We start from the raw sequence: 119,402 nt of genomic DNA, 5'->3' as shown, positions 1-119,402 counted from the left end.
ATTATGTTCTCATTTATTACGTCAGGATTTTAGTAATCAACATGGCAGAGAACTCTACACAACGCTTTGGATAAAGGATATTTCCCCTTGTTTGTCCGTGATTAGGCAAGGTGAAAACTTTTCACGTTCAGAACTTGCAATTTACCTTTATTTAAATGGCATTCAAAAGTATTTAAGGACTGATAAGATATATTGTATTAAACGATATGTAAGCCTTGTTGCACCTCAATATGGTAGCAACGAATTTAAGTAGTCATTACCAAAATTCGGCCGAGTTTTGGTAGTCACTACAAAAATGCGTTACACTCAACGCAATATTTTTTTTTCTTTTTTTTTTTTTTTTTGGTAGTTTACAAAAATGTCATGATGGAACTTAGTCGCTTATCCGTCATTGACCTTTTGACCTTGAAAATATAACGGCCCTAGATTCAATCAAGCAGGACCTTTGGAACGGTCAATGCAACTCTAATTTTGACCTGCATTGAGAGAAATTGAAGGAATTTGGCACAACTGTTCACCACAATTATTTGATGCGTCGTTCGCATGACCCCGGGACAGGTTTCACAAACGCCCATAAGTAAGCATAGACTGTTTGGGATCAAGCCAAGCTTTAGGAAATTCACAAGGTCGCATAAGACGGGTTGTATAATCCCTTAAAAGTATATAAGACCTTTAAAACATGCACAGAATTCACCATTTATGTTAATGTGGGATGTTTTAAAAAATATCTAGGTGGAGGACCCACGTGCCTTCCTCACATTTATACTCCGTTTTACAGAATTCAACATATTCGTGCTTTAAAAAATCTCGTTGTCCTATCCCTCACATTAAAACAGCAAATCAATAAAATGATATTGCATAGGAAACGTCGTTTGAGGCTCCTTTCACACGCATAGGAATCTATAGTTTTGATGTTTTTATACGAAACCTATATCTCGGGAGGGGAACTCCGAAACCCCTCCCCCACCATTTTTATAGGAGACATTCCCTCCTTTTATCTTTCAATATTGTGCGTGATTTAAAAATGAGCAAAACAGGACCATTGGAACACATGCGAGAGAGGTCTATGCAACTCAGACAACTCTAACTTTGACATACGTCAAGAGATATTGAAGGAATTTGGCACAACTGTTCACCACAATTATTTGATGCGTCGTTCGCTTGATGCGTCGTTCGCATGACCCCGGGAAAGGTTTCACAAACGCCCATAAGTAAGTATAAACTGTTTGAGATTAAAATTCAGGAAATGCACAAGGTCACATAAGACGGGTTGTATAATACCTTTAAAAGTATATGCAAGGTAGATATGCAACCTCTTTATCCACCAAAAATCTTAATATTTCAATATTGTTTAATATAGTGAAATACAATTAAATAATCCAACCCGGTAGTAAATTTAATTCCGAATTTATTCACCGAGAGTTACCGAGGTTGGTCGAGTAAATATCAGACACTCATATTTTTGTATACCGGACATTACGTTCTAGTATTTTCACCTGGTGCTGGAAACACTGTTCTTACACCCGAGGTGTAGGACTGCCGTCGGGCTGAATGCAAAAATGTATGCGCCTAAATTGTTACATCTGTTTTAAAGTTGAGGTTCAGTGGCATATTTTGTAATAAGACTTCCATTACTCGACTAAGTTTACATTTTGGTTGTTTTTATACGAAAACTATATCTCGGGAGGGGAGCTCTGAACCCCATCCCCCACTGTTTATATAGGAGACATTCCCTCCTTTTATCTCTCTCTTTTGTGCGTAATGTTAAAATGAGCACAGTCCCTGATGTAGAAAAAAATAACAAAATACGTTCCATTCCATGATCTTCAACATATCATACTTACCCATGCAACGCACTTTGTCGCTACCAAAACACGGCCGAATTTTGGTAGTGGCTACCAAAATGCGCTGCTACCATTTTGAGGTGTAACAAAGCCTTAATGATAGTGGGTTGTATTGTAAGTTATCAGTACTATTATATACTGATGTCACTATCCTACTAAATGAAAAGTCAGAATATATGTAATTAACACTGTCAAAAATTGAAATTGGAAATTTTTGGGTCGTGGTCCAAAAGTTATTACAATCTTTTTAAATATAATGGTGAAACTATAGAAACAATTAATAAATACAAATATCTTAGTTTATTTTCTATCAAAACAAAATTGTTTAAACTAAACATCACATTGCAGAGCAGAACAGGCAAATAATAGGGCAACGTTCTCTTTACGCAAATAATAAAGCACTATATTCGTCCTGTGGTTTACATTTCAAACTAAGTCTTAAATACACGTAAGTAACTTTTCCTTTTAAAAGAAATAATTTTTATGCAAAGAATTGACATTGTTTGGCATTGCTTGAATGGAGTACTGAACAACACACTGAGCTTTGTCAAAGGTCTTTCAAACAGGTGTACATCCACATAATAAACACCAACTTCCGCCAGTTATAGCCTACAAATACTAGATTAAGCCACATATATTTCGGAACTGCTCTATGTAAATTACAATGAAACCTCCATAACTTGGAAATTTGCTTGGAAGTTTAAAACTTGATTTTAGCTCGGGGTGATTTATTTAGACATTATTAATGCGACAGAAAATATCGGCCCTTTTCCTGATGTGTTTTCTCCTTGGGTATTTCGTGAACAGGGCTTATACTAGTATTGTACTCGTAACTGGAAAGACATTTTTTGTAAATACATTAAACTCATCAAAAAAGGTAGCACTCATTTTGGAAATGATGGTTTGTGTCTGATATAACGTATCTGTATCACAGCAAAAATGTGGGGAAGTTTACAGTTATATTCCTACAGTTTGTGCCCACTTCGACAATCTTTATTGTTTTTGCCGGTCGCATAAGGTCCTATACATGCTGCATAAGCCATCACATAGGCAAAATATGTTTGTTCCTGGACTCCCTGCACTAGATGGGACATTGGTCCCCTTGCGTAGACGGAAACATCCTCTGCACCATGGGTTTCAGTTGATAAAGGTATACCCGATGGAAATTGTTTAGCCCCGTTAGCTGGAAGAATTGTTCAAAAGAAAAAGTGAGCTCAATGAAATTGAAAAAATCAGTTGAACTTTTGTATACTTATAAAAGTCATCGGCACTTAAACTAACGACTTCATGTTGATTTACATTATCCACCTGAATTGTTTCTCTAAAAAGCATTAGATAGACACAAACATTTCATATACATTAGTTAAAAAGGTTCACAAGCTATATACTAAAGAAGGTGTCCATACCCGTTGGAATGTACGTTAATTGATCAACCAATGTAGACTGATTTATCGGCTTTCAGTTTATGTGCAAAAACAAAAACGTAACTTTAACTACAGACTGTAAAACACAATAACAAAAAGATAGTTCGATAAGTGTTCAGTTAAACTATACTCACACATATCTATATTGAAAAGGTTTCGTCTAGGTAAAGAATAACCTGGTCCGTTACTGTACTGCAGAATTGTGTATGGCATCTCATCTTCGGCCACAACTGGTCCTGCAGGGGTCTTCACTAAACCTAACAATGAAGGTATTGTCCTAAGTAGTTTGAATATATCATACCTTTTTTCTGTGCATACTAGGACTCTTTAGATTACAGTGATCAGGCTTAACATTTCTAGATAATAATGCCTTCTTTAATCTTGAAGTTTTGCTTGCAACATTGTTATCGAATAACAAAACTGACATAAAATTTCGATTTCATCAAAATATTTTTTAAAATGCATTTTACAATTAAGTGACCAGCTGTCATTGAGCTACATTGCAACATAGTCATGAGTAATTTGAGTCACACTGAATTAAGGTTTAAAATGCCATTTTGCAGTATATATATTAATGTCTCAAATTGTGTACGGTTTTGGCAAAAACATCAAAGCACTTTAAAGTGGTTACATTATCTATGCTATTTTGCTAGATCTCCTCAATTGAACAAGACAATTTTCTTTTATTGATATTCTGGTCTAGATAGCTATACCTACAGTTTGATTTGATGCTGTTTCTTAACTTACAACATTTCAAACCATTATAAAAATGACAATGCAAATTTCTTTTATCAGCATTTCGCTCACGTGCGTATAATTTGGTTACCTAGAATATTTGAGCCTCTGCTTGGATAACCCGCAATATCAAATGCATGAGAGTGATCTGCTGTAACCATTATGAGTGTGTCTTGAAAATCTGTCTTGCTGATTGCAACATCTACTGCTTTGTCCATCGCTAAAACATCATATAGCGCTTTCTCTGGTCTGTTCGCATGATGCCCATGGTCAATCTTTGCTCCTAAAATAAATGGTAAGAAAAAGCCTCATGGCGTTAAAATTTCATAATTTAAAAGTATCAAAACGCAAACTTTGATCCTGTATGAACTGTTTGTTAAAAATGTCTCCTTATTTTCCAATGTAATAAAAACGTATATTTATTATTTCAAATGCCTCATTATGCTGAACTTTTTGTTTTGAAGACTCCTTTTATCTAACAGACAAAATATATTTTATGTCACCGACCACTTTCTGTTTCTACTTATAGCAGTGAGTACAGCGTCCAAGTTTAAAGTGCTGCCTCACTGGAATATCACGCTGTAGACACGTGACATGATATACTTTCCGACAGCTTCACAATAATTAAACATCAATGCCGTCTGTTGCTAATTAATTTCATATGTTGCTAATTAATTAGGTTTGTTACTAATTCATTGTATTAGTAAAACAAATTAAAGTTTCAACGACATACATATAAGCTGCAACAGAATTAATATACATAAAGTTACAAAGTCTATCGAATATTACAACATTGACTTTGATGACGCTATCTGTATGTTGGACTTCATAACTCTTTCAGTGTATTATAACTATTAACTTTAAGAAATGTTCACTTAAGTTGAAGTAGTCCGTGTTTAAATACTCGTATATATCATGATACCTTCAACAAGGAGAAAAAATCCATCTTTGCCCTTTCGAAGAACGTCTATGGCTTTTCCTACCATTTCTGATAATGATGGTTCACTGTATGGTCCATGTTCTAATCTGTCCATATCATAATCCATATGGCTTGGATCAAACAAACCTGTTAAAGTAAGCTAAGAACATTTAATTAAAATTTCAAACAAGGTTACTTCATTGCATATCTTTCTTTGTAATTCATATTTTTTCAATACAAGTTACAGTATCTTTCTCCTGTATACGTCTCCCTCCCCCACCGCCCAAGTACAAACAAGTTATCTACGTTTGATGTATGTTGCAACAGAGGACTTCTGGTATCTGGTAAGACAATATATAATTTAATTCTTTTTTGTTTCAAAAGGAGATAGGTATCCATGTCAGGGTGTTGCTCAAAATATCAGCTATGCCTGTTTAAAAAGCCGCCCTACCAAGGTCCCGGCGCTCTTGCCTTAAAAGGTTCATAGGGGCACAATGTGTTTTCATCTGCCATTAAAATGTTAACAATCGTAATAAAACTAAGAAAGGTCGTTACTGAAGAAACAAAAGGTCTTAGGAATCACAGTCATAATATACATGTGGCAGGGAAATACTATCACGCGATTTGAAATAGCGTTTTCCTACCTAGCAGGAAGTCTGTGTTATTTCCATCTACCGCCAGGAATTGATCTCTATTCCAAACATAATTATGATTAACACCACGTTGTGCTTTATCACCTATCCATTCCTAAAACATTTTGTAAACAAGAGATTAATACATGAAAATTTGCAAATAAACACAAAATACATTTTTTTTTGGTTTTAAGCTTCAAAAAATGTTTATGAGTACATGAAATATGTGTTTTCTTTAAGATTAGCAATGGTGGCGAATTAGGACCATTACTAGCCAATGTACGGCATTTTCAATGGTTCGTTTCTCTCTGTCTCTCTACAAAAATAAACTATTTATTTGGATTCCTCATTCCTCTGTACTAAATGTACACTAGGAACTAAAGTCCGTCTCACCTAATTTTGGTCCTCTGATAATTTAGACTGTTTGTAAAATTGTCAAAATGGCATCGTTAATACCAGACGGTTAATATCTCTAGTGATGCTTTTTCCCATTTTATAAATGTAAAATCAAGATTTTGTGATTTTCTCTATAGATTTACATTGTAAAATGACGTGACGTCCATTCCAAGATGAAATAAACAACAGCACATTTCCGTAGAAATGATAAAATTCAGACGCACGGGAAAACCCGACGATTGTTGCAAAAATCCTTTCATTTATGGAAGGTGACTTTTTTTAATTCACAGGAACACCTCTTATGTTCTTTGATCCCATTCTATTACTTCACATCCGCATAAAGTTGAGGTCCAAAATGGGATGAGGCAGACCTAAGTTATTAATTATAAGGTATAAGCCTTATTTTGACTGCATAAAAGTCTCAAGAATTTCAAAACTGTACAAGACTGAAATAAAAACGTTTTAAGAAAATATGGATTTTTGTTTTAATGAAGGTAGTTTTGCATGTTCAGATCAGTTCTTTTACAACATAGAATTTGATAAACCATAATGCAAACATAGATATATCATGACATTCTGAACCTTTATAAAACGGGCTCACGTCGTGCTTGATTTTTTTCCAGACTTATTTGAAAAAATATGGGCACCAGTCAATTTTTATAATAGACGTGTTTGGGAAAATCAATTTTATTTTGCATACAGAAAAATGTCTACAATGGAGGTTATTATCATTCATCAAATAAGGTTCGTTCGCTCATATTCTGAGATAAGCAGATTTCAATTTTGATTAAATTGATTTTGAGAAATATTTTAGATTCCTTCACTAGTCAACAAATCATCAACCATTACAAAGTTAGTAATGGATAATAGATAGCCGCTTTTAACTTAACATAAAGGACTGCATTTATTTGAAATTTTATCAACGCTTCCGTATGACCGATCCGGGCTTTATTACATGTTGTACGGATAAATAACGTTATTCCATCACTTCCGGTTTTTAACTTAAAACTGAGTATTGACGACTAATATTTAGCATTTATCTAGTCAAATGTTTCCTGAGTTGGCTTACAGTTATTAAATTTCTGCCGTCCTGCCTTTGATCTCCGTCAACTCTCTTTATCTCTGGGTCTATGACATAATTTGGTATGAAAAACTGTCGTCCTCCTCCAAGCAGCACCTTAAATTAAAAGTAAATCTGGTAGAAATGCGAACGACCATCAATGTTTCATTTTACAATATTATGATTTTATAGTTTGCCATAAGGTGGCTGTTAAAAGTACGACACACAATAAGAGGTAAACGTGAAATAGTGTATTCAAATGAAGAAGCAGTCTTAAGTTTCATTGTATACAGACATTTGTCTTAAAATACACACACAAAAAAAGCAAAACAAAAAAAAAAAAAATGAAACTTCAAATTGTATTTAAGAGCGAAATGAAATGATGATTTTGGCGAAAAACGTGTACACAAGTTTATGCCAATAGAATAATTAATAGTTTTACTTGACATTTTAAAAAAAACTTGTGCGTTTTATATACTGTACTTTATTCTAGACAAAAATGCCTGTCGCATGATAACGTTATATATGTATATCCTCATTGTTGACGCGAGCATGTTTTATCTTTTTGTTTTAACGTTCATGCATATCTTTATTTTAACGTATATTTCAGTATTGGTTTCCATCCTTTGCCAATATGAGTCAGTTTTAATATTGAATATTTTCTCCCATAGCTTAGATTTTCTTGATTTCCATATTTCAAATAATTAGTTATCCCTTCTCTTGATGGACACGATTGATTCTGCTTTTGTGAACAGTGTAGATCATGATCAGCCTGCATATTCATGCAGTCTGATCATGATCTGCACTGTTCGCCATTCAGTCAGTATCGTTTTGGTAAGCACCCCTTTTAACAGTTAATGGTACTGTCCAAACTGAAAGATGGACAAGTTCATTATAGAAATTTAGCAGGGTAAGGGTTATACATACATTTATGTCCTTATTGTCTTCGACCAGTTGCCTAGCAATATCTTTGCACGGGGCGTCACTTTTTGACATTGCTGAATCTCCCTCCCAGTTCCGACTTGGTGTCTTCGCATAAGCCGCAGCAGGGGTGGCGTGCGTAATTCGTGCAGTTGTTACTATCCCTGTCCTCTTTCCTGAAATAAACATATTTTAACTTACCAAAATGTTCTGCAAAAGATCATTTTAAGGAACAGTGCGTCTAATAAAAATTAATTCTAGTGGCAATTTGCCTGCAGTTGTAACAGATGAGTAGTGTCCTAAATGTTACAGCACATATTTAGCAATTACGCCACTTGCTCACATATAACACATATCAGATATTTAACTTTTGCATCGACCTGGTCAATAACTTTTTGTCTAGTCTGGTCAGTTTTTACATGATAGAGTTTATTCTATTTATGTCTATTCACTCTTCGTTATCAATGCTGTCATTAAATTATTATGATAATATTGAAACATGGTAACGTGTTTGATGTAATAGTTGAAGTAATATATAAGTGTAACCTGCAGCTTGTGCCCATTCTAGAACAGAATCTAACTTCTGACTCTTCCTTTCTGTTTCAGTACAGTTCTTGTATACAGCTTCGCCATCCATACCAATCACCAAATAATTTGTTTTCACACCACATAGAAGAGCTGTCGCTGAAGCGGCCGAGTCAGCTGTCATGCGATCAAGAATGTAGGTCTGAATATAGAGGCAAATATAGGTAATAAGATAGCCATATCAAGAATGAAGGTCTGAATATAGAGTCAAATACAGGTAATTAGATAGCCATATCCAGAATGTAGGTCTGAATATAGAGGCAAATGTAGGTAGATAGACAGCATATCCAGAATGTAGGTCTGAATATAGAGGCAAATAGAGGTAATTAGATAGACATATACAGAATGTAGGTCTGAATATAGAGGCAAATAGAGGTAATTAGATAACCATATCCAGAATGTAGGTCTGAATATAGAGACAAATGTAGGTAATTAGATAGGCATATCAAGAATGTAGGTCTGTATATAGAGGCAAATGTAGGTAGATAGACAGCCATATCCAAAATGTAGGTCTGAATATAGAGGCAAAGAGAGGAAATTAGATAGCCATATCCAGAATATAGGTCTGAATATAGAGGCAAATATAGGTAATTAGATAGCCATATCAAGGATGTAGGTCTGAATATAGAGGCAAATGTACATAGCTGGATAACCATATCTAGAATGTAGGTCTGTATATAGAGGCAAATGTAGGTAATTACGCAGCCATATCCAGAATGTAGGTCTGAATATAGAGGCAAATAGAGGTAACTAGATAGCCATATCCAGAATGTAGGTCTGAATATAGAGGCAAATTTTGGTAATTAGATAGCCATATCAAGAATGAAGGTCTGAATATAGAGACAAATATAGGTAATTAGATAGCCATATCCAGAATGTAGGTCTGAATATAGAGACAAATTACTAGTAATATAGGTAGATAGACAGCTATATCCAGAATATAGGTCTGAATATAAAGGCAAATATAGGTTATTAGATAGCCATATCCAGAATGTAGGTCTGAATGTAGGTCTGAATATAGAGGCAAATATAGGTAATTAGTAATAGTAATAGATAGGTACTAGTAATATAGGTAGATAGACAGCCATATCCAGAATGTAGGTCTGAATATAGAGGCAAATATAGGTAATTAGATAGCCATATCCAGAATGTAGGTCTGAATATAGAGGCAAATATAGGTAATTAGTAATAGTAATAGATAGGTACTAGTAATAGAGGTAGATAGATAGCCATATCCAGAATGTAGGTCTGAATATAGAGGCAAGTATAGGTAATTAGATAGCCATATCCAGAATGTAGGTCTGAATATAGAGGCAAATGTACGTAGATAGACAGCCATATCCAGAATGCAGGTCTGAATATAGAGGCAAATACTTTAGTATAGTTAATTAGATAGCCATATCAAGAAAGTAGGTCTGAATATAGAGACAAATAGAGGTAATAAGATAACCATAACAAGAATAAAGGTCTGAATATAGAGGACAATGTAGGTAGATAGACAGCCATACTCAGATTGTAGATCTGAATATAGAGGCAAATATAGGTAATTAGATAGCCATATCCAGAATGTAGGTCTGAATATAGAGGCAAATATAGGTAATTAGTAAAAGTAATAGATAGGTACTAGTAATAGAGGTAGATAGATAGCCATATCCAGAATGTAGGTCGGAATATAGAGGCAAATAGAAGTAATTAGATGGCCATATCAAGAATGTAGGTCTGAATATAGAGGCAAATGTAGGTAATTAGACAGCCATATCCAGAATGAAGGTCTGAATATAGAGGCCAATTTAGGTAATTAGATAGCAATATCTTGAATGTAGGCCTGAATATAGAGGCAAATAGAGGTAATTAGATAGCCATATTCAGAATGTAGGTCTGAATATAGAGGCAACTAGAAGTAATTAGATATCCATATCCAGAATGTAGGTCGGAATATAGAAGCAAATAGAGGTAATTAGATATCCATATCCAGAATGTAGGTCTGAATATAGAGGCAAATATAATTAATTAGATAGCCATATCCAGAATGTAGGTCTGAAATATAGAGGCAAATTTAGGTAATTAGATAGCCATATCAAGAATGAAGGTCTGAATATAGAGACAAATATATGTAATTAGATAGCCATATCCAGAATGTAGGTCTGAATATAGAGACAAATTACTAGTAATATAGGTAGATAGACAGCCATATCCAGAATATAGGTCTGAATATAGAGGCAAATATAGGTAATTAGATAGTCATATCCAGAATGTAGGTCTGAATGTAGGTCTGAATATAGAGGCAAATATAGGTAATTAGTAATAGTAATAGATAGGTACTAGTAATATAGGTAGATAGACAGCCATATCCATAATGTAGGTCTTAATATAGAGGCAAATATAGGTAATTAGATAGTCATATCCAGAATTTAGGTCTGAATATAGAGGCAAATATAGGTAATTAGTAATAGTAATAGATAGGTTCTAGTAATAGAGGTAGATAGATAGCCATATCCAGAATGTAGGTCTGAATATAGAGGCAAGTATAGGTAATTAGATAGCCATATCCAGAATGTAGGTCTGAATATAGAGGTAAATGTAGGTAGATAGACAGCCATATCCAGAATGTAAGGCTGAATATAGAGGCAAATAGAGGTAATTAGATAGCCATATCCAGAATGTAGGTCGGAATATAGAGGCAAATAGAAGTAATTAGATATCCATATCCAGAATGTAGGTCTGAATATAGAGGCAAATATATTTAATTAGATAGCCATATCCAGAATGTAGGTCTGAATGTAGAGGCAAATGTAGGTTATTGGATAGCCATATCCAGAATGTAGGTCTGAATATAGAGGCAAGTATAGGTAATTAGATAGCCATATCCAGAATGTAGGTCGGAATATAGAGGCAAATAGAAGTAATTAGATAGCCATATCAAGAATGTAGGTCTGAATATAGAGGCAAATGTAGGTAATTAGACAGCCATATCCAGAATGAAGGTCTGAATATAGAGGCCAATTTAGGTAATTAGATAGCCATATCTTGAATGTAGGTCTGAATATAGAGGCAAATAGAGGTAATTAGATAGCCATATTCAGAATGTAGGTCTGAATATAGAGGCAACTAGAAGTAATTAGATATCCATATCCAGAATGTAGGTCGGAATATAGAGGCAAATAGAGGTAATTAGATATCCATATCCAGAATGTAGGTCTGAATATAGAGGCAAATATAATTAATTAGATAGCCATATCCAGAATGTAGGTCTGAAATATAGAGGCAAATTTAGGTAATTAGATAGCCATATCAAGAATGAAGGTCTGAATATAGAGACAAATATATGTAATTAGATAGCCATATCCAGAATGTAGGTCTGAATATAGAGACAAATTACTAGTAATATAGGTAGATAGACAACCATATCCAGAATATAGGTCTGAATATAGAGGCAAATATAGGTAATTAGATAGCCATATCCAGAATGTAGGTCTGAATGTAGGTCTGAATATAGAGGCAAATATAGGTAATTAGTAATAGTAATAGATAGGTACTAGTAATATAGGTAGATAGACAGCCATATCCATAATGTAGGTCTGAATATAGAGGCAAATATAGGTAATTAGATAGTCATATCCAGAATGTAGGTCTGAATATAGAGGCAAATAGAGGTAATTAGTAATAGTAATAGATAGGTACTAGTAATAGAGGTAGATAGATAGCCATATCCAGAATGTAGGTCTGAATATAGAGGCAAGTATAGGTAATTAGATAGCCATATCCAGAATGTAGGTCTGAATATAGAGGTAAATGTAGGTAGATAGACAGCCATATCCAGAATGTAAGGCTGAATATAGAGGCAAATAGAGGTTATTAGATAGCCATATCCAGAATGTAGGTCGGAATATAGAGGCAAATAGAAGTAATTAGATAGCCATATCCAGAATGTAGGTCTGAATATAGAGGCAAATATATTTAATTAGATAGCCATATCCAGAATGTAGGTCTGAATGTAGGTCTGAATGTAGAGGCAAATGTAGGTTATTAGATAGCCATATCCAGAATGTAGGTCTGAATATAGAGGCAAATAGAGGTAATTAGATAGCCATATCCAGAATGAAGGTCTGAATATAGAGGCAAAAGTAGGTAGGTAGATAGCCATATCGAGAATATATGTCTCAATATAGAGGCAAATATAGGTAGATAGCTATATCAAGAGTGTACGTCTATATATGGGGACATATATTTATAGATAATCATTGAAATACTGAAACTTAAAGCTTTAAGAAATAGCACATCTTCTGGCAAGTCGTATCACTGCGTGCTATGACATACATATGCTATACCATTTATGAAAACACCTCAAGGAAGACTTAACTGTTTTTGAGTTGCTTAAGTCCTAGTTGATTTGAAACTGTTATGGTATTCATTAACTTAAAATGATCCTAATTACTATTCAGCGTTTACTGTATGTAAAACTATGAATAAGTCTAATGGTATTTAACATGTAGACCTACTCTAAAAAGAACCATTTTATGACATGCAGTGTTTAGTGAAGAATAGAGAAGCAAAAATCACTGTCTAAAGGGTTTAAATAGTTTGATCAAGTTCCATATTTTCAATCGTGAACAGTTTTTCAATGGGAATTAAAACAAGACATACCTTTGACAAAGCAACATCGTCAAACTGCTCGAATTTCAGCATATTTTCTTCTCCAGGCATGTTCAATTTCTGCCCTCCAAGAATTCTCGCTGCTGTCACTGTAGAAATACCCATTCCATCTCCAATAAATAAGATGATATTCTTTGCTAGCCTTTGGTTTGGTACCCGTGATGCAGCCCTTTGAATTTGATTTAATCCGCGTGTCTCCCATGATGTTTTGCCTAAAAAGCAGGAAATTCACTTTTCAGAAGCCAAAGTAATGGGTGTTTAATTATTCTTCATTCCAAAATCTTAGTATTCTGTTTGAAATTCTTGTCCAGTCTCCATTTTCAGAGTTTTTGTCGTACAAGGTTTCTTTATATAAATAAGCAAAAAATCCGCTAGTACATCGAGTGCAAACAAATAAAATTTACGTAGTTGATGTATTTGTTACAGGCACAACGCGTCAAAATGCAGGATGGCAGGTTTAAGTATGCAGAAAATAATTAATTAGTGCAATTGTAATATACGGATTAAATTGCGAGTATAAATGAACTAAACATGCATTTTAGATAAGATGTGAGAATATATATATATTATTACATGTTTTTCAGTGAAAAATCGAAATATTAGTGAAATATATCTACATGTAAGATCAAAATATCTCTCACTCGTGAAAATAAATTTGCATCCGGAGTTGACTCGTGAAAGATATTTCCATCTTATATTGAAACAAATAAAATCTCTACCTTCTAGATAAATTTGTAAATGAACGTTATTTATTCAATGCCAAAAACAGAAATTAACAAACGTTATTGTAAACACGTTAAAATGCTTTATTCGGACTTCGTCTGTGGCAAGAGAAATCAGGGCTCGTATGTACCTACCTTAGTTGTACAAATTAAAAATTTAGTATTTGAAGTAAAGCCCGGAAGAGTGTCCACAATCATTTTAGACTGAAAAATCGCCTAAGAGCCCCCAGTTTTACCGATCTGAATTAAATACACGACGCGACATGCATTTACAGTTCCTGTACTCGTGTAAGACAGTTTAAGACAATCAAAAACTATCGTAATAAAACATAGGTCAGGTCTTACCTTTCTCATAATTTAGAAGCATACTGTTGGATTGCTGTCTTCTACGTCTTTTTCCATTTGCAACAGACAGTAAAGCGCTGCATACAAACAATAATGATAAAAATGTCAAACATTTCATGGTTTCCATATAATCAACAGTCACAACGCGTAAAGGGTCTTTAATTCAAATGAAACAATATGAAATGCACTTGTAAATACGTTTTCTTGTATTGTTTCGTGAAATGAGACGTTTTACAAAGAAATTAGATATTCAGTAGTTTATATCAGTAAATCTTACACATTAACGTGACGACAATGAAACAAGCACCCCACGTAATTTATGGGAACGACTATTAAAAAGATGTCGTTTTGATAATTATTTTAACATAAACATCGTATGAATGACAACGTTACGTAATGTAAGTTTACGTTGTTGTTTTGAGTCATCCTAACCTTAGGAAATTAAATCATTTAAGAGAAAGGGAAGCGTCACAAAGAAAATTTAATACAGCTGTTTTTTACGAGGATGGTTGCGGCAGATGCGTACAAATCATGATTTTTTTTTCATCAGTGGAGCTTTGAAAATATTAACATTTTTTATGTTACGTCAGAAACCAGTTAAAATATCATGTTTGCGCTGGACTGGAAAAAATCACAACGGATGTGCTCATCACATTGCATTAATGGTTTTTAAATCTAACTATTATAATTAGTAGTAGCGCATTAGCTGAGACTAAGCAGTATCAATAACAGCAGTAGCAGCAGTAACAGCAGTAGCAGTATAGTAGTAGCAGTATCAATAACAGCAGCAGCAGCAGTAACAGCAGTGGCAGTATAGTAGTAGCAGTATCAATAACAGCAGCAGCAGCAGTAACAGCAGTGGCAGTATAGTAGTAGCAGTATCAATAACAGCAGCAGCAGCAGTAACAGCAGTGGCAGTATAGTAGTAGCAGTATCAATAACAGCAGCAGCAGCAGTAACAGCAGTGGCAGTATAATAGTATCAGTATCAATAACAGCAACAGCAGCAGTAACAGCAGTGGCAGTATAGTAGTAGCAGTATCAATAACAGCAGCAGCAGCAGTAACAGCAGTAGCAGTATAATAGTAGCAGTATCAGTAACAGCAGTAGCAGTATAGTAGTAGCAGTATCAATAACAGCAGATTAGCAGTAACAGCAGCAGCAGTAACAGTAGCAGTATCTGACAATGTAGACTCACAATGATGTAAATGAAGAAAAGGCGTTTGTGTTACTCATTTTGGAAAAAAAAACACGCAGGCAGGGTGTTCCCAGTTCTCTTGCAAATATTAATCAAATTGCAAGCTTCGTCCAATTACGACAATGATGCCAACAAGAAAGGAATAAAGATATAAAAAAATATGTAAAAAGTTACAACGTGTTGAACACATATTTTCCAAAACAAATAACTATAATAATAGGACAATGCTCCGACCGGACAAAACACCGACATCTTGTGTTCATAAGTTAATCTTTTTTGTGATAATAGACACTACAGTTATATAACAATATGCTAATATATGTCTATTATATTATTATTACATTATTATTATACCATATTTATATGGCACTCTTTTCATGCACATGTACACATTCAGAAGTGCTTTACAGGATAAATTGCAAGAAATACAAACAAATACGCATTCAACACAAACAAAAATGCATTCCGCATTAACAAAAATCATGAATGTACAAAAAGACATACATATTTAAAAGTATTTATATGACGCTATGATAAAATACTCTTCTCCGTTGTTTTATGAAAAAATATGTATCAGTTAGTTAACGAAATTTTGTACAAAGAAGTGGGTTTTAGCAGGTTTTTGAAAGCAGCTAGCGTGTAAGCTTCCCTGATCTTGACGGGAAGGGAGTTCAAAAGCTTTGGAGCAGTGATCGAGAAGCTGCGATTGCCATACATCATGGTTTTAGTTTTTGGCATAACCAGTGACAGCGTGTCTTGTGATTTTATGTTTCTGGCTGGTTTATACATCTCTGTCATATCCCTTGTCTAGGCAGGGGACGGATTGTGTAAAGCCTTAAAGGTGTGGGTCAAAACCTTGTACTTCATCCTGTATTTCACTGGCAACCAATGGAGCTCCCTTTGAACCGGTGGCATCTTAGTGATGACGCGAGCTGCCTTGTTCTGGACATGTTGCAACTTGGTAAGTGTGCTGTTTGGTCGATTGATAGTTTAGATTTTTGCAATTTCCGCTCATGCTTGCGTTTGAAGTGTTTAGCTTCATGAAGTTCTTCTGTAAACCACGGACAGCTAGGTCGAAGAACGATAGTTTTTGTGCGTAAGGGAGCATGTTTATCTATCAGTAAGGATAATCCATTTGAATATGCTTTCACCAGCTGATCCACGTCTGTGCCTTTTGGAACGTATTTAGTGCAAGGGACGCTGAGATGTGTTTGAAAGAATTTACATAAATAGAGCGTAATTTCCGAAAAGAAATTGGCTTCCTCATCGGAGCTGGTTTTGCGGCAAAGGCGTCGAAGTGAATTGCATAGTGGTCTTGTGACATACTACCAGTATTGTCATAAAGACCTGGATCGATGACCTCGACACTTGATCTTATTTTGCTGCCGTTCCTGGTAATTACAACAGCTAATGTATGACCGCAGGCATGGTTGGTCTATTCACATGTTGAGGTATACCACATGACTGAAGTACACTTTTAAATCTGACAGCATCTCGGTCTGACGGAATATCGAGATGGAAATTCATGTCTCCAACAATGATGATGTCTACTAACTGTAGCATACCTGCCCAGGAAAGTAGGCCATTCTTCCTTTAGAAACACACTAGTCTTTTTTTTGTTGGTGGTCTGTATATCCAGAAAATCCATTGATACTCAAATTACAATCCATGTATTCAAATTGTTTAAAATCTTTGTCACGACTAGATGCAACAACACGAAGAGTAAATGCAGATTTATGTATGAGACTCACATCCCCATCCACGACTGCTGCATTTTTAATTGAATTCGGTACATGTTCGCCAATACACGTTTTATCAAGGGTAGTTGCGAGCCAAGTCTCTGAGTGCTACCAAATTAAAATCATTTGAATAGAGAAATTGTCTTATTTTTGACAGATCTTGGGTTAAAACTGCATGCATACACGGATTTTATTCTCACTTTTTCCTGTTGTAATGGATTCATATCTAATTTTGGTAATATTTTTGGTAATATGCTGCTGAATTTCAAGATTTTGGCTATCCATACAATTTAAAATGTTTATACAGACTTCATTTCGTGGTCGAACTATAATTGTGATTGCTTCAGTTAAAACTTAAATCAAATGTGGTGAGCAGTGGTGTCAGCAGCGAAAACTTTTAGTAATTTTATTACAGCAAAAGTAACCACATATTAATCAATCAATCAATCAATCAATCAATCAATCAATCATTTGCGCCACGGTATTTAGAACTTGAAGTTCGCGCAATCACAGATTTTTTCATCGTAATCTCCCTTTTAATATATCTATTATAATTACCAACAGACTCTGTTTTCATGTGGTAATAATTTCATGCTTAAGTTCTAGTATTACAGGGTTCTAAATGGTCGCTTTCAACTTTCAAATGCCTATTTCAGATCATACATTTTATCATTTCTGATTTACATTGCATATGTATCACGTTCAAGATAAAAAAAAAGATAAAACACTGTTGTAAGATAGTCGACAACATTACATGTCTGGAGTACAATAGTGCAGGTCTGCTTTTATTCACCGCGTGTATCAGTGCTATGCACCGGGCACGTTAAAGAACCAGACTGTCTGTTCACAAAGAGCAAGTTAGCCTTTTCTCTATCTATGGGGGCTTTATCTCACACTGTGCCTCTGGTCAGATCGCTCTGTGTCTGTACTAGTAGAGGGTGAATTTTGCGCCCTGTGTGGCTGCGTTTGCTTATACGTATAGCGCCTTTGAACGTGTTTATCATGAAAAGGGCGCTATATAAATCTGGTACAATAATAATAATAATAATAATAATAATAATAATAGTATCCACATAGAGAGGAAAATGCCCAAAAAGTGTGAACGAGTCTTAACTATATATTATAAGGGAGGATATTCTTGGTAAACCGGTAATTGCTTTTTGTATGATTGCCTCCCTTAGTTGAAGTGTGTTAACATTTTTTTTAAGGTGAATAAATGATAAAACATAATTATGTTACATTTACCAGAGTATAGAATATCTAATTTTATGTCATAGAAATAGATGAGTAAGCGGAAAGATATGTTCATGTGCGTGGGATGACTGACCGGTCTGTCCGCGACAGCTACGCCCTTGCAGTGCAATTTACTTCCTCTTTCTCTATAAAATAAAAGATATATATCATGTGACTAAAATTCAGATCTACCTGAAATCAACTAAAGCAAATTATCGGTCACCTGTGCTCATGTGATTTTATAAACATACATGTACGTTCTATCTATCTACAAGATATTTAATGATATTCACCATATCTTTAATGTAAACACGGTTAAAACAGGATACATGATCTTAGTTAGTAATTAAAAAGATGGGAAATTGCTGCGGAAATGAGGTGAGTGAGTTTACGTTTTGGTGATTTTTTTGTTTTGTTTTGTTTTTGTTTTGTTGGGTTTAACGTCGCACAAACACAGTTATAGGTCATATGGCGACTTTCCAGCTTTGGTGGTGGAGGAAGACTCTAGGTGCCCCCTCCGTGCATTTTATCACGAGCGGGCACCTGGGTAGAACCACCGACCTTCGGTAAGCAAGCTGGATGGCTTCTTCACATGAAGAATTCCGCAACACCCCGAGTGAGGCTCGAACCCACATCGGTGAAGGGCAAGTGATTCAAAGTTAGCGACCTTAACCACTCGGCCACGGAGGCTCCTCGGTGAAAATTAAGCCTCCTAATTTCATTTGTACATTAGTTTTACAGTAGGCCTAAACATGTATATCAAGGTCATAATTGAGATCATCAGGAAGTGGCCTTTGTTTGCAGGTGGTGTCTATTCAAAGGTCCATAAAATTCTTTTAATGAAACCAATGGTTAGTTTGTCAGTTGGGCCTAAAATAAAAATAGTGTTTGTTTCTGCGCTCAAAAATTGCCCAGGCTTGCAAAAATATGAACGGTTTTAATTCTCAGAAAAGAAAGGAAAGGAAGGAATCTATCCTTTTAGTGTTGTTACTTTCATCAATTTAGATTACAGAGCAGTTTAAGACTGAAAATGTGGTGTTAGCATTAATATGCAGGGCGCAGACACTGTTTTAGAGACAAAATGTTTGTTGATTTGAATGTATAGAACAAAAAGAATTGTATGAAAATTATTTTCTCAACCTACCTACCGAGCGTCGCAGCAGGGGAAACAAAGATATTTTAAGAGTGTCATTGGTCATCTGTAGCACAGACTGTCTTGATATGGTCCTCTTTGAACTTTATCTCATGTTGAGACAAAGGCTTTAGCTTTTTAGTGAATAAATAACGAGTCGTCATATGACATGGAAAGTGTCGAACACATACGATTTCAACCATATGCCCAGAACCTCCACTGGCCTCAGTTATCTGACTGATATGTTCGTGATACATATTATGTTAATAGAATAAAGATTAAGATACTCTAGGAAATAATAACGATCATTAGCAATTACACAATGTGTTAAGTGCTACATTTTAATCCATTGTTTTTCGTCTTACATTGCCGAACACTTCTCACAAGGTTATTCTTTATTTTTCCTAAACCGCAAATCAACCGCAGTTTCAACTACAAAAGTTAGACTTGCGCAGAGGCCTGCGTATATTTTTCAGAAACGTGTTTTAGTCCAACATTCTATTCTAATTACGTCTCTTCTATGTTAAATACTGTGTTGGAGTCTGTACTACATGGTGGCTGATGTTTGTAAGTTCCGGGTAGGGCGCCGGGACAATTACTAGCAGATGAGATCTCGTCTTTTCATCTTGTCATCTGCACCAGCACACAAGAACGTGGGCATCTCTAGCCCTGGTTCCCTCGCAAGAATGCTAACGCGAGTTTACAAAATGACAATGCATGCCTGATAAACTGGTACAAACTGGCGTCTGGTGACAAGGAATCACTATCAAAACTTTCTAGGCCTTAAAAAGGCCATCCTAAAACCATTTATATAACAGGAGGAAAAACATTTAAAAGACATTGGATAATTGCAAATTAGTCGTCCTTCAGCTTCATACTGCTCAACAGTTTTGGAAAATGCTTGGGACTTCCCTTTATATATCCGGAATACCGATGAAAAACTGAACTGAACCTCTGAAAAAAGCATGAGGGTCTGAAGGCTCAGACGCAGCATACATAACGACGTTTAAAAATGTTAAAATAATATTTTACAGGAAGAACAAAAGCCGTTGCTAAATTCCGGAAATGTGGGAGTCCGATCCGGAACTTTGTCTCACACAGTTCCTGTTGTGACTGAATCCCCTCAGTCAGCCAGGCAGCACAACCCTGTGGCACAAAGGGACTTTGGTACGTACAATTGCTTCGTCTTACTAAACTCAAAAATTGCTCTACTTAGAAGAATTGCATTTTTCTTAACAGATGAGATGAAACTAATGTATTACAATGCATATATTATGTCAACTGTGGAATATTGTTGCAATGTCTGGGGACTTTGTCACAAATCGGACACTGATAAAATCACAGAGACGCGCTTGAAAATAATTACAAAATCAAAGTGTAGCAACTTTGATGAAGTATTAAGAAATTCAAAACTTCTGTCTTTTGAGAACAGGTGCAAATACCATATTTCATTATTAGTGTACAAAAGTAAAACAGAAGATTGTCCTATATACATTTCAGATTTACTACATTTTGTTCATAATGATCATTACAGTCTGCGCTCAACCGAAATTTCTATTGTTAAACCTAAAACGAACTACCTGAAACAAACATTTAGCTATAAAGCTGCACACATATGGAATTCACTTCCTTCTTACATTAAACTAATATAACTGCTTTCAAGCATGATTTATAGAATTTTCTCTTGTTACAATAGTTTTTAGCAATTAATTACTTGTAATTACAAAAATTTTGTTGAACTGATGTTACTGAATTCGTTCCCAGTAATAATAATATTCATATTATCTTATTATTCAAATCTGGAACTATTTATTATTTTATGGGACATACTTTCTTTTTTGTACATCTTAATTGTCATGTATAATCTTTGTGACGCATGGTAATTCTTTTAAAACATAGTTTAATATTGTTACATTACGTTTATTTAAGACTTTTTTTAAGGACTTCGGACACTTTCTATATGAATTTGCCTACTCCAAGAGTGAAAAATAAACTACTAAGAAATAAGTATTTAATTACATATGCCATCAAAATACATATTTGAGATTATTTCTTAAAGTCAAATTTTCAATATTTGTTTCATAGAACAGTGATTTTTGTTCTAAATAGAATTACGTACCCTGTTATATAGATATAAAAAGTGTTTTGCTTTATACAACATTGTTCCCACCCGCGCATCAAAACCATATTTGGCCAGCATATGTAGATATTAATTATACACATTTTCTGTGACTATTGTGTTGATGCAATGGGTGGAACAGTACTTTTAAACAAAAAATATAACTACAGGGTGTTCCCAAATGTAAAGTAACCAATACTTTTTAAATTCATTTTTAATAAATTGATAGTCACATATTTTTACATCTGTTTGTAACTCAAATACTATACAAATGTTTGAACGGGTACACATAGGCATGTTATACATGTAAAGTAGTGAAAAAAGCAAATACTGTGAATTCATTATTATTCGTTGGGTTAAATTTTAATTGGCTTATCCTGGTTGTTTGTTGCAGTAGATTGACAAATATGTGTTTTAACATACTTGCAACACACCAGGTAATCTTCTGCATGTCCCCCCTCCCTCCACCTCGCGACGCGTACGCCACTGAGGATGTAATTTGTTTTCCATTTTGTTTTTATTATTCTTTTGTATTTCTTATATATTTTTCATTTCTTTATTTTTTCATCTTCTTCTGTGCGTTGATATTTATTTTTATTTTATCTTCCTTCTGTGAAAACTGAATTGAAGAATGTTCTTTGCGGCGGACTAGGCCTAAACACCACAAAAAAGAGGGAATATGTGCAAAGCAGTTAATCTGATCCTGACTATAGTCTATCCAACAGAAATAACGCTTGGCATTGATATGCCTGTGATGCATAGGTCAAGAACAGTAGTTTCATGGCAGGTCATATCAGTGACGGTTTCACATTCAGTGTGATGCCACGAAAGTGATGTGTCAAGTCGCTTTCCATGCAGATGGCATATATAAATACGGCTAGACGCGAAAATGAACTAAAAGGTCCAGCCGAGTTTCAGGTGGATTTTTTATGCGGCGACCTGGATACATTTTTATTACATGTTTAAGCCAAATGAGCCGTGCCATGAGAAAACCAACATCGTGGCTTTGCGACCAGCATGGTTCCAGACTAGCCTGCGCATCTGCGCATTCTGGTCAGGATCCATGCTGTTCGCTTTCAAAGCCTATCGGAATTAGACCAACCGTTAGCGAACAGCATGGATCCCGACTAGTCTTCGCAGGCTGGTTTTCTCATGACACGGCTCATTTGGCTTAAACATGTAATAAAAATGTATCCAGGTGGGCATTTTAGTTCGTTTTCGCGTCTAGCCGTATTTATATATGCCATCTGTTGGTTTTCTCATGGCGCGGCTCAAATGTTATCTGTGTCACTGGTACTTATTTATCCCAAACAAGAACCAACCCTACGGCCTCGATAAGATGACTGCCTTTTCTTAGTATTAATGTTATGCAGCACACAACTATCTGCCATCACTTATAACAGAACTATACAGGCATGTACATGTACTTAAATAACTACCTGAACCACTGTAATAAAACTGACCGGTCACTTATACATGTATACCTATTCACAAATGTAATGCTTCAATACCTTTACATTACGAACAGTGTATAGATAAATCAAGTACAGGTTGTTTGCAAAAATATCGTTCTATTTTTTATTTATTTATAGGATTTCAATCTTAAAATCTTATTATTTTCACTTTATTCGACTGGAATTTATATATTTAAAACTTCCGTAAAGTGATGACATTATATTTTCACGGAAATTTAAACATTTTATTTTTTCAAGAAAATATACCCTGGCCCAGATAAAATAAGAAAAACATCTTGATAGGAACAGATACAAATCAGTTTCTGCTGTAATAAATTAACTAACACATTGGTTTATCATTGACTCGAAACGATCTGGGTATTGTTTAAATACTTAATGGGAATTTTGCCTTCAAAATGTAGGCTAGAAGCATATGCTAGTGTCCGAAGTCCTTTGAGATGTGTTTATCGAGAAAATTTAAGTAATTCTGATATGTGTATTTTTGTATAAATGTTTAATTATAAATTGACTGTATGATTGTGTGAATGTATATCAGTTGAAGGCCATACTGGAAATAAGTTGTATAATATCTGTATTTTTACACTTAGTATGTAACCTTCAGAAAATAAAGTTATTATTATTATTATCATTATCATTATTATTATTATTATGTCTGCAAGACATGGTTTGTTAACGGCGGCAATTGGTTCTGCTTTTGCAGGCTGATGATGGTCTGCACTGTTCACCATTCAGGCAGTATCTTTTTTTGGTTTTGTCCAAATTGAGAGTATAGAAATTTAGCAGGGTTAGGGTTAAAGAACTGTCCTAGAAAATAGTAGATAACAACGGTTTAGATCATCAATAATAACGTGTTTACAAACTGTGCAAATGTATCGGTAAACAAAAAGTTGCTTGTTTTCTTTCTTACCAATTCTGTTAAAGCTTTGTATAAATTACGTCGGTTTTTAATAACCCTTAGAATTCCTTTCACAGAATCGTACAGAAACTATGACATTCTAAGGAATAATTGAATGCCCCCGGTCGCTGTAGCGTCTATAAATCAAACAGTGATGGTGTTTGTTTTAAAGTTCTGTGGAAGTAATATCTATTGGGCTCATGTATCATGTGTTTCAGAAACGTCTATAGAGATGATATCTACAGTACAGTTACAGACTATTCCCATAGCAACCATTGACAAAACGTTTAAGGTAAGAATAAGCAAAAACAACTAACTTGCTAAACATCTTGTAAATTTGAAATACATGTAGTTTTCAGTTTATGCATGTATTTTATCAAATGAAAGCCTTTGCATCGGCATAAAGGTTATAGGTTTCCCGTTTTTTTTTTTTTTTTTTTTTTTTTGGGGGGGGGGGGGGGGCTGTTGTGGGTTGAAACAATGTTACGATATCCCTCCTCTTCCTCTGATTCATGCTGTAAAGAAGGAACACAAGTACTGAATGTCAGAGCGTGATGTTAACTTGTTAGAACAGTGTCCTCTGTTAGAAAGCTATGTTATAATGTTAAGGTATGGTGTTTACTTGTCGAAACAGTGTCTTCTTATGTAAAAAAAGCTATGTTACCATGTAAAACTGTGATGTTAACTTGCACTAAGTGTATCATTATGTAAACTAGCCATGGAATCATGTCAAAGTGTGTTCTTGACTGTTTGTCAAAAAGGTATGTTAATGTGTTAAAGTATCGTGGTCTTGTCTACAATGTATCTTGTTAAAGTATCATGTGATTTTGTCTACCAAGCGTACTATTGTTATAAAGCTTTCTTATCTTGTTAAATTGTGGTGTTAACTTGTCAAAATTCGGTTATATTATGTTATCTGGTCATGTTATCATGTCCAAGTGTGGTGTTAACTTGTCAAAATAGTGTCTTATTATGTAGAAAAGCGTTTTCATTATGTCATAATACTACTTGGATCTTGCCTTCCGATTATGTTTTTATGTCAGAGTGCGGTGTTAACTTGTACAGACAGTGTCTAATCATATTTAAAAAAAACTGTTTTCATGCCAAAGTGCCATGTGATCTAGTCTACCGAGCGTGCCATTATGGTAAAAAGTTATGTGATCTTGTCAAAGTGTGATGTTAACTTGTCCAAATAGCGCGTTTTTATGTTAACTAGGCATGTCACGATGTCAAAGTATGGTGTTAAAATTAGGTCTTATCATGTCAAAAAGCTATGTTATATTGTTAAAGTATCATTTGATATTGACAAGCTTTTCAACATAATAACACGCTCTGTAGACACGATAACATGGCTTTTTGACATAATAAGATACAACTTTGACAAGTTACCATCACACTGACATAATAACATAGCTTTTTAACAAAATGTGACACTGTTTTGAAAAGTTAACGCCACACCTTGACATGATAACATAATTTTTTGATATAATAAAACACTCTTTTGGAAAGTTTACACCACACTCTGACAAAACAGCAATACATGTACCGGCATAAGACAGCTGCGGCGTTCCATAAAGCTGAGACTGCAATAATACTGAGCGTATAGAAATGAAACGTTTAAATTTCTCACAACAGGGAAATAGGATCACTTAAGTATTTCATATTACGGAACAATATTCGATACTGCGGTATCCGATATTGCGGAATATATGTAAGATTTTTTTTCTTTGGACTTTCGAGTTTCAACTGTTTAAGGCAGTTCTCGTTCCAATACACAATTTATGTAAATGTTTTAAATAACCGTCTACATTATTAATAACATTACTGAATCGCTTCTGCTACAAAGTAATATTTCCAAACAAGCTCATTTCTCGGGGAATAGACGCACTGTATTTAGACCTTACAATGTTTCAAAACTGACTGAAATTTTTAAATTACACATTTCACTAATTGTTCATTCTCAATTCAGGACTTAGGGAAGTTGTACAACGAAGTAATTGACAACTTTAGATCCCTGGAAACAGAGACACACAACTTCAAGGAATATTTTGTAGCCGACACTGCTGGTATACCTGTGCTTGCAACGTGTGTAACGATACTCAGAAAAAGAGCAGGTATTGTATACTAGTAATATATACTTTTTACTGGGGGCGGGGTTACTGGGAAAACAAAATAAACAACTTATAAGCATCTTAAATGAAATGTTTCTGAAGGACGAATGGAGGACGTTCCATGTTTTTCAAATTTTTGCACATGTATTTGTTTTCCACTTTGCCTTTTCGTTGGAAAAAGGTCACGGGCTTATAGCCTCTAATTTCTCTCTTACATTCTTAGATACTAGTGCAAATTGTTGACGTGAACATTCTAGTTAGATTATTTTTGACTTGTTTTTTCTTTGTTATAAGCCGCGAAGTGAACCCAGGATGCTTTTAGCACGTATATGATCCATTAATTTATATTAGCGTTTCCATAAGGCATTTTAATGTCATGATATACACTTTTCAGGTGACGCAGTTATCAAATTAGAGAGAAAGTCAATGAACTTTATTGAGCTTACTTACGATACAAAAGAAATCACCAACACATGCGCTGGGGACCCAGAAACTGTTATAAAACCGTTGGAGCATTTTTCCAACGCATGTCGTCATATCCGGAATGTGCTAGCACACGCCCCTCAAGTCGAACATAATGTGAAAATAATTCTTCAAGATGAGGATACTTTAAAGAAAGAAATAATGAAAGCCGATTTGTCCACGACAGAAATTCAGCAAGGCATTAAGACATTCTGTGATAATGTGTCCAAGCTACGCACTGTAGCGGCCGGTACTGACACGATTAAACGGGATGTGGAGAAAAAATTTAAGGAGTTTTCAAAAGCAAGTGAAGGGTTCTTCATTGAAAACGAGTCGTGATTTGGATATAACTTACACTTGATAAAACTCCCAAAAAACATTTACATTTTACAAATATCTTAATCTTTAAGCACATGCAATCATAAAATTAGGTATACGTTTATACTGTGAACGACATAAATTTCAATAAAAATATTTAAGACATCTACTGCTTTGACTCGTTTTATGACCACATCCCATTTTTAGTCACAAAAACATACAAATGTTTTGCAATTTCTAAACAATGATTGCTTATGGAATTTCAGCAAGTCTACCCTGGTTGAAACAAGAGCTCGTAGAACACGAAATGCCCCCTTGATGCATTCAGTAATTGCACAAGGAACAGAAATTATTTGGTCACTGTACAAAAAAGTTCTACTGTTCTGGGTCAATGTGACCTTGACCTTTGACCTATTGACCTCAAAATCGATAGGGGTCATTTGCTGGTCATGATCAACCTCCCTATAAGTTTCGTGATTCTAGGCCTAAGTGTTCTCAAGTTACCGTCCTAAATTATGGTTCAACTGTTCCGGGTCAATGTGACCTTGACCTTTTGCTTACTGACCTCAAAATCAATAGGGGTCATCTGTTGGTCATGACCAACCTCCCTATCAACTTTTCTGATCCTAGGTCTCAGCGATCTTGAGTTAACATCCAGAAACAGTTTAACTGTTCCTCGTCACTGTGACCTTGACCTTAACTGATCTCAAGATCAATAGGGGTCATCTGCTGATCATATCAACCTCCCTATCAGGTTTCGTGATCCTAGGCCTAAGTCTTCTTAAGTAATCGTCCGAAAATGGTTTAACTGTTTCGGGTCACTGTGACCTTGACCTTTGACCTACTGACCTCAAAATCAATAAGGGTTATCTGCTGGTTATGACAAACCTTCCTATCAACTTTCATGATCCTAGGCCCAAGCATTCTTGAGTTATCCTCCGGAAACCGTTTCACTGTTCTGGGTCACTGTGACCTTGACCTTTGATCTAATGACCTCAAAATCAATAGGGGTCATTTGCTGGTCAAGACCACCCTCCCTATCAAGTTTCGTGATCCTAGGCCTAAGTCTTCTTAAGTAATCGTCCAAAAATGGTTTAACTGTTTCGGGTCACTGTGACCTTGACCTTTGACCTACTGACCTCAAAATTATTAGGGGTTATCTGCTGGTCATGATCAACCTCCCTATCAACTTTCATTATCCTAGACCCAAGTGCTCTTGAGTTATCATCCAGAAACGGACTGGTCTACATACCGACAGACCAACCTACCGACTGACAGACATCTGCAAAACAATATACCCCTCCTTCTTTGAAGGGGGGCATAATAAACATTTTCCACCATTGAAAGCTGGAAGTTTTCATTTGCCCTGTGTGTTATGTGCTGCTAATCCAAACATAATGAATAAATTCATGTGAAGTGGAAACTTAAAGCAACATGTCCATCAAAGTTTTCAACATGGAATTTATCCAGGGGATATGTCTACCTTCTTCTAAACCAGTATGCTACTTGATTTTGCTCTGTAATCTTGACAAAGTGCAATTTCCACTAGATTTAGAAAAGTAAATTATAAAGTAAAGGCTTCCCAATCTCCAATTTCATCAGCTGCTGTTTTTTCAGGATTTAAAAGATTTGTCTGTTGTCACAAAAAATACCTAGCGAAATTAATTTTGCCTTTGCGACCAATGCAGACTTGCAGGCTGATCATGGTCTGCACTGTTCGGTGTTCAGTCAGTAAGTTTTCAGTGAACACCCCTATGAATAATAAATGGTACTGCCCAAATTGAATGATAGTCCAGTCCATATTAAAAATTTAGCTGGGTAAAAGTTAAAATTCAGAATATAATTGAGCCGTGCCATGAGAAAACCAACATAGTGGCTTTGCAACCAGCATGGAGCCAGACCAGCCTGCACATACGCGCAGTCTGGTCAGGATCCATGCTGTTCACTTTCAAAGCCTATAGAATTTAGAGAAACTAATAGCGAACACCATGGATCCTGACCAGACTGCACGTCTATGCAGGCTGGTCTGGATCCATGCTGGTCTCAACGCCACTGTTGGTTTTCTCATGGCATGGCTCAATTATGTTTCACAAGCTATAAAGACAATATATAAATTGTAAGAAAAGATTAATCTACATAGCTTTATATATTATACAGTTATTGTACTCCTACATTGGGTAAAGATCTTTTTCTATCATGAACAAAACAAAAAAAACCTCACAATATTATTGTATCATCTTTATTTGCATTATACAGTTCAAAGTTTGAACACTGTACACATTAAAAAATAAGAAAATCATGCTTTTAAAACAAGAGGGTCATAATGGCCCTATATCATTCACCTTACTCAAATGGTTATATATTGCTGATAGTTAAGGGGCATGATGTGAACAAAGTTAGTAAAAGATCACTACACGCTAAAATCTAAGCTCGGGGCGTTACAGTTTTAAGATTAAGATTAAGACAAGATTTTAAAAGTTTTATTCTATACAAGTCTTTGTAAAACAGGAGAACAAAATGGACCAATTTTCACCCCAGGAGCATAATTTGAACAAATGTGGTCAAGTACCACTACACAATGCAACATACTCTACTTCAGACAAGATTTTTTTTTCTTATATAACAAGTAGCCCCCATTCTAGCCCAAGGAGCATAATTTGATTAAACTTGGTAAAGGACCATTACACAATGTTACATGCCAAACATCTAAGCTCCATCGCTGAAGATTCTTGATGACTTGTGTAACAAGTTACCCCTGGAACAGGCTACTTTAGACCCCAAGGCACAATGTGGTCAAATCTTGTTGAAGACCCCTCTACAATGCTAAATGCCAAAAATATTACCAAGTGACTTGTGTTTTAGACAAGAAGACTTAATATTCTTTTCCTACAGATGCATATGTAAAACAAGCCATCCCAAGGGCAGGGCGAATTTTGAACCCCATGGGTATGATTTGAACCAACCTGATAGAGGCCCACTATGCAATGCTTCACGCCAAATATCTAAGCTCACAGAAGAGAACATTTTAGAAGTTTTTCCTACATAAGTTTGTCTAAAACAAGTGCACCCCAGGGTGTCGGTTTTCTACACCTGGGTAGAACCACCGACCTTCTGTAAACCAGCTGGATGGCTTCCTCACATGAAGAATTCAACTCCCCGAGTGAGGCTCGAACCCACATCGATGAGGGGCCAGTGATTTGAAGTCAGCGACCGTAACCACTCGGCCACGAAGGCCCCTAACTTATACTACTACATGTAATGTAGGTATTACAGTTAACTATTTTATTAGTATTTCTATTCAGATTCAAAGATACTAGTTTGATCCACGCATTCCGCAACAACTTTTTTCTTGTTTTCTCATTTAGTATAAATTTAAAGCTATTGAGTTATACTTCATTCTACATAAATCCAAGAGTGATATCACAAACTTTATAACATTTTCAAAATATCTTACTTTTGAATTTATCATAAAAAAGAAACTGGTGGAGTATTTCCTATTATAAATTTCAGCCATTTTGACACTAACTTTTTCAAAATTCAGTTTCGACTACATGTAAATGGACATTTTAAAACATTTTTTTTTTTCAAAATTGTGAATTTACCCAATGTTTACCTTGGCAAAATACATTTTTAGCCAGAAAACTGACATACCAGGTAGATATTTTGAAAGTTCAAAAAAATTCCATTTCCCTCTGAGAACTTTAGAATGGAGTATGTTTATGTCTGGATTTCGCAGAAATTAGTCAAAATTTACACTAAGAAACCTGTGAGAGGGTGTTATATATTAGGTGGATCAAACAAGATATGATATATATATGAAGTCTTTTTTATTATTATATGTATATACTGTACAGACAGCACTAAACAGCAATACCTTATTCTCACTCCTAACAAATCTGACAGATAGATGAGATAAAGATTATGAATCTTTATTGGTTAACCCTCAGCCTGCTAAATTTCTAAAATGGACTGGGCCATCATTCAATATGGGCAATACCATTTATTATTCGAAGGGGTTTTCATAAAAATTTACTGACCGAATAGCGAATAGTGCAGACCATGATCAGACTGCACGGATGTGCAGGCTGATCTTGGTCTGCACTGGTCGCAAAGGCAGAATCACTTGCCGCCAGCTGGCTAAAGGTTAATGGCCCTATTAAGACTTGGACCATCACAGTATCTGTCTTGAAATTCTAGTTTTTGCACATTTGAAATATATTGTTTTCATACAATATTTGAATTTCACCCGACTGTACATAGAAATACAGGACATAAATCAACTTCTTAAGGCAACTGTATTTTACTCAAGCATTGTAAATGATTCTCAATTACAAACTATACCTACATACATACATGTACATAGATCATATACACAAACAATAGTAAGGGTGCAAAACTGTCAAACTATGCACACACTACTGTAAATTAGGGCCCTACTTCGACTTAAAAAATACTCTACTTACAGAGCAGATACATTGCACAATCAATTTTCTTAGTTTTGACTAATGCAAGGATTTCAGCTGACTGGTGAGAAAACTGGACCTTGATTTTATAGAGAAAAATGTTCTGTCTAAGTATAAACTACGGTTGAAATCAAAGAGAAAATACTCCTGTAATTGAGTGGTCACTGTCATTTTTCATAATTTTGATGAACTTGTGGACCATAATTCTGGACTGACGGGTTACTGAACTTGGCTTCTAATGTTTGTATAAATACATAATATTCTGTATATGGCTTAGTTCCAAGAAAAAAATCTTATAATTGAATAGATACAGATATTTTGCAATTCTGAGTAATGCAAGCGCCATAACTCCAAAGTGATCAAGAGTATCTCATTTGACAGCATCTTAGCTAAGTTATTATGCCCATACACATTCAGACTAAGAGAAGGCTTGATAAGAACTATTAAAGCACAAAGAAGACACTGTCAACTTTGGCAATTTTAAGCAATTCAAGGGTCATGACCCGAGAGAAGCTTATTATTTAAGTTATTTAACCAACATAATATACCATGGATAAACACTGTCAACTAGTTTGGTGAATACTAGGTAAGAATTACCCAGTTTAAAATGATTTCAGGTATATGGAAATCTCTGCAATAAAATGGCCTTGACCATCACCCTGTTCTAAACTTCTACAATGAACTTGTCCATCTTTCAATTTGGACAGTACCATTAACTGTTAAAAGGGGTGCTTACCAAAAATATATTGTTTGAATAGCAAACAGTGCAGATCATGATCAGACTGCACAGATGTGCAGGCTGATAATGATCTACACTGGTCGCAAAGGCAAAACCAATCATGTCCAGCATGGTAAGGGTTAAACATGGCTTCAAAAACAACTATTAAGTTATTAAGTTGACCTTCCACAGAGTAGCCAAATGTCACATTGCCAGCAATGTTTAATGTCTGGTGATATGAGAGAACACTTCAAGTGTACAATGCTTGCTGTCTAATCAAACTGTTCTGTGATTCCAATTTTACAAAATTCAGTTAATGAACCAGTCTATGAATGCATTATTTCCATTGGTCAATTTTGAGACTGTGCTCAGAAAATAACTGATTTCAAGACTGGTCTCCAAACCCTGATTTACAATTCTGCAAATTAAATTTATACATTTAGATTCATCCTTTCATTTTCACCTGATCCTTTATATTACGAATTCAAAGTAATAATAATTATCATCTGAACACCCAATAAATGTGAAAATTGTTAAAATTAACGTCAAGACAAACTCCTGGAGATCTTTGCGCATAACTTGAATACCCAACCCCTCAAATTAACATGTCAATGCAACATGTCAGCAGGGGATGATAATCAATGTGCACATGAAATATCACTAATTACTTTTGCTAATACTCTGCCTCTTCCTTAAAAGGCAGTAACTGTTATGAAATAACTGCATGTCAACTTTTCTCAAGATTTCTTTCTTCCATTCCAGCACAAGACACTTTAAACACATTATTTGAAAAAAATCAGCATCATTAAACTTTGTGTGAAACGTCTCTAGGTCTATATGGAATATTTTTGTTTTTCAGACTTCTGATAATTCCTGGTGGTAAACGGCCAGTCACTGACAGGGCGTAACATCCTTTCACAAACCTCTCTGAAATAGAAATGTTAAAATTAATGTTGGCTCAAAGACTACACTGTGGTAGAGATGTCATGTGTATAAAACTGCATACATGTTCAATCCTTAAGGTGTAACTTTCCAACACCCACTTAAGTAAGATACATATATATGAGCCACACCATGAGAAAACCAACAGTGTATTTGTGACCAGCATGGTTCCAGACCAGCCTGCGCATCTGCGCAGTCTGGTCAGGATCCATGCTGTTCACTAAATGTTTCTCTAACTGCAATAGGCTTTGAAAGCGAACAGTCTGGATCCATGCTGGTCGCAAACGCACTATGTTGGTTTTCTCATGGCACGGTTCTATTATATATTTTAGCAAAACACTGCTGTTACTGAACTTACTATCATTTCAAGGCGTAGTAAACATGTGTAAACATGGAGATCATGTGTTGTTAAAACACCTTTTATATTATACACTTTCAGTGTTGAAGCTTGAACTTACTTATGGTCCTGTAACACACAAGAGGAAATACTTGTCAATGATACAATAATTTTATCTTGCTTTTTACATGTTTCATACTAGAACAGCATTAAAGCATGTTTTTTTTTTCCTGTTACAGCATCTACAGATCCTAAGAATATAAATGACTTTAATAACATTGCAAATATAGTTTGCTCAAAAAATTTGTTTGTTTGAGCCAAGAAAGCTAACTTTAATTTCCACCTGACCTCAATAAATCTCTTACAAGCTCAAGTACCAACCAATACCTCCAGGTTCTGTAGATGTTATAACTAAACAAGAAGCTGCGTTCAATAAACGATTGATGCCCCCGGTGGCATCCTTGTTGATACAAAGCAACCTAAGTCCAAAACGAGGTAAAGGTCAAGGTCAGACTGAGGTCAGGTGATGTCTGAAGATGAGGAATGATCACAGGTTACATCTGTATTAGTATCAATTCCTTCTTGTAAGCGGTATTGATGCTATTGCTAGACAAAATGGTCCCATTTGGTTAACCAAGAGATGGCCCATATAAAGCAACTTAAGTCCAAAATGAGGTCAAGGTCAAACTGAGGTCAGGTGATGTCTGAAGATGAGGAATGGTCACAGGTTACATCTGCATTAGTATCAAGTCATTCTAGTAAGGGGTATTGATGCTAGACGAAACGGTCCCATTTGGTTAACCTTGTACGGACGGAAGAACGAACGGACAGGACAATCACTATATGCCTCCTGCATCAGTAGATGCTGGGGGCATAAAAAAACATTTGCTTTCCCTAAAATGAAGCACTTAGAGGTTTACCCAAGTACTGAGACACTAGATTATAACTTAAACAAGAGCACCGCCTTGCGGTGCTGACGCTCATCTGATTTTTTTTGTATAATAGAAATATTGTCCTACCCATGATTTTCTAAGTCTAAAAAGGGCCATCACTCTTGCAAAAAGCAGGATAGAGTTATGTTTCTTGATGTACAATGTCCACTTATGATGGTGAAAAACTGTTGCAAGTTTTAAAGCAACAGCTTTGATAGTTTATGAGAAAAGTTGACTTAAACATAATATTCAACCAAGAAAATGATTTTTCTAAGTCCAAAAGGGGCAATAATTATTGCAAAAAGCAGGATGGAGTTATGTTGCTTGCTGTGCAGGGTCAGCTTATGATGGTGAACAAGAGTTGCAAGTTTTAAAGCAATAGCTTTGATAGTTTAAGAGAAAAAGTTGACCTAAACATAAAACTTAACCAAGAAATCTGATATTTTCTAAGTCCAAAAGGGGCCATAAACCTTGCAAAAAGCAGGATGGAGTTATGTTTCTTGCTGTACAGGGTCAGCTTATGATGGTGAACAAGTGTTGCAAGTTTTAAAGGAATAGCTTTGATAGTTTAGGATAAAAGCTGACCTAAACATAAAACTTAACCAAGAAAACTGATTTTCTAAGTCCAAAAGGGGCAATAATTCTTGCAAAAAGCAAGATGGAGTTATGTTTCTTGATGTTCAGGGTCTGCTTATGATGGTGAACAAGTATTCCAAGTTTCAAAGCAAAAGCTTTGATAGTTTAGGAGAAAAGTTGACCTAAACATAAAACTTAACCAAGAAATCTGATATTTTCTAAGTACAAAAGGGGCCATAACTAAGGAGAAAGACGAAGAGAATTATTCAAAAGTAAAAAGTAGGAAATACTTCATAAGTTATCAGTTGCTGAAGTTATAAACCATGTAATTTTATGATGTGTGTATGTGAAGTTGTGAACAGAGGAAGAATTATTTTTAATTTTTAGCCTATTGGCAGCAAGTGATTCTGCCTTTGCGACCAGTGCCGACCAAGATCAGCCTGCATGATCATAGTCTGCACTGTTCACTATTCAGTGAGTAAATTTTCAGTGAACACCCCTTTGAATAATTAATAGTACAGCCCAAACTGGATGATGGACCAGTCCATTTTAGAAATATAGAAGGGTAAAGGTTAAGTTTGAAGAATATTCTTACAGTAATTTCAAAGACAGTGTGAACAACTAAAAACATAGATATGAATGTTGGGATTGTCGATGACAAAGTAAGCTTACCACATTCTTAGCAAATCTTATCACACTCAAAATCACACAAAAAAAAAAACCTCAACAGAACTTTGCATTTTAACAGAAACTTTGAAATTAGCATGCTGAGCACGGGTAACCTTTAAAAAAACTCTGTCTTCTCCAACCTTCTCCCGGAGAAACAATAATGACCCACCTACTCCCACTAAAGAAGAGGGCCATGACAGCCCAATATCACTCGCCTTAGTTACACCCCTTGCTTGAACAGTTTTGGTAGATGGTTATGCAAGAAAAATGTCTGTGAAATTATTTTGAAGAAGTGCCATTTTTTTCTGACAAGAAAATTTTAAAAGATTCTACTAAATAAATACATGCAGGTAATGTGTGTATGTGTTTGTTGGGATTGGGGAGGGATGATGACATAGAATACTAAGAGACAATATCAAACACAAAGACTTTTGAAGTTTCTACTGCATACATATAGGGAAAAGTGACAATGCCCTCTGATGGTCAAGTTTTGTAAAAAATCGGAATATCTTTTATAATCTTGGTAGAGGGTAAAACACTAGGATCATTTGTGTGAAATTATTTTAAAATTGGGCCAGTAGTTCCATACCAAAAGCTTTTTAAAGTTTCCACTAAAAACATATAGGGAAAAGTGACCACGCCCTCTGGCAGCCATGTTGTTTTTGATGAATCGGAATAATTTAAACAATCTTGGTAGCGAGTCACATAAGGACCATTTGTGTGAAATTATTTTATAATTGGGCCAGCAATTTCATACAAGAAAATATTAAAGTTTCCACTATATACATATAGGGAAAACTGACCGCACCTGCGCCCCCTGTTTTTTGACGTATCGGAATAATTTAAATATTCATGGTAGATGGTTACGCAAGAACTATTTGTGTGAAATTATTTCGAAATCAGACTAGCTGTTTTATGAGATGTTGTTTGAAGATTTTTTTCATTTTTAGGCACATTCTACCAAAGGGACAGAATAAACCCTGAATCATAAATTACTTACAAATCAAAGACTGTAACAAATTTAATCAAGGTTGGAATTAAACTATCATAGTATAAAGTGATAAAGCCTAAAATTATGATAAATACATTATACCTATTCTTTGCCATTTTGCTACCCAGCTGTCTTCAGGTCCCATCATTGCAACAATTCTGAAATTGTAAAAGTTAAATAATGAAATCAAGACATTTATTTATACATCATGTTCTAAGTACTTGTAAACTTATGAACTTTAAACATGACAACTTCAAGCTTTTTCAAAATGCGCATATGTTTACTATTACCGGTATTATGTAGTTTGTTATATTTGGCTGGTAAATGAAATTAGTCCAGTATAAAAGTTTGTGGCCTATTAATAGGCTGAAAATGAGCATAAAATTATCTTTAACGAAAATTCCAACTTCCTCACCAAACAAGAAGCTAACTTACATGTATAAGAAAATGTGCAATGATGTTACTACTTTCTACTCCCAATGGAAATTTAAGCAAATGCTAGTTTTGAAGACTGTGCAATTTAAATTATAAACAAGGTCTGTTTCAGTCAATTATCCTGCGGAAAATGTCACACATAATGAGAATCTATTTGAAGCTTAGACAATCTATCAAGCATCTAATATACAGTTAACAGAAATCTAGTATCTATAAATACAGGTATGAAATTCACAATTTCACAATAAGAGCACCGCCTGCAGGTGCCAACACTCGTCTGCAGGTACTGGATAATATGTAAGAAAAGAGTTATGGTTCTTGGCCTTCTTGCTCAAAGCTATAGTAATTATTCAAAGAAAAGTAAACTTAAACAAAAAAACAAACAAGAAATACCGATTTTCTAAGTACAAAAAGGGCCATAATTCTGACAAAACGCAGGTCAGAGTTATGGTTCTTGGTCTACTTACTCATCTAATGATGATAAACAAGTGTGCAAAGTTTCAAAGCTGTAGCTCTTATAATCTTTGGGAAAAAGTGGACCTAAACAAAAAGTTTAACCAAGAAAATCAGATTTAAGTACAAAAAGGGCCATAATTCTGACAAATGACATGTATATCAGAGTTATGGTTTATATAAATGGCTTACATAGTCACCTAAAGTTGATATTTTACATGAACTGCAGATTTTACCGATCTATCAAGTATTTTACATGAGCTGCAGAACAAACAAGAGCTGTCGGAGGACAGCAACGCTCGACTACTCAACAGCCTTGTCAATTGAATGAATACAAAAGTCGAAAAAGGGGCATAATTTTGTAAAAATGGGAAAAAGGGTTATGGAACCTTTACAGTGCTTATAAGGGGGAATAATTTTGTAAAAAAGCAAAATAGAGTTATGGAACCTGTGCAGTGTAGGTCAGTTTATCACAGTGAAGAAGTGTGTGAAGTTTCAATCCGTTCCTGCAAGTGGTTACTGAGATACCAGCTTACATATAAAACCTTAACCAAGAATTTCTAAGTCGAAAAAGGGACATAATTTTGTAAAAAAGCAAAATAGAGTTATGGAACCTGTGCAATATAGGTCGGTTTATCACAGTGAATAAGTGTGTGAAGTTTCAATCCATTCTCACAAGTGGTTACTGAGATACCAGCTTACATACAAAACCTTAACCAAATCGGGATGCGGACGCCGACGCATGGGTGAGTCCAATAGCTCTACTATTCTATGAATAGTCGAGCTTAAAATGAAAACATAGTAAAACATTTTGCAAAAAAAAAAATCAGTTTAATACAGTAAACTAACAAAAAGCCCATTACCCATCAAAATTTGAACTTGTACATTCATATACAGCATCTGTATTATTCTTCATGTGTAAATACTCATCACAGTTGTCACATCCGTCCATCTCAAACTGGTCAAATGTCTGAAACATAAGTTCCAAATAATATTTATCAATCAAATTTTGTTATAAAATAGGAAAGATAAATCAAAATCCCCGAGCCCAATCTATTTAAGACTATCACATCCTGTGATATCACAGTTCACACTGTACTACAAACTGAATGGAGTTGTACAGTTTTTACCAAGTTTCATTAATTTTCTTGTGCAGAGTTTTCAGCTGAGAATCTTCAGCAAACATCTGAAAGAAATCTGTATCTTTTTGACTTGTGTGATTCTTTTAAAATGAAGGCTTAGCTCTGTTTGTATCCATAATTCCCTACTTCTGACACTGATAATATAACATATAATGTTTAGGTCAGCACTTGATAAGAAATCACTTATAAGTTCAAAAATTATAACTGTTTTCTTCATAACTAACTGAAATGATCATATTCTCATTAAACAAGAGCTGTCTCCGTAGGATGACACATGCCCCCGATGGCACTTTGAATGAATAGTTATGGCCGATGTTAGAGTTTAGGACCTTTGACCTACGGACCTGGGTCTTGCGCGCGACACATCGTCTTACTGTGTCACACATTCATGCATAGTTATTTTAAAATCCATGCATGAATGACAAAGATATGGACCGGACATGCCCATCAATGCACTATCATGAAAAATGATCTTTAACGTCTAAGTGTGACCTTGACCTTTGAGCTACAGACCTGGGTCTTGCGTGTGACACGTCGTCTTATTGTGGTACACATTCATGCCAAGTTATTTGAAAATCCATCCATCGATGACAAAGATATGGACCGGACACGCCCATCAATGCACTATCCTTTAACGTCTAAGTGTGACCTTGGCCTTTGAGCTACGGACCTGGGTCTTGTGCACTGCACGTCATCTTACTGTGGTACACATTCATGCCAAGTTATTTGAAAATCCATCCATCGATGACAAAGATATGGACTGGACACACCCATCAATGCACTATCCTTTAACGTCTAAGTGTGACCTTGACCTTTGAGCTACAGACCTGGGTCTTGCGCAATGCACGTCATCTTACTGTGGTACACATTCATGCCAAGTTATTTGAAAATCCATCCATCGATGACAAAGATATGGACCGGACACGCCCATCAATGCACTATCCTTTAACATCTAAGTGTGACTTTGACCTTTGAGCTACGGACCTGGGTCTTGCGCACTGCACGTCGTCTTACTGTGGTTCACATTCATGCCAAGTTATTTGAAAATCCATCCATCGATGACAAAGATATGGACCGGACACGAAAATTGCGGACAGACCGACAGACTGACAGACCGAAAGACGGTTCAAAAACTATATGCCTCCCTTCGGGGGCATAAAAACAAGCATTCTTGAAAGGTAATGGAAACGTATGTCAATATACATGAAAACTGTGATGCCACACTGACATACGGAGTTTACACATTATATTACATGGACAAAGTATATAAAATTTTGTTAAAATTCTAGCACTGAAAACACAAGATAGAAGTGAAAAGAAACTGCGTTTTACAAGTAAATCAAAATTACCTTTCATTTGTATTTGTAAATACAAGATCTTACATTGACACAATCAAATATCATCTATTTATCATTTCAAAAATCCTTTGAAAGTGGTTTCTGATTGTAACAGACTGAAAATACTAAATTTCGAGAGGTGAATGCGAAAGAGTTCTAAGTGCATAAAAATAAAGAAGCACTTAGAACTTTTTCGCATTCACCCAGCCCTGACCAGGAATCGAACCTGGTACCTCTCACACCTAAGGCAGACACTCTATGTTGCTATGAATGCTAGCTCAATAGCAAGGAAGTATAAAAGCACCCTTCATACTCTACCATACTACATACACACCCCCACCATTTTAGATTTGTCCTCGATTCCAGGTGTTTGAACCTCTGTGAGATGTTCCATGGTGTCCATTTATATCTACTTATGAGTTATTTACCTTGGGCGCCAAATGAAACCAACTGAAAATACTTCAGCCCTGACCAGGAATCGAACCTGGTACCTCTCACACCTAAGGCAGACACTCTACCACGTCGCTCTAATAGCTAGCTCAATAGCAAGGAAGTATAAGACTTCAAAAATCCTTAGTGCACCCCTATACTCTATCCTACTATCAATTAAAACACTAAATTTCGAATTCAAATTGAACATATTTTGAAGATTCGACTCTATTAGGCAAACATTAAAGTTACAGTTAAGAAGTTTTCGCGCTGTGAATACTGGTAACAGCTGGTTCTCACATTCACTGGATGATTATTATTTAATGTACTGTACATGCAGGCTATTTCACTATTCATACAGGAGAGCCGTAAGAATAGCCACTTCCTTGATGATATCATGTGTCCCGCCTCTGTTGATAAAATTGACTGCACAACACTGACCAAGCTATGTAGTTTAGCAACTTACTATGTTAAGTATAATACAATCATTTCACTGAAAAGTACCGGTACTTAATTCCTAAACAAATTAATTACCGGCTAGAAAATCCCTAGAGGATCTATGCCCATAATACTCGTGAGAGCTAGGTGTGAGGCAGTATTCATAACTTTATCATGACATCACAGTAGATTTGGGGTTCTAATTGACCAATCAGAGAGCTGCATTTTCGAGTACCTGCCAGTTTCCACTGGGGTATAATGAAGAATCTGACAATACCTCTAGACAAGTCTGTTAGGGGTTTTCTAGGGGTACGGACCTCCGTTTTTACATTTCAAATTTTGTTGAAAATGAAATAACAAAAAACATTTCATCAGAATTCACCTTAAACTTGGATCTTAATTTAATGGTTTACAGATAACAACATTCATCCGATTTGTTACATTTTCTTTCGGAACGTAAATAACCGAGGAACACCAAATAAATCACGAAGTTTCGAACTGGCAGAAAAAAAGATATAAAGATTAAACAAAATAATTTTAAGTATGTTGGGGAAAAAACTATTTTAATTGATAATTAGCACTTAGTGTATTTATGTTTTTCACACATTTGGTAGCCGTTACGAGATACATGGGACGTTTTCACAAACAGTTTCTTTTACTTAATGTCGCTAAATTGATTATTAAACAATCAGTTCCGTGCCGATTATCATTATACAACAATGTACCTTGTTAAATAACAAAATAAATTGGTGCATATTAATATTATGCCTAATTTATTTATTTATTTATTTATTTGCTGAATTGCAAATAGAACTCATTTAAGGGATAGATTCATTCATTAATCTAGCTGTTATCAACAGTTTATTTGACAACAAACTAATTCCTATCGGCACAAATCAGTGTATTCATTTGGAGTTCCTTGGCTATTTAGGTTTTGAAAGAGAAGGTAAACAATCGGATGAACGCTGGTATCTGTAAACTAATTAGATCCAAGTTTTAAGTGAAGACTGGTTAAGACTTAGTTGTTATTTCATTTTTAACAAAATTTAAGATATAAATAACCCTAAATCTCTAGAAAAAGGATATCCGTACCCCTAGAAAACCCCTAACAGGCTTGTCTAGAGGTACGGATCCGTACCTCTAGAATCAGATTCTAGAGGTACAGATCCGTACCCCTAGACACTTCCTTCTTTGAAATATATCGATTCAATACCTTTATTTCAGTTAAAAGTTTGAGATTTTGCACTGGGAGTCTATGATAAAGTCCAAGTAAAATGTAATCAATACCCAAGTGAAATAAGTTTCATTCCGCAATGTTTTGGACATGTTAATGAATATCAAGTGTCCAGTAACCAGAAGGCCAGAACGCAACAAATCCTAACCATGCACTTTAAAATACCTGTCATTAGGCTGCATCTAATTACATTTTATTATAAATTAAATTCGAATGGATCAAGGATGCACATCAAGTGAAATACTACCGATAATCCTGTATACATGTAGTCGGAAATCGACGGTTGGGTGAAAGATGTAGATGTAGATGTACTTATCAGGCTGGTAACATTGCCCGATCGGGCTTATGACACAAAAATTAATATTTCTGAAAAATAATGAAGATATTTCTTTCAAACTTGGTCCATTTGTTAAGCATAACAAATGATACAAATTAGAATAAAAATAACTTGGTTGCCTTCAGTTTTGGTAGAATTATTTCCCCTTTTCAGATTTTTATGACGCATAATCTTTGAAGTCCAAAAAAACAATGTTCTAATGCTAAGTTTAAAACAAAAAAGGGTTAAATGGCTTTCTAATGCTCTAAATTATTGCGCTAGTACATGAATGTAAACATTTTACTCTGCTTTCACTTACAACATTATAGAGAAATGATAGTCCTAAAAAAATTGCTCATACATCTGCACTAGAAACAAAGTATTTACCCTAAATGTATAGGATAAAGGTATTGGCGCACAAGTCTGGAGCACTAGAAAGCCAATGAACCCTTTTCTGTTTTAAACATTGCATTAAAACATAATATTTTTGGACTTCAAAAATTATGCATCATAAAAATCTGAAAAAGGGAAGTAATTCTAACTAAACTAAAGGCAACAAAGTTATTTCTATCTTGATAAGCATTATATGTAATGCTTAATAAATGGACCAAGTTTGAAAGAAATATCTTCATTATTTGTCAAGAAATATTACTTTTTGTGCCATAAGCCCGATCGGGCAATGTTAGGTAGCAGTTGGTAGTTTCCAGCCACAGATTCGAATTGGCCAGGGTCAAAATCTGTCATTAGAGATAAAACCTTGAAGTGAAGGCAGTTTTGATGTTTGAAATATTTGTTGATGTGAGTTTGTGATTAACAAGTTTAAGAATGGTATGTTGCAGAAATTCTGGCAGATGCGAATGTAAGCTTGATGGCATCATTTTCATATAACTGCTTGAAATGCATATATGCCACTATCAGCATTGAGCGTCTCGTGAACTGTCAAATGTCATATAGGCCTCACACAGTTGAAAATAGTGAAAAAAGTAATCGGTTGACAGGTATTTTTGTCCAGCTCTGCAAGTAATACTTGAAACTGAGTACAGAATGCAAGTGGCCATTTGTCTCTATCCATTCCCCTAACATTTTAAGGCCAGTTGGAGATATGGCTAATTTGGGCTGAAATGTCATGTATTTTCGCGGGCTGAAATTATCTTTCAGGTGGCTTGTGGATTTAAAAATCTATGCTTTGTATGAAGTTTACTATGTATTTTATTTCTTCTTCAAGTAAGATGTAAACCGGTATCTTTTTATTTTCAGGTCTGCATCTCGTAAGATATCGGAAGCCGTCTGACTTGGCCACATCGCTCGGAAGTCCGAAGTACTAGAAAAAACCGCCATCTGCTACCTTACCAGCCTGCTTATTTATGATGAGTACCCCACCCACTAATTTTCTTCACAACAAAATAATTTCTGCGCTAAACGCATCAAGTTCTACACACCTTCCACAAAAACAATTTATCAACGTTTACCTTGACGAGAGAGCATAATAAACATGCTCTTAAATTCCTTAGATCCTTCGGTACTGTTTCTACAGACATAATAAAAAACGTTGTTTTTTTCTACAGGATGTGTAATTTTGCTGACTTGTTCGATTGTCTTTTTGTACCGTGTGAAGGAATATATTCTCAAGTAGGCGCTATAGGTTAGGCTTGATTCATATTGTAGCGATTTTTCTCGTGAAATAAACAAATGGACACGAGGTGTGTTAGAAAATGCGGTATTTCTGCACAAATTTAACGATACCACTATGACATTGTCTTAATTAATTATCCCCATGAAAAGTTTGCCGTTTAAACAATTAATTCTGACAAAGTTTCACAAAGATGTAACCGAAAAGACAGAAAGAAACATGCAGTCAGTTAAAAGTTTGATGTCACAGTGAGGTACAGTACATAAATATGGAGATCCTTGGAAGTACACAATTTGTTTTATAATATTTTCAGCCCATGCGAGTCTACTATTTTATAAGATGATTGTACAGGTCTTGCATGCCACATTTCCCCTTAGGCCTACCCGACGGACAGTGTGGAATGAAAGTGGTAGGGCGGGGTGTGTACGTGGTGCCAGCGGACCTGCATATAGGTGGACATACAGATGCATAAACAACATTTCCATATTTCCCATCTTACAGCAGGATTAACGAAACATTCCAGACAGACAAACGAAGCAGAAGTTTAAAACACAAGACGTCTAAACTGTCCGTTTTATGATTGGAAAAGGAGATCATGTTGCATTTTCTCAAAATAATATCAAGAGTTATGAAACTTATATAGTTCATACTGTTAGAACTATGATGGCAAAGCATGTATGACTTCATTATGATGAGTAGTTACAGAGGAACTAAACTCACTGACAAGAGCAAAAATAATTTGACCGAGGCTTAGCTGCATGAATTTTCAAATTTTCAAAATTCATACAAATAAAGTGCTGAACACTTGAAATTATAATTTTCTAAACTCACGGAATGTATGTACCTGATATGTATCGTCAAGGACTTTAAATTACATCTTCGAACACATTCTGAAGATAATGCCATGTCACAATTTCACCAGAATCTTATTTTCTTCCATGCCCAAACGAAAAAAAAAACAACATAAAAAACAATAACAAAAAACAGGGTATATCATGATTATACATGTTTTGCGAATCCGTTTCTTATTTACATCTATGGAGTTTGCTTATGATATCAAGCTATTCAAATAGTAAGCAACATTAGATTGCATTTGAAAACAAGCATAAGGGAAACTATAAAACTGCTCCGTCAGAATGCCACACATCCCTTTACATGCTAATTAACCCTGCCTTTATATATATACTAATTAGCCCTACATGCCATAACGTTATAATGGAAGCCCATGGGAAAACAATTGGTGCTCTCTAACCTGGAGACAACTCGAATATTGTTTAATAAAAAACTTTAAAATATCTGCTGGGGAAGTAAATATAACACCATGTGTGCGGGGGAAGGGGATACGAACAAACACAAAGAACAAATTTAAGGATTGGTCATTTGAGGGTGACTGAAGTAAAGTGAGTGGCCGGGTTACAGATGGCGGAAAACTAACATAGTGACTATAATAATCTTTCACTGGTTGAAAGTAAGGGTGAAAATATATGCTCGAGTGTAACTGTTTAAGTAAGAGGCTCTGCTGAGTTACGGCAAAACAGTTACAGGAGGGCCAGATAATTCCATCCACAGCTTCAACTTTTGCTTGCATGCTGTATTTCTCAACTGATAGTAGACATAAAGTAAAATGAATGCCTTTCACTTAAGCACTATTTAATTATAGTAGTGTATGAATTTACGCATTCAGTCATACATTACAGCACGTGAGTAATCTTCAGTGACACCCCGGGTGTAAGATGAGTTTTTACATCACCGGCAAAATCACGAGAAAATCCTGTCCAGCATGAAAGAAATTATCAAGAATCACAAGAAACCAAAGAAAAAAAATTTGCTTTTGTATGTGTTAAGGGTAACATACAAACGTACGGCAACACAGATGCACGAACAGCATTTCTATATTGCCCGTTCATCTTCAAAGCAGGGGTTATCAAATGTATTCAAGATAAAAACAGAAGGTAGAAATCTAAGGCACCAAAATAAAAAATAAAAATCGAAGTATAAAAGGAAGTTAACTTGATCAAAATGACACCATGAATTATGAAACTTAGTTCATACTGTTGAAATTATGATGGTAAAGACTTTACGTTGAAGGACTTGAATATTAAAACGAGGAGAATAAAAGTTCTATATATCAACATCAGAAGACAGTCATGGCGTTCCATAAGAATATGTGTAGGCGACCGGGTAGTTCAGTCGGTATAGCATTAGCGTAGGTACTGAGAAATGAACAATTCGCTGACAATAGCGTTTTGTTGAAGAAAATAGAGAGTACAGAATGGGCAGAATTCCTTCAAAATCATAGCAACAGTTACGGAACCTATGTCATTCAGTTGGTATTATCTTGGCGAAAAAGTGTATGAATTTTCATTAAGTTGCGACTTGTAATTACTGAGGTACTTGCGAACAGAATATCCAAACACATGGCCAAATACAAAAAGGGACATAACTAAATTAAATTTAAAGCAATATATTAATGAAGCCTGTGTCATAAAGGTTGTGGTATGTAGAAAATCTCAGTTACTAATTCGCTGAAAACCACAAATAGAATATTGTTGAAAAACGGGAAATTTGCTACGTACAAAAAGGAGCATAATTTCATTAAAATAAAAGTAAAGTCATTCAGTTGGTACATCACCATGGTGATGACGAAGAAGAAGTGTGTTGAGATTTACTTAATTGTAACTTGTAATTACTGAGATACTTTCTTGTTGACAATCGTGGACAGAATTTCCTTGACAAAAATGACTAAGTACAAAAAGGGTCATGATAACACACGAAGCCGACAACGACACCGGGTATATCGCAATATTAGCTCCCGTTGTTTCCGTCACGGTGAGCTAAAAAGCGCACTGAACACAACCAACCAACCAACGTCGGCCCAATACAACACTGTGTTCTGTGTAAAATGTTATTTTTTCTTCCTTATTTGCTACACAAATAGTCGTAAATACTTCGGCTATGTAAATAAACATGATTATGTCTTTTTTTAAAGTCCTTGAAGCAGTGTTTATAATTTATGCACACTTGTAAATTAAATCAAATGGTTCAAAAGAAGAACATACCTAATAAAACTGTTGAATATTAATTCTGCTAAAGGCAAGACATATGTTAACATTGATTTAATTTTTTGTATAATTTTGCATGATTTTAAGATGTTCAAAACAATTTATATAACCATCTTTCATAGTATTACAGAATAAAAAGTCAGAATGACTATGCATTTAGGATATTTCGATCTTACTGGCTAGTTTTGCAAGGACACAGTGTGCTGTTGATTAATCGGTCGCGGTAATAGAAAAGGATTACAATGTTGATGTTATAAATGAATGAAGGAAAAACATACTGCTGTGTTTATACCAGGCTGTTTAACACCACGAACACAATATAGCGACATATTTTACCTCATGTACATTTTTTTTCATTTGGGATAGTGCCAGCAAAAGTCTTGACTACCATCGTTGAGGACGATCTAAACGATCATCACTGGTCAGTCACAGTTGAGGACAATCTAGACGCTTAAAATTGATAACGTAAGTATCCGGTGTAGAATTATGGGGTTTGGGGTTTAATTCGTGAAGCATTTTGATTGTACTCAACAATACAGTATCAAACTGGTATTTCACTACATATTAATTGTCGGAATGTATCAGATTTCTTCTGCAGCATTAAAATAGTTTTACATGAAAAGTACAAAATTGATACTTTATTATTACATCATTGGATAATATGGGTAGCGCATTCACAATTATTTCCAGTTACTTCAGCTCTGTTTATTATATAAAAATATTACTTATGGTCTTCTATAATTGAGGGATTGCTAGGGTTTCACATGCAGGAATTGAATCACTCTCAAATAAGTTGTATACGAATTATGGTGTAACAGCAGAAGTATGAATGGGTATTTATCACTATTCGTAATGCTTCATGCTCAGTTCTTCTCAAAGCAGTGTTTTTCTAATACTTTTGCTTCAGTTATTGATTTACCAATTTTTAAAGTCCGTGCTTACAATTCTGTCAATAAAATAAAGCGAAATCGACTTTTAGATAAGTCTCACTTTGACAGATATAGGACTAAGATTTTACCAGAAACAAATACCGGTACTTCTTAATATATAAGAATATCACTTTTTACGGCGAATATCACTTTCTATGGACATCCATGCATGTGACCAGTTTCCTTCCAATGAGATAAGCAGACTTTACGAGTCATAAAAAATAGAACAATCAAACGAATGAAAGTACCACAGCACTCATTGATACGTGTTGACATAGATAAACACAATTCGGGATTTACAACATCCTCTTAATTCATTTTGAATAGCATCCCCAGCTTTTATTATATTTGGCTGGCTTATCATAGTAGGTTGTCCCCCTTGAAAACTATCCGATAATCAATATTGGTTTCCCTACTGATATTAATTTGAGCAATAGATTATATAGGAAATTTATTTTCAATGATTAATTTCAAATATATCTTTTGGTGTGTGAATATTTTACCAGATATGACAGTAAACTTCAATTACTGCTCTTCAATTTAATGTGAAAATATTTATTCTAACTGAACATCTTCTTGCTTCCAATTTTGTTTTAAAAGTATCACCATCGCTTATATTGAACACATAGTGAAAAACACTAAACTTTTTAATTTCTGTTACTTTAGAGGCAAATAAATTATAATTATCAAAGCATGACAATTTATTATCACATATGTAGGTATTCTTGACTTTATAAACAATACAATAATATAATTATAAGTGTAATAGGGTAAAGGCTTCTTGCTTCCATTTTACTTCAGTGTATCAAGAAATTAAAATCTTGTGGATTTCTTAAAGTTCTGATTTAACTTAAACCGTGTTAATTTACGAAACTGCATATACCAACAAGTGACGTACGATTCAATATAGTCTTTTGAAATAATAACGTTCATAATTGTCTAATTAGTCAAAAAATAGAAAAAAAACTGAAAAGAACAGAATAGAACAGAGCTTTGATTTTTCACCAAACTGTTTATGAGAACAATACGAATCAACATGAATTACATAATTTCCGACTGAAAACTAAATATCTTTGGAATATTGAAACATTCGACGACAGGAGAAAAACAAATTCAAAGAATATTTTTTTTATGAAATAGTGTAATTTGCAAGTTAGGCGCTCGTTGAAAGCTGATGAGAGAGAGAGTGTGTGTGTGTGTATGGGGGGGGGGGGATTTGAGAATGTGTACATTTATTTAATTTATTTAAACAAAGACACAGCATGGTTTCCACGATATGCAAAGAAAGGGTGAAATTAACAGACGCGCAATATCATGTCTATTTTAGAAATGAAATCCAAGCGTGTAAAAAAAGAGAAAAAAATTGGCATGCTTTCCATGAGTTTGCACGGTAGGATTATCTCTTTAGTGCGACCTACATTTTTGTCACGGTTTTGTTCGTGGAAAGCATGCAAAATAGCCACCTTTACAGCTAAAGACTTTAGTTTACACGATAAATTTGATTTCATGATTGAATTGTATAGTATGTACAAACACATATCTGAATGGCATATATCATTGATTATACAAGTAACTTAGACACTATGAATAAGTAGACAGGGTGAATCAGAGCTAATTGTTTTATTAAAAAAATGAGTTCGGATCTCTTTGATACAAAAAAAACCAATGCTGATAAGAAAAATCAGAAATTTGATTCATAATTCAATAGATTCTTTCTTCCTTTGACTTCTATGGAAAACCTTGGATCAAGGCCAGTTCATAAAACATGTGTGTGCGTGTTTTAGTAACTTGTACGTTTCTGAAGTTTGTTAAATTGCTCGGGTTTTTCTTTGCTATTGCCTGTCAAATACAATATTGCTTAGTTTATTACTTTATTTTATCATGTTTTAAGGTAAACTTCTGGGCATGATAGTTAAACAAAAGTACAGTTATATGGACAAGAACAATCAGGCAAAGTGGGAATACATGTATCTTCACACAAATTTCGTTTTTCTCGAGGAAAACTATTATACATGTTTTTGTGGGAAAGCTCGTTTATGAAAAAAGTCTTGGATTTCAATGTTTAGCGGGATTCAAAGTTTCAAAAGAAAAGAAATTTATTCAAATGTTTTCATTTTCTGTTACACGACAACACGAATTTCGCAATATCATAAGCTAACATAATGTTTTTTAGAGAAAAGTTATATATCTTCACAAGAATAATATTTCTATATATTAATCTATAAAACGACAGGATTTATATCAAAACTGGCTACTTGTTGCTTTCTGTGGAGTAACGTTCGAGCTTAATTTCCGTGTATTACCTAAAGCAAAAATTTAGATGAATGCAAAATCCATGACAAAGAATATGAATGACACGACTTTAGCTAATGTAAGGGAGGCAATCCAATTTGAAGGGAATTGCTTAAACACAGTAAATAACTAAGGGAGATAATTCTTGCAAATTCTCGTTAAAAGCTGACCATGGTAAATTGCATATTGATTTGAGGAAAACTCCTCGGGTATATATAGATCAGATGAGTTTTGCGGAAAAAGAAATTACCTTTCAGGTTGGACTTGATCGTTTTGTAATATTATAAATTTTAGCCGCATTTGCTTTTTCGTATAGAATGTAATGTATATGGAGACAAAGCCGCGCTAATATAGGTTTACGTTGAATGTGACTTGTTGCTGAAATAAATTATCACAACGATAGTTAAACAAAATTCCAGGCAAAACAAGGCATTGCTTAAATGATTTTATTTTAGTTTTCTAGTAATAATTTCAGAAAAACAAAACAGAATACAGTAAGCCCTGCCACCACATGTAAACAATAGCTCCACCTCTTTTTCGATGTGAGTTGAAGAAAAAGCCATTGCCACTTCCGCAGTGGCACTAATTAACGCAGAATGAAAACAATTAAAAAGTGTTTGTTGACTACTCTTTCTGTAACAATTTGGAACCACATTTCTACAGACAGACCATGTAGTTTCACTCAGAAATGGTTCTACTTTACGTATACAATGTATAAAGATTTGTAGATGAAACGAGCTCTTTTGAAAGCTGTGAAAAAGAGTCGGTTCAAAAGTAAAGTTGACATTTGGCCAAAATTTGTACAATCTAAGAATTCCATACTTCCGGTTTGTTTGAGAAACGTTACATGACTTTAGTTACCGCACAGTATACGTCTGTGCTAGCAATGTACACTTAAGACATTTAAAGGCTCATAATGCTTTTGTTTAAAATGTGGCCGCCACATTTTCCGTTATGAACATAAAATATACTAAATTATAAATTTCTTTTTAAATCCTTTTTCCAGTAATTGTTTTCTCTAATACATGTCAAAGATTTGAATATTTATGAACATAGTGAGAAAGTTTTATTGAATCTATTGTTTTTGATTACCTCCCTTGACGTCTCTAACTGTAAGTTCATGTGCAGTATTAAAAGTAGCGCTTTTCTAACCATTTAAGTATGCATACCATCTATTTGCTAGTCTGTTTTAACATAGAATCTAAAGCTTTATGGATCTTTAACTGTACACTCATAAATGAAGGATCATCTGTTCGAGCTCAAGTTAACTGTACAACCTGCATATTCGGACGAAATGTCAGTATGTTCTAACTTAAATGGAAGAAGATAGTACAATTATTTTGTCTTGTAAAAGATTGCGTTGTAAATTTCTTGCCTGTCGAAAACTAAAATTCTGATGAAACGGGCGGTAAATCCCGTGAAATCAAATGTGCTTTCGCGTCAGTTTGGCTCCACATGCGGCACTTAGCGCAACATCAGCGGCGTAGGCCCACCACTTATGTCGAAAACACGTACAGACATGTGAAATAAAATACACACATTTTACTCTATAACAAATTATACTTCTAGCATAACCGTTATTCTCAATAGCAGAGTACGCAAAGTGTTGCGAAGTATACATGTACAGTGTGAAATGCAAAAAAAAAAAAGAATGCTTAGGGAAAAGGTCGTTTCTATAGGAGTAGCATTTTACCTACGTAAATACACTGAGGCAACTCACCTGGTAGTTCTCATTGTGTCATTGTCCAGATGAAAGTACAGTATATGATATGTTGAAGTACAGTGAACAATTTGTGTATGTAAAAGGTTAATTGTATACTTGTTGATTATTAAACTACTTTTAACCTAATGATAAGCATTGATTCCATCTCAGGTTCTTAGCGCCACCGTGGCGGTCGCTCATCTCTTCGGTCAAAAAAGCGTACTGATGAGTAAAGCCGTCAGCAAATCACACATTTTATTTTGTTATAACGTATGCTTTTCAAAAAATACCGTACCTTTTCTCTCAAATCCTTAGATTGTACAGATCGGGCCTTAATAAGATCAAAAGTCAGCCTCCGTTCTGAACCGGCTGTGATTTCACCAATTTCAAAAGTGATCATGTAAAGAAAACCTCATTCTCATTCACCAGAGGTTCGTCAAAATCATGAGGTCCATGGCAGACCTCTGGTATGCGAGAATGAGAAATTCTCTTTCTTCATATACATGTTTGTGAATTAAAATCATTGTTTAGTAGAACTTCGGTTCCCATGTATTGAATTAAAGCTCCAAGTTCTTACAGTGAAAATAAAATCAACTAATCCTCTTTAATTGTTTGTTAACATATTACGTTAATTAGTGCTGCCTTGAAAATCCTCAGATCATTCCACAAGGGGTGTAGCCAGTGTTTAAAGACTGTGCATATGTGCTGTTACTGGATTCCTGATCACAGTGTTAGACAGGAATCATAGCACGCCGGAAATGGTATATACAGAACGGAGGCAATAAAATCCTGAAATGAACTTTGCCTTGTTGTAAACACCACAGTGTGACACAGTATACAGAATATGCTGGTATTGACATATGATGACATGCTTAAAAGTATGCATATATAGTATATTCGTGCAAAGTACTCGTAAACGCAAAAAAAAAAGAAACAAAAAAAAAACAAAAAAAAAAAACATTACAAAACATGAAGAAATCCGTAATAAGAAAGTGTATAAAACTGTTTTTCATGTTACGTTTGTTCGATGTTAAAAGCAAAATGTATTTTGTTGCCTTATGCCCAGTGGCAGTCGGTAAATTTGCATATGGACCTCGGTGCCGCATGTCTTATTCAAAGAACATAAAACTTGATACGATAAATAAAGTTGTCCGTTTTAATACATTGTATTATATAAATTGTTAAAAGTTATTGTTTTGTGAACATTTTGTGTCTTCAAACCCAAGAAAAATGTAAACTAGTATACATACTAGAACCAAACCTTAATACAAAAATAAGCTTCTTATAACTTTCTGTTTAAAACAACCATGTCTGTTAAATATGCAATTAAACGTGAGAAAAATCCTAACTTATTCGACAGTAGATGGTGTGTCAAACCCTGGATTCGCAACAGTAAGTGGCCGGAAGAGAATATATGTAGGATTCGTTTTGTCTCACTTAATGCTTCCAGTTAAAACTCATTAGAAAACACGCAGGCATATCCAGCAAGGAAAACCTCTTTCCAAAAAAAAATGCAGACTCCACAAACTGGCACAACACTCAGCACGCGGACGTGACCTTTGACGTCGAAAATATCATCAGTCAGCAATATATTAATCACATCAGGACAGGTGCTAGACATAATCAAATTGTTGACCATATAGGCATGTTTATAAATAATTCGGTTTGAACTACCGCAAGGTTATCTACACTAAATAGGAAAATGGCGGAATAAAAAGTTTTAGACTTTTCTCTCTATACACATGAGCCTGAAATTCTATCAATAAGCCACCAAAAGACCCCTCCCCCTCTATATAAAAAACACACAAAGAGGGGATCTTTTTTATATATAGACTTTTGGTGGCTTATGGATAGAATTTCAGGCTCCTGTGCTTTAAAGCTATTTTCCATGGTTTCGTTGCATTCTTTTGCTGAAATATCACATGACAGATCTATACTTGACATTTAGGTAGCATTTCCATAATGAAGTGTCTCTACTACAATGTGGAGTCTCAGTGTGTTTGTTTGACTAAGATAAGATAGATAAAATAAGGTAAATTTTTTTTAAGTCGGCAAGACATATAACAGTATAAAATTAGCTCTAAATGAGCTTTTTAACAGACCACGACGACTGAAAATATTTTTTTATCTAACATAACCTCCATTTTGCCTTTGATTAAAATGGAGATATTTAAAACGGGTACCAGTGTGTGCTGCTGCAACTGGAAGTATCTCAATTTTATATAGAATAAAGAAGATCAGTTATAAGTGTGTTTATGTCTCTAGCAGACTCGTGCAATTTAGCTAATTTTTCCTACTTTCTAGATTGATTCTTTTTAACCGTAACAGATTAACTTCAAATCCATTCTCTTATTGCAGATATCGGCGAAGAAATGGCTGACGATCAAACCGAGCACGAATGCCACTTTTCACGTTCCTTTGACAATAGAAAATTCATTTTGGCTCATCGGAGGAAGCGTCTAAATAGCGCTCCCACACGATTTTTGCAGACAGATCACGAAATACATCACGAAAATACCCGAAAAAACTTGCGTGATTTAAAGGGTTGTGAACCATGGAACAATGGTTCAGGAGAAACTAAACGGGGAAGGCCTGTATCTTGTACCAGTACACTTTTGATGGGCGTGCAACAGCTGCAGCATCAACGAAAACTAAAAGATAAAGTGACACAAACCAGAAAGATAAAGGTGGGTATGCTAGAAGAGGGGATTTAGGAATCTGTCCGCAAATTGCTTACATACAAAATGAAAACTTTTAATTTACAAAAACTGACAGCTGAATGACTAACTGATGAAGGGTAACCAGGGGCGTAGCTATAAGTTCTAAGAAGCAAATGCTAATCTTATCATGTCACGCAAAGATTTGCCGATGGTCGCTTAATTTAATGTGTTATATTGATCATTTGATTTTATTGGAGAACATTGTCATTTCACAAGTCCGATCATTTCCATTAATATTAAAGAAAAACTAGCTTTGTCAGGACGAGACAAAATAAGGCAATCGTCTTGTAATTTGTTCTGCGTCTGTCCAGACTCTTCATAACAAAAACGTTTTAAATAGGTTGACTGGCTTGGTACTGTTGTGCTTTGTTCCAAAACAAACTGTGACCTATACATAACTGTTCTTCCAGTTCTTTTTCCCATAATGTACTGTAAACATATTTAAAAAAACGCAAAAAATGTCTGAAAGAATAAAGATTGTTTACGCTACAATACTAGCATATGAAGAAAATTTTGTTAGTCACTGGCAAATCATCTGGTATGAGCGGTCATCGTTGTGAAACCTTTGGCAAATTTGTAAAATGTTAAAGTTGTAGACGACCAGAGTAGCAAGCATTGCTACCGAAAACGGACAAGAAACGTCCATTGCATTACCAAAACTCAGAGGCTTTAACGTCTGTATGCTTGTTTGAAAATATGTTTTCTTCAAAGTGCAAATGACGTTGTTGTTGTTTTTTTTCAAAGAAGGGTACAATTTTGGATAAAGAACTAGCACCAATTAAGAGATGAATACGAATAACTCAAGACCAGATTTTATGTTCGCCGGTATAACATTATAAGACCAATGTTGGGATTTGATTTGGGGTCAGTGGATTTAAGGTCAAGGTCAATGTTATTAAAACTAGGAAACAAAAACAGTTTCCACCCAATAACTTACGTTTCTATCGATGCATTTAAACTTGGCATATAAGCAACTTAAGGTCACTTCTACTAAAAATGGAGAAAAAAAAACACCAAATTTCTTCACTATGGCCTATTTTGTGAAATTAAGAAATGGCCATAATTCTAGAGAGAAAAAAATAGCCACAGAAAAAGTCCATTATTTATGGTAGTCATCTTCACATCAATGTCCTTCATCTGTGATATCGACAATGGAACTTTGTATGTGGGTAGCTTAATTGTTCCAGATTAGGGGATGGCCACTAGGGTCATTGTCACTGTTACGTTGTGGTCAATGTTACTGAAAAAAGAAAATATTTGAAAAACCTGGTTTTCGGGGAATTACCATCTCTCTTGTTGTTTTTAAATGGCTTAGTTTGTTCTAGAGAGGATGCACCGATGTCAGATTCATCGTTAGTTTCAGTTACTTCCCTTTGTTTCTGATACGCAGTTTGTAATTTTCTGGCGAGATTTGATTGAGTCTGTACAAACATAAAATGCGGTCACACATTTTTCTTAAACACAAAAGTCTCTATACATTTAATTCAGACCTTCTAGAAAACAGTGTAAGTACTGTGATATTCCAAATGCTTCAAACATATCGGGACAAGCTAGATCTAGAGTCTCGATCTGTATATACAGATGGGCGATTTTTTTCCCAATAAGTTTAACAGAATTTCTTCAAATTTTGGATATTGAAGGACAATCATCTAAGAAACAAAGATATGCAATAAAAGTCATAGGTCACCAGTATTTAAAAAGAGTTATCTGCCCTTGAAAACGGCATTTTTGGGGAGGGGGGGGGGGGGGGGGTGGAGGGGGATGGGGAATGTCGTTTACAAGGGGAGATAACTTTCAGTACGGGTGACCTATGACTTTTATTGCATATTTTTGTTTCTTAGATGATTGTCCTTCAATATCCAAAGTTTGAAGAAATTCTGTTATTGGGAAATTTTTTTAACTCTTGGGCCGTTGGTGGCCATTTGTGGTGAAAATGATCGACCTATATATTGTAAACATACTGGTTGGGAGCCAGTTTCCGGACAGGACCAGTTTCCGGACAAATGTAATATCCGCTTTATTTCGTTGTTATTCCTGTTATTGTTTCATCTAGATCATTTAGGTGTTTGATCTTCATGTCTACATCCAACCACTATATTACAAAACTGTTTTATGTTAGTTTTTTTTATGATAACACACCTTTGTTTACAAAACAACTTTCTGTCTTAACGGGGCATGAAGATAGCATTGCGCATGCGCAGTAGTTCACACTTGCCGTGGTACCAAGTGGGGAAGAAATAATTAAACTTCATATTGATTGTCCGCTGATAACATGTGCTACTTATAATTTCACGGTAATAGTTACATAAAATGCAGGGCTGTCGATTTTTGCACTAATTTTATTCTATATCTATTGGATTTGTCAAGAATCCGCCTTAGACGAAATTCGAGATTTTTATCGTCAACTTCGGTTTGCTTTCGTAGCTGCTATTGAACGTCGGGTTATGTTTCGTGTGCATTTTTGAAGAGATGAATGATAAAGACATGTGTAAAAATAGTTTAATTACTTATTTTGATATCAAATTAACAGCAAAATACCGTCAAAATATTTGTCCGGATACTGGTTTACCTTACGGGGAAAATAACTTCTTTTAGTGACCCCATTTGAGGCCCCATAGAACCATGTTTTACGTCACAACGCGATGCTGATTACAACATCGGATGCAGAAGGAGCTGAAGTTTGTGCAGTATGGGCTTCATTTATGTCAAATATTATTTTTAGGGAATAATGGAGCCAAAATATGAAAATGTGTCCAGAAAATGGTTCCCAACCAGTATAAGAACACAGTAAAAGGATTTGTATTTTAAATGACTGATTATTTGCTACAGAAGATATTGCTTTTGCAGTATGATACAGGCATATATACATTCTTATAACAGGTACTCTTGCAGGATGGAGGAGTTATATTTCATAAATGAGTGACCAGTCACCATAATATTATGAGTTACATTTGTACAGTTCATGAATGAGTGACCACAATCCAGCATGAAAATATGTGCCTGAATATTGCTGTATCTGAGTTATGCTGAACATTTTCTTCTTTGTCTGAAATTCTTTCTTTGGTCAATGCATAATAATTGCTTCAGTTTTAGTGGCATAATTCATTAAAAATTCAGATTGAAATATTCACCTGTATCAAAGTAGTTAGTATAAAATACATTTATTTTTATAGCTCTTTGCCTGTATTTGATGAAATAGTCAGACAACAATTAGAACATGCAGCCATATTGCCTGAAATATTAAGAAAAGATTGTACATCAATCAAAATATTCTATAGATGCCATTAAATATGGCACAATTCAGTACAGTTTCAGAATTGCCAAATATTGTCTGAACTGTTTAATTCTGAATTGTTTGATTCTGCAGGACTAGAACTATAAATGTGAAAGTGGCAAGTATTTGTCCCAGTAATTTATGAGAGACTGTTTTATATGCAAAATTGTAACAAAAAAATCAAAGTCAAAAATAAATTGGATGTAACTTAAAAACGCTTGAGCTATGTAACTTGTACTTCGAGGTTGTCTTATGATGCAGAATATGTTAACTTTTGAAGTTTAGAAGCATTTAGCTAAGTAATTTTAGAGAAACCTTTGTACGTGCAGAACTTTTGTGATACAGATGATGATACAAGCACCAATAAAACTTAAAGCTCTACTATTTGAAAAATTTCAACTATAAAGCCGAGGTAACCAATGGATAATTGCTATATGTTTTGAAATATTCAGATATTAAAGCAATGACATAAGTTCAGGAATGTTCAGCAAATATTCACATCATATTAAACTGGCAATATTTAGAACAAATCTGCAGTTATCCTCATAGTGGATGTTTATCACTAAATATCAATTGATTATTTCCACATTAAACTGCCAAGTAACAGCTAAATTCTTGGTTTCATTCTTTGTGTTTGAAATAAACCCACTAAGCATCAATCAAAATAACAGATAAAAATGCAACTACTGGACATAGGTTTTCAAAATGACTGCATCCTAGAGCAGGTTGTGTCCCAGGTACTCTGTGTGGTTATCATATTCACAATTTTTTGTCTCCTAATGAACATGCCATTTTGCAGACATTACTCATGTATATGACATACATATAGCAAGGTCCATTGTTAAAAAGTAACTGTGTTTTACATCGCCAATAAATGCTGCAAAAGCAGATTTACAGTGACTGTTTAGAATATTATAGCAATCACATAGAGCTGGTGATATTTTGGATTTCAAAGTAATCTTTTTTGCATATTTTACATCATAATTATGTAAATGGGAATACTGTTGTTTCAGGGCATATCTGTTTAGAAATTTCATATGTATGGAGTATCTTTTTACAGGTTAATCATAATATACTGGTATATTTGGTGTTACCACACACCCCTATTAGAATACAGGTTTTATTACTTTTTATGAAATTATGTTATTACCCCCCCCCACCACCACCCCCACCTTCTTTAAGATTAAAAATTATTAAAAATATTATCATAACTTACATAAGCAAACTATTTTTTTTTTTATTTCAGTATAATTTTTCCTTTTGTACTATAGTCGGACATTTGAAATTAAATATTTCAGTGATCTGAATTGAAAGGCAAGTCTTAAAAACAGCATGTAGCTTCCCAATTTATTTGTTTCTAATCTATTACTGAAGTGCAATCAAGATAGGCAAAGGGAGGTAATGCTAGTAATAATTTAACTTCCATTTGGAATGAGTTTGGCTAGGTAACTGTCATTGGAAATCTTTGACAAGTATGATATAATAGTTCTTATATTATTATCTTTGCTAGGCAAAACTTGTTTATTTTGTACTTATGCTAAAATAACTTTGTCTTGTTTTTGCAACCGGGACAGGAAAATCACTCCAGTGAAAATCTAGACTAGCCACTAGACTGATAATAAAGAATTTGTCCAAAAAAATCATATTTTTGTGATTTTTTTTATATTTTAGGTAATAGTGACAAATACAAGTCTATTTTACAGATTTTCTCACGAGGACTGATTCTTATGTTATCGTATGATATTGGACCTATAATATAGACTGGATAATTATATTCACATCTTTAAAAATAAAAATTAAAAGCATTTTTAATAGTCTTGGAGCTAGTCTAGTGAAAATCTACCACATACGGAGCAGTGGGTGAATAAAAATAAGGTGTAAAATTTTGATAAGTTTCTGAACTTTTGAACAAATCCATTACTTAAGTATATTAAGCTTGGCCAAAATCTGATTAAACACTTTAAAGGCCGCAAATGTTCAGCTGGTTGAAAATGCGTAGATACTCCACATTTTACTGTTTTCCTTTTGTCTATCAGGATGCATGTTTGGAATAGGGGACAGGAGATGGTAGTAGGGATGTTTACCCTACAGTGCCTTAGTCTAAGAATCCCATATATATATATATATGATATCTTGGCTCCTTGCCAAGATAATGGTTTTCAATTTACTTATCAAAGCTGTGTGTATGATGTTAATTCTTTTTATCACTGAAACTCCTTGAGAAGTCCTGGTGTATATAGAAGACTTGTTAGAACAATTTATAGGGTATGCAATATCTGATGCTCTGAGACACAGCTCATAATATTTGACATATTAGATATGGAACTTTAAAAATGTGGATATAACATATAAGTGCATGACTGTGATTTAATACAAATTTTTGTATTTGTTCCTTTCAGTAGATTGAAAGGTTTATGGTTTATTTAAGTGCAGGGTAGACTTTCAGTTATTTATAAATACTACATGATATAAGAGTCATTGAATTTAAACAAAAATTAGAAGAAAGCATTTATGAATATTTTGCAATGGGTTGAAGATCTATGACAAGATATATTAAAATTGAAAAATATCTGTTGTTTTGATGCTTGAGAAAAGAATTAAGGGTGTTCATTTAGAAAATATTAGGTTTACAAGAACTGATTTAATAAATCAATGAAGAAATGGCATACACACGTTCAAAATCGCTTCCTTTAATCTCATCAAAACTATCACTAAGTAGAGGTACTGATGACTGCCAGTTAAGACATAGTCCCTCGGAAGATAATAAATTTGTAAAACAAGACGGTAAAAGACGTTCTTTTCATAAAAAAATGAAATATTTGTTCAACCGTTGGAGAAAAACGCGAAGTGGAGGTGATATCAAGGATATGACTTATGATGATGAAGACTACAGGGCAAGGATTCTAAGACCTTCAACAACATCTGATAGCTTTTCAGGAATGTCATTCAAGGTATATTTGTATTTTTTTTGTAGTTCACATTATTTTACTGATATTTAGAAATTTACTGGTGATATAATTATTTTGTATAATACATATAATAAGGACATCTTTTTTTTTCCAGAATATCTTCAGGTTTGTTTCTGAATTAATTTTGAAATGGTTTATTCATTTACGAAATTGATCTTTTTGTGGCAGTATTATTTTTTAGACCAGTCTGACACCTTTTTCATACATCTGAGCGTCAGAGCTTAGATTTCTAAACACTCTTTTTGTATTAAATTTGTATCATTTTGTTATACTTAACCTGGTTTATGACATTTTTTTATTGCCTGTTTCAATTATTTTGCTCTATTACATCTTTTTTAAAACTGAAACATTTAGATATCATGCAGTAGTATCTTACAATACTTGTGTTTAACTTAAATAACATAAAGAAGTTTGAAATGAAGTAATTATTAACTTCTTTGATTTGGTGTAAGCGTGACATTTCAGTTTATGGTATATACTTGTATAACCTTGATGAAGACATTTTTGAACTGTTAGAATCCAGTATAAGCTGGTATGACGTGAAAAATGCGTCAAACAAAACTATTTGACGAGGCTGTTTTATTTACTTAGGCGTAATGTTTTTATAAATAGGTTACCACCCTAAGAAAGTCTCAGTTTTCTGTCTTCTAATCTGTCCGTGTCAATCCCTGTGTAAACTGTTTTGATAACAAGTGACTTGCTGCTTTGTTTTGATTGACTACAATGCCCGTTGATCAAACACAAGAATTTTATTTATCTCTATAGAAACAGTGTATTAAAGACCCACCACAGAATATTTTTACTCTGTTGTTTTGTGTTTCTATGATGATAATTATACATGAGTTACATCAAAATATTGAGAAATACTACACCCGCATGATAATTTAAATGACAGCATGTTTATATTATCGTTTGATTGTTATGGTTCTCATGCATCGTTGAACAAAAAAAAGGTTGCCAGTGATAGAAGTTAAGTGCCTACTGTAATGTTATACAAAAATATTTTCTGTATTGAAATGTTTTAATGAAGAAAAATCATAATTATCAAACATGTTATTGTTTGAGTTATCGTGCGGGATTTATACAATGATGTAGTTACAAGTTGACAATGAGGCATGTTAGGCCAAAACAATGTGTTTAACCCTTAGCCTGCTGCAGGCGAATTTAACAGCCTTTGCAAACAGCTTGGAACCAGATCAGACGCCGATTAAATCGGCGTCTGATCAGGTTCCAAGCTGTTTGCTACTCTGACAATATTTCTTCCAATTTTGGAGCAAATTGAATGAACTTTACAATTTTAGCAGACGACATTTCCAGCAAACGACAATTTATCTAGCATGCTAAAGGTTAATGTATAAACATTTTGTTGAAATAATATAACAGTAGGCACAGCAGTTGTCAAGATCTTGGTCTGCACTGGTCGCAAAGGCAGAATCACTTGCCGACAGCAGGTAAAAGGTTAAGACAAGTTAGCTTATAATGCAAGTGAATGTTAAATATAGATGATCCTAAAGGCATGCTGGTTCATCAGTACTATAAATATTTGAATGGACAGAATAGATTTAGTTTATATTGATTTAAATCAATGTGTATAAATTATATATCTTTAAACTTATGTATGGGCAACTCCTTCAGGCCATGATGATTTCAGATCTCAGCTGGATTATCGTCGTCCCTGCATGCCTAATTTTTCATACCACCCAGACCCTTTTTATTTTCTAATTATTCATTTTTAATCCCCCGCCGTGGCGGAGGGATTATAGGAATGGTCTGCTTCCGTCCGTCTGTAACAAAATCGTGTCCGGTCCATATCTCCTAAACCCCTTGAAGGATTTTCATGAAACTTGGGTCAAATGATCACCTCATCAAGACGATGTGCAGAACCCATGAATCAGCCTTGTCGGTTCAAGGTCAAGGTCACAACTCAAGGTGAAAGGTTTGAGCCTGCCATTTTGTGTCCGCTCAATATCTCCTAAACCCGTTGAAGGAATTTTATAAAACTTGGGTCAAATGATCACCTCATCAAGACGATGTGCAGAACCCATGAGTCAGCCATGCCGGCTCAAGGTCAAGGTCACAACTCAAGGTCAAAGGTTTGAGCCTTCCATTTTGTGTCCGCTCTATATCTCTTAAACCCTTTGAAGGAATTTTATAAAACTTGGGTCAAATGATCACCTCATCAAGACGATGTGCAGAACCCATGAGTCAGTCATGCCAGCTCAAGGTCAAGGTCACAACTTAGGGTCAAAGGTTTGAGCCTTCCATTTTGTGTCCGCTCTATATCTCCTAAACCCCTTGAAGGATTTTCATCAAACTTGGGTCAAACGAACACTCATCAAGGCGATGTGCAGAACTTATGAGTCAGCCATGTCGGTTCAAGGTCAAGGTCACAACTGAAGGTCAAATGTTTGAGCCTTCCATTTCGTGTCCGCTCTATATCTCCTAAACCCCTTGAAGGAATTTTATAAAACTTGGGTGAAATGATTACCTCATCAGAACAATGTGCAGAAATTATGAGTCAACCATGCCAGCTCAAGGTCAAGGTCACAACTAAGGGTCGAAGGTTTGAGCCTTCCATTTTGTGTCCACTCCGTATCTCCTTAACCCCTTGAAGGATTTTCATCAAACTTGGGTCAAATGATCACCTCATCAAGAACTCATGAGTCAGCCATGTCAACTCAAGGTCAAGGTCACAACTGAAGGTCAAAGGTCTCAGCTCTGTATCTCCTAAACCCCTTGAAGGATTTTCATGAAACTTTGGTCAAATGATCACCTCATCAAGACGTTGTGCATAATTCATGAGTCAGCCATGTCAGTTCAAGGTCAAGGTCACAGCTAAAATCAAAGGTTTACCCTTTCACTATCCATAGCAGTGGCGGGGGATTTAGCTGTCTTTCACACTGCCTTGTTATGTTTAAAACTAATGTTTGTATCGGTAAGCATTTTTAGAGGATCAGGGGGAGCTATTGTGATAGGCCTGTGTCCGTCGTCTGTCATCAGATTCTGTCATCACACTTTAGCTTTTTACCTTTAAACAACTTCTTCTCATGAACCGCTGGATGGATCATTATAAAAGTTGGTCTTGTAGCATCCTTGTAAGGTCCCCGAAGCAAAGAAAACAACAGGGTAACAAACAACTATAAAATACAACTAATCGCATATAATATACCAGTAATATAGAATTAGTAAAAATTTCACTTGCAAATGATCGAGCTAATAGTATACAAACCACTATTAATATAGTTACAATTATTAATCAGTCTGTGTAAATAAGTGATATGCAAATTGATTATGCCATTATATAAATTATAGTATACTAAAAATTTAATACTAATTATGGATGGTCAATAGTATACTTAATATATACTGTTAATAGAATACTCATTGTATATTGTTAATAAATTGTATACCAATTGTACTACAAATTCTATACTTTTAAAGGTACTTGTCATGACCTCCAGATTTGGGCTAAAATGATCTTTCTTTAAAATTGAAATTTGGTAATATTAATTATGAACATCAGAATATGAGTTTTTGTTTCCAAACTGTCTTAATTTTAAGTTTGCCAAATCAAAATAAAAAGATGCCTGCGTCAAAGATTTGCATCAAAAGTTACATAGCCAAAGACAATAATTTATAATTTCCCCATGCATATCTTGACTGCGCACCCTTGATGGAACTTGGAAGCTGCATATTAAAAAAAAAAATTGTTGTTTTGTTCAGATTGTTGAAGTATCAAATTATCTGTTAATGCAAATATAAAATTAGAAACTTTATTGAAATCACTATGTCTTGCCTAAATGGGGGTTGTTACAAAATAGCATAAACAGTAATAAAACATACGTTGAACTTTCTTATGGAGATAGGGTCTTACTGTTGAAAACTGAAAAAAAATTCTTAATATGTTCAGATTATTGAAGTATAAAATTATTTGTTTATGCAAATATATAACTTTAAGAAATTATATTGAAATCAGACTTGCTTAAAATGGGGTTGTTACAAAATTGCATAAACAGTAATACTGTTGAAAACTAAAAAAAATCATAAAATGTTCAGATTGTTGATGTATCGAATTATTTGTTTATGCAAATATAAAACTAGAAATTACATTGAAATCACTTGCTTTAAATGGGTTTGTTACAAAATTGCATATAAAACAGTAATAAAACATACATTTATAATAGGGATTCTCACTCTATGCAGTGGGTCTCGGGGCTTTTCATCAGGAAATTGGGAAGAGGCCCTGGCCTTTCAAATTGGGAAATTCATACATGATAATTGCTCATTTTGGGAAAAGAGCATTTTATTGAAACAGGGTCTTTTTTCCTTCTGCAGAAGAGGTATGTAACAGAGGACACTATTTGGTGGTTGTGCTAATCATAAATGAGCTCATTGCTTCCTATTTTGTGAAATTTAATTGACAAAAAAAAAAAAAATTTTTTTTTTTTTACATTTTGGGAAGTTCCTCTGCCACAGTTGGGAAAAAATGACCTTATTAGCTCACCTGTCACAAAGTGACAAGGTGAGCTTTTATGATCGCGCAGTGTCCGTTGTCCGTCCGTCCGTCAGTCCGTGCGTCCGTCCGTAAACTTTTGCTTGTGACCACTCTAGAAGTCACATTTTTCATGGGATCTTTATGAAAGTTGGTCAGAATGTTCATCTTGATGATATCTAGGTCAAGCTCGAAACTGGGTCACGTGCCATCAAAAACTAGGTCAGTAGGTCTAAAAATAGAAAAACCTTGTGTCCTCTCTAGAGGCCATATATTTCACAAGATCTTCATGAAAATTGGTCAGAATGTTCACCTTGATGATATCTAGGTCAAGTTCGAAACTGGGTCACGTGCCATCAAAAACTAGGTCAGTAGGTCTAAAAATAGAAAAACCTTGTGACCTCTCTAGAGGCCATATATTTCATAAGATCTTCATGAAAATTGGTCAGAATGTTCACCTTGATGATATCTAGGTCAAGTTCTAAAGTGGGTCACATGCCATCAAAAACTAGGTCAGTAGGTCAAATAATAGAAAAACCTTGTGACCTCTCTAGAGGCCATATTTTTCATTGGATCTGTGTGAAAGTTGGTCTGAATGTTCATCTTGATAATATCTAGGTCAGTTTTGAAAGTGGGTCACGTGCCTTCAAAAACTAGGTCAGTAGGTCAAATAATAGAAAAACCTTGTGACCTCTCTAAAGGCCATATTTTTCATGGGATCTATATGAAATTTGGTCTGAACGTTCATCTTGATGATATCTAGGTCAAGTTCGAAACTGGGTTACGTGCGGTCAAAAACTAGGTCAGTAGGTCTAAAAATAGAAAAACCTTGTGACCTCTCTAGAGGCCATATATTTCATGAGATCTTCATGAAAATTAGTCGGAATGTTCACCTTGATGATATCTAGGTCATGTTCGAAACTGGGTCACGTGCCTTCAAAAACTAGGTCAGTAGGTCAAATAATAGAAAAACCTTGTGACCTCTCAAGAGGCCATTTTTTTCATGGGATCTGTGTGAAAGTTGGTCTGAATGTTCATCTTGATGATATCTAGGTCAGTTTCGAAACAGGGTCACGTGGGGTCAAAAACTAGGTCAGTAGGTCAAATAATAGAAAAACCTTGTGACCTCTCTAAAGGCCATATTTTTCATGGGATCTGTATGAAAATTGGTCTGAATGTTCATCTTGATAATATCTAGGTCAAGTTCGAAACAGGGTCATGTGCGGTCAAAAACTAGGTCAGTAGGTCTAAAAATAGAAAAACCTTGTGATCTCTCTAGAGGCCATACTTGTGAATGGATCTCCATAAAAATTGGTCAGAATGTTCACCATGATGATATCAAGGTCAAGTTCGAAACTGGGTCACATGCCTTAAAAAACTAGGTCAGTAGGTCAAATAATAAGAAAACCTTGTGACCTCTCTTGAGGCCATACTTTTCATGGGATCTGTATGAAAGTTGGTCTGAATGTTCGTCTTGATGATATCTAGGTCAAGTTTGAAACTGGGTCAACTGTGCTCAAAACTAGGTCAGTAGGTCTAAAATTATTGAAATCTTTTGACCTCTCTAGAGGCCATATTTGTCAATGGATCTTCATGAAAATTGATCTGAATGTTCACCTTGATGATATCTAGGTCAGTTTCGAAACTGGGTCACGTGCGCTCAAAAACTAGGCCAGTAGATATAAAAATAGGAAAACCTTGTGACCTCTCAAGAGGCCATATTTTTCATGAGATCTTCATGAAAATTAGTCAGAATGTTCACCTTGATGATATCTAGGTAAAGTTCAAAACAGGGTCACGTACCTTCCAAAACTAGATCAGTAGGTCAAATAATAGAAAAACCTTGTGACCTCTCTAGAGAAATCCAAAATATACAGAAGACGTATGTGAATGGGTCGTTCTCAGATCTTCGTTTAGAAGATCAAGTACTTCAGTCAGATTGTTATGTCTCCCACCACACAGTGGTTTGGGAGACATATTGATTTACTCCTGTCTGTGTGTGTGTCTGTCACAAAGCTTGTCCGCACTCTTAGTCAAACATTTCTCACCCGATCTTCACCAAACTTGAACAAAATATGTCTGACCATAAGACCTCGGCCAAGTTCGATAACTAGCCAAATTGGCTCAGGCACTTCGGAATTATGGCCCTTGAATAACCGAAAAATCCTCAGAGTGCATGCGCTTTCTTGCACCCAAAACGTACTCTTTACTACTTTTATTAGTAGTATAGGGTACGTTTTGGGTGCAAGAAAGCGCATGCACAAGTAGTATAGGGTACATTTTGGGTCCAAGAAAGCACAGACTGACTTACTATTTAGATGGTTAGGCAGTTGTAGGAGACATGCGCTTTTCTCAAAAGCATCTCTAGTTGTTTATTTGCTACTCATGTTGGCATGATATACTTAGGATCGGTCTGAAAAAGATATGAGCCGTGCCATGAGAAAACCAACATAGTGGGTTTGCGACCAGCATGGATCCAGACCAGCCTGCGCATCCGCGCAGTCTGGTCAGGATCCATGCTGTTCGCTTTTAAAGCCTATTGGAATTGGAGAAACTGTTAGTGAACAGCATGGATTCTGCCCAGACTGCGCGGATGCGCAGGCTGGTCTGGATCCATGCTGGTCGCATACCCACTATGTTGGTTTTCCCGTGGCATGGCTCATCTTCTACTCTGAAACTAATGGTCAGAATAACATCAAATTTGGTCTGTAACATCCTGGTGAGGTCCTCTATCAAGTTTGATCAAATGAAGACATTTGGCCACTAGAGCTAAAAATAGAAAAACCTTTAAACGACTTCTTCTCATGAACCGCTTGATTGACCTTCATCAAACTTGGTCTGTAGCATCATTATAAGGTCTTCTTTCAATTTTGTTCAAATGGGGGCACTTGACCTCTTTTAGGGGCTGCTAGAGCTTAAAATAGAAAACCCTTTAAACAACTTCTTCTCATGAACCGCTTGATGGACCTTCATCAAACTTAGTCTGTAGCATCATTATAAAGTCCTCTCCCAAATTTGTTCAAATGGGGGCATTTGACCCCTTTTAGGGGCCGCTAATGATAAAAATAGAAAAACCTTTAAACGACTTGTTCTCATGAACTGCTTGATGGATCTTCATTAAACTTGGTCTGGAGCATTATTTGGTCTGGAGCATTATTATAAAGTCCTCTCCCACCTGGCCCCTTTTAGGGGCCCCTAGAGCTAAAAATAGAAATATATTTAAACAACTTCTTAACATGAACTGCTGGATTAATCTTCATCAAACTTAGTCTTTAGCATCATTATATGGTCTATCAAGTTTTTTCAAATGGGGGCACTTGGCCCCTTTTAGGGGCCACTAGCTAAAAAATAGAAATACCTTTAAACAACTTCTTACCATGCACCACTCAATGGATCTTTCATCAAACTTGGTCTGTAGCATTGTGATGTGGTCCCCTCCCAAGTTTGTTCAAATGGGGGCACTTGGCCCCTTTTAGGGGCCACTAGAGCTAAAAATAGAAATACCTTTAAATGACTTCGTCTCATGAACTGCTTAATGGATCTTCATCAAACTTGGTCTGTAGCATCATTATAAGGTCCTCTCATAAATTTGTTCCAATGGGGATACTTGGCCCCTTTTAGGGGCCACTAGAGCTAAAAATAGAAATATGTTTAAACAACTTCTTATCATGGACTGCTTGATGGATCTTAACCAAACTTTGTCTGTAGCATCAATATATGGTCCTCTCCAAATTTTATCCAAATGAAGGCATTTGGCCTCTTTTAGGGGCCACTAGAGTTAAAAATAGAAATACCTTTAAATGACTTCTTCTCATGAACTATTTGATGGATTTTCATCAAACTTAGTCTGTAGCATAATTATAAGGTCCTTTCTCAAATTTGTTCAAATGGGGGCACTTGGCCCCTTTTAGGGGCTGTTAGGGCTGAAAATAGAAATACCTTGAAACGCTTTCTTCTCATGAACCGCTTAATGGATCTTCATCAAACTTGGTCTGATGCCTCATTATAATTATGGTCTTCTCCCAAATTTGTTCAAATGGGGGCACTTGGCCCCTTTAAGGGGCCGCTAGAGCTAAAAATAGAAATACCTTTAAACAACTTCTTACTATGCACCACTTGATGGATCTTCATTAAACTTGGTCTGTAGCATCATTATATCATGTCCTCTCCCAAGTTTGTTCAAATGGGGGCACTTGACTCCTTTTAGGGGCTGCTAGAGCTCAAAATAGAAATACTTTTAGTCTTTTTTAATTTAAAATTAAAAAAAAAATGTTTAATTCTTTTTTAGCTCACCTGTCACATAGTGACAAGGTGAGCTTTTGTGATCACCCTTCGTCCGTCGTCCGACGTCAGTCCGTCCATCCGTGCCCGCGAAATGATGGTTAAGTAACTGCATAACGGTACTTTCTCTTTGATGCCATCATTCCGTTCTGTTTATATGACCTTTTTCTTTTTATGTGACTGTTAGAACAATAGAGAGAACAATGGGGGTGTCATATAAATATCGTTTCGTTAGAACGGCCGTGCGTGCGTCCGTCAACAATTTCTTGTCTGCACGATAGTGGTTTCATTTATGATTTTATTTTAACCAAACTTGCACACAACTTGTATCACCATAAGATCTCGCTTCCTTTCTTGAACTGGCCAGATCCCTTTATGGGTTCCAGAGTTATGGCCCCTGAAAGGGCCAGAATTAGCTATTTTGACTTTGTCTGCACAATAGCAGCTTTATTTATGATTTGATTTTTACCAAACTGGCACACAACTTGTATCACCATAAGATCTTGATTCCTTTCTTGAACTGGCCAGATTCAATTATGGGTTCCAGAGTTATGGCCCCTGAAAGGGCCAGAATTAGCTATTTTGACCTTGTCTGCACAATAGCAGCTTCATTTATGGTTTTATTTTAACCAAACTTGCACACAACTTGTATCTCCATAAGATCTTGGTTCCTTTCTTGAACTGGCGAGATTCCATTATGGGTTCCAGAGTTATGGCCACTGAAAGGGCCAGAATTAGCTGTTTTGACCTTGTCTGCACAATAGCAGCTTCATTTATGATTTGTTTTTAATAAAACTTGCACAAAACTTGTGTCACCATAAGTTCTTGATTCCTTAGTTGAACCGGCCAGATCCCATAATGGGTTCCAGAGTTATGGCCCCTGAAAGGGCCAAAATTAGCTATTTTGACCTTGTCTGCACAATAGCAGCTTCATTTATGATTCCATTTTAACCAAACTTGCACACAACTTGTATCACCACAAGATCTTGGTTCCTTTCTTGAACTGGCCAGATTTCTTCATGGGTTCCAGAGTTATGGCCGCTTAAAGGTCCAAAATTGGCTATTTTGGCTTTTGCAGCCATATAGAGCCTTCATTTATGGTTTTATTTGATACAAACTTCCAAAATAACTTCAACAACAATAATTTTTGGATTCCATGGCAAATCAGATCCAAGCGTAGGTTCAGAGTTATTTTATATCTGATTACCTCCCCTGATTGTAATCAGAATGGATTTATATCAGTAAGTACTTATAGGACTTATTTGAAATTTTATTATTGTCATTAGTTGGACTGAGCCAATCAGGGTAGATAACTAAGGACTGATTTTATGTCAAATTACCTCCCTTTATTTCAAATTAAAATGGGTATATCTCCGTAACTAATGAAGATACTGATCTGAAATTTCATTTATGTCAACAGATTTATTTGGCAGATCCTTCTTTTGTTTACTTACAATAATTTTTTTTTAATTACTTCCCTTTTACGTTACTATAAATGGCTTATTTTTAGTAACTTTTTTTGTTATTGGCCGTAGGGAAAAACCGAGACCACTTTTCTGTGGTACAACATGGATGGTTCCTCCAATTTTTAGGTGTATTTTGACATATCTGTACCTTGTAAGAATTTTTTTTTCTTTTTGGTTAAATTTCTTCCCTTTGTTGTTACTGTCCTTTGGACTTTTGATATTTTTTCTGAGGACCTTCTTGTCCTCAAGTGCAGTGATAACAGGTGAGCGATATAGGGCCATCATGGCCCTCTTGTTTAAATTTAATACTTTGTCACAAGCAAGATCTGATTAGGTCAAAGTCGGCCTCAGGTGAGCGACTTAGGCCCACTTGGGCCTCTTGTCATTTTTTCTGTCCATACCCCTCTAAGCTTGTCAGCATGCATACATTTCATTTTAGTGGAATTACATAACTTTTTAGCATTTATAATAGCTATATGATTCATACAAGGTTATGAATCTTATAATTATTCATAGCAAACAAATACTGTTAATTAAGGGCAGGTTGAATAATTATTACATGTCAAAACAATTAAGAAGCAGTTTGTTACGTACTACTTGCATTTTTGCCACAAGTGGTCAAGAAAACGTTGTCCTGACTCTTCTTGTTAATATAGATTCTCATGATGTCCAGAGGTTGGCAAACGATTATTATTTCCCCACACCGTAAGCTTTTGTTATGTTGACCAAGTCACCCTGTCCAGTTTGTCTATAATGACCACCTATGTTTGCTCCAGGGGCTTTAACTTAATCATGTTGTATTATTTCTAGCAACAAGAGATTTGATATTAGCTGTTGCTATTATATTGAGAATAATACATGAAATTAGTGCTAAAGTAAAGTATCAATATCAAGACTTTGTAGTGTTATGACGGTTTTGGGCCGATGTTGAAAGACAGTTCACTATTGTTAGTACGTGAGAAACTTTGAAATAACGTGAAAGAATTTGCTCTCATTTAACATTTATTTTAAATGTTTATTTTTATGTTTGTCACGATTTATTGCAAAATAACATGGGAGATGTTAACATACTAATCTAACTGAGATTTTTAACCAAATATATTGTGAATTAGTATTATATTAGTGATAATATTTAACCTTTCAATCATGCTTGAGTTCTCGGGTGTTATTATTTTTACACATTTGATAAATCAAGGTTTTACAAAATATTGTGAGAAAATGTATAAGTCTAATATTGCTGTATGCTTCATTTATTTGAAGTCAGCATAATTGGGTTACTAAGATGTTTTCAGTTTAAAAGTGTTCTGTCAGTCAGTGAAACATTTAACTTTCGGCTTAATCAGATTTAATTTTGCTTGTTATATACATCTTATGAACATTAATTCATGGATTATATTAGTCTATGAGCTTAAATTTTTATTTCTGTATTTAATACATTATATCTGATTATATTATATGATCTATAATTATTAAATACTTTAATTTATAGTTTTTAAATTAAAAATTGTGATTCTTTTAGATTTTTTGGAAGTTTGAATTTATTCGTAACTTGAAAGAAAAAACTTTGAAAATTCACAAATTAATCATGAAATGCTGAATTAGTCAGATTGTTTTTGGTGAATTTGTGATTTGACTTTTATTCACATTTAGTGTCACAAACAGCTGTTGATACTCCTGATAGTAAACTGGGCATAAAAATCTGTTGTCAGTGTTAATGTTTGACAATCTGATTCATTGTTAATAGCGGAATATTTTGAGTGATATCATAAAGAACAACAACAACAGTAAATGAAGTATTATTATCCGAGGAGATACAAACTAGCAGCAATTAGTAAGGGCAGAAAATCTGTTGACAATATGGTTGACACTGCAGGAAACAGTTTTATGAAAGATTCGAAAAGAGATATTTGTGAAATTTGTTGTAAACTTATGAACGATGCAAAAAAAAGTGATTATGGCGAAAAAACTGTGCATGATAGCCGTTGGTCATGTGAGTCACAATGTCCTAAACTACATAGGTATAGAAAATCAACATCATGGAATTTAAAACTGTTGTTGGTATGTTTTTTAATTGGTTCAATTTAAAACAGTGTTGTTTTAAATAATGATCGATATTTCTGAAATTTTGTTTTGATAATAATGAGTTAATCATGCTATAAGTAATGACAGCTCCTTGAATATGTTAATATTCAAAGATTCGGCAGTGCAAAGATTACAAACTTCTGGTTTTTAAAACAGAACGAAACATTTTTTTTATTCACCTGGGTATGTGGTATTATAGTGCAGTTAAACAGCCTTACTGGCCACCTGTTTTAAGTGGCCACTTGCCTTAAGCAGCCAGGAACTTTTGATCAAATTTCAGTTTGTTTTAAGCAGCCACACCAGCCTTAAGCTCTCCTTTGACTGGCTGCTTAAGGGAGGTCTGATTGTACTGAGTCTTAGGCGTAAAAAAAATAAATAGTTTGTTTCCGGTATCCCGACCTACCCTAAATTTTTGGCCCGACCCTAAATGTTTTTATGGCCTTGGAGAATGATTTTTTTCAACTTTTTGATAAAAAGTTGCAAAACTGCACTTTTTATGCTTTAAACATGGTCAGTGATGTTAGAAATCAACTTACTGAGGCTCTAAAGGCATAACCCCCTTATTTGCATTCATTTTTTGACACAAAAATAATTTCTGAAAAGTCTCCCTTTATAAAAAAAATTCCCCCCAAAAAATTTTTTGAGACCTACCTACCCTAATTTTTTTGAGCATGTTACCAGAAACAAAGAATTTTTTTTTAGGCCTTACTGAATAGCTTGCCAGCCAATATTTTTGATAATTGACCAGGAAGCCATTTAATAATATCACATCAGAAATTAAAGTTCGTTTTTTTTTTTCAAGTCTCATCTTTAACCCGGCCAAATTTAGTGTTTAACAATAGCCGGCCAGTAGTACAACTTTATACTAATCAAGAGTTCTTTGCATACTTTGATTTTGGTAATGGATTGCTATTTTCTACTTTTATCTAGAAATGAATGACAGTAACTGTTGATCTTTAATAAAATCTATAAAAAGATCCTTTGGAATTAAGCACTCGGTTTGATTGAGTCTGTTCATGAGTGGTAATAATAGTAATAATAATTTAAGTCATAATTATACTGATTGACAGCAAATGCTAATGACGTTGTGTGATGCAGGGAGGTATTTAGGGACATATGCATGCATTTCAAAGCTTTCTAACTTCATATCTGTGTTTTGTAAAAGTTAGGTATTGTCTGTAAGTAGTACAATCTATGGACCAGCGATTTATATAGAGAGTTGATGGGGGTCTTTGCAAAAGAGATATTAGTTAAGCATGAGTAATCTGGGACAAGATTTCAACACAAAAAAGAAATCAATAGTCTAAGAGTTTTTTTTATGAAACAACATTGTTTGAAGTTTGAAACTGCATCCAGTGTGTCACACTCACTATGAATGTTGTTCACAGCTCTGTTAACTTCATATTCACAACCAGTATCATCTTAGATATAACCATGGTGAAATTAACAACTTCTGATTTTACTTTAGTTCTATACATGAAGTTTATTATTGACTTAAGAAAAAAGTGTTGTTATCTTAATTAGAAGATCACTTTTTCAGGCTAATTTTTTAAGTTTCAGATGTGATATGGAAGAAAACCAGGTATTAAATTTTCTATTAACACAGGATTGTTATATTGGTAATTCTAATATCATGCTTGTCTCTGTTAAAACACGCTTATGCTAGAATGACATCACGTTGACGTGCGGTGACGTCAAAGTTTTTGTTGCAACCAAGAAAGATCGCTACCATATTTTATCTACTGTTTTAGATTATGGGCATATTAGAATCAAAATACTTTATAGCAAAAGAGTGTTTTAACAGTTACACTATTTATACACTCAGGCGGTAATACATCGTACAAATAATTTCACGAGGGCATAGCCCGATGTATCACCACCCATCGTGCATAAATAGTGTTAAAACACTCTTTTTGCTATAAAGTATTTCTTAAATAAATTAGACATGTTGGAACCTCAGACTCATTCAAAGTGAGCAGATTTTCCCACAAAGTTCAGTTGTAATGTTATCTCAAGGTTCAGAAAAATATGCCTGTGTCTTCCATTGACACAGGTGCTAGACACATTGCTTGGATTTCTTAGGGGTGGTTCACTCTAGCTGCCACACCTTTTGCTACAACCCTGACACCAAAGGACAGGGGTTAGAAACATTGTTAGGGAGAGTTGATTGGCTGAGATTGAGCCATGGTGGATGAGCTCTGCTGTTGGTTAGACATCAACCCTGACAGGTTCTTTTTTGACTGTTGCAAACTGCAGCAGTTTTGAGAGGACTTGAACATTATATAATGGGGCAAGTTTTGGTTTGCATGCGATCCAAGCAAATTGTTGTTTCAGTTAACCTTTACCCTGCTAAATTTCTAAAATGGACTGGTCCATCATTCAATTTTGGCAATACCATTTATTATTTGAAGGGGTGTTCACTGAAAATTTACTGACTGAATAGCGAATAGTGCAGACCATGATCCGTGCAGGCTGATCTTGGTCTGCACTGGTCGCATAGGCAGAATCACTTGCCGCCTGAGTAGGCTAAAGGTTAAAGGAATATAATTCACACTTTTGGAACATAAGTTGATATTTTTCATTGATATTTTTCAGCATGAAAACATATACCGTGGTTTACTGAGGAGTTTGTTGCACCCACTTGGTGCCCCAGATGACACTGTAGGGCTGAGGCCAGGAGATTTACTGGATCATTTGAGGGAGGTAAGTTTATAAATACAAAAAAGTCTTTTGAGGAGGCTCTCTTCTTTTGAGAAGTTAGATTGAGGCCATAAGGTTTCCTGGTAGATCACTTATGGTCTGAGGTAAGATTTACTGCATTAAAACAAGACTTTCTGTCTGTTGGATGCATTTGAGAGGGGCAAGTTTGTAACATTTCTCATCCTTACTGGAGCTGGTAACGATACAAGGCAGTGGCGGGAATTTACTGGATTCATTGAGAGAGGCTAGTTCATAGCAAGATCCAGTTGGAGGTGATATTGATATATAAGGGTGCAAGGGATTCACTGGATCATTTTAAAGAAGCAGCTTTTATGTAAGCCCCGCTAGATGCCATTGATGAATCAGTAGTATAAAGGGGTATCTGGTTTTAGACTGCTTCTCTGCATGTTTTCACCGCTTAGTCATATTTGTGAAAAAAGACAGAGAAATCGACTACTTCCTGTTTCATTGGATTTAAATAGTAACAAAGGAAAACCCTCATTTGAACTATGAATGGAACAAGTGGCCGATAGGGATGATTTTACACAATGTTTTTGGTTAAACTTTTATGCTGTTTTGATCATAAGCTGCTATACTTGCTGTCTTTGATATAGTTCCTAGATTGCAAAACCAGGCAAGCCTTTCTTTTTAAAATGAAACTTTATGTTGATGTTGGTGTCGGCGTTGGTGTCTGCGTCACAAAAGTTCAGGTTAAAATTTTGCATGTAAGCAGGTTTCTCAGAAACTACAAGGTCAAATAATTTCAAACTTCACACATGTCTTTAGCATTATGAGATTTGTCAAAATTATGCCCCTTTTCAACTTAAAACTTCAGGTTAAAGTTTTGCATGTAAGCAGGTTTCTCAAAAACTGTACGGTGACAAATGCTTTCAAACTTCACACATGTCATTCATATCATGACATGATCTTATGGTCCAGGACAAGTTACATATTATAAATCTACTTTTTAATTATTTTGTCAAAATTATGCCCCCTTTTAATTTGAGAAATTTGGATTTAATTTTTGCATATAAGCAGGTGTCTCAAAGACTACCAGGTCAAATGCTTTCTAACTTTACACATGTTTTTGTATATAAACTAGTATTAAGTGGAAGAGCTTCAGTTAGTCAAGTGCACTGTTATTAGACAGCTCTTGTTTATGTGGACATTGTTTCAGATATTTGTAATTAGGACATGTTATGTAGACATTCAATTTTGTACTGTGGACATTGTTTCACGTATTTGTAATGTAGACATGTGTAATGTGGATTTGTAATATAGACGTTTGTAATATGATGAACATTGCTTCCTGTTTTTGTAATGTAGACAGTCATGTGTAATGTGGATTTGTAATATAGGCATTTGTAACATGATGGACATTTGCTTCATGTATTTGTTATGTAGACATGTGTAATGTGGATTTGTAATATAGGCATTTGTAACATGATGGACATTGTTTCAGTGACATGTATTTGTAATGTAGACATGTGTAATGTGGATTTGTAATATAGGCATTTGTAACATGATGGACATTTGCTTCATGTATTTATATTCTGGACATTATTTTTTGTAAATTGGATGTCATAAATTTATGTAAATTATGTGCTAATTGTGCATGATTTTCTCAGGTATTTGAGGTGGACCATGAGGACCATGAGTTGTATATCATGGAAGAATCTCCACATAGGGTAAGAAATAATTTTTATTACATGTTTTTCAGTGAATTATTGAAATATTAGAGTGAAATATATCTGATATTTCCACTGTGAAAAATATTAGATATATTTTTCATTGGTAAGAAAATATAAATGGGTGAATTTCTTCAATTTTATTTTTATGCTTATATATGGTTGCAAGTCAAGTTTATGTAGAATTTACATGGATTTATTGTTTATGATCATATCTGTTACAGGACCTTAAAATTACTTTCCTTCATGTTGAGAGCTAGTTTCAAATAGCCTGAATTTACTGTGGAAAGTCAGCAACAATTTGACATGTTAATATTTCATTATTTCATCAAGACCTTGCATTTAAGTTTTAAACTTAAGAATTTCTTCAGATCATTGATATAAATGATTCAGGTTAACAAGTTTATATAGACTTAAAAAGGTATATGTGACATAATGAATTTCTGTTGTAATGTTGAAGCAGAATTTAAAATGTCATAAAATCAACTAGTCACTTTCAACATTTACGCAAGTAGATGATTATAATACATGTACTTTCATGATATCAATCCTACATAACCGCTATCAACCCAAAATAACTAAGTATCTATATATATATACATTTTGCAAAATACTCATTTAAATGCCATTTTGTCATTGCCACTAGAAAATCTGTTTTAGCAATTTGTTTATTTAAAGTAGTGTTTACAATTTACTATGGTATTTTGTGGCTACAGATTGTATGATGATACATAATGAAACAAATTATTTCGCTATTTTCACAGCCATATAACATGCAAGTCAACATTGTGGTGCTTGAGGCAAATGGATTACGCAGTTCAGATTTTTCAGAAGGTTTGTAAACACGAGCTGTTGCCTAACAACAAAACATCACCTCAAGTATTCATCTCATGATTAGTAGTGTTTTATAACATGCTAAAGTTTGTGTTGTTAAACAGTCATTTTCATGTGTAAGAACATTAATTTTCATTATGCAGAAAGTCTCTTTTCTTTCTTCTTTCCTTCCCTCTTTCTTTTCTATACTTCCATTCTTCCTTCCTTCCTCCCCTCCCCTCCCCTCCTCTACTTCCACCTTCCTTCCTTTCTTCCCACCCTCCCCTCCCCTCCCTCCTGCCTTCTTTCCTTCCTTCCTTCCTTCCTTCCACCTATCTACCTTGGACCCAGAACCCAAGATTATTGAAGGTACTGAATGATACAGCAAAAAGTGTTTTAAAGAATAAAAAAGATTTTTCATTCTGTTGTTTATCTGTAAATGATTGATAAACATAACCTTTTATTATCTTTCAGATATCTGCAACTGCTATTGCTTGTTGACATTACATCATCCAACACGTGGAAAGTCCTCGTTACAAAATTCACCTAAAAATATGTCTCCAAGGCTTTCACCAAGGAATTCCCACAGAAGCTCACCTATGACTTCACCTGAGGCTTCGCCAAGGCTACTTTCAAGGAATGGCTCTCCACAACATTCTCCACGAACAGCTTCTCCCATGTTTGGCTCTAAAGGAAACTGTTCAGGGAGTGGGTCCCTAGATTCAGAGGTTCTGAGGACGAGCACTATAAAAAACTGCTCTCATCCAAAGTGGAATGAAGAATTTACACTGTAAATTTATATATTTTTACGTATGAAGTTTACTTTTTATGTCTTTAAAGGCAGACCTCTAATTTATCGCTATATTTTGAAAAGAAAGAAATATTTTAAGATTTTTAAGTTGAATGTGCATGAATAATGTGCCCTGGTCCCATATCAGTCAGTGTCGTTAGTCTAAAATTTCGACTGTACATCATATCTTAAAATTGATGAAACTTTTAAATAATGTGCCAGTGCTTCTCAAAAATTGGCTGATGTTCTTGTAAGTGCAGAAACTTTATAAATCTATGAGCATGATTACAAAAACATATTGTTTCAGTTTATATCAATGTATCTCAAGTGAACACAATGTTTAGAATTTTAAAGTTTTAAGATATTTACAACCCAAAATGCAGTGTATATGGGGCTATAATGGAGTCACGCATGTCAGTACGTCTGTCTATCCGTATGTACATAATTATGTCTGCTCCACTGGGAAGATTTTCATAAAATTTGCATCAGTTATTAGCCTTATCAAGATGATGTGCAGACTGCACAACCAAGGTCATTATATGCAAGGTCAAGATCACACTTGGAAGTCAAACTTAACTTTGTGTCTGCTCCATATCTTTCAAACCACTTGTAAGATTTTCATAAAACTAGCATTAATTGTGTACCTCATCAAGATGTGCAGAGGACACAAGCAAGGTCAATATGGCTAAGACCAAGGTCACAATGGGAGGTCACAGTTCATATAGCTTGACTTTGTGTCTCCTGCATATCTTTTAAACCCCCTAGGAGATTTTCATAAATGTAGCTTCAAATAGTTACATAATGAGAGCACATAACCCATGTCACTAGGTAAAGGTCAAGGTCATGCTTTGAGGTCAGTGGTCAAATACCTTAACTGTGTCTGTTCCTTTTAAATTACTAGGAAGGTGATCATAAAATTAGCATCAGTATTTAACTTATCACAACAATGTGCAGAGTGCAACTTAGGTCACTGGGTCCAAGGTCAAAATCACACTGAGGTCAAAGGTCAAATAGCTTTAGTTTGTGCTTTCTCATATCTTTTTAAAGATTTTCATAAAACTAGCATTATTTCTTTTCTTATTCAAGATGACATGCAAAGCATATATTTCAGACCACTAGGTCCAAGGACAAGGTCACTCTAACTAGTAAGTTATGAGTCAAATAGCTTAATCTTGTGTCCACATTGTATCTTCTTAACCACTTGGAAGATTTTCATAAAACTAACATAAGTTGTTAACCCATCAAGACAAGGTGCAGAGCACATGATCAAGGTCATAAAGTCCAAGGTTAATAATTATATAGCTTAAATTTAAATTTGTGTCACTCTGTATCTTCTAAACTTCTATGGAATGAATTCCATAAAATTAGAATCAATTGTTAACCTCATGGAGGTGACTTTCAAAGTGCACAACCAAAGTCACTTGGTCCAAGGTCAAGGTCACACTTAGAATAGCTAACATTAGTACCTGTGTGATATTTTAACCACTGGCTTCATAAAACTAGCATCAGTTGTAAACATGAAGACAACACGCTGAGTGCAAAACCCAGGTCACTAGACTCAAGTTCAAGGTCACACCTGAAGGTCAAAGGTCATTATAACACAATTTTCCTCTCCCAGTAGCAAAGTGGTGTCTAAGGGTATAAATCTCCTTTATTGACAGCTGTAGTTTATATTTGTTTCTTCTGTATTTTCAGAGATATTGAAGATTATTTGACGGATGAAATTCAAATTTTCCTCTGCGATCATGACCAACAGGTTAAACAAGAAAAACACCACAGTGTTAAGAAGTATGTGAATTGTACATTATGTTGTAAAACTTCACATGTTTTAAAGAAATCATAAACAAAGTACATTTATTCTTTGGAGATATCAAATTGTTATGTCTTTAAATGCTTTTAATGTAAAGATTTAATGCTTGGAAGCTTTTGTCTTTCAAATCTAGTAAGCCAGTGTATACATTGTAATTATTTGATGAATTTGACAGAAGCTGAAAGTACTTAATCTCAATGGTATTGTATGGAGATATGATTTTCTAGTGTTTTTTTCTAACTGCAGTTTCCTTAGTGTACTTAAACACAGCAACAGCAGTGACGGCAGTGATGGTGAGAATGGATATGTTGGAAAGATCACTATCCCAATAAGGGTTTGTATATTATTATTTTAACCCTTAGCCTGCTGGAGGCAAGTGATTCTGCCTTTGCGACCAGTGCAGACTAAGATCAGCCTGCACATCCGTGCAGTCTGATCATGGTCTGCACTGTTCGCTATTCAGTCAGTTAATTTTAAGTGAACACCCCTTCAAATAATAAATGGTATTGCCCAAATTGAATGATGGACCAGTCCATTTTAAAAATTTAGCTGGCTAAAGGTTAAAATCTGATGCAGTAAAACACTGCTACTCGTGCATCAAGGACTAAAGCACTCAGTCTCATTCAAGCAATTCTTGTCTGTCCTCAACGTTTTTCCTTGTATTTAACCGGTATGTGTTTGAATCTCTTGAAAGCCTAAATAACTTGAACATTTTGCATTCTTTCTTTGAAGCCGTGTGCAATCTGTGTTTTGCTGTAGTTATATAGCAAAGAATATATGAGCCATGCCATGAGAAAACCAACATAGTGGGTGTGCGACCAGCATGGATCTTGACCAGCCTGCGCATCCGCGCAGTCTGGTCAGGATCCATGCTGTTCGCTAACAGTTTCTCTAATCCCAATAGGCTTTGAAAGCGAACAGCATGGATCCTGTCAAGACTGTGCGGATGCGCAGGCTGGTCTTGATCCATGCTGGTCGCACACCCACTATGTTGGTTTTCTCATGGCACGGCTCAATTATGTTGCCTAGATGATTAAGCTGTACATTTAAAGCTTGAGTCGAACGAAGTTCTATTGTCTGATGGTACAATTTGTGGTCTCAGCTGAGTTTGAGTTTCAATATCAATTTTACTAAAACTTCAATGTTAAATTCCAACTGAGACTGACCATTATTACTGTAAATCACTTGAAAATAGTTATTAACTTAAAATTTAGTTTTAATCATGCTATTTAGATATAAATGACAAATAAAGTTTCAATATCAAACTCATGGAGCTTAGACTGAAAATGTTTTGTGAACACGGGCCAGTGAACAAAGTGTTTAAATATTTTGCCACTGTATATACCACTGTATACTCTACTTAATCAGTAAATGATCAGGCCTATAATTATCACTGTTCCTGCACAGGTACAGTTGATGTGAAGAATGTATATACTACTGGTATGAGTCTTTCTACAGTTTTACAAAACTTGTCAATGATAGGTTTGGGATTAATGACAAAAGTCTTCCTTCAGCCTTTTCAACACCTGACAGTCCCATGGCGAATTGGATTGCTTGACCTCGCTTTCCTTTTTGTGTTTTGCTCTCTCTCTCTCTCACCATTTCCCCACCTTCCCTCCAGTCACCACCAGTCCTACAAAGATGAAGAAGATCAATGTTTGACATGATCGTCCAGTGAAACTCCTCATACATTATGGTTGTTTATATTTTAAGCTGAACAGTGCGAGATCATTAATGATGGGGAACTCCTTTTCTTGAACTTCATTGTTGTGTTATTACATGAAAATCAAATACCAACAAAAAAATAAAATTCTCCTTTGTCCTATATTCAGAAGTTGAAATCTATGTATTCCAGGAAGTAGCTATAATATATAATATGTGGCCTGAGCCATGAAATTTATGCCCCAAAAAATCAAATAATTTCCCAGAACCCATGCTTGCTCTTTCACTAAACAATTAGAATGATTGAGCTCTACCTGTAGTCTTCTTAGTACTATCCTCAGTATTTAGTTCAGGGAGGGTTCTGGAAGGGCTGTATTCTATCAGCAAGCCCAGGGCTCTATCCTGCTTGGGGTTAGAGCAGGTGCCCCCTTTTGTGATAAGTAGACTTGGAAAGACTGATTTTCTAAGGTTTTTTGACAATCAGGCGGAAGTAAATCTATGTAAACATAAAAATGTAGGCAGTTAACTAAGTGCCCCCGACAGATGTAGGTGACAGTTTGCCATAGCTTACATTCTGTAGTATGAAACAGACCTACATGAAGCACTTGTCCCTGTATCTTTATTTAAATATTTTACAGGAGATCGCAGCATTAGGATCTGATGACTGGTATGATATAATGGTAATGGGGGCAAAAGGCAGGACTAGAGCCATCGGAAAATGCCATTTGAAAATGGGCATCTCCTACAAACAGGTAAGATGTGGGGATATCTATGACTTTTATTTTACTATCTATGTTTTATTAGAAAGTGTCACTCTTAGATTGACCTGTTTCAAAGTTTTGACAGACTGATGAATTCTGGTGCTGGTAATGGAAATTTAATATTGTGGATTAACTTGAACTTAAGGTTGTGTCTGTGATGAGTATTTCTGCTATTATGCATATCAAACTGACTTTTCAGAAATTCTAAGAATATCCCTTTTCATTTTTTTCATCTTTTATAAGTCCATCTGAATTTTGTTCTGGGTGAGCTGTTAGTATTAGCAGATGGTCCGGCACATGGCATCCATCGTCCTTCATCCAATGCTTTTACTTGAGCATTTTCTATTTCGTCCTACTGGCCAGAATTATGCAAGTCTTAATTTGTAACATCCTGGGATGTATCTCTCTCAAGTTTTGACTTCTTCTAACAAACCACATGGTAGCTCTTCAACAAACTTGGTTTGTGGTATCCTTGTATGATCCTCTCTCAGTTTTTTTAGCTCAACTGTTGGAAGAATAGTCCGAGCTATTTTAATCAGCCTACTAGTGTCATCGTTGGTGTCACACCTTGGTTAAAATTTTGCATGCAAGTATTTATAACTATCATTTAAAGGCATATAGCTTTAAACTTATTGTTTTCTTTTTCTAGGTCAATATTTAACCTCACGGGATCAAGTCTGATAACTCTGACATGTATTTTGGGCAAATTATTCTCCCTTTTGGACTTAGAAAATCCTAGTTAAGATTTTGCATGCAGGTTTAACTATCTCTAAAACTAATGCAGATACTGAATTAAAACCCTATAGATATTTTAACATTTAGGATAATATTACTGCTTCTGCAACAACAATTTGAAAAATTGAGCAATGGCTGTCTTACGGACAGCTCTTGTTTTAAATGGTTTCGTTTAGCCTCTTTTAGAGACAGCCAGAGCTAAAAACAGACAAAAAGTTTAAACAGCTTATTCTCTTTTGGTCTTCACTGAATTCTTATATAGACCTCTTTCAGTTTTGTTCTAGCAAACAGAACTTTTAAATGACTTATTCACATGATAGATATTCACCAAGCTTGTGCTATAGAAGGACTGCAAAGACTTATATTTTTTTTTCAAATGGATCTGCTTGGATCTGTTTTAAGCACTGCCATTGCTAAAAATAGAAAAAAAACTTTTAACAAATGCTTCAAAGATCTTTGCTTATTTTTGTGTGTGGCATCCTTGGATAGAACTTTCTCAGTTTTATTAAAATGTGTCTGCTTGACTGCAGTTGATGTGTCATTAAAAGCTAGAAATAAAGGGAACTGTTGTAATAAAATTATAGTTCATGCATAGTGCTATAGTCATAAACTGATAGTTTTTTCTGATGCTGTAGTCATAAACTGATAGCTCTTACGTATTGCTTTGGACATAAACTAATTGCTCATGCATAGTGTTTTTGTCATAAACTGATATTTCATGCATATTGCTGTGGTCATAAACTAATAGTCCATGTGTGGGACTCTGGTCATAAACTGATAGTTCATGTGGAACTCTGGTCATAAACTGATAGTTCAGGTGTGGAACCCTGGTCATAACCAGATAGTTCATGTGTGGGACTATGGTCATGAAATGATAGAACTATGAACACAAAGTAGTATCTGTTTAAAATATGTTCATTTTCCGAACTTCTGTCCAAAGGATGTTTAATATATTTATATTTCATTGTGTTTTGAACGAAGAGTAGTTGGACTTGTGTGTGGGCCAATTAACCCTTATCATGCTGGACACGATTGATTCTGCCTTTGCGACCAATGTAGATCATGATCAGCATGCACATCCATGCAGTCTGATCATGATCCTCACTGTCTGCCATTCAGTCAGTATCTTTTTGGTATGCACCCCTTTTAACAGTTATGGGTTCTTTCCAGATTGAAAGATAGACAAGTTCATTATAGAAATTTGATAGGGTAAGGATTAACGAAACATGTTTTTGCTATATCTGGTTGAGAATATAACATTATTGTACCCTTGTTTCCAGGACTTTGAAGATGTTTGTCAGTTCTCAAGTGAGGATTACTATCAGGCCTATCGTCAGTTTCTGCAGTACACATACAGGAAGTCGAAGGCTTCAGTAAGTATTTTACACATACAGTAAGTTTAGAGATTCAGTGATTCTGTCTTTGCAACCAGTGCAGACCAAGATGAGCCTGCACTGACATGGTCTGCACTGTTCACTATTCAGTCAGTAAATTTTCAGTAAACACCCCTTAATTCAAATAATAAATGGTGCTGCCCAAATTGAAAGATATGTGTTTGAGGGTATGAGTTAAGAGATGTGTCTTACTAAGGGGGCATTATTTCAGGCACAAACAGACATCTGGGTAGGATCACTGTTCTTTTGTCGGTCAGACATATTGCTTCCTAACATTAAAGTATTTATGACCCCTTCATAGTTTCCTGCTTTTAGATAAATCAGTTATGTTCTAAATTTGACTGAAAGGTCCAGTGTTAAACTTGCATTGCAGTTTTTGCCTAAAAAGTAACTGTATATAAGGCTTGCAAAACATGGTAAATGAACTGAAGGATTTAGTAGAAAGGTCATAGAGAGCATTCATAGGTTTTGCACCGAAAGAAACACAATGTGACTGTTGTAACAGTTTACCTTTAAGGATGGATAGAAATTCACACTTCTCTCATATTGTTTATAGATATGGTGACTTAAAAATGGAGAAAAATATGTGGAAAAGCATATTTGACATTTAAAGATGGGTAACTAAGGAATAAGCACTTTTAACATTTACTTTGAATGAATCCTTGTCTAGAAATTAGGGATGGCAACGGTTAACCGGTTCACCGAGTACTCGCTCGGTATTCCAAGTATCGATTGCAAAATTAAGTAATCGAGTACTCGAAAAATAGTAAAAAAATAAAAGAAAAAACAACTAGAAACACATCAATTTTAACGCGGCCGTTTAAATGACACCAAAGTGTATACCTGTCATTTTTTCAATTAATTAGTAATACCCGGATTATACAAGACATGAATGTATGAATTGATGCACAATGGGCAATAATGACCCATGACAGGTAACACGTGTTTGCAAAATTATGATCTATCTAAATTGTAATTATGCCACTTATGGCAATACCGCCTATATCATAAACAATTAGAAAATCACAGCACAGCTGTGTGCTAACGTTAAAATTAGCAGTACATTAGAAAGAACATATCCTTTACAATCTAAAAAAGTAAACCAGTACAGTTTTATGGCGACTTCGCAGTTTGCTCCAGAAGTTCAGCTTAGCATTTTATTAGTCGCCAATATATAGAATAATTACGACATTAAATGAGCTCAAATTTACTCAATTTTCGTATGTCTTTATATCCTAAAGAAGAACTAATGTACATTCTCATTCCTACTGTTACTGAAATGCTAAGAACGGCTGATTCTCACCTATTCCGGTTATGGAAACCACTTTTAACAAGACTTAGTAACCAAGTACTCGACTGAAAAAATTGGCGAGTACTCGAGTACCAGAATCAATACTTGTTGCCATCCCTACTAGAAATGGAGAAAGATGTGTCTGAAAACCTAATTTTATGGAAATGTATACTTTCTATTTTGATAACAGACTTACTCAGTATTCAGAAATTCTTGTCTCTGCACTGTAGAAAAGGTCTTCCCAATTGTGCACATGTATAACTGTAGTTGTCTTATGACAAATTGTTTTTAACCCCGACCTATCTCCTACTGATGTTTCAGCTATTCCCTCTAAGTTGTTTGGGATTGACATGTAGATCCATGTGAGAGTGGCTCTATTCAGTTGTTTTTTATTTTACTGTAAGACTTGAGGTATAGAAAATATTAGGTTGCTGTGGTATAAATCTAAATTCATTAGGTAAGTTGAAGAAAATATAAAAATCGAGGCTTTTATTTTTAGTAGAGGAACCTAGTAAATTTAAATTTATAAAATATTAACTTACTGCTTTATTTCTCCAACCTTCTGATTTAAAATCCTTTTTTTACTAGGTATTTGTCTGTTTTAAGCAATAGTTTAAAAATTTGTTTGTTATAGAGAAGTATCGCAGACATTTATGGGTCATTGACCCTGAAAGATCACAGAATATTGCAGATGTTTGCTGAGGCTCACAGAATCTCAAAACTCTCTCAGGCTATTGTGTAAGTATAAAATATTACATTTTTCACTTGTTTCTATACATAGATCTTAAAGTAAACCACTTGACTTTAGGTCGAATTTGAGACCCCATCTTATTAAGTGATCTGACTTGTTGAAAAAAAGTAGTAAATTGTGAAATATTCCTTTGTTTTCTTTTATATATATATATTAAAAATTTTCAGGCTGTGCTCTATCATTTAAATGATCCAAAAATACAAATACCTTGCAGATCTTTGTTGAAGTATTTACTTGGTCTGTTATTTGAATTGTTTGTTTATGTTCTATTACATGGCCAGTGTAGATTAAAGGATCCAATGTTATGCAAATAATCATAAATCTTTAATTAATATCAGAGAGGTAGTGCTGTACAAATGATAGTATTTACCCAGGGTATTTTCACAAATTTATATGAAGTTCACTTACCCCAATGTAAGCACCTAGTTAAACTAGCAAAATTCTTTCCTGTGAAAATAATGCATTTCCTCATCAAAACAAAAAAAAAAATTAAAGCTCGATGGGTAATATTTTAATCTACAGTATGTTATTTTTATTCTTTAAGGAATGTGATATGCTTGTTAGAGATGCAGAGCGAGGAAGGATACCTTGAACTTGGAGAAGGAAATCTTCATGTTGCCCTTGACAACCTTCGGATGACATGGGCCACAATGCAGATTGGGCAGAAAAATCTGCTGGACAGAATGCCGCTCACTGATATTGAGGTCAGTAATTATTATAAAATGTAATTTTTTTGCTATTAGATTTAAATTAAAATTGGTCCAGGCTGTCATTCTATTGCTTCTTCTTCCTATATTTAAAGGATATCTGTTAACTTTGTGGATCACTTTTATTAGTCCCTAATACCAGTGTTTCAGCAGAGAGGTGCATCAGTTAGTCTGTCAGTCACACAGTTGGATTGTGCTATAAAATTTAAAGAACAAGATATTTTTTCACGAAACTTGATAAATGAGTAGATGATAATATAGAGAGTGTCCTTTTTTAGCTCACATGTCACAAAGTGACAGTGTGAGCTTTTGTGATCGCGCAGCGTCCGTCGTCCGTGCGTCCGTGCGTAAACTTTTGCTTGTGACCTCTCTAGAGGTCACATTTTTCATAGGATCTTTATGAAAGTAGGTCAGAATGTTCATCTTGATGATATCTAGGTCAAGTTCGAAACTGGGTCAGCTGCAGTCAAAAACTAGGTCAGTAGGTCTAAAAATAGAAAAACCTTGTGACCACTCTAGAGGCCATATTTTTCACAAGGTCTTCATGAAAGTTGGTCAGAATGTTCATCTTGATGATATCTAGGTCAAGTTCGAAACTGGGTCACGTGCCTTCAAAAACTAGGTCAGTAGGTCAAATAATAGAAAAACCTTGTGACCTCTCTAGAGGCCATATTTTTCATGGGATCTGTATGAAAGTTGGTCTGAATGTTCATCTTGATGATATCTAGGTCAAGTTCGAAACTGGGTCAGCTGCGGTCAAAAACTAGGTCATTAGGTCTAAAAATAGAAAAACCTTGTGACCTCTCTAGAGGTCATACTTTTGAATGGATCTTCAAAAAAATTTGTCAGAATGTTCACCTTGATGATATCTAGGTCAAGTTTGAAACTGGTTCACGTGCCGTTAATAACTAGGTCAGTAGGTCAAATAATAAAAAAACCTTGTGACCTCTCTAGAAGCCATATTTTTGATGGGAACTATATGAAGGTTGGTCTGAATGTTCATCTTGATGATATCTAGGTCAAGTTCGAAACTGGGTCACGTGCCTTCAAAAACTAGGTCAGTAGGTCAAATAATAGAAAAACCTTGTGACCTCTCTAGAGGCCATATTTTTCATGGGAACTATATGAAGGTTGGTCTGAATGTTCATCTTGATGATATCTAGGCCAAGTTTGAAACTGGGTCAACTGTGGTTAAAAACTAGGTCATTAGGTCTAAAAATAGAAAAACCTTGTGACCTCTCTAGAGGCCATATTTTTCACAAGGTCTTCATGAAAATTGGTCAGAATGTTCACGTTGATGATATCTAGTTTAAATTTGAAACTGGGTCATGTGCCATCAAAAACTAGGTCAGTAGGTCAAATAATAGAAAAACCTTGTGACCTCTCTAGAGGCCATATTTTTCATGGGATCTGTATGAAAGTTGGTCTGAATGTTCATCTTGATGATATCTAGAATAATTTCAAAACTGGGTCAGCTGCGATCAAAAACTAGGTCATTAGGTCTAAAAATAGAGAAAGCTTGTGACCTCACTAGAGGCCATACTTTTGAATGGATCTTCATGAAAATTGGTCAGAATGTTCATCTTGATGATATCTAGGTCAAGTTTGAAACTGGTTCACGTGCCATCAATAACTAGGTCAGTAGGTCAAATAATGAAAAAGCCTTGAGACCTCTCTAGGGGCCATATTTTTCATGGGATCTGTATGAAAGTTGGTCTGAATGTTCATCTTGATGACATCTAGGTCAGGCTCAAAACTGGGTCACATGAGCTCAAAAACTAGGTCACTATGTCAAATAATAGAAAAAAAATGACGTCATACTCGGTTCAAAACTGGGTCATGTTGGGACAGGTGAGCGATTCAGGACCATCATGGTCCTCTTGTTTTTGTTGCTATGGCAAAAAAAAGGACAAAAACGTGGATTCTGTGATAACTTTAACAGTACAAAAAAATTTCCTGTAATTTGACAGATGGGTAAAAGGTAATGTGAAGAACATGCACATGATTTTTAGCTGGACTATTCAAAAAATAATTAGAGCTAACCTACTCACCACAGTGTCGGCATCACACCTTGGTTAAGTTTTTCGTACCAGTCCGCATTTTGACAAAATCTTTTTGACATATATCTTTGAAACTTTTAACACTTGTGTACCATCACCATGTCCACTTTTGGGCAAGAGGACACTCCATCAAGGATTTTGTCTGAATTATGGCCCTTTTAGCTGAAAATAATTTGGGTTGCCAAGGAATGTTTCATTCAAGGAATTTTAGTGTTTCTGACAAAAAGGTTAAATAGTACCAATCCTTTACCAGATGTAATTGTTTATTAACATTTCTTTCTGTTTTGTTTATGTTAAACTTATATTGGACAAACCATTGAACACTGTCATAGCGGTAGTTCTTGTTGAGCCGTGTTCGTTATATATTATTATTTTTGTTTTTTCAGATATCTAACTACAGGAAAGTAGCAGCAAAATACATTCATCAGAAAGGTGACATTGTCTTTGATCTACCTGAATTGTTTCCACCTACGTTAGAAAATCTCAACATCATGAAGTCGAAACTAAGGTAAAGAAGTTACTGTACACAGAATTTTCTTTCAACACAAAAGCTGAAAGGCTATTGTACAACATTAACTTAGTTGATGTGATTAAAACAGCAAAAACATCAATGCCTGTTGATGGTGTTATTTACTTATTCTGAAAATGAGTTAAAATACAGGTACTGGAACAGGTATGTGTTGTTATGAAACACATCCAACTCCTAACCAAAAAGTTTTATTTTTGAATCTCTATTCTCAGTCTTGACATACCTGAAACAAGTCTCAAATACTCTATCAAGAAAGAAATCACAAATAGAAATGTTAACAAAAATTGTAAGAACTCACTGAATGAGTGATTTGAAAGATATATGTTGAAATAGACAAAAGCACTGTAAGTTGGGGAATAAATACTGATTTTTTCAGTGCCATAGTACAGCTACTTGGTTTGGATCTTTGGCAACCTGATTGCGAAGCAAAGAAGGAAATATCGGAAAAAATCGTGAAAAAATTACAAGAGGATGCTAGTCGTTGGATTGATGAAGAATTAGGCGATATTGAAGAAAGAAGTCCGGAGATTAAAGACAAAGTCTTACCTGAGATTGAAAGACTGACCAGTAAGTCTGACAGTAATTTTCAAGGTTCATGGGAACACAGTGATACAGTAAAACCTGTTTATTAAGACTGGTTTTTTAATAGGCTGTATCTTATAATGGGAAGAATTAATGTGTTTGTTACACCCAGGAACAACAGGAAGGGCAAATTATGATCTTTCAGGTTAATGATTGTGGCCTTTATTAGTCCCCTACTGGTTGAAAACCAGTTTCGGGGACTATAGGAATGCACTTTTCCGTCATTCCGTCATTCTGTAATTCCGTCATTCCGTCCGTCCGCAATTTTGTGTCCGGTCCATAACTCTGTCATCCATGAAGGGATTTTAATATTACTTGGCACAAATGTTCCCCATGATGAGACGACGTGTCATGCCCAAAACCCGGACCCCTAGCTCAAAGGTCAAGGTCACAATTGGAGGTCAAAGGTCAACAGGGCTTTTTTCCTGTCCGGTCCACAACTCTCCCATCCTTGAAGGGATTTTAGTATTACTTGGCACAAATGTTCCCCATGATAAGATGATGTGTCATGCGCAAATCCCGGACCCCTAGCTTAAAGGTCAAGGTCACAATTGGAGGTCAAAGGTCAACAAGGCTTTTTTCCTGTCCGGTCCATAACTCTCCCATCTATGAAGGGATTTTAATATTACTTGGCACAAATGTACCTCATAATAAGACGATGTGTCATGCACAACTTTCAGACCCCTAGCTCAAAGGTCAAGGTCACACTTAGCAGTCAAATGTTAACATAGCATGAAGAGGGTCTGTTTCGTGTCCGGTCCATAACTCTGACATTCATTAAGGGATTTTAATATCACTTAGCACAAGTGTTCCCCATGATGAGACGACGTGTCATGCGCAAATCCCGGACCCTTAGCTCAAAGGTCAAGGTCACAATTGGGGGTCAAAGGTCAACAGAGTTTTTTTCCTGTCCTGTCCATAACTCTGCCATCCATGAAGGGATTTTAATATTACTTGGCACAAATGTTTCCCATGATGAGACGACACCTAGTACCCTAGCTTAAAGGTCAAGGTCACACTTTGAGATCAAAGGTCAAGAGGATTTTTTTCCTGTCCGGTCTATAACTTTGTCATGCAAAGCAGGATTTAGATATCAGTTGGCACAAATATTCCCCTGGATGAGACAACATGTCATGCGCAAGAACCAGGTCCCTAGGTCTAAGGTCAAGGTCATATTTAGAGGTCAAAGGTCAAATTCAAGAATGACTTTGTACGGAACATTTCTTCTTCATGCATGGAGGGATTTTGACGTAACTTGGACCAAATGTTCACCACCATGAGGCACCCTTGTTTTTAGAATCACGTCCCTTTGTTTTACTATAAATAGATTTTATTGTAACTTTTTTATTACTGGCGGTAGAGAAAAATCGAGACCACTTTTCTGTGGTACAGCATGCATGTTACATCCAATTTTTAGGTGTATTTTGACCTGTCTCTACCTGGTAAAGAGTTTCTTGTGGACTTATATTATTATTATTATTACTTTTTTTTTTAAAGATTAATTTTCCTTTGTTGTTACTATAAATAACTTACATGATAACATTTTTATAATCAGCCAAAAAAATTCAATATGAAAACAACTGTGGGTTTTTATATATGCACATTTTAATCCAAGTGTGTTGTTATAACATATTGTATATGTAGTACAATATTGTTTATACATCATTGACAGATATCAGTTCATTATGTTATACTGCAGTAGAGAAAATTAGGTGCCGTCCAGTAGGGGACTTTGTATTGCATGGCAATACTTCATTCACTTGTTTAGAGGTGGTCCCTATTCAGAAGTTCAGAAGTATGTGGTTTATTTAGAAGAAGATGGCCTTAACTTTGAGGTGGGTGTTATTTAGAAGTAGGTGACATTTAATTAAAAGTACTGGTAGGTGGTCTTTATTTAGTAGGTGGTATTTATTTAGAAGTTAGTTGTCTATATTTAGAGGTAGTCTTTATTTAGAAGTTGGTGGCCTTTATTTAGCAGTCCTTTATTTACAGGTAGTCTTTATTTAGAAGTAGGTGGTCTTAATTAAAAGTAGGTGGCCTTTATTAAGAAGTAGGTGCTCTTCATTTAGAGTAGGTCTCTGTTCAGATGTAGATGGTCATTATTTTGAGATGGTCTATATTCAGATGTAGATGGTCATTATTTTGAGATGGTCTCTATTCAGATGTAGATGGTCATTATTTTGAGATGGTCTCTATTCAGATGTAGATGGTCATTATTTTGAGATGGTCTCTATTCAGATGTAGATGGTCATTATTTTGAGATGGTCTCTATTCAGACGTAGATGGTCATCATTTTGAGATGGTCCTTATTTAGATGTTTGTTGAAAAGTGTAATGGAATTGCCCCTCATCGTATGTGAAAGCCATTCATTTGAACCTTTATGAATTTATTTTATTCAACAATGTATATTTGTCTTTAACAGATTTGGTTGATGTGGTCAACTCCCACTGTACAGTGTTACCTGTATTGAAACAGTTCTACCACAACTTTTCCATCAATTACTACAGGCTGGTGAGCTTCGCCGTGGAGAAAAAGGTAATTTAAATGTTTTTTTTATCGAAACTCTTGAGTCTTTCGAATTTTGCCAAAATGTTTTAGATTTGGTGTTAGGTTGTGTCTAATCCAGAAAGGCAAGATTGTTCAAATAACTCCAGAGTTATGGCTCTTGAATCTGACAATATTGCCTAATTTCACTTTGTTAACATGCGTCCAGCAACTGTTCTTTAGCAGTCTTTACACCATTTACAAAGAATGTTTATGGCACTATGTGAATCTTGTGGATATGAGGTTACGAATAAAATACAAGTTTGCTATGGTTTAATTTTCACTACTCTTTGTGAAGGAAGTGCCACACTAAAACACTAATATTTAGTGGCAATGTCACTAAAAGCATAACCAACTGTGAAACATGAATTCTTAAGAACGCATAATATGTGCCTTTGTTTATCAAATACTTAAGTAGTCAAATAACTGAGACAAAAATTACCCAGTTTTCAGCAAATAAAATCAAGTCTTTTACAGGAATATTTTGATGACTTGAAGAATTTTGTTACAGATTTCTACAATGTGTGTGACTATAATGGAGAAAATGAACACCTACAAGAAACGGTACAACAGTTATCCTGTAAACATTATGCTGGCAAGCAGGCAGACCCTTCGACTTTATTTCTCTACCAGGAAACTACACTTAACAATCAGAGACAATATTAGTAGAAGGTTGGTAAAATACTTCAAACTGCATCAACACTATTGGTAGAAATTAAGTGGAATATTTTAGACTACAAAATAAGTAGAGGTTTGGTGGAATACTTCAAACCGCACCTGCTTTAAACAGTACTTATCAGTAAGGGACAATATAAGAGGGTTGGTTGATTGCTTTAAACTGCACTCAGGGCAAGTTTAAGTTTGTTAGAATATGTTAAATTGCACCTACTTTAAACTACACTTATAAATTTGAGATAATCTCAGAGGACAGTTAGTGGAATAGTTTAAATTGCACCTACTTTAAACTACACATAAATTTCGGATAATCTTAGTAGAAAGTTGGTGGAATACTTAAAACTGCACCTACTTTTAAACTATGCTGATCAATCTGGGACAATATTAGTAACTCAGAAATATAAGTAATTCAGTAATCAGGGACAGTTTTAGAAGAAAGTTGTTAAAATTCTTTAGACTACACTCACCATCTTGTTTGTTTGTTTACTGGTTTCATGATTAACAAATCCTTCCTTTAGCAATCCCTCATTATTAGCCGAGTTATATAATTTGAGAGGAAAGAAAGGTTTTATCATTTGTACTCAAGGACATTAGTCTTGTACTACATTATTGATCCTGCTGGAATTTTGTAATAAATTTAGAATGGAGGATTGGATTTATTATTGCCAAACTGAATTCAGTAAGATTTATCATCACCTCTCCCTTACTGTGACTGATGTTGTTTGTGTTTACAGAGATGTGTTCAGATTAAACATACACCACTACCAGGAGTGGTTTGAAGTCTCTATGGTGTACTGGCTACAAACGTTCAAATCAGAGTGTATACAGAGGATGGAAAAAGCTCTTGAAATCGATAAGGATGTAAGCCATCTTCAGAATTTCTGATTTTTTAGCCCGCCTGAGCAAGAACTGCTCATGATGACCTTTTCGGTTTGACCATCCATTGGCTGTCATACATCCACAATTTTTATGCCCCCGAAGGGAGGCATATAGATTTTGAACCGTCTGTTGGTCTGTCAGTCTGTCCGCAATTTTCGTGTCCGGTCCATATCTTTGTCATCGATGGATGGATTTTCAAATAACTTGGCATGAATGTGTACCACAGTAAGACGACATGTCGCACGCAAGACCCAGGTCCGTAGCTCAAAGGTCAAGGTCACACTTGGACATTAAAGGATAATGCATTGATGGGCGTGTCCGGTCCATATCTTTGTCATCGATGGATGGATTTTCAAATAACTTGGCATGAATGTGTACCACAGTAAGACGACATGTCGCGCGCAAGACCCAGGTCCGTAGCTCAAAGGTCAAGGTCACACTTAGACATTAAAGGATAGTGCATTGATGGGCGTGTCCATTCCATATCTTTGTCATCGGTGGATGGATTTTCAAATAACTTGGCATGAATGTGTACCACAGTAAGACGACATGTCGCACGCAAGACCCAGGTCCGTAGCTCAAAGGTCAAGGTCACACTTAGACATTAAAGGATAGTGCATTGATGGGTGTGTTCGGTCCATATCTTTGTCATCGATGGATGGATTTTCAAAAAACTTGGCATAAATGTGTACCACAGTAAGACGACGTGTCCCGCGCAAGACCCAGGTCCGTAGCTCAAAGGTCAAGGTCACACTTAGACGTTAAAGGATAGTGCATTGATGGGCATGTCCGGCCCATATCTTTGTCATCGATGGATGGATTTTCAAATAACTTGGCATGAATGTGTACCACAGTAAGACGACGTTGCGCGCAAGACCCAGGTTCGTAGCTCAAAGGTCAATGTCACACTTAGACATTAAAGGATAGTGCATTGATGGGCATGTCCGGTCCATATCTTTGTCATCGATGGATAGATTTTCAAATAACTTGGCATGAATGTGTACCACAGTAAAACGACGTGTCGCACGCAAGACCCAGGTCTGTAGCTCAAAGGTCAAGGTCACACTTAGACATTAAAGGTCATTTTTCATGATAGTGCATTGATGGGCATGTCCGGTCCATATCTTTGTCATTCATGCATGGATTTTAAAATAACTATGCATGAATGTGTGACACAGTAAGACTACGTGTCACGCGCAAGACCCAGCTCCGTAGGTCAAAGGTCCTAAACTCTAACATCGGCCATAAATATTCATTCAAAGTGCCATCGGGGGCATGTGTCATCCTATGGAGAAAGCTCTTGTTTTTAAAGAAAATCTCCCTAAACCATCATGCCAATTTCAACTAGACTTCACAGGAATTTTCCGCAGATGGTCCCCTTTCAGATTTCTTAAAACAAATTGGTCATCCATGCAGAAATCATTTTTCCATGGCAACCAAAAGGAAAAACAAACTCCTCAGAAACTGGATTTCAAAATAATTTCACAATAATGTATTATTAAAGAATTTAGCAGAGAGACACCATGAGTCATCCTCCAAAATCATTTAAGGTCAAATAGTGATCAGTAATCTATTTATAGATAAACAAGTATAACTGTAGGTGGCCATTAGCAACCCCCCATATTTCCAACCAAGTGATCTGCTAAAATGTCAGATTTTACTTAAAATGTTCTATTTAGTCTATCATAAAATACAAATAAATGAGACAATAATTTGGAAATCGCTTGATCACAGGTTAGACTTGTTAAATCATAAAGAGTGATAGAGGACTTATACTTGGTTTTCCTGTTTGTAGGTTGTAGTTGTCACAAATCTAGTCAAATACTCGCATTCATCAGTAGATGTGCTCTCCTGCTTTTCTCAGGTAAGTTGATCTTCAGGACAGCAGGTTATAAAACTATCAACCAGTCTAAAATCTCTTTTGGCTAATTGGTTGTTTCTGAGCACAATTTCAAAACTGACCAGTGGCATTGATGCATTTCCAGGCTGGTCTCTAAGCTCAGTTTTTTAACCTTGAGGGAATTATCTTGAGATAGAAAGAACAAAAATATGTTTATAAATAAAACACTTAAGTGTAATGTAACCACACAACCAAAGCAGGTTTAGTTTGACTATTTTATGTAAGACCAATGTTTCCGCTCCTACAGAGTCTTCTTCAGCTAGAGAATGAAAATTCTGTATTGTTAGAATAGACCGTTATCATGAGAACAAAATCTGCTATAAAATCAAAGTAGTCAGGATTTGAAAAATAATGTTTCAATTTCACGCTGAGTTTTTAGCTCACCTGTCACATAGTGACAAAGTGAGCTTTTGTGATCACGCAGCGTCCGTCATCCGTCCGTGCGTTTGTCCGTCCATCCGTAAACTTGTTTGTGACCACTCTAGAGGTCACATTTTTTGTGGGATCTTTATGAAAGTTGGTCAGAATGTTCATCTTGATAATATCTAGGTCAAGGTTGAAACTGGGTCACGTGCCCTCAAAAACTAGGTCAGTAGGTGTAAAAATAGAAAAACCTTGTGACCTCTCTAGAGCCCATATATTTCACAAGATCTTCATGAAAATTGGTCAGATATTCACCTTGATGATATCTAGGTCAAGTTCGAAACTGGGTCATGTGCCATCAAAAACTAGGTCAGTAGGTCTAAAAATAGAAAAACCTTGCGACCTCTCTAGAGGCCATATATTTCAAAAGATCTTCATGAAAATTAGTCAGAATGTTCACCTTGATGATATCTAGGTCAAGTTTGACACTGGGTCACGTGCCATCAAAAACTAGGTCAGTAGGTCAAATAATAGAAAAACCTTGTGACCTCTCTAAAGGTCATATTTTTAATGGGATCTGTATGAAAGTTGGTCTGAATGTTCATCTTAATGATATCTAGGTCAAGTTTGAAACTGGGTCACGTTCGGTCAAAAACTAGGTCAGTAGGTCTCAAAATAGAAAAACCTTGTGACCTCTCTAGAGGCCATATATTTCATGAGATCTTCATGAAAATTGGTCAGAATGTTCACCTTGATGATATCTAGGTCAAGTTTGAAAGTGGGACACATGCCATCTAAAACTAGGTCAGTAGGTCAAATAATAGAAAAACCTTGTGGCCTCTCTAGAGGCCATATTTTTCATGGGATCTGTATGAAAGTTGGTCTGAATGTTCATCTTGATGATATCTAGGTCAGGTTCGAAAGTGGGTCACATGCCGTCAAAAACAAGGTCAGTAGGTAAAATAATAGAAAAACCTTGTGACCTCTCTAGAGGCCATATTTTTCATGCGATCTGTATGAAAGTTGGTCTGAATGTTTATCTTGATGATATATAGGTCAACTTCGAAACAGGGACATGTGCAGTCCAAAACTAGGTCATTAGGTCTAAAAATAGAAAAACCTTGTGACCTTTCTAGAGGCCAAAACTAGGTCAGTAGGTCTAAAAATAGAAAAACCCTGTGACATCACTAGAGGCCATATATTTCATGAGATCTTCATGAAAATTGGTCAGAATGTTCATCTTGATGATATCTAGGTCAAGTTCGAAAGTGGGTCACGTGCCTACAAAAACTAGGTCAGTAGGTCAAATAATAGAAAAACCTTGTGACCTCTCTAGAGGCCATATTTTTCATGGGATCTGTATGAAAGTTGGTCTGAATGTTCATCTTGATGATATCTAGGTCAGGTTCAAAAGTGGGTCACGTGCCTTCAAAAATTAGGTCAGTAGGTCAAATAATAGAAAAACCTTGTGACCTCTCTAAAGACCATATTTTTCATGGGATCTGTATGAAAATTGGTCTGAATGTTCATCTTGATGATATCTAGGTCAAGTTCGAAACTGGGTCATGTGCCTTCAAAAACTAGGTCAGTAGGTCAGATAATAAAAAAACCTTGTGACCTCTCTAGAGGCCATACCCAGATAGCAGACATGCGTTGGCCCAACGTTGGGCCAACGGCAGACTCTTCGTTGGGCCAACGAAGATTTCTAATGTTGGCCCAACGCCATTTTGCTAATTGGCGCAACGTTGGCCCAACGGTTGGTACACCGTTGGCCCAACGACTTGAATCCTACACTTATCGTTGGCCCTCCATTGGGCCAACAACTGGTATTCTGCACTTATCGTTGGCCCTCCATTGGGCCAACAGCATTTTTTCGACTATCATGGTTGGTTCAGCGTTGGGCCAACGCTATCCCAACGATTACGAAACTAAAAAAAGGACTAAAACTAGCATTATTTGGAACATATTTTATTTTATAGTTGAGATTTTGTTAAAATTTGTTTGCAATTTCACTGAAGAATTATAACAGAAAATTTCATCACTACAACATATCAAATATTGATTCCAGCCTTTTACAAATCTAAATATTTTTCTTTTTTTAGTCACTGATTAAATCCTACTAAAGTGAATTACTGTCTGTATATTAACTCATTATATATCCAAGTTTTGTTTGATTGTTTTCTTTTTCTCACTGAAGTTGCTGCTTTCTTTTTTCTTCTTGTTTTTTCTTGTGCACCACAGTGCTATGCATCTCATTATTACTCTCTTGAACAGCAACCTGTAAAAAACAAAAATCATAATGTTGATAAAACCATCTACGTCAAATTGATAAAAATAACTAAAGAAATGCACATAAACCTCTGTACATGAACTTGCGTGAAATGTATGAAATTTGTTTTTGTCTGTATTTAACCGAGAAAAATATGTCAGAATTAACGAGAATATGAGTTATTTTATTTAAAGAATTTAATACTCAACACAAGTGCCATCCGCCAGCTTTAGATAAAAGTATTTAACATATGTTCAAGTCACATGGATATTACATGCATACAGGATAAAATTAAAAAATTCTCTGTAAGATTCCGCAACTTTATCAAAAAATATTCAAAAACTTCTACTTACAGTGTATAGCTGGTAGACCGGGTTTTTGTTAACTTTAGATCTATCACATGTATAATAGTTTCCTTTACTTCACATATATCCAGCTAGAAATCTGGCCTAGAGAGTAAAATTAACCACATTTTCTGGGATTTCTTGCATAACCCGGGTTAACGAGAGTTCATGTTCTGGAATACTCAACAGATTTATTGTAAACATTTTATGACTGTAGAAAATTAGATATTTGTTATAGAGTTAGTAGTGGGTTCTTTTTCATTTTTTTTTTTCACATTTTTTTTCAAGGTAGTAGATTTGAAAATGTCATTACGGCTGCAGTTAAGTTTAATAAGCCCAAATTTAACTGATTATGAATTGGTGCAGAAAAGTATTTAATTATTAAACAAATATTGCATGTTACACATACACAGCGTGTATACCTGTAGGGGCTTATGATAAAACAGTCACCTGTAAAATATATAATCATTATATCATAACATGGACTTCTAATAGGTCAACGTTGGGCCAACGTTGGGCCAACGATGTTTTCTCTGTATAAGTCTTTGTCTGAAAATCAATATTGGGCCAATGCAGAGATATCTGTGACTGAAATTCAAAGTTGGTTCAACGTTGGCCCAACGGCTGTATTTACAATACTTATTAATCATTGTTGGGCCAACATTGGCCCAACAACGATTATCCTTTGACGGTTTTCCGTTGTTGGCCCAATGACTTCATGTTTATAGGGTACTTTTCATGGGATCTGTATGAAAGTTGGTCTGGATGTTCATCTTGATTATATCTAGGTTAAATTTGAAACTGGGTCAACTGCGGTCAAAAACTAGGTCAGTAGGTCTAAAATTATTAAAATCTTTTGACCTCTCTACAGGCCATACTTTTCATGGGATCTGTATGAAAGTTGGTCTGAATGTTCACCTTGATGATATCTAGGTCAAGTTTGAAACTGGGTCAGCTGCGGTCAAAAACTAGGTCAGTAGGTGTAAAAATAGAAAAACCTTGTGACTTCTCTAGAGGCCATATTTTTCATGAGATCCTCATGAAAATTAGTGAGAATGTTCACCTTGATGATATCTAGGTAAAATTCAAAACAGGGTCACGTACCTTTGAAAACTAGGTCAATAGGTCAAATAATAGAAAAATCTTGTGACCTCTCTAGAGACCATATTTTTCAATGGATCTTCATGAAAATTGGTCAGAATTTTTATCTTGATAATATCTAGGTCAAGTTCAAAACTGGGTCACATGAGCTCAAAAACTAGGTCACTATGTCAGATAATAGAAAAAACAATGTCATACTCAAAACTGGGTCATGTGGGAAGAGGTGAGCGATTCAGGATCATCATGGTCCTCTTGTATAAATACTGATGTGTAAATTTTTTAAAATTGCACCTTAAAGGTGCAATTATATTTGTGCCTTAAAGGCTTCAAAATTGCATATATTTGTACACAGTTGTACACATTTGTTTTATGAACTTTTACCTCAATAACAGTAAGCAGTAATTAATGTAGCATTGATTTGGAAACCTAAGAATTATTTTTTGCCAGGAAGCTATCCGGCTGACCTGCAGAAGTTTGGTGGGTTCTTGCTTTAAATATTGCCAGGAGTGGTATCTGGTGTCCCCTATAAAAGCTGCAAAGTCAAAATTGTGTAAAATACTTGATTGGCTAACGTGACTCCTTTGAAACTGTTTTAAGTTACAAGTATATAGAAAAGAATTTATTTAATGTGTATGTATATACTATTTAGTAATAATGACTTAAACAGTAGCAGCATATTTCTTGTGCTGAGATTTTCTGCTTTCAAAATTCAGTACAACCTGTCAAAAAAGAATACCACAGTGGAACTGTTGTAGAGTTGTGTCTGCTCTTTAGGGGTTCATTAACAGAGATTATATTGCTCTGTGATAAAATTTGCTGCATCTGGTGTAGCTGAATGATAATTTATTTTTTGTAGGTGATTGAAGAATGGAGAAAGATTGATTTCCGAGATCCAGATTGTGCTGTGATAGGAGTTACAAAAATTACAGATGTAAGAATCATAATTATATATTTACCTTAAAGTTGATGTAATACTCTGCATGGTGTTATAAAAAATCTAAAATAAAAATAATATGAAACTTCCATAAGAACAGAGGGAAGTTAGCTAAACGTCCTGATAACCAAGTAAGATCTATTGTATCAGCTTCAGATACTTTCTCTGCACTTAACAAGCCTCTAGGCCTTTGATAAATATACAGTGTCAGATGAAAAGATCCAGATTTGAATCTGCTGTTTATTATTTCTGCAGTTTTACATCATCAGTTAATTCATTTTGAATGAGTTACATTGATGATGGGGACGCTGTGGCTTAGTGGTAAAGGTTGCTGGCTACCAGTATGTGTTAGGAGCCTCACTTTGGGCATGACGGAGCTATCCAGGTAGATGGCTTAGAAAAGATCAGTGGTTCTACCCAGGTACACGCCCAAGTCTGAACCGATGCCTGGAGGGGCATCTTTAGTCTTCCACTACTATCAAAAGCTTGAAATGTCGCCATATGACCTTAATTATATATATATATAGTGTGATTCTATACCAGAGGAAAACAAAACAAAACAAATTACAGTGACAACATGTTACTAATTGTTTAGTGTATGGTTGTTTATGCTATAATCTTAGTAATGTTAGGCATTCTATAATCTTAGTAATGTTAGGCATTATGCAGTATTGAAAGATTGTGTTTTAACATGTTTGTCAGTTTGTAACAGATTCGTCCCTTCAGTTTAATGATTAATTGCTTTGTAAAAATGTCTGCTCAAAAGCATCCTTCTTTGATAAAAGGTCCTACTCGTTGATCAGACTTTGTAATTAATAATTTTAAACTAGAAAAAAAATACAGAACAGGTAAATTAAACTATATTACCCCAGATTTTAAAAGGAATCTGTTTGCTCTCTTTGTTAAGGAGATGTATGCATGATTTCAAAATTTTACTTGCAGATAATTTGTGATGGTGCAAGGTTGTATGCAGAAAAGATTCACACAATTTTGGAGAGGAATTGTTACTATGACGATAAACTCAATGCTGAGTTTGATGTTAATGACAGGGTGAGAAATTGTTGCAACCTTGGTCCTAGGATCATTACACTCGTCACCAGACCTGATAAAGTGTTCGGTGGTGTATCTTTGCAGTTTGCTTTGAGCTATGCAGCATGGGACTGTATTTGAAAACTGTAGCAAGTGATGATCTGTACACTTGTAGATGTAAAATTTTTTACAGGTGGAATTAAAACAGCAATGTGTGACTTTTCAAATAAAAATAAGACATTACATTTTGTTTGACTTGACATTCAAAAATAATAATAAATAAAACAGCACACTTGACATATAAAAGTAGCATGATTGACTTGACTTGATTTACGTAAAGAAAACAGCACATTGTGCTCTACTTGACATAATATAATGAAAATAGCAAGATTTGCTGGACCTAATGTATGAAAATGAAATGGCATGAATAGCTGGACTTGACATACGAAAATAGCATAATTGGCTTTAATTGATTTACGAAAAAAAAGACAGCCTGATTAGTGTGTCTTGTCAGGTGTAAGCATTTTTAATCAGACAGCACAAGTTGTCAGCTTGACTTGTCAGTTGAAAATAAGACAGCATAATTAGTGTGGCTTCACATCAGGAAATAGACACAGTGATACGCTTTAACGCTCACACTGGTTTAACTTGGATAGCATTAGTTTTGTGTTTGAGCTTAATCACCTATATATATATATTCTTGAGAAAATTTTACTTTAGACACTACCCCTGTAGAATAATTTAAGATTAAATGCTGCATATGGTAAACAATTCATGCATATTGCACTGAAAGATGTTACAGTATTAACAGACTGTCGAGAAAATATGAAGAAGTCTTGTCTTGAACTTTGCTATGAAAGAATATTTGACAAAGACCTGACACATCTTGTTTCCTTGTAAGTAAGTCTAATTTTAAACTTATACTTTGGTTTATTGTTTTACAGTTGTGTATTACGTTGAACAACATAGAACATGTACGCATGTACCTCAGCGGGTTGCCGAGCCTTCTAGCATGGGACAATGTAGTTATGATGATATCTACACGTTATGATAATGACAGTACTGGGAATCAGGCACTGGCTACACTTCAACGTCTTGTTGATTTGTCAAATGATGAAATCTTGATAAAAAGTGCAAAATTGTTGGAACAGATCTGCGAGAAGATGAAGGTTGATATTGAGCGCTACATGGAGATATTTACAAAGAAAGAACCCAAGAAAGTGTCTGTAAGTTTCACACAGAGAACATTTGTTTAATTTCTAGTTTATTCTATAGTCTGTAGACAACTTTCTAGTTTATTTTGTAGTCAGTGGACAAATTTCAAATTTATTTCATAGTCTGTGGACAACTTTCACATTCATTTTATAGGTTGTAAACAACTTCCTGGTTTATTTTGTAGTCTGTGGACAACTTTCTAGTTTATTTTGTGGTCAGTTGACAACTTTCCAGTTTATTTTTTAGTCTGTAGACATTTCTCAATTATTTTTATAGACTATGTAAGACTTTCTCATTTATAGTCTGGACAAATAAATTTCTCTTTTATCTTATAATCTGTGAACAAATTTCTAGTTTTCTGTCTCCTTGTTATTTTTTGGTAGTCTGTCGACAAATTCCTTGTTTATTTTGTAGTCTTTGGACAAATTACTTGCTTTTTTTATTGTCTGTGGACAAATTCCTTGTTTATTTTGTAGCCTGTGGACAAATTCCTTGTTTATATTGTAGTCTGTGGACAAATTTCTTGGGTATTTGAATACAAATCTACAAACGTTGAACAGTCAGCTGATGCCAGATATCTATCCATATGTGAATGAGCAATTGTGGGAACTTATACTAAAATCCCTCAACAAGCAACTTCTCACTGGGGTATGTATTTATGTATTCAGTGTAGCTTAGTGTAAAGTTTAGTGTCATGTAAATAAAAAGTGATTTATCATTGCAAAAAATAAATGAGAGTTAGGCTGAATATAAAACTTCTACCTCCATCTGATGGTCAGTTCATAATAATTCTAATAAACATAAATTTTTGAATGGAAGAAAGGTTTCTGTATTTGTTTAGCAGTTGATAATTGTACATATTTACTTAATTTGTACAATACAGTGAAACACAAGTTGCTCGGGCATCAGTGGCATTAGCATCATGACTGACAAGGAACTTTTGTGGTTCCCTGTCTGTTCCCTTTTATTTCTTATAATTGGATCTCTTGAAACCCCGGATAATTTGAGAATTTTGCTTGCAGCATTGAATGATTGTGTTTTTCTGTAATTAACTGTCTGTATTCACACGAAATGTTTGTTCTTTTTTAGCAACAGCTGGATTATTACGACAAAATGAAGATGCATCTTCGGGCCATCACATATTTCTTCCAGCGTACAGGGCTAGGGGAACAACAACTGTACAACACATTGTATGATGATTTCAAAACGAGGCTGGATGACAATTCAAAGAAATCGGAGGAACTCATGCTTCAGTACTACAATCACCTGGCAACAGATGTTGTAAGATTTTATTCTTATATTATTTAATATGAAAAACACATGCACATTTCCATTAAAACACAGAAATCTGACATCACACCGACGTTTTATTTGGTGTCATACAGGCGCGGAAAAAGAGTGCTACTATATTTGATCTACCATTTTATATAAAAGACATTCCGAAATATTGTAATGAAATGGTGTTACTCTTGATTAATACACACACCCTGTATAAGTTATTAGGCACAAAAATAATTCATTACCTAATTATTCAGGGGGATGTTTTATTTCCCGTATTTTAACACTCAACATGTTAAAACACACTAGGGCATTGATGTCATGTCAGCCTACTATATTTGGCACTATACATGTGACATGAAATTGTGCTTCTCTATTTCATCTACTTGTTTACATATATTAGAATCGAAGCATTTCGCAGCGTCCTTATGCTAAAGAGATTATTCAAAACAGTACTTTACAGCATGTAAAATAAAATATAGCTGTCGGTGTATTTTCATGGACTTTTAAATTGCTGTAATTGCTGTATGATTTTTAAATTGCTGTATGATTTTTATATTGTCCAAATGATTAAATTTGTTTAAAGCACAGTTTTGATCACTGGTTTTACAGGTAACTCCTACAGAATGTTATGGACACCTTGCCTTTAAAGCAGCCTATATGGAAGAAACACGAGGAAATGTTACCATCTACGTTACAGGTAATGTACTGTCTGTAGAATAAAAGATATAAGTTAATATGTTGCATTGTGCAATCAGTTATGATTTAGCAGAATTACTGTAGATATTTTTTTCTAAACCTTGGTGTATAGATAAAAAACAGTCTGGATAACATGCATGTTATTTTATTTTCTCTGTTTGTTCATTTATCTGTGTCCATCAGTCACAGGAGGTAGATTCTATTAAGTAAACTTTAAGGTACAAGAGATTTTGTCATGAAACTTGGCTTATAGATGCAGGATTATTTGGAGAACGTGAAGGTCATTGAGGTTAAATAGTAACAATTTAGTTCTTATGATAGGAAATATGACAAAGGCCTCTTCCAATAATAGCCTTCTTTTGCTGGGCTGTAGTCTTGTTATATTTACAAATTTTTTAATGTTGGTTTTTATGCCCCCACTTTTGGGGGGGGGGGGGGCGGATATAGATTTGCCCTTGTCCTTCCATCCGTCCTTCCGAGAATAATGTGTTGCGCCTAGCTCCAAAAGTATTTGACGTAAAGTCACAAAACTTTACAGGAATGTTGGTCAGCATGTGTAGTTGTGCACCTGGGGTTTTCCATCCGGATTCATTCAGTCGTGCAGGAGTTATGGCCCCTGACTTAGTTAAAAATTGGTCGTTTTAATATTGTGTCGCACGTAGCTCCAAAAGTATTTGACCTAGAGTCACCAATGTTTACAGGAATGTTGGTCAGCATGTGCAGTTGTGCACCTGGGGTTTCGCGTCCGGATTCATTTAGTATTGTAGGAGTTATGGCCCCTGACCTAGGAAAAAATTGTCATTTTAATGTTTTGTTGCGCGTATTGTTTTCCTAAAGTTGATCTGTGTCCTTTGTCATGTAGTGGGGCCATCTGTGTCCCATGGACACATTTCTAGTTTAAGTTTGAAATGTTTATTTCAGTGCTGCGAGGAAATGACTTACCTGGACTTGATGCCTCGGGCTACAGTGACCCGTATGTGGAAGTCAGTTTACAGCCCCACCGATTATTTGGCTTCTCAAGATGTCAGAAGACGCATGTTGTTAAACAGACATTGAATCCAGTGTTCAATATAACATTTCAGTTGTAAGTTGTTACTTACATAAAACAATAGACTGGCATCAGTCATTAGAGTCCTTTAAAATAAATATCTCTGTCATAAAATACTTTCAAATAGCACTTTCTGAAAAAAATTTACCATATTTCTTATCCCTGACTCTAACTGTTGAGATGAGCCTAGAGAGAAAAGGGTTTTCGTAGAAATTGTCAGTGTCATTATGAAGAAAGAAATAAACTGTGTTACAGATTACTTGATCTCAACAGACTTTGTAAGTCTACTAAAACAATAATTATAATGCCAACTTAGTCCTGACACAAGGCTTATATGCCAGTTGGACTTTGAACAAAAAGTGATTTATAGGCAGACATGTGTTATATTAAGTCAGCACAACAGGTGTATGTTTTGTTTAATTCCTGTTGATGCTATTCAAGAATGATTCTGTCTTTAAAGTGTGTCTTGATTTTATAGAAAAACACAGCCAATCTTTTTCTACAGGCTTTTGCATCAGTTATTTTTTGTTTTGATGAAGATCACGTATATGACCTTTTGAATAACATTTACTATTACCCTGTTTCATGTAATATAAATTATCACATTTTTCTTGTTTAAGTTCAAAGACTTAAAAAATTGAACCATGGTTTAATTAGTCTGTAGTCATGAAATATGAGCGACATTTTTCTTTCCATATGGTACAAACTGTCGGGTGTAGTTTTAGCTCTAGCATATAAAATATATGGAAAACTGCCTGCTGGCTCTGGAGTTGGTATCCACAGCCTCTGGAGTTGGCATCCACAGCTTTCTTTAAGTTTTGATGCACTTTCACTTTATTTCTGTGATGACTTGATTGATTTGCTTCAAATCTTGAAATACTTTTTTCTTCATCATTCACATCATATGAAACTAGGACCATAACTCACTATCCAGCATTGAAATAGTCAGGTACACTTTCTGCACTGACAGCTCCTGTACGATTTGAGTTGAAAGAGTTTTAACAATAGTTAGTCAATTTTTTGATTTAATAGGATTTTTCTAATGATATTTGACAGTTTGGCTAGGGAAGTGTTGTATCTCGTCCTTAACCCTTATCACGCTGGACATGATTGATTCTGCCTTTGCGACCAGTGTAGATCATGGTCAGCATGCACATCCATGCAGTCTGATCATGATCTGCACTGTTCACCATTCAGTCAGTATCTTTTTGATAAGCACCCCTTTTAACAGTTAATGGTTCTGTCCAAATTGAAAGATGGGTAAGTTCATTGTAGAAATATAGCAGGGAAAGTTAGATTCAACTCGAAGATTCTTTATTATGTAACATAGACATATACATGTGTCTTGTTACACGATTCAGTAGTTTGCTAAATATAGCATACAAACAAAGCAATGATAATGCTTTTTCAAGGGCGAAACCTTTATCCTACATGTTGGGGGATACCAGTTCACTGAATTTACTTATTTATTAGCTATTGGGAATATAGCAGTCAAAACACTTTGGGCTGTACATATAAAATACCAAATTTTTTTTTCAGCCCAAATGTATCGAAAGAGGCTCTGAACAAACCGGGGACATGTATTCTGTTTTCTGTGTTTGATCATGACACAATTGGTAGGGACGACTTCGCTGGCGAGGTGGTAGTTCACATGCCGACAATTCTGAAGATTGGGATGGACAAATCAATGGATCGTATGCCAGCCATCATCATGCCATTAAAGCGTCCAAAACGACCTTTGGAAGGACCTTTTACTGTAAGTTGACCTATGCATTTAAAACACTAACATGATCTTCATTTTAGTGATGATATTGCCTTGATACTTTATAGTCTGCCCTGTTGGGTTTAGAACAAAACAGCCCCCAGCATGGAAAAGGGAAATAACTTTGATCAAAGAAAACAATTCAAATTTTTTTTTTAGCTCACCTGTCACAAAGTGACAAGGTGAGCTTTTGTGATCGCGCTGTGTCCGTCGTCCATCGTCAGTGCGTCCGTAAATTTTTGCTTGTGACCACTCTAGAGGTCACATTTTTTGTCGGATCTTTATGAAAGTTGGTCAGAATGTTCATCTTGATGATATCTAGGTCAAGTTTGAAACTAGGTCACGTGCCTTCAAAAACTAGGTCAGTAGGTCTAAAAATAGAAAAACCTTGTGACCTCTCTAGAGGCCATATATTTCAAAAGATCTTCATGAAAATTAGTCAGAATGTTCAACTTGATGATATCTAGGTCAAGTTTGAAACTGGGTTACGTGCGGTCAAAAACTAGGTCAGTAGGTCAAATAATAGAAAAACCTTGTGACCTCTCTAAAGGCCATATTTTTCATGGGATCTGTATGAAAATTGGTCAGAATGTTTATCTTGATGATTTCTAGGTCGTGTTCAAAACTGGGTCATGTGCAGTCAAAAACTAGGTCAGTAAGTCTAAAAATAGAAAAACCTTGTGACCTCTCTAGAGGCCATATATTTCATGAGATCTTCATGAAAATTAATCAGAATGTTCACCTTGATGATATCTAGGTCAAGTTCGAAAGAGGGTCACGTGCCATCAAAAACTAGGTCAGTAGGTCAAATAATAGAAAAACCTTGTGACCTCTCTAGAGGCCATATTTTTCATGGGATCTGTATGAAAATTGGTCTGAATGTTCATCTTGATGATATCTAGATCAAGTTCAAAAATGGGTCACGTGCCTTCATAAACTAGGTCAGTAGGTCAAATAATAGAAAAACCTTTTGACCTTTGAAGAGGCCATATTTTTCATGGGATCTGTATGAAAGTTGGTCTGAATGTTTATCTTGATGATATCTAGATCAAGTTCGAAAGTTGGTCACGTGCCTTCAAAAACTAGGTCAGTAGGTCAAATAATAGGAAAACCTTGTGACCTCTCTAAAAGCCATATTTTTTATGGGATCTGTATGAAAGTTGGTCTAAATGTTCATCTTGATGATATCTAGGTCAAGTTCGAAACAAGGTCATGTGCGGTCAAAAACTAGGTCAGTAGGTCTAAAAATAGAAAAACCTTGTGACCTCTCTAGAGGCCATACTTTTCATGGGATCTGTATGAAAGTTGGTATGAATGTTCATCTTGATGATATATAGGTCAAGTTTGAAACTTGGTCAACTTCGGTCAAAAACTAGGTCAGTAGGTCTAAAATTAGAAAAATCTTTTGACCTCTCTAGAGGCCATATTTTTTAATGGATCTTCATGAAAATTGATCTGAATGTTCACCTTGATGATATCTAGATCAGTTTCAAAACAGGGTCACATGCGGTCAAAAACTAGACCAGTAGGTATAAAAATAGAAAAACCTTGTGACCTCTCTAGAGGCCATATTTTTCATGAGATCTTCATGAAAATTAGTGAGAATGTTCACCTTGATGATATGTAGGTAAAGTTCAAAACAGGGTCACGTATCTTTGAAAACTAGGTCAGTAGGTCAAATAACAGATAAACCTTGTGATCTCTCTAGAGACCATATTTTTCAATGGATCTTCATGAAAATTGGTCAGAATTTTTATCTTGATAATATCTAGGTCAAGTTCAAAACTGGGCCACATGAGCTCAAAAACTAGGTCACTATGTCAAATAATAGAAAAAACGACGTCATACTCAAAACTGGGTCATGTGGGAAGAGGTGAGCGATTCAGGACCATCATGGTCCTCTTGTTTAATATTCATTCCCGTCCTAACTTATATCTGTGTAGCACTATTGTTTGTTTTTGGTTCACTTGGACTGGCTACTATATTACTGTAAACCTTGAAATGGTGTGACTTCAATATTTTACATTATTCCATTGATTGACATTTCAGCAACTTACTTTGTTTGTGTCTCCACCATTCTAGCTATTGATAATTTTATGACTTCTCATTATATTGCAAATGTATGGTCCTCATGAACTTCGCTAACTTTAAAAGCATTAAATAATTTCTAGATTTACGGTAATTTTGAGATATCTGAGATTTTTTTAACTATGAGGACTATCATACATGTGATCTCCCGCGCGGGAGGGTCAAAATCCCAATTTTTTCACCTTGCCTCCCGTCTCCCGACCAAAACCATAATTCTCCCGCTTTTCAAAGAAAAAAAAAATCAGTATTATGACTGGGTTGATAATTACCGAGGAGTGCCAAACATGTTTACACAGTAAATCTGACTATAAATGAAAGAGTTCTGATTGGTTTTTGAATGATTAAGGTCATACATTTTGTTATTCACATTGCAGATATTAGCTCAAAGAGACTGGGACAAAGATGCAAAGAAATTCATTTACGATCGCTCGCGCTTCATTGATCACCAGCCAAAGCGTACAGACAAATACAACAATGCAGGAAAAGGATTTTTCTCAAACTTCTTTGCAAACCTGTCCTGATTGTTAAAGAGTTGTGAGGTTTTACTTGATGTTCATTTGACCAAAATGTAGACCAGAGTATTTGTGTGTGAAATGGCACTTATTGCTGACTATAAAACATTAAAAAACAAGCCTACATAAAAAGCCTCAAGTAAATTTGACCTTAATCGTTTATCTGAAGGTTAGAAAGTGGCTGTAAAGTAAAGACATGTTCAAATTTATCATTAGTGTTTGATACAAATATTGAATTACATCAAGTAGGTTATTTTGTGACAGGCAAGTCTTTATGAAAACATGGATGCCTTTAGTATATACAAGAAAGAATGTTATTTATGTTGTTAGTCTACCAGTGGTCTGTCACTGTAGAGGAATGATGGTTTGCTAGCCATCTGGTAATGTTTTTGTTTTATTTAAAAATGCAGTTGCTATGACATCGAAATGTTCTGCATGTCTTACTACAGTTATCAAAGGGTAAATAGTGCATATAAAAGTGTACATCTAAAACACATTCCAGTAGAGGACATTTATCACTGTTCAGTAGTATTTGTAGGACTTAAACTGTGCAATATAACTGTTAAAATGACAATATGTTTTTTCCCCCTCTGTGCCTATATCTTATAATTAAGGCACATAGAATTTTTATAAGAAAATTTTTTTGAAAAAAAAAAAAAAAAGAATAGTAGAAAAATGTTGCCAATGTAGGCAATTGGTAACCATTTTTTAACTAGCTGGCGGCTCACCAACCGGTCTATCATCAGTAACAAGATCCGCCTCTGACATGGCTAGAACCTACGACCTCCCGATTGTGGGGCAGGTACCTTATCCATTAGGCCACCGCAGCTGTATGTTGTTTGTATAATAAATGAGATAGAAGGCCAACATCTATTCATATCAGGAATAAATTTCCTTTAAAGCCAAATAAAAAAAAAATGAGAAAAAGCATAATTGTTGTCCCCCTCTTAATTAGCTCATGCTTATATGAGCCGTGCCATGAGAAAACCAACATAGTGGGTTTGCGACCAGCATGGATCCAGACCAGCCTGCGCATCCGCGCAGTCTGGTCAGGCTCCATGCTGTTCGCTTTTAAAGCCTATTGGAATTGGAGAAACTGTTAGGGAACAGGATGGATCCTGACCAGACTGCGCGGATGTGCAGGCTGGTCTGGATCCATGCTGGTCGCACACCCACTATGTTGGTTTTCCCATGGCATGGCTCATACAGTTTCACAAACTACCAAACATTAGGGTCACTGAATGAAATTGAACTTACTGTACAGGCATTAAATGGGAAAAAATGTTACTGTACCTGCTATTAGTAGTGTAGTACTTGAATACCTTGTGCAATATGTTAAATGTTGAGTTGTGAATGTGTAATTTATCAGAGTGTGTTTGAATGAGTTTTAAATTGAAATGTTTATCCCATTTTTATGAAATTATTAATTCTGAAATGTTTATGCCATTGTTATGAAATTATTGATTTTATATTGGTTGTGAAACAAATGCTCATCTTACTTTTAGCCATGCTCAATATTTGAGCTGTGCCATGAGAAAACCAACATAGTGGGTATGCGACCAGCAAGGATCCAGACCAGCCTGCGCATTCGCGCAGTCTGGTCAGGCTCCATGCTGTTCGCTTTCAAAGCCTATTACAATTAGAGAAACCGTTAGCGAACAGCATGGATCCTGACCAGACTGCACGGATGCGCAGGCTGGTCTGGATCCTTGCTGGTCGCATACCCACTATGTTGGTTTTCTCATGGCCATGCTCAATATTTGTTTAACTTCAACTTTTTAATAGAAATAGACAGTAGAATAGGTATGCTAGTTAAACTCTGTATTGTATATACAGATTCTCATAAGTGTATATATTTGACTTACTCATGAAATTTTGCAAGGGAAGTAACCCTCTGAGATCATATTTATATTTTAATGATTGTTAATGTTTTGACATGTATATATGAAAATCAACTCAGATGCAAGACAAAGTTCACAATCTTTTATTTCTTCATAATTTTCAAAGGTTCAGTTTAATTATTTAATTTTTCTAAAATTTCTGCGTTTTAACTGATTTTCACATACCGTAGTTTTGTATGTTCATTGTTATTTTGACTACAGGGATTATTACTGTAAGCTTCTCAAGACTGAGTTTCATTGGATGCTCAGCAGAAGATATAAACTTGCCTGATTTTTAAATGTGTCAGACATTGCCAAAACATTGAATACAACATTCAATAGCTATGATTTGATAAAACAAATGAAATTGTCACCTCAGTGCAGAAAAATTGACATAAAGAAGTTGTTAAACACCTTTCATGCTGTGGTGGTGATATCTTATGTTAATAGTTTAAATAAAATAGGTATGTCAGTTATTCTAGTTTTAGTAAAATTCCATGGTTTGAAATAGATTTTCTTACTTTTCTGAATATAGAAGTTGAAAAAGCTGGTTGATGGGCTGATGCCATTCTTTTCAAAATATACGTATTTGAAAAGCTGGTTGATGGTCTAATGTCATTCGTTTTCTAAATATAATTATTGGAAAAGCTGGTTGATGGTCTAAATGTCATCTTCTCTACATATATATATGTTGGAAAAGCTGGTTGATGGTCAAATGTCATTCGTTTTCTAAATATAATTATTGGAAAAGCTGGTTGATGGTCTAAATGTCATCTTCTCTACATATATATATGTTGGAAAAGCTGGTTGATGGTCAAATGTCATTCGTTTTCTAAATATAATTATTGGAAAAGCTGATTGATGGTCAAATGTCATTTTCTCTACATATATATGTTGGAAAAGCTAGTTGATGGTCTAATGCCATTTTATCTACATATATATATATATATATATATATATATATATATATATATGTTGGAAAAGCTAGTTGATGGTCTAATGCCATTTTCTCTACATACATATATATGTTTGAAAAGCTAGTTGATGGTCTAATGCCATTTCCTCTACATATATATATGTTGGAAAAGCTGGTTGATGGTCTAATGTCATTTGTTTTCTAAATATAATTGTTGGAAAAACTGGTTGATGGTCTAAATGTCATCTTCTCTACATATATATATATATATGTTGGAAAAGCTGGTTGATGGTCTAATGCCATTTTCCCTAAATATATATACATGTATGTTGGAAAAACTGGTTGATGGTCTAATGTCATTTTCTCTACATATATATATGTTGGAAAAGCTGGTTGATGGTCTAATGCCATTTTATCTACATATATATACATGTATGTTGGAAAAACTGGTTGATGGCCTAATGTCATCTTCTCTACATATATATATGTTGGAAAAGCTAGTTGATGGTCTAATGCCATTTTCTCTAAATATATATATGTTGGAAAAGCTGGTTGATGGTCTAATGCCATTTTCTCTAAATATATGTATGTTGGAAAAGCTGGTTGATTGCTGATGCCATTTATAATTCAAGTTCAAATAGCATTTGCCATAGCATGTCTTGCCAGTCCTCAATAAAATCAGAATACTGTGCCTTATCCAGTATCATTTAGCTGTACACTACTGCATTGAAATGCCTGTGAGCTGGCCTTGCATGTGTTATATTATAATTTATATTGCATAATATTTTGTTATTATTCATTTGATGTTGTAAAGGTAGCTGTATATGTGTTTGGAAACATAACATTATTTTTCCATAAAACAAAATGAAGTCTGGATCTGGTGTAATGATAATTTTTTCCTCAGTTTTTTTTCCACGGGGTGAAAAGGTCAACTGGTTGATATTTTTCCTGGGCAAAAATACACCGAAAAAAATAAAGAGAAGTTATAAAAATGCTTTGAACACTGGTTATATGTGAGTTTTGAATTGGCAATAAATATTTAGTATATTAATGAGAAATGCAGTAAAACTTTCACCACTCAAAGTTGTGATTTTTTTGCAAAATTTTAATGTCAGTAAATTTATACTAAAAGGACACTATTAAGAACACAATTTGAAAACTTCCATGTTTTTCTGACGTAAGTGTATATGAGTATGGTAAAAAGGGGAGGACACTTTTGCAGTAAAAATATAGTAGCAGCATTATGTTGTTTATATTGGTAGGCAGCAGACATATAATATTTAGCTATGTTTTGATATGGGTGGTTTTCAAAATAATGAAGCTTTTTCTTCTCTCTCACCTTACTTTAATTCAGTTCAGTTTTAGAATGTGTTTTGGAGCAAATTATATCCAAATCAATGTAATCAATAAATGTGTGCAATTTTATCTTGATGGCTCAAGCAGTTTTAAAGTTATATTAAATTATATAGCTAATTTTGTCCCCTGTGCACCCAAAAAAGTGTGACATTTTACATGAAGTATAGTTTTCAACTGTGGTTTACTTTTTAAAATCATGCTTTATTGTTACAGCTTTGACTTTTTTATGCAACTTAAACTCTGCACATTTAAATAAAATAATTCTTTTTCATTACATACATCTTACTGTTACCAATATTTCACATCTTGTGATGGAACCCCCTTCACAAAAAATAGTGAAAAAAATACTAAATTAAAATGTTGAACACTACAATTTCATAACCCTATTACTTTTTTAAAGTCTTAATGTTTTTCTAAGATGTTTATCCTTTCAGCTGTGAAGACACAGTATGATTTTTTTCTTTAATAAATCGACTTTCTCAGAAACTTGATGAATTTCTATACACCTAAAAATGTCCCCTGTGCACCTTTTCAGTTGTTAAGTGTCAGATTTCTTTTATTCTTTAAATAAAATGGGATTTTACTTTATTTTCCTTGAAAGGGAGTTACAACAGATACAAAAGCAGCGTTCAACTTCACATATTACAGACTGTTAAATATTCACAAAGCCAAAAGTGATGTCCCCTGTGCACCCTTTTTTTACATATATCAATTATCATAGCATTCCAGTAATTTGTGGTGGCAGTTCTATATTCTTAGCAATGTGAATGCAAAATTTAGGCATTACTTGATAATTTAGCATTATATAAGAAACCCTGGACAATTTAAAATTCATTGTTTGCATTTTTTCTGAAGTTGCCAATTTTCAAGTTTGAAAGTGGAAACGTCAATTTTATTGCTTCTTAAGCTCTTAAGTTTACCTACATATGTAAATGCTCACTAGTAAATATTGTGTAGTTAAAAGAATTTTACTTACCATGAACATATTCTATGAATAAATATTTTGACACAATTTGTCCCCTGTGCACCCTTTTTAGTAAAATTATAAAATATGTATGAATTTTACTATTCCGTTTTATCATGCATGGTATTTAGTCATTTTTCTTCTCTGAATAAGCAGTTCATGTAAACTAAATGATTTCAATGTGTTAGTTATGTTTAAAGTCACTTATTTTTTATCTAAAGCATTACATTCTGTTGAATTTTCATGTTTTTGTAGTGAAAATTTTCAATTTTGTAGTTATTTTGTGGAATAAACTAATTTTTTAATAGTATTTGTCTAAATTTGATTACCATTAGTCTTTTTATGAATAGAAAACTAATAATGGATGAATATTACACTGATCTTCAGTATCTGTCCCCTGTGCATCTGTAGAATAGCTCAATTTTGAGTTGACAATTCTAGAAATTAGAATTACTGGACATTCTTGAAATTTGGCATGTGGTTTATAAGCATGCAAAGTGTGAGAAAAAAATAGGTTTTATAATTATATGTTAGTTATATTGCATTCAGCAACAACTTTTCTAGGTAAAGTTTTATTTTCATGTCAGATTTGTGCAGAAATGGTGATTTTAAAAACCATGTCCACAAACATATGATTAAATAAGTTTCAAACAATACACATACACCCATTACTTATCATTTATGTTGAAAAAAATACTGTTATACATATTTCCTTGTCATAAAACCATGCAACATTTATCACCCATCTTACTGGAAATTCACTGAACTTTCGAATTAAAGGCTGAAATATTTTCTGATTGGCATTTCTCAACACTTTCCTAAAGTTATTTCCTTCAGATCTGAAGTATTTGCTATCATAAAAAATAGGTGACCACCATAAGAAATGAGTTTGAATTTTTAACCCCTATGTCACACTTTTGCTTCATTATTTTGAAAACCACCCATATCTAAATTAAATTTGTATTCAATGTTTGTGACATATCTGATAAAGATTGCACATTAGTGTTACTTATATGCAGTATATAGAATCCCAGAAGTATAAGGTCATAAATGTTAGTTACAACCTTTTATGACCTATACATTTTGGGAGACTGCTTTGAAAGGGCCAAAACATGAACATAAAAACATAATTATTATTGTTTAACAATGTTTATTGAACAAGATATGACAAGTTGTGACTAATATACAGTTTTATCTGTTACTTTCGACTACGACTCATTTTTAGTCAGTTTAAGAAATAACATCTGAAGAAAATGGTCGTATTCGCCAACCTTTTTATATTGCATATTTTGTGATTTTGTATACATGCGTTATGTAGTAAATAGGTCATAAGAAGCAGGTACAACATTTTGTTATAGGCAATTTCAAAAAGACATAGTAGTCTAAAAACTAAAAAAAAGTCTCTTGTTTTATTTATTTATTTGTGACCTTTTACTTCTGGGACATCTATATGGTTTTGAAATCTCTCGTAGCTTTTATGATGTACGCATTTTTATTGATAATGTGTTTTGCAAATAATCTGGCAGTTAGATGGTATGTTGAATTGTGATTTATCTGCTGTACAGTGGCATGTTGAATTGTGATTTATCTGCTGTACAGTCAAACCTTTGTAAAAGATTACCTCAGAATAAAGGCCATTACTATAAAACTTGGGTATAAAGGCCACTATTTTCTCATCCTACTTCTAGGGGCTGTTATAAAATAATGAAGGCTTTTGCTGTCAATTAATAAAACTAAAGCAACAGCAATGTTTGGTTATCTGTGTCTTAGTCTTCAGTTGGTGCAAATGTTCCATAGGCGGCCAAGAATTGTTTATTATGTAGCCAAGTTTGAGATGAAAAATAATGTCAGTGAGTAGGATAAAATGGTGTGAAACTTGTCTGAATTGTAGGGCTTATAGATTGAAACTGTTTACAGTACTTTTACTGAACAACTGATAATGACTTAGAAATTGACTATCAAAATGAAATATTATTATATAATTTACAAAATTTATAAATTTAATGCAAAATAAATGGAAGTATTTTACCAGTCATGATATCATTAACTACGCTATAATATGACCACTGTACACTGGGTATATGTTATTTCCTGGTTTTTGGGACGCAAAACTTCTGACAGTGTGGAACTATTTGTGTCAGACTT

The 119,402-nt window shown here is 35.0% G+C and overlaps 4 protein-coding genes across 4 annotated transcripts; 2 read left to right on the top strand and 2 right to left on the bottom strand.

Annotated features, from left to right (window-relative positions):
- Positions 1-2,129: 2,129 nt before the first annotated feature.
- On the bottom strand, positions 2,130-14,489 carry LOC123534532 (alkaline phosphatase-like). The gene is made up of 10 exons (XM_045316819.2): positions 14,237-14,489; positions 13,161-13,381; positions 8,478-8,658; positions 7,938-8,107; positions 7,020-7,127; positions 5,567-5,669; positions 4,926-5,069; positions 4,095-4,286; positions 3,403-3,525; positions 2,130-3,027 (listed from the first exon to the last, which is right to left on the bottom strand). Exons 1-10 carry the CDS (start codon positions 14,361-14,363, stop codon positions 2,810-2,812), a joined length of 1,587 nt encoding a protein of 528 aa, XP_045172754.2. The 5' UTR covers positions 14,364-14,489; the 3' UTR covers positions 2,130-2,809.
- A 4,072-nt stretch (positions 14,490-18,561) lies between these two features.
- Positions 18,562-27,084, top strand: LOC123534641 (uncharacterized). Its single transcript, XM_045316972.2, has 5 exons — positions 18,562-18,783; positions 20,572-20,704; positions 24,245-24,318; positions 25,996-26,140; positions 26,532-27,084. The coding sequence occupies exons 1-5, from the start codon at positions 18,760-18,762 to the stop codon at positions 26,936-26,938; spliced, it is 783 nt and encodes a 260-aa protein (XP_045172907.2). The 5' UTR covers positions 18,562-18,759; the 3' UTR covers positions 26,939-27,084.
- A 2,056-nt stretch (positions 27,085-29,140) lies between these two features.
- Positions 29,141-43,951, bottom strand: LOC123533583 (transcription elongation factor SPT4-like). Its single transcript, XM_045315286.2, has 4 exons — positions 43,799-43,951; positions 38,297-38,403; positions 36,648-36,703; positions 29,141-33,025 (listed from the first exon to the last, which is right to left on the bottom strand). The coding sequence occupies exons 1-4, from the start codon at positions 43,865-43,867 to the stop codon at positions 32,904-32,906; spliced, it is 354 nt and encodes a 117-aa protein (XP_045171221.1). The 5' UTR covers positions 43,868-43,951; the 3' UTR covers positions 29,141-32,903.
- A 3,026-nt stretch (positions 43,952-46,977) lies between these two features.
- On the top strand, positions 46,978-113,693 carry LOC123535236 (protein unc-13 homolog D-like). The gene is made up of 27 exons (XM_045317810.2): positions 46,978-47,486; positions 54,303-54,631; positions 75,824-75,931; positions 77,557-77,616; positions 78,381-78,450; positions 78,904-79,219; positions 80,915-81,007; positions 81,276-81,363; positions 83,330-83,443; positions 85,468-85,560; positions 87,507-87,610; positions 88,168-88,327; positions 90,777-90,898; positions 91,296-91,486; positions 93,924-94,036; positions 94,557-94,717; positions 95,455-95,581; positions 97,395-97,463; positions 102,433-102,507; positions 103,453-103,560; positions 104,484-104,765; positions 105,262-105,402; positions 105,844-106,035; positions 106,645-106,732; positions 107,653-107,815; positions 109,319-109,535; positions 112,004-113,693. Exons 2-27 carry the CDS (start codon positions 54,317-54,319, stop codon positions 112,148-112,150), a joined length of 3,717 nt encoding a protein of 1,238 aa, XP_045173745.2. The 5' UTR covers positions 46,978-47,486; positions 54,303-54,316; the 3' UTR covers positions 112,151-113,693.
- Positions 113,694-119,402: the final 5,709 nt, after the last annotated feature.

This window comes from Mercenaria mercenaria, chromosome 12, assembly GCF_021730395.1.
Source record: "Mercenaria mercenaria strain notata chromosome 12, MADL_Memer_1, whole genome shotgun sequence".
Lineage (NCBI taxonomy): Eukaryota > Metazoa > Mollusca > Bivalvia > Venerida > Veneridae > Mercenaria > Mercenaria mercenaria.
This window is presented reverse-complemented; position numbering and strand designations above follow the sequence as displayed.

Bases quoted from the DNA above. Each gene is read 5' to 3' on its own strand.
- LOC123534532 (XM_045316819.2), bottom strand. From the start codon at position 14,363: ATGGAAACCATGAAATGTTTGACATTTTTATCATTATTGTTTGTATGC. The intron at 7,128-7,937 runs GTATGTATAACC...TTTTAATTTAAG, and splicing joins AAGACAATAAGGACATAAAT to GTGCTGCTTGGAGGAGGACG. The intron at 3,028-3,402 runs GTGAGTATAGTT...CAATTCTTCCAG, and splicing joins CCTTTTCAATATAGATATGT to CTAACGGGGCTAAACAATTT.
- LOC123534641 (XM_045316972.2), top strand. From the start codon at position 18,760: ATGGGAAATTGCTGCGGAAATGAG. The intron at 18,784-20,571 runs GTGAGTGAGTTT...AATATTTTACAG, and splicing joins GAAATTGCTGCGGAAATGAG to GAAGAACAAAAGCCGTTGCT. The intron at 24,319-25,995 runs GTAAGAATAAGC...TTCTCAATTCAG, and splicing joins CCATTGACAAAACGTTTAAG to GACTTAGGGAAGTTGTACAA.
- LOC123533583 (XM_045315286.2), bottom strand. From the start codon at position 43,867: ATGTCTGTAGAAACAGTACCGAAGGATCTAAGGAATTTAAGAGCATGT. The intron at 38,404-43,798 runs GTAAACGTTGAT...CTTATGTTTCAG, and splicing joins TATTATGCTCTCTCGTCAAG to ACATTTGACCAGTTTGAGAT. The intron at 33,026-36,647 runs GTATAATGTATT...TTTCTATTTCAG, and splicing joins AGCAAAATGGCAAAGAATAG to AGAGGTTTGTGAAAGGATGT.
- LOC123535236 (XM_045317810.2), top strand. From the start codon at position 54,317: ATGGCTGACGATCAAACCGAGCACGAATGCCACTTTTCACGTTCCTTT. The intron at 75,932-77,556 runs GTAAGTTTATAA...TGATTTTCTCAG, and splicing joins TACTGGATCATTTGAGGGAG to GTATTTGAGGTGGACCATGA. The intron at 83,444-85,467 runs GTAAGATGTGGG...CCTTGTTTCCAG, and splicing joins TGGGCATCTCCTACAAACAG to GACTTTGAAGATGTTTGTCA.